The sequence below is a fragment of the Brachyistius frenatus genome, unplaced genomic scaffold, assembly GCF_029030835.1.
Source record: "Brachyistius frenatus isolate BFR_SWC_R1_liver_20210118 unplaced genomic scaffold, ASM2903083v1 Contig_34, whole genome shotgun sequence".
In the NCBI taxonomy this organism is placed as follows: domain Eukaryota; kingdom Metazoa; phylum Chordata; class Actinopteri; family Embiotocidae; genus Brachyistius; species Brachyistius frenatus.
This window is the reverse complement of record NW_027210633.1, coordinates 1036225-1180403: the sequence shown is the minus strand read 5'-3', so window position 1 is coordinate 1180403 and position 144179 is coordinate 1036225. Positions and strand designations below refer to the sequence as shown.

At 39.2% G+C, this 144179-nt stretch overlaps 1 protein-coding gene across 3 annotated transcripts; it reads right to left on the bottom strand.

Annotated features, from left to right (window-relative positions):
* Positions 1-28191: 28191 nt before the first annotated feature.
* LOC138622072 (seizure protein 6 homolog) lies at positions 28192-133262 on the bottom strand. 3 transcript variants are annotated; one of them, XM_069700543.1, is made up of 18 exons: positions 132891-133262; positions 79357-80103; positions 78759-78880; positions 61167-61359; positions 51440-51625; positions 49963-50131; positions 49303-49469; positions 49021-49215; positions 47494-47632; positions 36503-36699; positions 35046-35240; positions 33785-33976; positions 31873-32067; positions 31661-31699; positions 31458-31566; positions 31264-31360; positions 30450-30521; positions 28192-30321 (listed from the first exon to the last, which is right to left on the bottom strand). In XM_069700543.1, the coding sequence occupies exons 1-17, from the start codon at positions 132973-132975 to the stop codon at positions 30495-30497; spliced, it is 3054 nt and encodes a 1017-aa protein (XP_069556644.1). In that variant the 5' UTR covers positions 132976-133262; the 3' UTR covers positions 28192-30321; positions 30450-30494. The 3 variants fall into 3 exon arrangements, with proteins under 3 accessions (XP_069556644.1, XP_069556645.1, XP_069556643.1); XM_069700544.1 differs by having other exon boundaries at positions 28192-28652; XM_069700542.1 differs by lacking the exons at positions 28192-30321; positions 30450-30521 and having other exon boundaries at positions 30556-31360.
* Positions 133263-144179: the final 10917 nt, after the last annotated feature.

Below are 144179 nucleotides of genomic sequence, written 5' to 3'. Positions count from 1 at the left end.
CCTGTAGCCCGACTATCCACATTTTTCATCAACATAAAAAAAAAGAAAAGAAAAGAAAAAATCTGGGCTCCTTATCAGCAGCTGTGTCCTTTCCTTCCTCTCAGACTGCCCTCCCATCCCTGTCTGGCCTCCCAGATATGCTAATCGCTATGTAAGAATATCCTGTTGGATAATTACCATACATTACCCCGTGCTCATCTCCGGATTAATTCTTCATGTGCATAATCGCATTTGGGCTTCTTTTCCAGCCCAATGTTAAAGGTGAAGCTTGGGTAAATACAATTTACGCTGGTCGAACATCATTGTTTGGAATGTGTGAGCAGCTCTTACCTCCAGGATATTTTCTGCAGACTGAGATGGCTGAATGAAAAGGATTATCTCTTCTGTCATAAACTGTCCAGGCTGCAGGATCCTAGAGACTTGTAATACCACCACCTAAGGCTGTTTTCAATGGCGGATATCCTTGCATTATCCTTTGTGTTTTGATGGTTTTATATTCATTTGTACATAAATGTCTTTGTATTGATCTGCTACAGTGTAACTGCACAAAATCCCTTCTTACAGATTTAAGCTTTCTTATTTATCTCTTTCATCAGAACATATTAATGTATTTGAATTGCTAAGATTTTTATTTTCATTTCATTTTCTTTTCAATTCATTTCCACAAGAGCTTTACAAGGTAGAGCTATCGAGCAACCAAAGACATGCGGCCATCAGTTCATCCTGTTGTCTTTGTTAATTTATTAATTGAACTATCTTTGAAGTAGGGATGGTATTATAATCAACAATATTACTCAGTATTTACTGTTAGATTATCATTCAAAGACCTGTCCCCCCCACCATTGCACGTCCGTCCACACTTCGAAAGAGAGAGACTCATCCATGCCATAAACTCGAGGACAACTAATGCTATCAAACTTTGAAAACTCTCACCTTATTGGACAAAACTGATGTCTTTCGCCATCATATTTAAGCTGAGGGTCGGTGTTTGTTCTGCATGTTAAACTGATTTTGTTTAGTGACAAAGCTAGCCATTGATTGTTGATGTGTGGTTTGACCGTCTTCTTGGTGCTGACTGTGCATAGCTGTGGTAGACTTGTAATATGCCAGCTTTACCGAGCAGAGTTTGCACTGCATCTAATTTTGGTTTACTTTTTGTTTACAGTACTTTTTGTTAACTTTTGTTAACTTTTTTAGGGATAATCATAAGCATTATCCTCTTCAGGATAATGCGGGTATAGATAATGGATGGATGGATGGATGGATGGATGGGTTTGATTGCTGTTGGTAAACAGCTTTTTGGTGTATTACCACCACTTATTGGCAGTAGCAGCACATTACCAGCAGACAAGACAATAATTGCATAAACTATGCAATTTTTTTATGATTTAATGAATATTTGGAAATCATGACCCATCCGTACTTCGAAGCTGCAATTTACATGAAATCACAGATGAGGCATTATTCCATTTAACAATCAGACAGACAGTGTTATTCCATTTGGGCTGGCACAGCCATTTAGACATTTCAGTTTTGATTAAAGTGTCAGAATTAAGTTGTTGAAATCATTTCCAAACACTGTGAAGTTAAAGAAATTGCATTTTCCAAATCACATGGACTTTTTAAACAAAATATGGTACTTAAGATGTGTCTGGTTGGTAAGCTGATCACTTCATTCTAGTCACACATGATGCTTCAAGTGGACCCATCCCTGTACTGATAGCCCCTCCCTGATTTTTATATCTCATTTGAATATATTGAGTGGGCCATCTGTAAGCCATTTATCTACATCAAAAAGCCGTTAGAATTGCCTTCTCCTCCCCCTGGCCCCGCCTCCAGCCCTGTCCAGACATACAAATCAACACAGGCTTACAAATGTTGCTGCACACAAGAAACACCTCCAAAACAGTTTGCATGACACACCTGAAAAGAAAGTATTTTCAAAATATTTTTACACCCAGGATTAATTTTCATCTTGAATGTTTTTTTTTAGTTGTTTTTTTTTTTTACCATCGACATGTCATCAGCGTTCCTTCAAATCTTTCAGTTCTGCAACAGGCTCTGCAGATATCTGCCTGACAGTCACCATTGGCTTTCTCCACAGACACAGGGAGCTCTTTTAATGTGATCCTCTTGACAACTGAGGCCGACGTCTCTGTCTGCTGACCTCTCAACAAAGCTCTGCTGTGGCGGCTGCACCGCATGACCCTTGTGAACAAACCATAAAAGCACTATTACAAGAGTAATGACCAAATTTAACAGTTTGCCTCAGCACACCTGGGTTCCATACGAGGACTGTATATTTCCTCTGACAGTCCCAACATCTCTGCAGAGCGCGGCCAACCAGAACGTAACTGGCAAGGTCAATATCCCCAGAGAGAGAGAGAGAGAGAGAGAGAGAGAGAGAGAGAGAGAGAGAGAGAGAGAGAGAGAGAGAGGAGTAGTTTGAAGATGGATGGCATTTGTGGGTTCTTATTTGTGGCTGCATAAAGGGCCCAGACAGCAGAGTGGAGGACACCTCTGTTAATTTTTACAACACTGGAATAGAAAGCAGTGTGTGTGCATGTGAGAGGGGAGTTTTTTTTAAACTGGTCAAGCAAGGTGGCTGGTTTTCGTTTGAATTTTCTCTGTGCTTTTGGCAAGTAAGGTCCTGAATGCAAGAAATATCTTAGTGGATCTTGTGGATTAACTGTATATTAACATGTAAATGTAAAACAGTGGATATAGTGTCTGCTGATGTCAGTGAGCAGCAGCTGCTCAAGTCACCAGCGAGGCTTCAGGCAAAGCCAGAAGTCCTCATTCATCCTCTACAGTGCTAATGTGCTAATCTGTTTTCTCCCAACATACCCCTGGGCTTTACACAGCATTAAGGCCACAAAATAGTCCTTTCCTCAAATTAGTTAATTGGTCACACGATCGGGAGGGGCGGGGACGCTAAAACAGATCTGTATTCGCTGTAATATCAAAGAGATGGAGTACTTCAAACTATATATTATAATATATTATTCATATCCCACTTGGGAGCCGGAGTCGGAGGGGCAGTCGGTGGTGAGAGTCAGGGGACAGCACAGAGAAAAGTGCTAATGGACTGACAGAGTAGAGCAGCTGATCACAGCTCTGAGTGCCCGTCCAGCCCCGTGCTTCATGCTTCTTGACTGAGACGCATGCTCGTAACAAAATACATCACAGCTCCGGCACCCTCACGGCTCTTTATTCAAACCACCTTCAGTCTCCAGGCTCCACGCTATTTGATTTGATTAACTTATGACTATCTTATTTATTTAGAATATATTCAAATTAAGTAAAACAGTCATGACTTACAGAAGTAAATAATCATATTCTACGAATTAAATAGAAACTGGTGTTAATGATCCCTCGAACTCACAATCTAACCAGTGAAATTTAAAATGAGGATAAAACAAAATGAGAATAATTAAATAAGAGTTAATCGCATTATTGACAAAAAAACCCCACTTTTTATTAGTTATTTTAAAACAGCTTTTTTAAATTTAAATTGTTTATTTATCTTAAAGAAGTGGGATATTTTCAATGTATAAAGTGACATGTAATCCTTCAGTATCACCAAATTTGGAAATCAAAAGTATCTGTCACTACTTCCCTGTTATGTTGCCATGCCAACTTTTTGTCCAAACGGCCTCATCAATGCTGATGTAACATTTGTCATGTCAATAAAGCTATTTGCTGGCAATTGATCAGTTGCAACCTCCTGGTTCCCAAGAGGGACGAGTGAGAATTAAAGAGTGACACGGCAGGAAGAAGTGAGAATCGCTGATTCTTCACATCTGACCTCAGATAATAATACAGTACCTATTATCAGATCCTCACGGGGCCTTTGCTGCAGCACACCTATTGTCTCTACTCTCCAGAGAGAGTGAGAGATAAAAGAAGCTTGATACTGTATACCCGCCCCTGTACCAGGAGTTGTCAGAGATCAGCATCAGAACCACCTTGTAGAGATTGTAGAGTCTCTATAGAAAAGAGTCTCTGAATATTGGAGAGTTCATAGGAAGGCTGACACACTTTGGCTTTTTCCCAAAGAACAATAGTATTTCGATTTATGTCTTTTTGTGTTCCTGATCAAGCATGTAGTAGGTGATCAAACATTTCACTGCCTTGCTTACTCAGAATGCTTTAGGGTATCCCCATCACGGGAGAATAAGGAAGACGTATCTGTCAGTTGAACAAAGCTTTCCTGTTTTTTTTTTTTTTTTTTTTAAAAGAAGAGCGGGGATCAATGCCTATCTTCAGTTCATGGACACACAATCAATTGTGTGTGGGCCTTATCCCCTCAGTGGAGATGAAGGAACAATAACAGAATATGATTATTTCAGGGTCACAGCAGATTTTGGAAGAAAGCCTTCCGTTGTGGTGTTTGTGTTTGGCTCCTCAGCATTGTATTGTGTATTGATTTTTGTCTTCTTGTGTGTGTCCAAGAAACTGTGGCCACTTTTACACACAGGAGGCAAATCATTCATGGCTGCTCAACTTTGTGTCTCTAAGTACTCAGAGGAAACCTGAACCTGCTCTTCACATTATTCTGATAGTGCACATATACATATTTTGTCAATTGGAATGACAACATGTATGATTAAGATATAGATGCCAGTACAGACAGTTTGATTTTAGATGAAGCAAATCCATAAATGAGGCACAGTCGGAGATTAAGATAAAAAAAAAAAAAAGAGGAAGTGTATGTTTTAAAGTTTGCATTTCTCCTAGGTGGCATTTGTATGTTATAAGATTGCCATTTTCATTTCTATTAATCTCCTAAAATAATTTGAAATTCTATTTATCACCCCAAGGATTAGGCTGCTTTATTCCGCTGCATCTGTTGTTTACCTCCCATAATTTGATACACTTTGATACACTGCAACAAAAAAAAGAGAAGACTGCTCCCACCATTCACAGTCTTTCTTTTTGAACCCCACATAATCCTCGATTGGCATGGTATGATCCTCCAGGGTGTTAATGTCATGTGAGCGGAGCTTCAAAATGATTGTGTTTGTATAGTCTTAGTTCTTGTTCTAACAAATTGCAGCTTGCATTCAATAATACAAATAATATTAGCTGCAGTCTAATTTCCCACAAGTTAGTAAGTAAGTGAGTAAAGTTTATGTAGTATTCCATCGTTCACAGAGCAAGGTCACAGGAGTAAAATTGTAAAAAAAGAGATTGCCATAAAAAACTTTAAAACAGCAATAAAACAATAAAAAAAAAAACCTACTTAAAGCAATATAACAAATCAAACAGGCATTAACAACATAAGGAAAAAAAAGGACCTTAAAATCAAAGAAAAGTTATAACAGCAAAAGCCAGCTTGAAAAGAGAAGTCTTCAGTGGCTTTTTAAAGGTTTCAGCAGAGACTGTAGATCGTACATCTATAAAAGGAGTGCTCCACAGTGTTGGAGTCACAAATTCAGAGGTATGATCACCTTTTCTATTAGGCTAAGAGTTAGGGGCAGCCAATAAACCCTGCAGGTCAGAAGACTCAAGTGACCTGCTGGTGATACCAGGTCAAGGATGCCTGACTGTGCAGGTAATGTACATCTATATGTAATGAAAGGTACCTGAATCTAAAACTTGATGGGAAGCCAGTGTAAAGGATCAAATGAGTGTAATGTGAGTTGTTTGGCTAGACTTGGTTAACGGCTTTGTCACAGCTCGTTTAGGCAGGTGAAAAGGGAATAACTCAAGCTGGAATGATACAAAAGCATAGCTCTAGTTCGGAGTTTGTAAGTGTTTCTCAAATGAAAGACACAGACAGGCCAAAGATTTAAAATGCTGATCCAATTGTATTGCCTGTTTAAATTTGACACCTATATTTCTAGGTTTCACCTTGAGATCCCATACAATGAAAGTATCTAGAGCCACTGGTGGCTGTACTGTCTGCAACAATTATAAGGACCTCAGTGTTATCTTCTTTTACCGGTAAAATAAATTGCTAGTCATCCAGTCCTTAATGGCAAGTATATAGTTGTGCACAACAGACAGTTTATCGATGTTAACAGGTTTAAAGTAGACATACAGCTGAATGTCAATAGGCTAATAATCTGATTTAAGGAAAGCATATTCAGCACAAATTAAATACGCTCCAAGAAAGAACCCTGGGGAACACCACAAGAGAAAGCAGGAGATTGAACTCCTGTCTGAGAGATGGAAGGAGAACCGGTCCAGAGAGCTCACAGAGACACCCAGCCACTGCTTAAGCTTTTCAATTAGGATGCAGTAATGTACTGTTTCAGGTAAGATCAAAAGCACCCAAACAGAACACGTGAGAAGACCATGTCTTCTGAATTACAACACATTTAAAGAATAACTTTTGATGTTTTTAGCATAGTGTATCTTCTCATCATAAAACTCATCAATTCCGTGTTATTTAACAAACGGTCTCAATGTTAAGTGCGATGAGAAAGTGACAATATTCACTGTTTACAGAATATACTGTAGTGCCCACTCTCTAATAGCTTTTTAGGATTGGCCCAACGCATTCAAATACACGTTATTGTCTCATGCGCTGCAAGCATCGACTTCAAATAGAGAATAAATCAACCTGTAGAGGATGTAAAGCATTAATGAGCTGAGGGGCATTGTGCAGGAAGATGGAAAATGAGAACTGGGACCATCTGTCAGTTCTCGTGATGGATGGAAATGGACCTCTTCTCTCCATTCTCAATGCTCTAGTATTTTCCACCACCTTGGATGACGTTTTTCTCATGTTTTGTACATTTGTTGCAAATTACTCCATCAGACATTGCTAGCACCTGTCTGTCCGACAAAGGGGAAACTTGATGTCTCCCAGACAAGTGAGTGACAAGGACGGGGAAACCAACCAGAGGCAGGAGTGAGGAAGAAATTAGGTGAGAAAAAAGAATGAAGGATGAGAGAAGCAGGGACGCCTTTGAACATGAATGAATTCCCCTGGGTAAAGCAGTATCAGTCAATCTGGGGCGAACCCATGTAAGAGTGTGTATGTTATCTCCTTCAGAGGCCAGCAGAAGGTTGATAAAACTCAAGTAGAACTGAAGTTGGTTTCACAAGTGAGCAAATAAAACACGAGTGAGGAGAGCAGGTATTATGCTGGGGCTCTGACTTTCATTGATACTACTTTAATGATGAAACAGACTCTGGTTGTCTTTTATCTTCCTCCGTTTGGTTGGAAAAGCCCCCTTATTCTCACTTGTATGCTGCCATCTGTCCTTGACAAGCAACCTATATTCAATTCTCCTCATAAAAAGAATAATAACCAAGTTTATGAAATTTTCAAAAGTACTGTTTTTTATAATCTGCAATGTAGAAAGTTGTATAAAGCCCCTTTTCCATTGATGTGGTGCAAGATACTTATTCTCAAAGCTTTAAGAATTAGACTAAACAACATTTTTCAAAATCAACACAACCTTTTTTTCCTCACACTTGACATGATATGTTTAATGTTTTACTGTGATATGCAAAGACAGTTTAAACTACAGAGAAACTCATTTTCAAAATGCAGATTTGGAGTGTGTGTAGAGTGTGGGATTGAGGAGATTCATTTGCTGCAACAACAGCACACTTTATGGGCACATCAAACCTTTTCAGTCTTTGGAAGTACTGCATGCCATATAATTTTCAAATTTAATGGGAATATGTTTTTTGGAGACTACAGTTAGTCACCCACATGTTCATCATTTTTGTGAAAGTTTCATAACCTAGAGTCCCAACTATGACGCTATATTCGGTTCCCAAACCTGTTGAAATGCAGGCACAAAGACAGAACTAGCTCTTTGGTTTTGTTTTACTCAACTAGTTGCAAATTAGATAATCTTGTTTCAGTCTCTCAAAGTCATCATATAAAGAACAACAGCATTTTTACAGCTCCCTCAGCGGCAAATATTAAGTAATTTTTCAGAACATTATGTTTGATTGGATTGTATCTTTTTTTTGGAGAAACTTAAAAGACAGATGCCAGAGAAACAAAGTATTTGTTGAGCTGATAAATTAGTTAATTTATCCAACTCAGTTTAAAAAACATCTTAGCTTTTATGGCTTTTTCTAATATGGTTTTAAACCATGGGAAGCCTTCGGTCATCCAAGTTAATAGATGTTATAACCACACACAAAAAAAAAAAATCACTGTATTTTTATATTCACCGATTGAGGCAAATCACAATATGAAAATATATTTATAATCATGTTTCCTTACATATTTCCACTTTGTTTTCCGCTTTCTGTCTAATACTTGTAAAAACCAGCAATAAAGGAATAACATTAAATAGAGAAAATGAGCAGAAGGAGATTGGCGGAGCAGCACCGGGTTGTCAGTCAGAAGCAGGTGAGAAAGTAGAGCAGATGGTGACGCGGGGGCTCTGTGTCGAGTGCATAATGTGGCTGTGGGACTGGGGAAGCAATGTCTAAATTAATATGATTTGTCCACCTTTGATATTTAAGAGGATTATACCTTATGTCCAAACACACGTTTCTGAATAGCCCCGGATGAAAAGTGACACAGAGCAGAATAGAATTAGCGGCTCCTGAAGGACTTCTTCATTCATTGTTAACTTCTTGCTTAATCCTTATTAGGATGTACAGGTCCGAGGGAGCTGGCCGTGGCTACGGGGACATGTGCCCCTATTGTGTGTCTGATGGTTAATTGTGCTGTCATGGCAGGAGGAGGGGAAAGCAAATGGAAAGAGAATTAGGGATCAAGAAAGCACATAAAGGCCTCCTGCTAGTTATGGGTGTTACTCAAGCCCGCTGAGCTCTGATCCTCTGCGGCATTAAGTATGAAGTGCAGAGCACACTCACTGGCTCCCAGCATGTGCACATGAGGTTTATCATATATGTGGTCACACACACAGATCTGTAAATTGCATGCAGGGCCATTGAGGCTTCCCCCACTGGTTCTAACTCCGGGTGTAGAAATCAACTTCATTTAATATTTGTGATCCTGGCAGCGTATTTCAGTGTTGTGCAAGTAATTATTTATTTCTTCACAGCTGGTCATTTACAAACTTTTAAAGAGAAATCAACAGGCTTTTACTTTGGAAGAAATGTTGGTGTTTATGTAGAAAACTGATGGAGAAAAGTCTTTAAAATTAGCAGAATCATATTTTTCACAAGAGGGCAAGAGAGACGAGGTAAATGTTGGGAAACAAGAACTTTCAGGAAAAAACTTTCCATGTGCTGAAAAGGCGGCCTCTATAAGGGCCTCCTCTTTTACGTGCTTTGACTGTCTCACCTCAAGGATCCATGAGACAATACACAGTCTTATTTCCTGACACCATGGCAGGTCTGTCCAACAGAATCGAGACTATCCATGTAAAAAAAAAAAAATCAAAAAAAATCAATGGATATCTTTATGTTACTGTTGGGTATCATACATGCAGATCATACCAGGACTTTTTATAATCTGGCTTCAACCATGCATCAGTAATTAAACTTTATTTTATTTTTTCTTCTTGTCATCACATATTTGTAATTGTGATACAACATTGTCCAGACTATAAGCCCCGTCTTTGTTTTGGCTGTCTTCCTAAAAATGACCACACAGGTCTTTAAAGTTAAGCGACCTCTAGTGGTTGTATAGATAACGACAATCTGGTGTCCCGGAGAAGTGACAAAGTTCAGATGACGTCCATATAATATTAATGTTTCTTTGTTAGGAGTAGGAGGGTCGGGTGGATGGTTGGTGTTCGCTTCCCTTTCCCTACCCTGAATCGGGACAGTTCTTTTTTTTTTTTTTTTTTTAAACCTACGCATTCTGTTAACATGACGACAAAGGTTGTGGGCTTTAGTGCAAGTGACCAATGTTCGCTTCCTATTCCCAACCACGAGTTGGGACAGTTTTTTTTTGTTTTAGTTTTTTTTAAACATGCATGCACTGTTGCCATGACAATGAAGTTTGTGGACCTGGATGCAGGAGACCTGTGTTTGCCTCCCAGCTTTCAACCTTGAGACAGGACAGTTTTTTTTAAAACCCATTATAGTTGTCATGACAATTACGGTTGCATAAATTTAAGGAAGTCGTAACTTTGAGCCACAACACGGTTAAAGTCATCATTTGAACCCAATGTGGGTCTTATTTAAGGCTTGGAGTAAACGACCTGTATGGTTGTTGCTGTGTTCAGCGTTGTGCATCATGTCTTCACTTCTCAGAAAAGGAAGCGCAGTAAAGTGCATGTTTTATGTTTGTATTCCTCGGGGTCTGCAGCTCTCCCCCACCCTCACCCTCCCAAACACCACCATCACCACCACATTCTTCTATCTAACGCCACCGTGCACTAGTTTGATCCCAGTGTGCTCGCAGAGACATTTTGGCAATACTATCATGTAAATGAGTCGGCCTCATTTCAAATGCCTTTGGGAGAGTGCTGGTTTATCAGAAAACAACGCCTGCCAGCTCAGTATTGTCCATTCACATCAGTGCACAGCGAGCGTGTGGGAGTCGCATTCGCAGCCCAAAGGTCAACATTAGTTCTGATGCACATGGAGCCGCATACAGGAAAATAAATTCAGGTTGTTGCTGTATTGTTGTTGTCATGCTCTGCTCTACTTTAATGACAAGAGGACATAATACAGCATATAGAACCCTCTCTAAAACATAAATGTCAGTAGTATTTGAAAATAATAGATAGTTCACATGGGTAGTAAAACAATGATAACCAATCAGGTTTGGGAAAAAGAACACTGGACTATTTATTGAGTTGAATTCAGTTTAATATCTGCACTCTCTTAATACACCAAACAGTGCATGACACTTACAGAAATGTTCCCTCTTGGTTATTCTTACGCTTGCAGCTCATCAGCAAAATGTAATTAAATTATGAGCTGATACACATCGGGCCGTCATGCTTGTTTGTTTATCCATTATTTGATGCACAGCTAGAGCTTCCATGCCGTGAATATGAATCAGGCAGACTAAGGTGTCATATGAGCCACACAAGTGCAGAAAAGTACATTTAAACCATTGTTTTATAGATGGAAACACCAGATTACAAAGTGTGTGGTTTACACACAGCACATTATGTATCACTGCAACTTCTTTCCATCAGTGGTGAAACATTTTATTATAGATATGTTAAAGAGATGTTAATATTTCATTTAAATAAAACAAGCTATTGTGGTTGAATTAAGTGACCGAGACTATTTCCTCAAGCTAAAATACATGGAAAATAACAAACTCTGATCCTTTTTCAAACAAGCAACTGAGACTTTAACCCTTAAGTCGCTTTGAAAAAGACCTTTTGCAAGACTGTTGACAACACTCTTGTGATAATCCCTTTTCCCCTTGCTTCCTTTTGTTCACCTGCTTGTTTACAGCTTTTGTTGGGAGTGAAACATTTGCCCTGCTTTTTGTTTACACATGGAAAATTGGAGCCACCTTATGCTTTAAGCGTGAAATTTACTGCAGAGTCGTGCAACAATTCAACCATAGCCTTTGTTCAACAGCCAATACAAGTTATAATGAGTGATATTGTTGTTGCCATTTAATATACTGTATGTCTAAAAAAATAAATGGCATAATTGTAGCGGTTAGAGCAAATTATGACACTTGTGGTTGTGGGTAAACGTTCTGTAAACTGCCATTAGAGGTGAGGAGGCTGTCTGTTGCACTGTAAAACAGCACAGAGAGCAGGTGGAGAGGCAGTAGCCTTTAGCCCCCACAATCTGCCATAATAACCCTCCCATTTACTGTACTAACATCTCCCATCTCCCATTCTCCTTTGTGATTGAAGCAGTTTGACAGCTTCAGCAGTTAGATGGTCTACTTATCTGTATCAGACACATTATGTGTTTAAACTTTCTGTAGAATATTATAAATGCGTTTTCCAAGTAGTTTCTTAGTCTTTTTTTTTTTTTTTTTTCTAAGAGAGCTTTCACAGCCTTGTTTGGTAAAGACCTTCAAGCTTTTCAGTTTGGTCCAAACCAAAACAGATCCAAGTACGGACCAAAAGAGGGGGTCACGGTCCGGGTCAAACTGAACCATTATTCGGTTCGTTTCCCATATGAAATTTGTTTTTGGTTTGCTTGGACTTCTGGACATATTGCAGCAAGTTGAGGCAGGCTATTGTCATTATTCAATAATAGAAGAAGAAAACGAACTGGAAGAGAAGTAAAAAATGAGCCACAGTAGCACATGGGCAGAGGAGGAGAGAAAGTATTTCATTGTAATTTGACGGAAAAAAACAAAATCGGAAATTCAGCTGAAAAAGATCCATAGAAATGCTGAAACTTATATATTTCTAAGTGGAAAATAAGGAAGAAAGTAATGCCATAATAATTATAATAATCATAACATAGTGGCAATGAAATTAATCTGTTTATTTGTTTTTCTTACAGAAAAGCCTAACGGCTGCATTGTCAACAGACTGACATCAGACGCACGATCATCTATGAACCAGTCAATGGAAAGTAGAGACGCAGTCCATGTAGGTGATGACGACAGGACGAAGGTATGTCATAAAGTTCTATAATAGGCTCATCAAATTTCAATGTAAACCAGTCCAGACTTTCAGATGTGAAAATGCCCTGAAATAATCAGAAATCATCATGTTTTGCTGTTAAACCTGATGACTTGAAGTATTTTTGACTTTTCCAAGACTTTTCCAAGCTTCAAAATGTTTGTCTTTCCTCCCAAACCAGGGCTTGGCAATATATCGTTCTTATATTAATATCATGATACGAGACAAGCTATTGTCTTAGATTTGAGATATCGTAATAGTTTGATCTGGCAAGTGTTTTCTTGGTTTTAAAGGCTGCATTACAGTAAAGTGATATCATGTTTTAGTTGTTATATTATCTGCCTATTTATATCCACATTCCCAATGATTATACATCGAAAATAGAATTGTGTAAATATTTTTTGAAAGCACCAATAGTCTTCCCTATAATATTGTTGCAACATCAATATTAATGTATTTGGTCAAAAATATTGTGATATTTGATTTTGTCCATATCACCCAGCCCTCCCCCAAAGCTATATTTAATAATTGTAAGACACTTGGTGTTGTTCTTGAACTAGTTAAACAGAAGGACAGAAATGGTCCAGAATTTTTCAATTTTAATAACCATTTCAGGTGCATATCTACTGTCCAAAGTCAAAGGGTGAATTTCTCCTTAATTACTTGTAAGAGCTCTTCATTTCAAGAGTCTCATATTTTCCTGGTCACTCCTCTCAGGTATGGTACAATTACAACAATTACACAAGCAAAGTGGCACTCTGTCATCAGCGAGAAAAAGTGTGTAACGTGACCGTCGGGCTGATTTCCATTTCCACTCAACACTGCAGCCATAATGAGAGTGGAGTGCAGGGCTGGCTGAGGTTATGAACTCTAGCTGGACTTGTGGCGTAGTGGTATTCATTACTCTGTTGATGTTCACTGATGTGATAATGATCCACTTAGGTCTGCCATGGATCCCCTCTTCTTAATCACCGCATGAAAAGAATGTACATGAAAAACGCCTGCTTTCACCAGTAGAATTTTAATGCTGACACTGTAAGAGGGAATATAACCAACTAGATCTGCAGTTTGCACGTCAAAGAAAATCAACGTTTTTAATAGTGGATGTTGATTATATAGTGATACTTTACATTTTATTTGTGTTCATATAAGCTGTTTAGGTAATGTGTGATGACACACCTGAGATATACATATATATAATCTGTGCAAAGTATAATTTAATGCATTGAGTCATGTGTGTGTCTTTGTGGCATAAGAAGCCAGGTTGTGCCAGTTACCGAATCCCCTTATTATTCATGTCTGGGCTCAATCGTTCTCCTTCAGTAACTTTTGTCTCACATACAGATTTGATTCACAAATACCACATGCCTAGTTTCTAACATCTCTTTACCCACAATGTTGTGACAGAGTTGTGTGTTTGTCTGTTTTTGTGTTTCAACTAAGTTCTGAGAATATCTTCACTTCTTGACTGTTCTTATGCTGGACACACTGACTATCCTTTTGATTGTTGTTTGGTTTTCCTTCTTATTACACATATCACTACCCTCTGTAGTATCATTGTGTTAATCAGTAAATCTACATTTTCTCTTTCAACTTAAAGCACAGCCAACTTCAGACAGTGAGATAAACTACTGACTAACTTTCTCTTTGACCCTTGTCACTGTTCCACTTAGTGACTTCCATTTATTATCATTCACATGTGAAACAAGGGGCAGTTGGCAAGATTGTATAACCATGTTGTTAAGCAAGATGCATCTGAACTGTGTAGCAGTGTATTTTGCGCGTTCCATCTAAACTGGGAAATAAAAATTTGGAAGCTGTCCTGGAGTTGGATTTCCGACTGAAAGTTTGACAAGACTGGATGGTCTGTGCATCACCAGTAGTGAAAGCTGTAATGCTCATTGTTAGCACTTATGTCCTATTCGTGTCTCTTTAAATCAGCTGTACCCACAGTACACACCAACTTCTATCTCTGGACAGGTTGCTACCGAGTTTGTATGTGGAAAATACTGCGTGTTGCATTGTTATCAACTGATATGCTGGCAATGGCTAATAATAGTAACATGGCTTTTCCGACTTGTACATGAACGTGATCAACTTGGGCTCGATGTTAATTCCAGCTCCGACTTCCTACTTCCAAGGTGAGCGGAACGTACCATTAGTGTGTGAGAGTTGGCACTGACAACAAAGGACATGTGTTTGTTATCCCGGTAGGATTATAACAGAAGTTAGGCGACACTTTCTATTATAACGCTTAAGCAAACTCTAATCATGCACATGTCAGTCACCACATTATGACATGTGCATGATTAGAGTTTGCTTAAGCGTTATACTATTTCATGTTTTTTTTTTTTTTTAGCTTAACAGAATAAGACAACGTATAGACACTTACTTCCTGTTATTACCATGGTATGCAAAACAATATACGTATGTTTGTGTTATTTTGTCGCTACTTAACGGATTGATTAATAACACACTCTTATTGGTTACCATGCTCTGTCTGACGACTAGTCATTAGACAATAAAACTCCCATTATAGGGGAAGAAAATAGCCTCAGGCTTCAGAGATAGGATTGGGTGTTTGTTTAAGGAAACGGTCTCCTTTACCTGCCACGGTCCTGCTGGAGCACTGATACTGCAGTCATGATGATGGACTCCCTGCAGCACTAGAAAACTACCACAATAGGGTTGCCCAAAGCTTCGGATACACTCCTCTGTTATTATAATATCAATAGCAAGATATCTAATAACTATAACGATGCCAATTATCAAACAAAAGAGAGCATTTTCCTTCTGATTAGATTAGGAGCTGTGACAGTCGGAGGAGAGATCTGGAATGTAAAACCAAAGGCCAAAAAGGCACTTGGAGTGAGCTCAGTGACAAGCTCATACTTTATCCTTAGTGCAGTACAGTCCATTACCCATAGCCTAGAACACTGCAATTAACCCTGCAATCATTTATTTAGGCTCTATATGTATGGGCTTCATACTTAATCCCCTCATATGTAGTTAAGGCCGGGCATCATCAACTAAGCCTGTCAAGAAGCTCGTCTGGCTCATCTTCTCGACCCCCACATCTTTACAGTCCTCTCTTCTAGTCAGCAGAGGTTCATTACCATAGCAGAAAATCAGCCTCTGTGACTGATATATTATTATAAATTGTATTAACAGATTGTTAATACTGTTTTAAGAGATTTTTACTTCTGCTGCTCGAGTTTGATTACATAAGGTACAGTTATACCTGTATTCTAGTCCAGTGAGTCTCAACCAAGGGGTTGAATCACCTCAAATCTGTATTAATTTTTTGGACTATTCTTCAATGTCTTTGTACGTTTTTCACTTCTTTTTAAATATCTGAGATATATTTTTCCTCATGCTGGGCAATATGTCCAATAATTTAAATGTGTATTTTTTTTTTCTCAGATTCTGGCGGTTTAATAGTATATCACGGTATTTTATGTTTTCCTTTTGCATGACTGGCCCATTTTTATAATAACCTATTATACCATCTAGAATACCTAGAATATAGTGACATTTTAATTGTGTACTATATATTGCTCTTGAATAGACTCTGTGAATTATTATTTTTTTTCCTTGACTTGGTATGCTGCATTTTCCACAGATAGATTCCTGTCATATTCACCAAACATGACATTATATACTCTTTTGGTTTATGATGGATTTTTATAAAACCCCAGATTTTCCAAACAGCAGACACAGCTTTTAATTTGGTCTCCTCTTTATTCTCCATCGCTCTTTTCTGTTCTTAAATGTTTTGTCGCCACGGAGACTTTTCCTGCTGTTGACAGACTGTTATGCCACCTGGCGAGCTAGCTATTGTACCTGGTTGTGTCGTTTTGTAAATGTGAAATTATTAGTGTTACAAATTTGTTATGGGTCATAAATTGTTGTGTGCCATGGTGTTTTGCTCTGTAAAAGAGTGTTAGTTGTTGGTCACAAGCTGTCAAAGAAATGTAATTCAGCAAAAAGTACAATATTTCCCTGTTAAATATAGCAGGTATAAAGTAGCATAAAATAAAACCACTCAAAGACAACCTCACAACCACTTAAATTCACTTTCCACCAGCGAATGTCACAATAGAGAAGAAAAATCAAACCTCCCACTTGCATTGAATTACATTTGTTATTCTCATAGAAACCAAAGGTAAACAAGCTGTTAATTCAGACTGTAGATGAGAAACTAAATTAAGTATTCAAAAAGTGAGTGAGCCCACACAATGTAGGTCATCGTATTTATGTATAGCATATACTATATTACTTTACAATATTTTAATATCAGTATATATATATGTACACACATATATATATATGTGTGTGTAACGTGTAGTCTAAAGCGTCAGACACCTTCAACAAGGTGAAAGAAAATGAGAATGGACAGGAAATTACTAACACAAAAATAACACAGCCATTAAGGAGGTAAAATAGAATCAATAACTAGAGTTAATTAATATTTAGACATTGCTTTCCCAAATGGATGCTGCTAGACTTCTTGCCTAATAGGCTGACACACTTATATTACATTGCTGTTTTACAAATGACTTTGGAATTGCATATACACAGTGTGAAGCTGGCATTGGGGATGAATGAGGACTCACAAATCAAACCTCTGCTAAGTTCTTCTGGCATTATGAATGTTGCATTAACAGAATGTCTAGTAAAACACAGTCAAGCACGAGATAGTAGCAGTTGGCTGATTTAACAGGATAAAGAGTAAATATTGCGTCCACATTTACATACAACGACAAACATTTTTGTTAATAAAGAATCAAATTCTTTCCATGAACATTTCCTTTAGCTCTTGTTCATATTCAGCCACAAAAAAATGACTCATTATAGTATAATTTGAAAATGCATTTGCTGCCTAGCGATTAATCAAGACACTTGTAAAATATAGTCTTTTAGTCCCTCCTGGTTAACATATTAAAGAATGTATTAAAGTTTAATGTTTAATTATAAAAAGATCTCAAATTAAATATTTATGACTTTTAATGATTCAGGTACTGATTTTGATTCCTGTTTGTAATATGGGTGCTGCTTTCAGAGCTTCCTTTGAAAAACCATAACTATAAGTTCTTAAATATTAAAAAAGGAAATAAAAAAACAAAACATTATTTCCTCAATGTAAATGTTTTTTTCTTGCACTTTTAAATGATCCCTTGCCACAGCACAGGTGGACAGTGGTGTGTACTATACAGTACTAATGGTTTAAATGTAGAGCACTTGACAAATGAACTTGAAATTCAAATCTGCGACAGAGTGATTAATGTTTAAATACCTGCTCTGCTTGGTCAAGTTAAAGTGGTCTCTCCTCTTTGTCCATTTTTTTTTTTTGTTCCTCATTACCTGCTGCAGGGCTTCTCCTCCGCTTTGGTCCTTTGTTTTTAATTTTGAGGTTTTATTAACTAGTTTTGTAGATGTTTTATTGGATGCCAATTTCTTATTTTACTTTACTTACACTTTAATTTGGATTCTGGGTGTGGGCGCCTGAAGCCTGTAGCACTAAAAATTTGGTACTGAATGATGAGGGATTTTTTGATACTAGATGATATCACAGTAATTTGGTCGGTGCCAGTAAAGTACCAACCCCTAGAAGCTTGTTGGTTTTGGAGTTTTTGAGCTAAACAATTTTACAGTGCTTGCTCGAGTGTATCCTTTTTCCTAAAAATATTCCCCCCCAGTGTCCACATAAAGCCAAAGATGGCTGTACAAAAACTCTGCAGACTCCTTATTGTTTACTTCTCTTAGTACCTCATGCATCCAAATTAAGCCATGTGAAAACAAACTCTGCCTGGCATCCCACAAATTCCAAATCAGTAATGGTTGATAATGATTATGCATCACAGTACTGAGCCGAAATGTAGGGAGGAGGAGTGACGAGAGGCTGAAATCGATATGAACTGCACATTCCTCCCCTCCATGGCAGAAAGGGGATCTATTATGGAGAAATCATGATTTATGTCAATGGCAGGAGGGATGTCAGGTTGAGCAAGGGATGGAAGTACGAGCCAATAATGATAAATGCCTCCGTGTACATGCCCCCCCCCCCAAACCCCCCCGCCCCTCACCCCCATACGCTCCTGTGTGTCCAGAGGTGAAGATCCTCAGCTCTTCAGAGCATCTTTTCACTCTATCCCGTCACTGTGATGTTTCTCCTCAGCATTTGTACCACAACACCCTCATCCAGTCTTGTGGCTTTTTCCTATCAGATATAGTCCCCTCGTCGTCTCCGTTGTGTCGCACATCTGTTGTTGTCTCTTCTATGTGATCTGTCTGTGTGGAGACCGGTGCTACTGCCCATGATGGATTCCAATGATCCAGCGCTTTAGGGAACACGGAGCGAGGCAGTCACCTTTAAGCTGTGGCTGAACAATCTGTCTCTGTCAGACATCTCCCATACATGTAACACACGCCAGACAGGGAAGAAGCAGAAGAGGTGGTGTTGGAGAAGAGGAATGTTCAGGGTGGTGCACGGGAGAAGATCAAATATACTCAGGGAAAGAAATACAGAATTGAGAACAATGAGAAAATCATTCAAAAGTATTTTAATTTGTATATTTCAATGGGTTTGACATTTCTAAGGTTGATCATTTAATTTAATTTGTATTTGTATTGCATTCTGAATCAATAAACTCAGCTACAAATGACAGCTTCATTCATTACAGAAAAACACTGAACTGGTTATCAGTGAGAATTAGCATCAAACTAAGAATTTATTCAAACGCATCATCGATATCGATATTACACAGGAATGGCTTCCGTTTATATGAATAATTGAATATGTATTGAAAACAATGCTCAGTGATTACATGCCATGTTTGCATATTCTTTCAATTTGTATTTCCTCAATTTACATTTCCTCCAACAGTCTAAAAACAGGTCAGCACAGCTGAAACCATCGTACTGAGTCCTTAAGTGTGAGTGAGTGATTGCCAATTTGTATTAGCTCTGTGATTGACTCCCCCCAACTCCACACACCTCCACACCAATGGCACTCAATAGGAATAAGCACGTTGATACCAACAAATAAAACCACGGTTGTATCTTAAAGCCGACAATTCGCTTCACCAAAATAGCTGCTCGTCACGCATTCGGCGAGTGTCTGTTTTGGATGCTTTGTAGGATCTTTTTCATTGTATGGTTGCAGGAGGGCAAGAGGCAGCTAGTGTGAAATTGATGGAGACAGATAGCAGTCAGGTGTGATTAGTTCCGGTTTGGTGAGCAGTCCATTGCTGGCATGGAGAAAACAGAAGTGCAAAGGCAGCAGAGAAAAGAACCTCTCCGTTTGGACGTCTCGAAAACAGATATTACATACAGCATAGTCGACCTACCACTAAATGCCTCTCTCAATTCAACTGTAAGATTCAGAGTTTCAGGTAATTTACTATATACTCCTCCTGACATTTATACAGTTCAGTAAATCAGACTTAATGGAATATTGCCAGCGGGACCACGGCCAAACAGATCTGACATTTACTGTGCTTATACTTTACATTAGTTTGCACCTGTCACATACAGTATTCTGTATAAATACAGGCTCTTTGCTTTATATTGACTTTGGTAACATGACCTTCTGTACACGCTCTCCAATATGCAAATGGACTAATTTATATATTTAGATAAGCATGTTTTTATCTTTCACTGCAATTCATTTACATATAAAAATGCCCTAGCTGATTGTCAAATGATTTAAATAAGATCTATTTAACATGCAGAGTTGCATGAGTAAATAAGACAGCCCTGGACACCCACTCCACCCACCCCAACTCCATATTTGCTATGTGGCACACAAATACCTTCCTTCTCTTAAGCTTCTAGCAAACAGAATTCTCTGCTGCAAATTTACATATAGGATGGAAAAGCTATGATTTCCCAAAGCACTTGCACTCTTGTGTTAAAAACATTCAAAGAAGTCCAAATGTGATTTAGCAGTTGCCTTTCTAATAATAGAAAAATAATAACTTTACAAAACCCCAAATACTCATATTCTGGAATACTTACAATGCTAAAAATGGCAATAAATGCTGTAACTCAATTTTAGGCACGTTTTCAAAAGAATTGAACCCTTATATGACCAATAAACACTAATGAGTAATTTAACAACTTTAAATGTTAATTTAAAAGCAAAGATCTGCACGATAATTTTTAAAGATGAACATTGATTGCATTGAAAAGAATTAGTGTCCTTTTTAATAACTACAGAACCGTAACAGAAGTTGAGAATTTACTTGTGGATGTGAGTTACGCGAAGTGTAACTGATGTGCATGCAGAGACCCATGCAGTTTAGAGGGGGAGAGTGTAACTTGTCCCACATGCTGCCCCACACAAAAGTCCCACATGCAACTGAAAACTGTGAAATAAGGTGTTATAATGCCCCCCCACACACACACACACACCCCCACCCCCCATCCCAGAAAGAATGACAAGACTAAGTCAAAACTACAGTGGAGTGCTTTAAATTGAAAATGTATTTATTTATGTTGTTTACGTAATTTATAAAAAAGAATTGAAGAATACTAAAATGGTTTCACCAAATATACTGGTTGCTGGTAATATACTGTACCTGGGTGGCCCATCCTAATACATCCCATATGTGGGAATTATTCCTAGTTGAACAATGAATCTATAAAGACCACGGTCAGTAATTAGATTTAATGCACTGTAAAGATTGTATTTGTAAGGATTCATGGAGATACACTGAAGACTGATTTAAAGCTGAGGTATTGGTGCGCACACAGCTAAAGAAATGTTTCTGCCGGGCAGTAACATGATCTAAATACTAATCAAACATCATTTACAGCTGGCTTTATTTGAGGCCCCTTAGAGACTGTCCTGTCCTGCCTCTTTGCCATGGTAACCAGGGATTCATTTCAGAGGTGTCATGCTGCATTATCATCTCACCAGCTCATCCACTTCCCTCCGCCCTCTGGCTCGCCTGCTTTTGTCCCTTCTCTGTTCAGACCCTTCAATCTCAAACCTGCCCAGCATCCTGGAAAGAAAACATCTCCTATCTTGCTCTAAGCTCAGCTAATACACAGATGTGATTTTTCCGCCTCATTCAGGCACACACTGACACTTGCACACATAAAAAAGCATACTGCATGCAGAAGACACACTTTAAGGCTATCTTCACAAACACTTGCTTGGGTTACCATGAACTATAAAAGTAGATGTAGCTGATGGCTGAAAAAAGATAAGACCGATGCGGAATAGCCTTAAACTGCAATACCACTGAGTACCACTATGGGTTGGCTCCAAACAGCCTCTGGTTACATAGACTCCCATTCAATTTCTCTCATGAAATTTGAAGTCAATAAATTTTTTCTAGCTAAAGTTGCTCCATCATAGTTTGCTGGTGGTCCATCTAAAAATAATCCTTTCAATAATTAGAAAATAAGCCTCAAAAAGCCGTGCTTTCGGGGGCGTATGTTGGATTGACAGGCCTTTGGTTCAGTCAGGTTACAGCTATCGGTGTGCGAAATGTAGTATCGTCGGCTTTCCAATCCAATCAAGTCAGAGATCACTGCTCTCTCATCAAAATATGGTCACTTCTGGCTCCAAACCGCTCCGAATAAACAAGATTGATTGCCGGTTGGCAGCTACACATATCCAACCACCTACCCAAACAGACCAACATATACTATTGCGAGTACATTTAAGTAACACAGAGCATGTTTATGAAGCATTTGGACTTCTGACGGTTTGTCAGACAGTGAAGCTCACTTTTACCTGATTCACTTGCCCTATGCCTCAACTTCTTGATTCATCATGATCATTATACATTCTTTGTACACGGTCATCTAAACATCCATTCAACCGTGCATTTGTCATCTCACTCCTGTCTACATTCAGCTTTGTGCATACCTCTCCCCTCTGTCCTTCATGCTGAGGCTATATGTTATCTGGATCTACAAGAAGGCTCATACCTGAGGAAGTCCCCATTATCTTCATCTTTCCTCGACTCCTACTTATTTGTCACAGTGCAGCAAACTTACTGCTGTAAGCCCCTCTTACATCATTTATCACCTCTGTGCAACCATTTATCATCAGGACCTTTAACGCTAGCTTTACGCCATTAATCTTTAATCATCAAGTGGTTTTGCAAGTAAACAAATCACTTCCACTTTACATGTATAAGGGCACGACATGTGCTATTTTTGCGACATCTCACTTGTCAAAGGTCAAGCCTCTGGCTGCATCTGACCTTAGGTGCTATAGGAAGAGGTAAAAAATAAACAGTAGAAGAGTCATGTAAAGCAACATATACAATGGAACAGAATAGCCTTTATAATATTGGTTCCTGAGTGATACTTTTTGTGGAACCTATTTTGTCAAATCCATTTTAAGGAAGAGAAAATTACCTCATGGTACCAATCTTCATTTTCCACGCTGTTAAATAGGGATAGTGTTACCCAGGTTGTTTTCTGTAGCTACAATTAACAGATGTCCCAAAAATGGCTTGCATGGAAGCTAACGTTAGGTGCCACAAAGCGAAAAAAAAATTCCATTTCGTTACTTTATAACGATAAAATTAACTACCTACCTACCTACCTAAAACCCAACTATGCTGTCGGTAGACGCCAGCTGGCTGGCTGTGCACTTTTAAATAAAGTGGAAATTAGTCAAAGCATTGGCAATATGCACACGAACAGTTTACAAAAAAAAAATACAATGCATGGTTTAATTCTTAAATTATGTGAATCTGGATAGCCTCTGAGAAAAGTCTTTTTAAAGGCACATTTTCACTCTTCAGTTTATAATTTTTAGTGGGTCCTCGGTCTAGAGGTTGGAGATGGCATCTAGTTCAAGCAGTTCTTTGTTTACATGAGCCTCAGTGATCAGAGGGCATTAGGGAAGCCCAGACCCCCTACGTATGCTGGAGAGTGAGATTTGGCATCTTGCCACATCAAGGGACACCAGAGGCGTGCAGAGGGGTTTACCCTTTTGTTTTCTGCAAAATGGCTTCCTGAGGCTGCAGTTAGCAATAACAAAGACAGTGAGCCCTGTCTGCACGATATGACATGGCTGCCTGCCTCGTCAGACACTGCTCCCCGGGGACTGTGACAAATGCAGTACAGTAGCAAATTGGAGAATTTTCTTACATGAAAACTGGAGGGATAAAGTCTTTCATCCTTGCACACAATCATAAAAAAATGTCAATGTTGGAGCAGTAAAATTATTCAATGAGTTATAAAATCAACTGAAATGCAAAAATCTATGTATCTGTAACATAAACCATCAATACCTGCATGACATATTTTATATTCAGATTATATTATGTTGTATTTCTACACCTCAACATCAGCCCTTAATCAGTTCTAATCTTGTAACAAGATATTAGTGATTATCATGCTAAATACAATTTTCAAACTTCATTTTACATAAATGTGATGGTTGTATGTATTGCAGCATGTTAGAATAGTATCTAACCAATGAAAGACTTCCATTGAACATTGTTTCATAAAATCATATGAAAAGCCTTTTACAAGGTTTGGAGGTCTAAAAACAAGCTGATAAAAAAACATAAACTACCATATTTCTATTAGTGGTTATGGTGCACAGGATTCTATAAAAAGAAGAGGTCCATACACTGTAGGTGTATGTGAGCAGAGGTCAGACTTCAGAGGGTCAAAAGCAGCCAACCCTCATTTTCCCTGCACTTAAACATGACTTGGTTCCATTACGTAGTTGGATATTTCTCTTTCTACGCTGTCTTAATGGGATTTTCGTCAGATTAATAAAAGCATGCTTTAGGGATGGAGGCTGCCTGTCAATCTCAGCTAAAAACACAGTAAAAAAACAAAAACAAAGCAGAAGCCTCTGGGTAGATTGATAAATCTGAATAAACTTCAAATGTAAAACATCATATTTACTTTACTATTTTCCAAACCTTGTAGTGATGAAAGAACCTTGACTAATCAGTTATATTGTAATAGACCTGTCGAAGGGAACAGCTAAACAAATCTGATAGTCATAGTGCATCTGAAGCCTCACATCATAAACATTAATACATCAGATCTAGTTAACTTTAAAATGTATACATTTTTGAACGCCATAAACTTTGCTTCCTCTTTCTATAAATTATTTATTTATTTACTGGGCCGCTGCTGATTTTTCCTGATTCCCACCCCTCACTACTGTACAGTAGACTCTTCGAATGGGTCATGACATCAAACTATCTTTGGTGATATAAATATACACCCCACAGCCCCATTTGCAAGTGTACTGCCTGCCCTGGGACCGCCGCCTCAAAGAGGGAGGTCTAATGGTCTGCTCTATTAGTGGGTTAATTGCCATGTCCTGGTCTCTGTTGGATTGCGAGCAGGCCATTTTAGTTTAATTGTGAATCATCTGCAAACCTGCCAGTGCATTGTGGGAGTATTAAGTGTTGGAGATGGTCTTCATGATGCACTTTACTGTATATGACCACCACCACCCCCCTCCCCTCCCATCAGGCAGCTGACTTGGTAGGAGATTGCCACCTGCTGGCATCATGCAAAAACAGCAAAAACTGACAGAGCCCACACAAAGGACAGTCAGTCTGTTGACTGAGACACAGATGATAAATAAAATGTACTGTACTCTATGTTGCCCTTTAGCAACACCTGTAATTTTGGTTGATCAGTTGCTACAATATTTATCTGCACTCAGGCCAGGGAAAATACTCAACTTGGCTGCACTGGTAGCTAAAAGCTACATAGAAATGCAATAAAATTAGATATATATATATTTGGCAGTTTTGCACAGTGGTGCATAATGTTGTGTAATCTTTCTGCATTTAGCTCAGGTTGTTTTCACTTGATGCAGTCAGGCCTTTCAGTTCACTGAAGATGTTTGTAACTTGATCTGGAATTCAAACACACACATACAAATGCTTTAAACCACAATAATTACAAGACAACCGTCAAACAATGTTTTATTGTTTCTATTTGTGTTTCATCACATATTTTGATGTCTCTGGGCCTCTCCGTCAATGATTAACATGTGAAGTAAAAGAGAGCAAGCTAACACATGAGTGGATCCCCAGTTGTGGTCCTCGAGCTCAGACTGCACTGGGAAATTTACATTTTAATGGCTCAAGCTGCTCGATGCCTCCTGCGTCAGAGTGAAAGCTCAGCTGAAATCATCGTTGACTGCCTCCACATGATCCGCCGAGACAGACCAGCTCCCTTAGTAACACAGGCACATAAACCCCCAAAAAAACCTCCTGACTGGATTGACTTCATATATAATGACTCATTTTTTGTTCAACACAATTCCCCATAATGCAAAATTCAACCAGAGTCGAAGAATAATCTGACACGACAGCTTCAGGTTAACCACTGTGACTTGTACCTGACACCTCCATCAATGCAAATAGAAATAAGGTGGACTAGATCCAGGGAATAATTGATGTTACGAATATGTCCAGAGACAAACTATACACATTGATCTACTGATTTCCTTTTTTATGTACCTGATATTTCAGGTGTTTGATTATGATATCAGAAAAATCTTAGTCCCTGCAATCACCCAGAGGTCTGATGTACATCAATTCAAAAAATTAAATCCGCTGCTGCCTGCCAGTGTACTTCCTCTCTCTCACAAAGCTACAGAACATGCTAAAATCAATCGACCCTCATCAGCTGTGTAAATGGAGATGACTGAGACCACTTGATCAAAACGTATGGGCTAATTACTGGGGTGGCTCCGGCAAACATAGTGACTTTTCACTGTGAACATAGACAAACATACAGGACAAGAAACACTATACGGTACAACACTGTCTAATCAAACACTGGAAACCTTAGCTGTCTCTTAGCAAACAACACTGAGGACCGTTAAAAGGAGCAGTGTGCAGGACTTAGTGACATCTAATGGGTAAACTGCAGATTGCAAGCGACTGAACACTTCTGATTGTGTAAGTGTGTAAGACAAATAAATGGTGGGCTCGAAACTCCTCGTACCCTCTCTAGAGTCAGTGTTTGGTTTGTTCCTTCTGGGCTACTGTAGAAACATGGTGGTGTAACATGTGCAACCTGGAAGGGGACGAAGTCCCTATGTACATATCTATGTAGGGTTCATTCGGAGGTAATTGATACAAGGTGATTTTTGTTTTTGTTTCAGTTGATTACACAATAATACAAACAATTGGAAATATCATTTTCAATTTCTGCCAATAGGTTCCTCTAAATCCTATACCCAAAGATGTCAGACAATTACTTTGTTGCCTACAAGAGATTCAGTATGAGGAAGCCTTCATAACTTTTGTGAAATAGTATTTGATTTTAGATTTCAAGTCGCTGGTTTCCCTTTTGGACTTTGTTGCCTACTATATTATTGCACTTCTCCTCGGTCTTTAACTGGACCCTGCGAACTTCCCAGTGTTGGGGAATATAAACAAACCAACATCCTTGTCTACAGTCAGTATGAATGTGGTATACCATACCATCGATTTCTGTAAATTCAATTTAACTTTCAGTATTTCATTTTTCTCTGTCGGGTATTACAGGTTGAGATTTATTGTAAACAAAAATCAGCAGATATTAACTAGATATACTGTATGATATAATTCACAGCCTGACTGAAAGAAAACATTGAGAATGAACTGGTGGGTGCACCTCGAGTCCTACCTGTTATCATGCCGCCATCTAGAGGTAAGCAGCTGTATCACTAATTTAATTTGGCGCTGCCTCCAGTTGTTTGCACATTACTTCCTATTGGTTTCACTTTAATATGAACATGCATGCTCCAACAACACATTGCTGATGTGTTTAAGACACCTGAAGCAGTATATTATAGTTTATACTGCTGCTTTTAGTGCTTAGTAATTTCACCCTCGGTGGTGTTTGGTAATGTTGCATTTAGACTTGTCATAGTTTTCAAAGCTCAGCAGATATTTATAATGACAACAATAGTTCTGTCCTGTCATTGTCTAAAGTAAGAATTATTTTCATGTTGCAAGTTAACTCACCCAAAGATGAACTTACGCATTAATGAGCCACTGACAAATACTTTAAACATCAGTTTATTTTATTATTAATCAGAGGATTATAGATAGTTGAAAGGTGATTTGGTTTCCTGGGTGTGGTCGCAGCAGCTGTGACGCTGAAAGAAAGATCCGTTAAAGGATGTGCACAAAGGAGATGATGTCTATCTACAAATATAACACAAGCAGCTGCACCGCAGCGTGACCCCCCAACTAAGTAAACACCCATCTGTTACGTGAGGATTTACTCTGCAGGATTTAGATTGTTTTGTAATACGGGGATCAATCTGAGGTTTAACTCAACCACCTGCATCAGTACGGTGGCTGGTTACTGTGCTGTATATTGTCACTGGGTGTTAGCTCAGGGTCTGCTAAAGCTGGGGTACAACCACATTCTGCAACATACACAAATGAACTAATTGCTATTTAATCTTTAGAAGCAGACTTTACAGTGTGACATAAGAACAGTGGTGAGCAGAGCTGATATGTCCCGTATGAAAACTGAGAAATCCTCTGAGGCTCTATGCAGTTGAAGCCACACGTCAGCTTGTAGGAAAATATCCGGCATCATTTGTTATATTTCTTGAAGTGTAATCGTATAATGGAAAAAAAAATACCCCGAAACATAGTGTGGTGCTCTAATAACGTCAGGGCCTACAAATACAAAATGACAGTCAAACCAAAGATTCGGTTTTACAAACATTTTCACGTGATTTCTCAGGTTATAGTCAGTCGTGAGGCACTCATATTAGACAGGCAGTTTATTTACAAATAGCAGACCCATACACAAAGAAAAGAAACTTCTGATGGCAAATTTTCCAAATAATGTTGGGGAATTTGGGAATTTTTGATCCAACATATCTCAACAATCAAAGCACCCTTTCCCTCCATCTCTAATTGCCACTGGCACTCGGCATCAACAAGAAAAAACAAAAGTACTCAAGAACAAACAATCACCAACGGTCATCAACAATTTACTTTTATAAAAATATCACATTGGTGTTCCACAGATTTAACTGTGCAAAGAAATACATATTTACAGTAATACACATAGAGGGGAAAATTAAACAAACAAACAAAACTGGGAACAAAAGAAAGTTGGAGGAAAAGATGAGCAGTGCAGAGAGGGTCCGAAAAGGCAAAGCTTGAGCAATTCTTGCTTTAAGGTCTCTAAATGGACACCTCAAAAATATTTGTTTCATTTGTCCTGTAAAGACCAGACAAGCAAGCAGTTAAAGAAGGGATGATAATGATAGAGGATGATGCAGCTTGTGAAGTTCTCATTTGCTTTTTACAAATACAAAATAATGGATTCACTCCTCAGTAACAATACAATACAGGAATATTACAACAAACATTCCCTCTGTGTCTTACTGATTTTACATATTTGCAAAACAGTTTGTAGTACATCCACTTATGTAGTTATAGTGGTGCTTGTGAACCCTTTAAAATGTTCTATCTTTCTCTGCATTAATTTGACCAAAAACATCATCCGATTTTCGCACAAGTCTAAAAAGTAGATAAAGAGAGCCCAAATCTTCGAGTGGCAAAAGGATTAAAACCGCCAGGATTAGCAGTTTAAGGTTGAAATTAGAGTCAGGTGTTTTCAATCAATGGGATGATAATCAGATGTGTCTAAAAAAACAGGGATGTATCAAAGTCTGAGCTTTATGACACATTTGTGGAAGTGTATCATGGTACAAAAAGGAGATTTATGAGGACCTCAGAAAAAGAGTTGATGATGCTCATCAGGCAGAAAAAAGATTTAAAAAAAAAAAAAGATAAATAAAACAAATTTTTTTTTGAAGAACTTTGGACTGCCACCAATTTACAGTACACATGGAGGCAAGATCACCCCTAAAGTGCAAGGTGTGTAACAGTCCGCAAGGTGATGAACCCGGTGTAACTTCTAAGCAATTTAGGGCCTCTCTGACTTTGAATAAAGTTCATGTTCATGAAACTGAGAGAACTCTGAACAAGAATGGTGTGCAGTTTTGCCACTTCTGCACATCTGCAATATATAACCATTTTCCTCAATAAACAAATAAATGAACACATGTAATATTTCTGTCTCACTTGTTTAACATGGTTTTCTTGATCTACTTTTAGGGCTAGTGTAAAAAGCGGATGATGTTTTAGGTCATATCCATCCAGAAATATAGAAAACTCTATAGGGTTCACAAACTTTGAAGCACCACTGTAGATCTTTTAAAAACTCCTGTTCATTAGTTCTGGACATTTTATAAAACCTGACATCTAAAAAAAATAATTACGGTACATCAGGAGAATAGATTTTAGTTGGGGACAGCTATAGTTGTCATTAGCATTTATTATTAAAAGTGTCACAGACAAATCTTTGACAAATGACTGACATACCTCCGGTTCTTCCTGTACCAGTATTATCTGTGCCTTTGTTTGGTATTTAGTAAATGTACTATGCACATTAACTGGATTTCAAAATCTTCGAATCTTTTTCTGCCCATTCTTCATCTCAGTTCTTCTCTATATTTATCTGTCTGTACTTAACTTCAGTTATTTTTAGTTTCTGATGAAAACACAAGTAAGCAATCAGCTGTATTCACTCAAGGAAGGTGCTTTGAATGACACTACTAAACAAAATATGACCAGCCTGCATGTGACAGCGATGTTACAGTTCAGTTATAGTACCATGTTAAGATGACAGAGGAAGGGGAAGGATTGTCTTCATGTTGGAAAATGAGTTTAAAAAAAGTAGCTTATTTTACCCTTTATCCATAATTTTAGTGGTTAAAAAGCATGATTTACATTCCTTAAAAGGGTCACATGTCTTATGAAAGTACCAACACCATATTTCTGCATTTTCAATAATCAGCAGTTGTGTATTCTTAAAGAATAGTCTGTAAATACAACAACAAAAAAATTGTTTTAGACAAAAAGAGAAACCATATCATCATGTGTGGCAGGTTAGATGAAACAAAAATGGTTTTAGGAAAGATGTGCTCTCAGCATTAGGAGGAGCTCTCACCTCAGTTGTTCTGCAGTACAGCCAAAGTGGACATACTGACAGGGTTTAGTATCTAGAATGAATCTGCCAGTGCTGAAGAAGCAGACAGGGGAAAAAAAAAACAGAGTAATAAACAAGAGAAGAATTGTATGCATAGAGTCACTATTCATACAACAGCCTGGCTCTGTGATCTTTGGCTCTACTGTGCATATATATATATATATATATATCCTTGTGAATTATGAGTCAGATGGAAACAAGAAGCACAGGAAGATACAGGAAATGTCTACAGTTGCTAAATAGTTTTTTCAAAGTAAAAGCTAGATCCTACTGGATAAAGTGCATCTTTTTTTGATGATGCAATCACTGCTTAGCTGAATATAGGCTACTATAAATTTTAGAATAAATAACATGAACATTTTAAGGTGCACAACCCAGTTTAGAGCAAAAACATTCATTATCACACCCGAGGATTGCAGCATCCAACATGATTCGTGCATATGCCATGGGTAAGAGACACAACAATGACAACAAAGTAGGTTTAAACATGTCACTCTCACTCAAATGGATGAAGGATGGAAATCCAGGATGCAAAGGACCTTTGACATCAGAGTGGGGTGAAGGAAAGTGTCCTTGTGTCCTATTTTTATGAGCTTCAAGGCCACAAGTTCTTACTGATGATTGATTATGGTGATGGGAAGATGAGGTGGAGAGTGCCCTCCGGTGGTGAAACACAGGATGACGACAGGATGACTGCCAGATGGGGAGGGGATCACGACAGCACACTGGTGTTCTGAGAATCCACGTCTTGCATGTTCATGACATCTGTACTTACTCCGCTCTCGTATACGGGGTTGTTGAAAGCCGACTCCTCTGTCATGTTGTCATAAGGCGGCAAAGATGTCGGCATTCTGACAGACTTGCCTTGGAGTCTGAGTAAAGAGTGGAGAAGAAAGAGGGGAAGAAACATTCTGTCAAGGCTCGTTCGATTGCAAATGAAACACTTACACGTATTAGATTATTACTTACTTTGCAAAGTAGACATAAATCCCGAGGACAACCACCAAGATGACTGCAGTTGGAATAAAAACAGCGAGGGCAATATTGGTTCCCTCCATGCTGTATTCTGTATTAACAACTAAAAGGGGAAAACAAACACAAAAACATGTATTATTTCTGCAAACAAAGAAATATCAATATATTGACAGTGCAAGCTTCAAAACATGGCTCACCATCTAGCCTGCGTTCATTCACAAACTGTGTTGAGGATGCTGCAAAGACACAAGTTGAGTTTAGTCAGTGTTTGGAGCAGAGCACAGTGCATATTTCAGAAAAAAGCCCTTGCATTCTCAAATAGCAACCAAATCAATAGCACAGAGTTTTGTGTAGGCTGCACTGGATTTCCAAATGTTTGGTTAAATAATAGCGAGTGGGTATGGTTTACTTCTGCAGGCAGGAGGGGTGCTGTTCCACTGTGACGGGTGTCCAGGGATGCAGTAGATGGTGGCCTCGCCATGCAGCTCGTAGCCGCTGTGGCAGGAGAAGGTCAGCGTCTCTCCCGCCTGGTAAAATGCCTTCTCAGAGCTCTGCACGCTGGTGGAAGCAGCGCCGGGGTTTCTGCACGGCTCATACTTTTCAGCTGAGGAGGAGGGCGACAATATCTTACATCACAAAAAAATAGCTTTATACAGTTTTCTATCAGCAGTAGAAACAATGACAAAACATTGTGATATTGTGCTTTGACTCGTATAATGAATGAAACAAGAATATTTCTGCATTGGTTCGGTTGTAGTTTGTCTCCAAAGAAACAGAAGTGGCATAAATTAGTGCAACAGTGATGTGTCTTCATCATATATTCAGCGTGGGCCTCATGGGCGGACCTTGTGGGTCCAGGCCTGTCCGTAAAGGTCACTGTGCCCCTGAGGCTGAACTCCTTGCCCGAAAATACAACTCTAACTATAATGCTTACCAGCTACAAGTAAAAAACAGTTATACAATTTGGTATTGGACGAGTGAAAAGCAAAACAAATTAACAAAACAGTGATAGTGTGCATTTAGGAAACCATTCTAAACAACAACCTCCTGTCTAACCAATTAAAAGTAGTTACGTTGGAACGTTAGATGAGATTAACTAGTGTGGATATTTTCTTAAAATCTAAGCATTGGAATGGCAAACGCAAAACTTAGTTGATATTCATTTAATATATACATAAAAGAATGGTCTGGAACAGCACCCACATCGGCAGTCAGTTGTGGCAGTGACAACCAAATTCAAGCTCATGATTCGGCTGATATTAGCTCGGCACACCTGACCGTGACTTACAGACAAGCTGCAGTAACAGGTTGGGCTGTTTACATTCAAATCAAATACACTTGTTTCATTCTTCCCATGCTACTTTCCAAGGTCTCACGCAAAGTACGGTAAGCATAAAAGGAAGCTAAAGCTTTTCTGTTGTTTTTTTTTCTCTTCATAGTAAATGGTCTGGCTTACTACTTGTATTGTTGTGGTGAGTGTTTCCATGAATTTGAGATATAACTGTGGGTGAAGTCAGAGGAAAGCGATTCTCATAGCCAGTAATGAATTATGTCCCATCCTAGCTGCATGTCCTTTTGTTTGTGGTAGCTGCCATCATATCTTCCTGAAATCTGCATAGCTCCTGAGTTTGTGGTGACTTGTAAATCTCCCCGTTGGCAGAAAAGATGGTGACAGATTAACCTGCACTTGACCCACATATTCATAGTTTGACTGACATTAAACACAGCTCCATGATAACAGCCTCCCTTGCTTTCTACACAGCCTTTAGACAAAAGACCGATTTAAGAAAAGCTTCTTTCCTGCAGTGTTTACTGACAAAAATGAACCAGAGTCAATCAAAATGTGGGACATTGTCTAAATATGTGGGACAAGGCATACAAATGCTGTGCAGTCCCACCTAAAGATGCACTTTTGAAGTTGTAACTAGAAGAGTGTGCACATGGTTGTGTAGTTTAATCACACACACTGGTTCCTCATGTGGCTTACCGGATGCTGTTTATCTTTTAGTTTGTCATATAGCCTGAGTGGTGGCACAACGTACGCGTTGTTTCATCAATTGCCTCTTGAAGAATGTTAAATGGATTTCCGCCGTGCATCTTTATACCGTTTGATTTTCTGGACATGGTGCGTAACAAGTATGTATGTATGCATGTATGTATGTATGTATGTATGTATGTGCGTGCGCATGGCACTCTGTCATAGTTCATGACAGAGTGACACCTGTCAGAGCTGACAGCCCGTCCGTTCCTTATGCTCTGGCGCCAACTCTGCGTATATTAAAATCCCTCACTCGTGTATATTTGTGACTTCTGGGACTTACGGACACACTTGGGCAGCCTCTCGCTCCACTTGGGCGTGGCTGAATCTCGGTTGTAACAAGTGAGGAGACTGGAGCCGGACAGGATGTAGCCTTTATTACAGATAAACTGCACAGTCGCTCCAACGTTGAAGCGGCTGCCTGCGATCACTTTACGACTGTGCTCCACATTTCCGGGGTCCCGACATGTCATTACTGGTGCAACACAAAAACAGAAAGTTATTTGTTATTACTGTCATTAGTGGTATCCGAATACTCTAATGAAATTTGTGCTTCTAGCAAAAGGAAATAAGTCTTTACAGTATTGTTTTCATATTAGTTTTCTTGGATAAATTACCAATTATGAACAGGTAAATGATTTCAAGGACCTGGCTTGATTCCATACAAGATAAACAAACACTATTCAAAGTATCAAAATGCATTTTTATAGTAGTCCATCAACTTTTTTGCTATTAATAAAAAAGATAAAAAAAATCAATGCAGCAGAACCAAAAACAGAATTTTTTTTTAATATTTTTTTTTTACCATTCCACACAACTTTAATCCTAGTTAAAACCTGGTGCCGTTATTCCCCACAATGCAACTCACTATTGAGAGTTTGATCAGAGAGAGGTGTGTTATAGTAGCAGTGGTAGTAGTAGTGGGAAAAAAAGTCAAACTTTTATTTTGAAATCTAAAGAATCTTTGTCGCTGCACTTTATATGTTTCCCATGATGCAGCACACGCGCACAAACTGTTTGCTGTCATGACAGTAATGACCAAAACTAACAGTCACATAAGTAGCAGCATCTTATTTGTGTATTTGTAAACAAGGTTACGGGGAGATCGAGCTGCCTTTCAATTTCATACAGGTAAATTTTAGATCTCAAAACTTGATGAGCACACCAATTTGAACTGTAAATCAAATTAATCTACTTTTTATTTCATTAGGTTTTTTGTTGCACTTCGTTAGTCATGTTTTAAACAGTACATGAAGGCATTGTGTATTACTGCACTATTTTTTTGTGAAATATACTTGAATGGCTCAGAAATTTAGAAGATTTGGGTCACAACTCAATGACTAAGGAACAATTTGGGTCCTGATTGACATAATTTTGCTTAGACATAGCTGATACATATGCAGTGTTGAGAAGTCTGCATAAAATATGCAGATAAAATTAAATAATTACACGAGAGTTTCATTACAAAATCTAGTCATCGTACTATGATAACATAAGTAAAAAGAAAAAAAAAAAAACACTAGGTTTTGTGTGCTTGCTCTCACCTTCCCCACATTTTGGCACATCGCCGCTCCAGGAGAGATCCCACTGGCACATGAGGATTTCAGAGCCCACCAGTTCGAATCCAGGGTAGCACTGGTAGGTGACGACGGTGCCGTGAATGAGGTCAGGGTGGGACGTGCTCTTCCAGCCGTTGGTGATCTCCGGTAGCTCGGAGCAGGTGTCGTTCCTTGGCACCTCTATTGACATTTGAGCAGTTGGCATCGCGTTATGTTGGGAGGAAAGACGGAAGACAGAACAGCAAACGGGGAATTGAGAAGCGCAGAAATGGGAGCACAGACAGAATAGCCAGTAGTACTGGGAATACAGGAATATTCTCACAATATTACATTTTCTTGTACGATAAACAAATCAAATTTTCATTCTTTATACGGGATCTGGACTGTATAGTTATGATCCTCGAGGAAATCCAAACATTAATATTCAACAACCTCTGCAGGGAATGAATACAACTGCAAAATGTTCAGCTCTTTGAGCTCTAACCAGCAGCGGTTTGGGAGGGGAAAATGTAAATAGAGACTTGTGATGTTTGCTAGGAGGAACCCAGCAGGTGGTTTGGCAACAGTCAATGTGTGCCTCGCTTAACTGCAGCATACATGGCCAAAAACACAAAGCGTTGGAGAGAACCAGCTGATGTTGAAGTGCACCCTATTCTTGTGTTAGTTGTTACTTAATTCATGTGCACCTGTAATGAGCCTGAGGACAGAGGCACAGCAAGAGAGGAGGAGACAGAGGGACAATTCTTTCCAACTGGTAATTTGCTGGCAAGGTACGAGTAACATTTTATATTCCACAGTTTTGGTTTCTCAGTGGCAATTTTCAGCCCAATATCACACCAAAGCATGTAATACACCCATCAGTCCACTAGAGGATACCGTGTCAGTGTTGCGTTTGGCCTCGCCTAGGCGTGAATAGTACACGCATGTACGACCAGGATCGAAAAGAGAGGTCATGTGATAAAGTACCGAGAGTGCTAAAGTCCAAGTGGGAAGTAGGTCAAGAGTGGTTGGATGGAACAAACACAGGACTTTCACTCAAAATGACAGGTGTTTGAATCCTTGAGAAAGCTAAAGTCAACATGGATTTCTTTTAAGTTATGTATATCATGTAACAGGTAATTGATGTGAAGTACGTAACATTACTTATTTGAAATTACTTGTAACCCAAACCATGATCTTTTCCTAATCTTCCCCATGTGTTTTTGGTGACCAAACCTAAGGCATCTTCTATTCACGCTTCAGCAAGTCCAAAAGTAACCCTGACACGGTGTCCTCTAGTGGACTGACGGGTGTATTACATGCTTTCGAATGGTATATAATCTTATACTAAAACCGATTTAATCTAAAGAGAAAGTTTCTGAATGTTGTTAACCAGAGAAGATGGTTTTTTTTTCAATAAAATATAAAAATATTTAATCATAGTTATATTCCACACATCTTACCAAAGAAGTGAACCACAAAGCCATTGTTGTAGCCGTAGATGTTCGTGGCAGGATCTGATTGAAACTGAATCGTGACATCGGCCATGGAGGTGTAGAGCTTGAAGTGGGGCCGTGTGCCGCTGTACTGGCCCAGGATGTTGGCTGTCAGGTCGTCCCCATCATAGAAGGTCAGGATGTCGTTCTTCCCCACATGGAGACTAAAAAAAAAAAGATAAAATATAACTTTAGCTATACAGAATGGTGCAGGACTCTGGTGTAGTTGCAGAGTATTGTGCACAGAGACTGAACTGTTTAGTGTGTGCCGTTTTGCTTTGCTGATGAAAGCAAAAGCTGATGATATTAGGCGATGTCAGCAGTACTTGCAAAATTTAAATTCTGTTTATATTGGATGGATCCGATGTGAAGTAAACACTAAATAATTCATGATGTACGTCTCTTCTCCCCACACATTACCCCTCGTGAATATGCACTAATGTGCATATGAGCATAATGTAGGAATAATCCAAAGGAAAGGAACTATTTGAATTATCCTTTACCAGCACTGCAATACATGGGAAAAAAAATTGGATTACAGAAAATAAATGTAAACATGTCATCCAGTATCCTACTTTTTCTGTGTAATTCAATATAAGGTAGACAGGCCACAGTTTGACAGAATACGTGCTGCTGCAGATTAAGTTAAGAATGCATTAACCTTTTCCATTTGGAGATTCATATGTTCTTTGTCTCTTTATAGAGCATCGGTAAAGCTTGACATTTATTCATACACAGGGGATGGAGAATGGCAAAAAACAAAACAAAAAAGCCAAAGACGTTGTTATTCTCTGCTGATTTAATAAGTAGGGGAAACTAGTCGCTCTTTACGTGCCTTAAGGTGGCTGTATGACTGTATTGGGTTGCGTTAATAGTCACTAAGCTGTGCTGATTAGAACTCAACAGTGACAATAGCACAATGTGTTTTTACAGCTATGAATCACTTGTCTCACATAAACTCTCCACCGCTATTTACTGTGCATGATCAAGCTACCGATCGAGTGCTCAAACTATTTTTAGGAAAGCAGTGTTTTCCTCAAAACTGTGAGAAAACATTCCTTACAGCTTCTCTCCACTGGCAATAATGCAAATTCCCAGTTTCTCTCTCAGATGTAAATATAATCACACCTTGTTCTCAAACAGCTTGTCTTTGTCTTTTTCCCTTTGTTTGTTTCTCTGCGTGACAGATTTACTGCAACACTACACAAATATCCAGTCATGTCATCCAATACAAAATTATGATCTTTTTTTTAATGAAAAATGTTAATTTGTTGATGGCAACTGGTCAAACATATTTCACAAAGATAGAAATGTGGGCTATGAGACAATTTTCTACTATCTGATTAAAAATGTGCATGGAAATGCACTTTTATAGAGCTGCACATTAATATTGCTGATGCAGTCTTTATATTTTAATTATGTGAATGTAAATCACATGTTCCCTGGTGTGGGAACAGAGCACCTGAGAGATATATAGATTGGTAGCAGGTGGTTCAAATCAAGTTCATCCGGTCAAATGAAAATCGAAATATACTTCATAGAGAAGTCATACTCTAATTTGAAAGCCTTTAAACATCCATCCTTGTCCCCACCCCATTAAACCAACAAATACAAAATACAAAAAAAACATAGTCAAATTACCAAGTTGAAAACCATGCATTCATTTAAATTTAGCAATGTGTCTGCAGTAGACTGGACACTTTCAGAGCAGTAACATTGTGAAGGCTAATATCTAGAAGAGGGCAGGTGTGTACTGAATATCTGATGTGAAAATCTAACAATATAAGCAAATCACAGCAAAATTCACTTGGGTCTATTTATACTGTAGAAATGCTGAAGCTACTATAATACAAAATATTGCATCCACATCATAGTTGTGAAAATCAAATGCAAAATGTTTTAAAGATGAGATGAAGAAAGACAAAACTGTTTGTTCCTCTGACTCAATTTAAAAGCAATACGAGCAGTTGAGGCTGTGAACATTAAAAAACAAGAACATTATGTTTTGATGTCAATTTTTTTTAATTTTATTTCTACTCTGTAATTATTACTCTGTGATCTTTCTGTGTTTGATGTGTTTGTTGCTTCTTAAAATTTGAAAGTTAGTAGTCTATCTTGCCTAATGAACACCCTCTCTATGAGCTCTATCTCTATGTTTGCACTGATTGCCCTCTGATTTGTCTCACCTGTTTGACACAGTATATAAAGCACTGAAAGGTATTGTGCTTGTTCTTCATTCAGTCAAGGGGTGGGGGGGAAGTATTATATGTGCTGGAACATTGAGGGACAAACTTGAAGAAAAGTTTGAACGAGTTTAGTTTGAGGCTCTTCCTTTCTTCAACAAAAGAATTAGAAGTTGGTCAGACTAGCAGCATTTTCGCTTCTTTTTTGGACCAAACATTGTAGAAATGGGCCAAGTAATCTGTGACTGATAAGATTTTATGATGGAGGAAAAACAAATCACCTGTGTGTTTACCTAATTGCCCTCAATCGTCTATTCACAAACCTCCTCCCCCATAGAATGCACCCCCTACTTTTGAACAGAAACCAATTGCTGATAAAATCACCAAAATGCATCCTCTTCAATTGTATTTACCCACACTCGGAACAAATCCTCCATAGTCTATGTAAACTATGACCATGGGACAAAACCTGATAATAATCAAGCCTACAGGGTGCATATTTATAGACCACACGACATGACCAGAATGATGGTTGGAGAAATCCGGACAAGCAACTTGTGCCAGGCTGCAAATAATTTAATGCCAGCTGCATGAATGTGAGCGAAATGAGGTGCTGAGTGAGAAGGGGCTCCCTCTGGTTAGTTGGACCACTAGAGGACTAATTTACACCTCCGTGTTCTCTGACAGTCAGCAGCTGTGGATGACAGTGATGGAAATGACAAAGATTCCACACCTCATTCAAATATAGAACCATGGTATCTTTTTTAAAAGGACTTGAACAGAATAAACAAATGTTTTCAGACACCTTATACTCCAAGAATAAGATGCACACAACAAAACTGGGGGTGTCCATCTGTGAAGTCCACAGCAACAACACAGCCAAATGCTTTGCGTCTTTCTCTCTTCACATCTCCCGCTTTTATTCAAGCTCTTCTTTACGTGCTGCTCATGTCATGAAGGATATCCACCATATCACTGCATCACAGCATTTCACCTTATCTTGTCCCAAAGGCCTTCCTGCATTCAAACTGCCCAAAAAGGAGCTGCAGATCCTTCAGTTAGCAATAATACCGTGTGATTACGGTCTCTGCATTTCATCATTCCCGTCACAAAAATCCTGTAACACCAAGAAACTTGCTTTTGACAACATACGATACAGGTTTAGATACATTTAGTGGTGGCAATACCAATACCTGGGTCTAGTTCTTGATTTTACTTCTTTTAATCTGATGCTTTTTACTTTCCTTCTTCCAATTACTGTATCTTATCAGCACCACAACCCATATTCTTTGGCTTTAAATGGGTATACCGGTAGAGCTCAACAGCATTTCTGTTGACCAAACGTGGGCCTACTCTTCACTATCAGAGAAGTCTTAATGGGTCAAGCATGAACCCATGCTTATTTTCATCACGGGGTCATAGAGTTGAAATCTGTCTTCACACCTTCAGTTAATGACTTGGTCAAAGAGCTCTTTTATTTGAAATATTTTGTCTGAGCCGTACCTTAATGCAACTCTGCTTTTCCCTTCTGACACACACAATTTTGTCTTTCTTAACATTGCAAGACAGATGCCCTTTTTGATTGGCAAAACCTTAGATCTACAATAACCTTTTTCACAACCACACTGGCTAAAGATTTTTAATCTGATGTTAGACAAGATGCAAAGCCAACACTGCTGCCACCTCCAAACACCATCAGCTTTTATGGTCTACATCATTGAGCGAATCACACGCTTCCCCACTTGACACCCTGGAACTGCTCCTGCCTGGGCTCCCAAATTGTCCCCTCCAGTCACTCTAGCTCATCAGGAATGCAGTCAACCTTGGTTTTAAATTTTCCCCACTGACCCGTCTATTCGCTCATCTGTCTGCTTGAAGCGTGTTTAAAACCCCGACGACGCCGCAGAAGAATGCCAAATGCACAATGGCTTCAGTCCAGACTTGCACAGCACTCGGTGGTGAGTCACTACAAGGCCCCTCAGCTGCTTTCTGTGGCAACATGGTAATCGCTCCATCCAAATGTCATCCCACCTGGCTCCCTTAATAGTCGCTCCCCGAAGTCATGAACAGGAATCAGACGCTGCCCTGTGTCGCAAACTGGTAACTAATCATAAGAAATATGTTTAGATGTCCATTCATCTTTTCTTTCCATTTTACAACAGAAATGTTCATTAGAAAACTGTCAGGGTACTACGGTACTAACAACTACATTGTTTAATGACAGCCATGAACGACTAGTGATGTAAGACTTTGTTCAGACTAGAGGGAAATCAGATTTGTTTTTCAAACCAGATCTTTAGGATAGACTGTCTGCACTGTTATTTGCAAGTGAGAGGATCGGATTTGGTGTGTCGGGGCATCACCAACCCATCTGCATGGGTTGCTGTGGTAACAATATACACACATCTACGCTGGTGATGCGGCTTTGCAATGCAGAAGCTGTCAACAAGAAGTGGCAGCAGACAACTTAATCGCATTTAAAATCGGCTCCAAATGTGGTTTGGATCCAGTTCATTTTTTTTTTTTTTTTTTTACTTTCAAAAATCCATTTGGATATGACAAAAAAACAGATTTGGACTGGGAGTCTAAACAAGGCCTATGACCGGCTTAGTTACGCAACAGTAAAGTATGCAAATGCACAAAACCTTTCAAAAATTTAAACTCACTTTAAAAAATAAAGGCAATATTTGTCTTCTTCTATTGAATATCTCTTTCACCAACATGACTTGGGTGTTTAGAAAAAAAAATTCTGAAAACTCAGGCTGAAGGCTCAGTTCCACAGATGATCGGATGACAGTTATTTTCTACAAGCCTCTTAGTATTTTGTCACCTTCACTGACCTGTCAGGTTTAAAGAGCCCAGCAAAATATCCAGTAACTTAATGGAAATATCTTTCAGTGTCATGCTTTCAAATGCAACCTTCAATCTAGTGCCAATTTGACTTGTCCTGCTCAGATCGAATGCTTCTAGGCAACAACAGTACATGACCTAGGCACATATTGACTTGTAGGGACCATGTAATGCTCAGACTCTCCACCAGAGGACTCTATAAACCCAGAATGTCCAGTCCAAAAGAGCTCCAGTCTGCTCATTAAACTGACACAAACATGTGATCTGTAAAAGACATTTCCTTATCATGTCGCACTGTCGAACATATTTCGAGATACAGTGCACTCTGAATGCGAGAACCCACATGTGAGTCGTTCTACCTTGCTGTGTTCCACAGGTGGGGATATCAGCTGTAACCTCCGGTCTCTGGCTCTTGCTCGAGCCATGCTCCATGCTAATTAGCAGAGAGCCAGCCCTCCTGTTTGGCCTAAATTAATTAATCAGTCCTCATTATGCACACTGCTTCTCTGTAATTGCCAGCACAGGCACAGTGATGAATGATAATACAGCACACATTCTCATTAATGTGGTAAAGTGTGTGCCCACCCTTATAATGAGACAGCTCTTATCCACAAGAGCCTTTTGTCACTTCAACATGCATAACGCATGCACGCAAACACGCTTTGGCACAAATTACATGTTGACCAGGCCTTCAGGAATGCTGTTGTCGGGCTGAGCAGACCAGACATGAAGGTAATGGTGGGGTCTGCGGGGATCAGAGAGGCTGTGGGTTTCCTACTGCCATGACAGCCACGCATGACCAGTCCTGAGATAACTAAAAGCTGGCCACAGCAGCATTAATTTCCAGTGAGCAGCCTCGTGTGGCTGGGATTAAAACAAATTTGAAGGCTGGTGCAATTTAAAATGAGATCTCTGAATGAAAATCAGTGTACTTCAAATCAAACTTGTTTACTTCTGCATAGAAAGAAAAAAAAAATCCCCCTCTGATCTTTTTTTTTTTTTTTTTCTTTACCCAAGTGCACTGGTTGACTTTCAACATCAGACATTAATCAGTTTTAATCTCCATCTAAAGAACAGAGAGGCATGCAGGGCCGCACATAAGCCCGTGCGGTATTCAGACATTGTGGTTTATTGGTATCCTCTGATGCTATTATTCCTTCTTTTTTGTTTTTGATCTCTGCATCATATTTTGAGTGACGGCTCATATCTCAGTGGCTGTAAGCCTGAGAGATGACGTTTGGGGAATTATGTTCATTGTGACAATGTGGCGGCATAAACCGCTGTGCTTGTACAGAAACCAACCAGCCTTCTACGAACCTTCAGTATGTCACAGCTGGGGGAAACGTAGCCTTTTTTTATGCTTAATCAGCAACATGTAAAAGATAAATTGATACTATTTTTTGTATTATTGTAATCTGATGATTATATGATGTTGTTTCAGTGTATTAAACTTTTACCTGTAAGCATTTAGATGTTTATAACAAAGATAAAGTCATTACTTTACAGAAATCTATAGAGGTGCTGTAAAAGGACAGGGGGCATGGGTGACTTCACCCATCACACAATATAGACTACTTAACCACACTGCGCTGTTGTTACTTTTGTGATGCCCCTCCCTGGACAGCCCTGTCAGATGCAGCAGTGCTGATTAGATTGAGGTATTAATGAGCCCGACCCAGGGCTTTAATTTCAAATGTCAAATAATTTGAGAAGCATAAAGCTATTAAGAAAACTAGAAGGTAAGATGTAGATGTTTACAAAGCACCTTCAGACCTTAAGTGCAAATTCAAGTTATTTGACAAATCCTCGTCACCTAATTGAAGGAGAGACCACCTGGTCATGAAGGCTGTTTAAATAAACTGGGTGACACCGAACAGGAGGACTAATTTCTGAAACACATCATCCCTACAACTGAAGAAGAGCCGCCGCCTCGCACAGTTTATCCATGTTACTTCATCCACTGCAGCACAGAGCCCAATTTGTGGATGAATTAAATAATCTGACCTGAACCAGTTGGGTCCAGATGGTTCAGGTTGTGAATTACAAACTCTGAACTCTGTTCAGAACGTGAAATGCGTCATATTTCTAATAGACAGCACATTAAAATGAGACTCAAATGAGCACAGATGTCTCATTTTGTTAAATGCCGGTTGCTTCAACTCCTGTCCTCCCGTTTCTGCATGGGTTCATGTGCTCATTTACTTGTATATTTACGTGATGTGTTCATTTGCATAGAGAGCAGGGAAGTGAGATCCAAACACATGGAAATGCTGGCCAATTCTGATCGGGTCCCCCAGCCTGAATGATTATGCCTGGTTGGCCTACATGTTGCTAGATGATGTCATGTGCTACGGTCTATGTCTGATAGCCCTAATACTGTTAATGAGGCAGCAAAGCTTCATGCAAGTATAGTAATGGAGTGTGACCACCTCCCTCTGATGACTGCTGGTGGTGCAGGGTCTGTGTTCGGATTGAAGTGAACAAGAAATACTCCGTTTTCATGTTAGTGGTTGGCAGAATATCACAAAAAAGAGGGTCTCATTCTACAATGATTACACAGCATGTTATGACTTTTTGTTACATGCTCATGAGTTTATTAGTTTTTAATATATTCAATTTTTTTTCATACTGACCTTTACAAGGTGTTCAGTACATGTCTGAACAAATCTGTGACTTTTCAAAGTGAACTGACCACATGAATCATCATCATCAGTGAGCGAATCAGTGGCTTCCAGCAGTGGAGCTCCCCTCCGGGGTTACTGAGAGCACTGCTCTCAGCTCAGCTGTGATTCACATTGTGTTATGTCCTTGTAAAAGGCATATTTTAAAGAATGCAAAATCCACAGAAACGATCAGAATCTGATCGTCGGTATTAACCTCGTGCAGTGCTTGTATACTACAGCCATAATTCAGTATGGAAGTGAACGTAGCTTGGGACTATTAACAGCTCAAGGGCCTGATCTAATAAAGGGTTGTGTGTTTACAATCACGTGCAAACTCCACACCACGTGCAAAAAAAAAAAAAAGTCCCATCTGATTTACCAACGACATGCAGTGAGGATTTCGTCTTTCGTGCAATTTAACACATTGTCCATTTTGCGTGTTTGCCTGCGTGCATATGTAATATTGGGCGTTTCTGCTTGAAGGTACAAAATACTGGGGAGGAACATGTAAAATAGAAAAATGTAGCACCTGCAATAATATTTACTAAACCTGAAAGTAGAAATAGGAGAAGTGATTGTTGTGTATTTTAGTACGACTGAAAGGAACTTATTAATCAGGTGCGCAAATCTTGAGAGACGGCTGCTCTTATTGTGGTGAGGAGACGCAGAGAAGGTGATTTTACACCTGAGGAAACATTTTGAGATGACGGAGGCAAAAATTATTCAGACATATCATTTGTCCAGCGATGACATTTCTGAGTTATTGAATGAACTGAATGATGATTGACAGCCAACAACCACGAGGAGCCGCGAAATACCAGCAATTAAAAAAACTTCTTACGACTCAGCATTTTCCTGGCTCTGGGTCGTTCCAGCGTATCGCTGCTTGGATGTCCCACCCAGTCCCGTTATTCAGGTGTGCTGTCACAGGTCCTGAATGTGTCCCGCAGAATTCACAGGTAGCTTCATAAGGTTCACGAGCACTCACGAGGAACTGAATGAAAAGTCACCTGCTCATCACAGAAAGATCTGGACCTGCTGATCGGTGTTTGTTAGAGGATCTCATCCACCGTCCCTCCGGTTTTATTTGCAGACGTTTTATTGTTAAGCCTTTTTTTTTTTTTCGCCTTTTTGTTTTTCCCCACAGTATTGACTTTCTTGCTAATAATCTCCTACAAAGCGTTTTGTTCATGTTATATTTATATTTCTTAATTTCAATGGGACCAGATTTCCTTTTCGTTTTGAGGTTGCTCCCATTGCTGGAATCACTTTAACACACGCAAACCCCTCATTTAAATACAGCGATTTGCACCTGATTTCAATGACGCAATTGCTCTTAGTAAATTACCCGCAAAACGGGTGCAAAAACATATGCAAACTTTTGAAAGGAACATGCAATTTAGTACCCTCTATTTGAGATCTTAGTAAATCAGGCCCCAAATGTACTACTGAACTGGTGCTTGTGAACTGATGTCCTCATTTATTGTTGTACTGAAGCATATTTGACATGGTAATTATGTGCTCTACTTTAACAATCTTTAACAATTTTAACAATCTCAATCTGCATTTAGGTGCGAGTACAAATCCACTTTCCCTTGTTTAACACCAGATAATCTGAGCACAAAGTAAGGCAAGGTACTTGATGCCCTAATTGTACATAGTTGTGTTTTGGGCATTTTGAGTGTTATCTCCCTTTTTAAAAGCCAGGCGCACTTGCTCCTTGGTGGGCTGTGATTGCAACAGCGGATTTGCCAACTAGTAGGCAAGAATGCTTCCCTGTGAAGAAATGATCTGCTTGTGTACAAATCTTTCACATTGTAATATTTTTATTCTCAATCCGTTGCATGTTTTTGCACCGCTGCATGTCCCCGTGTGTCTGTGTGCACACACTGTGCACTAGTCTGTGTAGGTACATATTATCAGTTTAACGGCGCACCATTAAAATAACAGCAAACTACTGATTCATTAATTGTTTTTATTCAGTCGCATTCCGCTGGCTCAGAATAGCAATGCACCAACAATGTGCCTGACCACACCTCATTTTAAGACCCACACCCCATTGCTAATATACAGTGTGGGTGTTGGATGGGAAAATAACAATTGCGTCAGCCTGATATTCATCATTGTACTTGATGCAGAGTTAGAGCCCAATGTATCTTTAAACTGAGCTCATCGAAGTGGTTCAAATCATCAAAATGACTGATTTACGCTTCTACTTGCTCTCGTCCTCAAGAGATGTGTTGCAATCATATATCTGATTTGTTTTGTGGGTGGTCTCCTACTAAGGATTAATCTGTCAGCACACCGTCTGGACCTCATGTCATAATTAAATTAAAATTCATCAGACTTCTCGGAAAGAATTATGTGTATGGAAAATATCTAAAGTGAAGGGAACAAATGCCTGCATGCATAAATGACCACTGTGACCAATAGCTTGCAATGGCCTCTGTTTGAGATTTGTCAGCGACTCTGTTTTTCTAGCACCTCGGGCAGTATTCCCACTGGTTTAATTTTAACTCCCTGTGCCCTCTTGTCTGCAAGTGCTTCAGGCAATAACACAAATCACTTATGCTGTGTTTTTTTTGTGCTCGCCATAGGACGTATGTACTCGGTAATATTGAGGGATTCAGTCAACCGAGGCAAACGGAAAAATCCATACGAGATAACAAGACAGTGATGCAGATTCTTATGCACACACTTTGTTTTGTTTTAAAGTAAACACTCTGTAGTGAAAGCAAGGTGATGAGATCATCTCTGGACCGACTGTGTGTGGTGTGCAGGGTGGGAGTCATGTAAGAGTGACAGGTGAAGGTGAAACAGTGGGCCTGTAATCTGTGTGCATGTGTCAGTTTTGACATCTGTGTGCATGTGCGCTGAATTACTGTCGGGTAGGCTGGATAAGTGGCTCAGAGTAGTTCACTGCCAGAGCATATTCATTTCAAAGCCAACTCTAAAGCAGACACCAGGGAAGTGGGAGCAGGGAGGCTTACTGGCTAATCTGGTCAGAGAGCGAGCTGGAAGCAACACAGAATTCTTAATGTAGCGGATGTTTAAAAAAGAAAAAAAAAAAATCTAATTAGTGCCTGCAACCACAGAAACACTTCCCCGTGTGTATGTCACAGTGTGTCTATGCGGGTGAAAGAAAAGATGAGATGTGCATTTGTATCGGGAGAGGAGTTTTAAACATCCCCAGGGTGATCTGACCTCCTCCCTGACCCTCCCGGTGTGATTTCTGCTCTTACACCTGGGTGCAGTCTCTTACACTTGGACGTCGAGCATGATCCTCTTGTCCTCTTCCACATGAATACCCCAGATGCAGTCCTGCCCCTTGTCGTAGGCTTCGGGCCAATTAGGAGACAACACCACACCGACAGAGTCTGTGATCTCCCCGCTGCACACAGCTGCAACACACAAACACGGCAGTTTGGCACTGAGAAGCAGATTGTAATGTGAGGATTTCAAAACACAGAAAGCTGATATCGCAATAAATTTAAGATGCAAACAAATATGTTGATACATGAAACACTTTGCTCTGAACTGGCCCGTAAGCATTACGGCTATGTTTCCATACAAAAATTATCAACGAGATCATTTAAAACGAATCGCAATTTGCTCGTCTGCAACGTTCTGAAACCGGCCAGTTTACGCCAAAGCAACCGGACGAGATGGTGTAACATCTCCATGGCAACCACTTTCTGTATTTAAATTTTAACTGCTGGCTTTTCAGGCTTTTTCGTAGCAGGGTATACTTTGCAGTATCTCAAAACGTGAATGAGAGTAGCGACAGCAAGATACCGGCAACAGTTGCATTTTTTTAGTGATGATAAAATGGCAAAAAAGGTTGAGAATTTGGAGCCACCAATGGGGGCTTCAATGGACTACCCAAATATATGGCATAAACTTGTGACTGGAGATCTCCCCTGGATTTGTCAAGGTGTCCTGTCTTTTTCTGGAGCGGATCCATCGTTTAGAAACTGCCTTTATATTCTAAAATTGTCCACTTGCAGCTTTAGGACAGGCTTAGTCGCCTGCAACAACATCAGCTGGCTTGAGTCTAGACGAGACAATTTACAGCAATTTTTCCTGCCCAATTTTTTTTTATTATATTTTATTTATTTATTTATTTATTTCCCCCCCATCATGAATCTTTGGTCTGCACTGGCCTTAATAAAACACAGCTAAAACTGAGTGTGCATACTCCCTATTAAACTCCATGCCAACACTAAACCACTTGGTGGCTATGACCCACAAAAGCAGAAATAAAATTTTCTTATATATGGCTTTACTAGTGAGCTTTTCAATTTCACTCTGTGGCAGAATGGCCACGCAGGCATAAAGAGGAAGGGCAGCCTGTCGTGTTTGTGTGTATGTGGGAAGAGGATGATAGAGAAAAGAAGGGAAAGGGGTTCAGGGTTGGACCGTTGTTAAATCTGGTGCATATATCTGTGGCATTGTTCACTTTAGGTGAGCTATTGTCTGCCTTTTAATCTTGAGCACTTTTTAAAAAATCTGCTTGCATATCAAAGTAAATCATTGTTACAATTTCAAGAGGAAATTTATCATGGATCAGAGGAAAGCGGCTTAGGAAGATATAACTAACTGCTAGTGGTATTTAATATTTGAACAAAAAGGCTTCACTAACTCCTGCAATGATCAAGCAGACAATGAAAGCCTTGGGTTATTAGGTTAGTCATATCTGGTTCCAAGTTCTTTTTCTGTGGAAGCACATTTTTTTTTATAAGATTTAATGCCCCACAGTTACTTGAGCAGATGAAATCTGTTGACTCACCCCTACAGGCTGGCTCGGTCTCATTCCACTGTGGGTTTTGTGCATCCACACACTCAATCACTACAGAGCCTTGCTCCAGTGTGTAGCCAGGGTCACAAGAGAATTCAACCACGGCGCCCACGCCGTAGGTGGAGTCGCTACTGCTGAAGTTGCCGTACTTCACAAACGGCTCGTAACACATGCCTTTTGCAAAAGCTGTGGACACAAAGGTGCATGACATTAAACATGAGGAAACGACCGGGCTACTACTAGAAAACTCTGCAATGTGCATGATTGACCTGCCTTCGTATCTGATGGCTGCACCGGTGGAAGTCATCGTCCCGTCTGTGGTAAACTCAACAAACAGGTGGCGTCCGGTGCTGAGCACGCCCTCGTTGGGCAGGTATTCAACCTCGTAGGAGTCGTACACAGGCGGGGAGTCGATGTTGTTGCCATTTTTAATTAGCAACCTGAAAAAAAAAGAAACAGAAGGAAGGCTGATTAAAACAGATGTAAGTCAGCCTTGAAAGGTAACGGAGGAGGTGCGCACTGTTCCAGCTGTGGCTGTAATAACTTTGTGATAACGCTCCACACCTCTGTAATGAGGTGAATGGCCATGCAAGACAACAGCCATGTGGATCAGTAGTTAGTTACAGTGGAAAATGTATTGCAATTGCAGTCTCCTACTGCTCACTGCCTTCTAGTCTTTTCAATTCATTTGCTGATAGAGCGCTCTGAAAGGATTACAATGATAAAAGGTCCTTTCAAATTTATCTGTCACTCCCTAAAGATTTTGGCCATTTATAGCCCTTGAGAGGTTTAACGCTCGATCCACAGGAATACTGTTTCTCAGAAAGTGGGTTTAAAGCTTGATGCCATCTATCTGGCAAAGATGTACACATTTTCACAGTTTCTACTCCAACTTTCATGTGTTTTTGAATTTTAGTGGCATGCGTGAATAACCTGTCGTCATCCTCCGCCAAAGCCACCTTCTCAAAATGGATGTGAAGCCGGTGGCCTTCAGGGGCTTCCAGGACCCAGTGGCATGTCAGGTTGTTGCTGTAGTTGCCAGGGAAACCAGGAGAGACGATGCGACCATAGGTGGCATTTTTTATCATTCCCCCACAGGATGCTATATGAGAAGGAAAAGGAGGACAAAGAAACTAGGTGAAAACTAGATGAGAAAAGTAATGACACCAACTATGGAAGGAGATTTCAGTGAAAAGTCCCAGTCTGAGCAATGATTGCATCGATATCCAGTGGACTGGCTGGGGCTACACTAGGCGGCTCTCCTGGGTCTAAGAGTGTCCGATTGTTTGTGAAAAGAACGGCAAAATGGCAGCAGTAACATTATCAGTTCAGAGCAGCTGCAAGCAGGCGCAGTGAGCGGCTGGAAGAGGCAGATGAGCTTTTACCAGCAGGAGGAGGAATGTCATGTGCCCAGTTCTAATTAAGGCAGCCAGGTCCAATGGCCTTGTTTTTGCCCTGTCTCAAAAGAATAACTCCCTGTGCTGTTAATCACATGCAAACACACTCGTTTGGCCTCTGAGTGAGACTAATCAACTCGGTAGGAGACAACCTGGAGAAAGCTTTCGTTAATCAAAATCACCTGTTTTCTCTGGAAAAGTTGGAGAAAACAACTCCAAGATCGAAAACATTTTTTTTAAAATAATTCTCGGAAAAAAATAATTACAAAATGTAAACATATATTTGCTTTAGAAGCCCCTGAATCCATTTTAATTACAACAAGGTAATTAGTATAAATCTATCGACGACCCAGAAAGCTGTCAAGGGCCCGTTTTTAAGAATCATACGTAGGCCCTCTCGCATACAGACACAGTCTTTTACAGTTTATAAAGTTACCAATCCAAAACCTATATCAAATTTGTATTGATTATGAAAGCTATATACAGCACCTTTCCACCTTGTGTGTAACACCTACAGTTTTGAATCATAACCTCTTTTATTATATTTATTTGTCTTTTATTGTAATGCTCCAAAACTGCAGTTTTATTCAAATAAAATGGACCTTTTGAATTTAGTTGCTTCATTTTCAAACACTACTAAGAAACAAGGCATGGTGGGAAATCCTACTTTGTTTGTCCAATGACCTTGCTCCTTGTTGATATTGTGACTTATTTTTTTTGACTCATTGATTCAACCTTTGAGCAAGAAGCTCTTCAACAAACAGAAAAAAAGTTAGCAGCATAGGCCAAATGAAGTGTGTGTGCACTCACAAGCATGCACTTCTCTTTGGAGTGTTTGAAGCAAGCAGAGGGGCCCAAAAAATATTTTTTGCACTTGGGCCAATTGCAATTTTGTCACACTTAAGCTGTTATACTGTTCAGATTGGTGAGGGTGGCTACCTTGTTGCCCTAAATTACTCCTAATAGTGTTAATGAGTGAACATGTGTCCAGCCAAAGAACTAGTTTGTCTTACCGACACATCTGGGTTCTTTCCCACTCCAGTAAGGTGTGGTTGCGTTGCGACAGGTGAGCATTTTGGGGCCTTGCAACTTGTATCCAGTGAAACAGCGGAAGTAGGCTTCTCCACCAGCATGGAGGTGCGTTACCGAAACTTCGCCACCGGTGGGCTCTTTGGGAAATACACAGCTCAGCACAAAGGCTGGAGAGGAAAGGGTCAGAAATGGAGAGACAGAGAAAACAAAGGACATACTTTGATTAATTACATTATTTTTTTCCCAGCGTTATTTTTGGCATCTCTTTGGCTTGTAACGGCCTAAAGCTACACTCTAGTGTAAGAATTAATAAACAATGAGGAAGTCAAATTTGTCATTTTGGTTTTGTTAGTAATGCAGGAAAATGATACTGAATGTAATTATTTTAGTGTGATCTGTCCTGTTATAATGTCTAATATGTCACACAGGAGAGAGAGAGAGAGAGAGAGAGAGAAAGAGAGAGCTATAATGCAATTATATCCCAACTCAATTAGTGTGATAATTATCAGTTCTGTAATCACAGTGCAAACACTGTAACTATATGTACTGCATATTCTGATGAGGAAACAATTCATCACGAGGCCTGCTTGGTCCATTTAATCCAACCCCCCCCCCCCCCATTACATTTTCCGATACATAATCTGCAGGGCTCAATGTTTTATTTGTTTATGCACAATCCCTTCTTGAACACGAGTCTGATTTTGGCCATAACTGCCAACAATATTAACTGACTGCACAACATAATCCTCTGTGTCCTGCATTGTGTATAACCTCTGCTGTTTTGTTTCTTTGTTGACCATGCTGTCTCTCCTCCAAACCACTGCTGAACGCCAATACATATTTAGATATAATAGGAGGAGTGGGGAAAGGAGGGGGAGGGTGCAAATCGTTTTTTCCATTATGTGAGGAAATAAATCAAGTGCAATGCTTCAACTATCTGTCTTCCTGTTCCTGTCTCTTAGACACATCATTAGAGATGCTGTATAGATAACCTTCAGCTTTGTTTATTTACACTCCATCTGTAAATTGCAGTTTACCGGTACATACAGTAAGCAAATGTTCACAAAAGTGTTTGTAGCATTACAGTAATTAACACCAGTGTGTGTTTCTGTGTATAGCCTGCAAATACTTTGACAAATGAAAGTATTGCTGATCGGTGGAACATCTGTAATGTGATAGCTGGAGGAAGAATAGCCTCAGTCGTGGTTGTCAAAGAGTAGTGATTGCAGCAGTGGTAAGATCAATGTTCCTGGAGTTGCTTTGCGTTGTTGTCCTGTCCCTGTTTTTTTATATAAATGGTGTAGGATGGGATGGAGTTCACACGGATAATGAAGTAAGCAAACCAAGTCGTTAATGGAAGCTATTAAACAACCTTCTCTTCCTGTCTAATAACCAGACTGTTCTACCTCATTAGTGGAGGCACTTTAATGACCAAACTAAAACTTTGAAACTTCTGGAAATGTGCAAACAACAGAACAAGCAACCTAATTGGATTTACTGTGGCTTATGTTACAATAACACCTGCAAAAATACAGACACCTTTTAAAAAGCTTTACCGCAGCCTTCCAAGTTGCACGTAATGTTTCAGCTTAATGAAGTGGATGCAACGACTTAACATGTGCTAATAGAAGAAGAAAACCACAAAGAAAAGGGCAGCTGGTGGACCTGTCTGTGTGGAAGTCACATTTGCAGTCTTAAATGTAATTATTATAATAATTGGGTATGGGCCATGCAGTGTAAACACCTTAAACCACTTATGTTAATATGATTAAGGTTATTTGGTGTTTACCGACTTAAGATGTGGTTCTACTGCTCTTAGCTGCATAGTTGTAAGCCTGAATAAAATGTACTTTATATTTTTCATACTGTATAGCTTGATTTATATCAAGTTGAACAGCATAATAAATTACTGCTATTTGTATGAATTAATGTGGAAAATAATTGCAACAGCCGATCAAAAATTACTGCTAATATTTCTGGAGGAAATTGAAACTCACAACAAAATAGGTGCGTTTTCATGTGGTTCATAACATGTCTGATCCAATTCAAACGGCCCTGATAATGGAAGTAAACACCAACTGCAACATTTATTTTTAAATATTGACACAGGTCCCTCAACAAAAGAGCTGAAAGCCTGGCCTTCAACATAAGTTTGAAGCAGCTGCCACATCTAGGAAGTAAAAGCAGACTCTTCATAGACGGGGCTGGATGCACACATGCTGAGCAAGTGGAGGTTAAAGAGCACAAAAAGATTGGACACTGGATTTGAACTGCTTTCATTCCAGTCCATTCAAAAATGTCATGCAATCAATCTTTGAACTTGAACTGGAAGGAAAACAGCCCTAAATGCATAATGGCCATAAAGGTTTTGTGAAACCACTGACTTGTATGTTTCTTTGACACAAGCCACTGGTTCCCACCATAATGAAACAGTCCTCTCCTTTTGCAGTAAATCAGTGGAGCCACAGGGACGAGGTACGCCGCCCCTGGGTCATCCATTCCATTCATAGTTTATCACTAGCTCCAATGAACCTAGTTATTGCCATTATCATAGCAGCATTTACATCCCCATTGAGCGTGCAGTGGGAGAGCCAGAGGCAAAAAATTGCAGAGCCAATTCCTGAAGTATTAAATTACGCACTGCCTCCATTCCAGTAGATGTGGTGCTGGGCCATAAAGTCTGATTGTTTTGCCATTAGAAATAATAGATCTATGGCGCAGACAGCCAGGAAGATTAGCTGATGGTACTGTAGAGCCACAGGAAACAGACGCAGAGCTTATGTCTTTAGTTATAGTGTTGTAGAGGAGAGGAAATGGTCACATTGGTAACACTCAGGTAAACCAGTACAACAGCCGGTGTTTTTGTGTTACTGGTAGCAGTTTCGCTGCTCTCTTTCAACCCAGGTAATTTGCTATATTCTTAATTACAATGACTAATGACCCGCTGCACATTCAAACCTATGCTACTTCTGTTAGGGCATTCATAGCTCTCCTTTTTTTTTTTTTTAACAGCTTTCTTGCTAATCCCACAATTGTTTAAAAAAACAATCAGATCAGCTAGTTACTTTAGTTACTTTAGTTTTTAGCGCTAGCTTCTCCCTCTTTCGCTCCTGCTCTGTCTTGCTCTGTGTCTTAAATGTAGTCATTTCTCTACTTCCTTTAGTGATGTAAATGTACATTATTTGCCGTGATGAAGGCGAAGCCTTAATAAAGCCTACGATTCACCACCAGCCAGCTCCGAAGGGCTCTGTGTGTGTGTGTGTGTGTGTGTGTGTGTGTGTGTGTGTGTGTGTGTGTGTGTGTGTGTGTGTGTGTGTGTGTGGGTGTGTGTGTGTGTGTGTGTGTGGGTGGGTGGGTGGGGGGAGGTGTGTGGGGGTGGGGGGTGGGAGGGTGTGGGGGGGTGTGTGTGTGGGTGTGTGTGTGTGTGGGTGTGTGTGTGTGTGCGAGAAAGATGAAAAACACTAGCTTGGCTTTACAAGAAACAGGTTGTGTTCTGCAACATCAAACTACGTAGATATAAACTGTATTATCTCATTATATATATTGTTTGAAAATATATTCATATACCCTTTTAAAAAGCCAATAGATAATAAAGTGTCCATGTAGTAGTGATGCATTTAAGCACCAATGTTTTGAGACATTGCTGACAAAAAAACTGCTCCAATCTCTCCCATGTAGCATAATATTGCCACTTTGCTTAATATTAGGTTCAAATGTGTGCCATTTAAAAATATTGGAATAAGGAAAAAATAGCTGCAAACCTTTGGGATTTAAATGACATAGTTTTGAAGATAGGAAGATCTTATAATACGTCTCTTGTCATATATAATCATAGAACACAGGCTAAATGTTTTTTTCACTTCTATTTTTGTCATTCTTCACTAAAGTTCAAGAGGAACACATCCTGCCTTTCTCTCTTATCTGTGCTTGAGCAATGGATTTGTCCTGCCTTTTCAGAATACAAAGTAATTCTGTTGATATAGCTTCCTGCGCTTCATCACCTATATGAATACCAAGCATTTTTTGTCAACAAATATGACAACATGACTGTGTATTTTCAATTCAATAATGACTAAAAGTTTCCTCAACCCTCTGTCGAAACAATCGCTCATGACCAACCTCCGTAAAAGAAAATGTTTCCTGAAAGAACGCTTGGTGCGACTCCTGCATTTTACTCACACATAGACGCCAGTAATGAGCCTCATTCAGACATGTGCACATTTCTCACTGCTTCAAATTGAGAATTCTGCTCGTCAACCAATAATAGACAAACATTGTTGACACGGGCACAATGGACAACCTGAGGAAGCCAGCAATAGTAAGTTGCCCAGTGTATTTGGACAAACAAATGAAATGCATTTCAATTAAGGGCTAATAAACTGTTACACTTTAATACATGCTGCCCCAATCCCTTCAGGTCTCTACCTGGAATGGGATCAAATTTGGCGAGTTGAGGGCAGGAGATAATGAAATGTGGTGAAATAATCTACACCCACATTCATTATTTGTGTTTTGTGTTATTATATTTAATAACTATATTTGGAGAACATACCCATTGTGTGCTACACTGACATTTAGAGTGAAATACGTCTCCTAGGAGAGAACGTTCCATGGCGATAGTCACCTCTAGTCAGTTACCGTTATGATATAAAGATGTTTCAGCAGTCCCTTCGTTAGCAGAGTTTGACTATGACTGTATCCCAGCCTCATGTCCCAACTGTACATCAAAGCATTGCCTTTTATAGAAAGATAAATGGTGTTGCCTCTGGGAAAGTGATTCAATTGTAGAAAGCCGCACCGTAGTTCTGCCGTGATCTGGTCGATTGATATTTATGTGGTTGGGTTAAAAACTCAATTTTAATGGTCATTTACTCGATAAACGCTATTAAAGAGAAATAACTTTGGACTAGAGGCGCAATCTCAACAATGCTACTAAGAACTTGTGGCAAATAGTAGATCCTTGCCAGTGGCAGGGGCCCTGTGGCCAACTCACTTGTCAATGTGGCTTATTAGTTAAAGCCAATCAATAATTCCTGTAAAGCATCACTGCCGTAGGCAATGCCATTTATTATACTCTATATACCTCACCAAATTGTGAAATGACATTTATAGCATACCTGTTGAGGTCAAGAGGTCAGATATGATGGCAATTATTTCATTTGAATAACAACTTCTTCAAGTAGAGCAGGTTAAAAAATGGGCTTTGGTTTGTCCACATTTTAATGTGCTGTGTTACATTTAATTAGTACTACCTAAAATTCTAATACATATTCTCATACACAGAGTCCTTATTTGGAATAACTGAAAGCATCCATCGACTCCTCTGGCAATTTTTTTTTTTTTATAATTCAATTAGTAGAAGCTAATTTCAGACTGTTTTAACAAACAACTTTTCTGCATGTCACTGCTGTAATTAACCCATCAGTATGCTCTACAAAAATGAGGTTTTATTCTCTTCAATATTTTGTTTTCTCTAATGAGGTTTACGATGAGCTATTCTCTGCATCGTAGCCCACTAATTCAGTTCAAGCAGTTAAATTTGCAGCTAACCTGTGTTACAAAAAAGCAAGTTTATAGGTTCTCCAATTGGAAGATGACATATGTAGAAATATCTGAGATGGTAATGAAATTGCTTTCAATTTCATAGAGAATAGGTGCCTGAATTTGGCGGAGAAATTATTTAGCTAATTTTTATTATCTTAATTTTTCTATTTCCTATCTCCTTTTTTGCTAATACACGAATGACACCATTGTAAATTCTGTTTTGTATATTTTAATAAAAATGATCAACCCAGTTACAACATAACTATTTTATTTTCACACAGAATTTTTTTTTTTAACAAAGTCAGTAGATTAATGTAATTCAAGTCAAATAATCCAAAATTGCAGGTCACTGTTTTGATTCTTTTCCTACCGAAACAATCCTAGCTTCAGTGGCTGTCTCGGGACGTAAGCGGACAATTGAGACATCTCTGTTCTCGATACAGACCTGCTCACATGTGAGAATTGAGGAAAAGATAGGGAAAAGGATAGAAGAAAAAGTAGTAAGCCCCTATTCTCTACACTCCTTCTTCCCGCTTTCTTAACATAAACAGTAAACCACACCTCTTAATCATGTTCCATGTGTCAGGCTCTGTGCTGATGTTATAGAGGCATCCATCAGTCTGCCATCGCAGGCAGAGCAAACGCTGTAGCAGATATTAATTACCCTGAGCCGAGATGTGTCTCTCCACAGTTCTGTCTCCTTCTCCACGCTTGTCCAATCACATTTCTCACAGCCCATTATAAAGGACAAGGGGATACTCTGCTTACCAAGCAGAGGAACACAAATTGAAATATCTTCTGTGCCTCCAATATGTCTAATCTTCAGGAAATCTGCTCCCTGCATTTTTTTCTCATTAGTGTAAACTGAATCTGTCCCATCAACTTCCAAATCAAATAGGTTGTTTGGTGGACAACTAACGCCTCACATTTTGCTGGTAAGATTCACAAAGTGGAAAGTTGTTTATGATATCATGATATGAATCTGTAAATACACTTTCACATAAAGTGCTTACTGAGAAAGAAGTTAGACACTGAGCTACACGGGCCCATTTCTGACCATTTTTGTGTCTTACGTTAGACATCCACTGTCACCCTTTGATCTTCATAGCCAAATGCTTCAATAATATTGGAGTTTGATGTATCTTTTTTAACTTCTGCCCCGCATTCTCATATATAGTTTGTCAGTGGGTATGTTTACATACACACTGTTATCTCAGGTCTAAGTCTTTTCTTGGTTCATAGCATAATATGGCCCATAGGAAATCTGGTTATTCATATCTTTGTTCGATTCTATCATTAACCTGCTTTCTAATAGTCTGTGTAGAAGTGCGTAAAATGACAACAAATGGCATTATTTGTCATTTCTGCACCAATTTGCAGGTATTGCCAGTGTCTGACTTTCACTTAAGGATGTCGTGATCATGTTTTATCGTTGAAGATTCAAAAGTTATTTGATGTTAGTGCAGCAATTTCTTGCTACTTTGGTTCCTTACTATCCAGGTCAATACAGCATTTTATTTTGATATTTTTCAGCCAATACTGTCTTGATACACAAATGCAAAATATAAATATTTTATATATATGAATAAATACATTTGTCAGTTGCTTGCAACATTTACGACTGGTTTTCAGGTAGGTCTGTTTGTTTCACAATCCCATTTTGCTGCAATAAAAATGGTTGATGTGAGATGAACTGACTGAAAACTGTATTTCATTAAAAGCACATAAAGTCTGCATATCACTGTGTTATCACAGTTCTCAGCATATCGAGAAATTGCAATAATATCATATCGTCAGCCAAATTCGCATTTGTCCTGGAGTTGTTGTTGTGCTTGGAGCTGGTCTTTAGTTCAGTTTCAGACTCCACCATTGCACCGACAGTGTGCAAACAATAGCTCATGATGGAGTACGCGTGTATTGAAGCAAAGCACTCGGGAGCGCACATACACGTCATATATGGGCAGGTCAACCCGAGTCCCTTACATAGAAATCAGGAAAAAAAACAGTCTACAGGGTCATATATACTCTGTGCTCAAGTTACATTACAATATAAAAAAATAAAACAAAAAGGCAATGAAAAGCAATTTTTGCAAGTAAATTGCTTCAAAATCTTACATGCAGAAGCTTTCAGTGTCGTGATAATATAATTTCGTAGGGCCTATGGTGATTTTCCTTCCTTGGTGCGAAGGGTGCACTTGTGCCTGGTCATCAGTCTTGTCCCGGTTTTCATCATATGATGTTTGCATAAAACACAAGGAGCTACTGGGTTATTCATGTTCCTCATGTAGCAAATGCTGTGTGGGTCACAAAACATGCAGCAGTCAGCATTTTCGATTAATAACATGATAAGGAACATCTGCAACCCCTTCTAGTCTCCGCACTGAGTCTGTTTGCTCTAACCACCTGGGGCTGAGTGGAGTCTGCAATTACCCTTGGGAAGGTCAGATAAATAGGCATCTTAACAATACAAAAGAGCCAAAGAAACACTACAGTGTCGCCCTCTACATTAATTGATAAACCTGGAAAAAAAAATGTTTTCCATAATTATACTGAATAAGATTTACTAAAATGCAAACAGGAGAGGTGAAGGAGAAAAGTTTACATATTAATGTAATAACATGCTGTAATATATTTCATCTATTTGTCACCAGCTATGCATCACCCTGTATGATCTGCCCTAACCCCTTGCTGTCATCATTCAGCTCGACCACACAGTGATATTCATACATCCGACAGCGATGGGCTGATTTATCACACATCTGCGGCGCTGTTTTGATGGTCCCTTTCATTTTCTAGCTGATAAAAGTGCCACAGTAATGTGGTGGAATGAATGTTTTGTCCAGCAGCTTCCACCATCAGCTCAAATCGATGGGGCGTGTAATTGGTGGCCACTTTGTGTGATTGCTAAGATAAACAGACATTGTTGTGCCCAAGGAAGATCAATGTCACGCACAAAACAAGCGAGGGAGAGGGAGGGAACTATGGGCCATCATATTCACCAATAACATACAGTAACTATTTCTACTGACAGGGTTTGCTGCCTCACCCTGGTAACAGCACTACTTTAGCACATTTAATGATTTATTCTTTACAGATTTAAGTTGTACAAAGGAAAATGGAATTCTGCGCTCACAAGAGCAGAGTGAATGACTATATGAAAAATGAAAATGGAAAATTCCTGTCCACATTGTTGAGAATATCATTGTCCTTTTCTAACTGTGAATTAAAGTAAAGTCAACCATCAAGGTCTTGGAATAGAGCATTTTGTAAGAAATTAGACCTTGTCTCTACTATTTTTGCTATGCATCTCCTCCTTATCTTTGCTTGATGATAACTGCAACATAACAACCAGCAGAGAGCCCCTGCTCTCTCACATGTCTGTAAATGAGTTTCCTCACAAGCCAAATGGCATGAAATGTAGGTTTTGGGGCTGGCACCCTGACTTTAAAACCGGTTCCAGAATGATACTTTCTTTTTTTTTTTTATAACCATTTTTAAAAATCCATTTTAAGAAAAAGAAAATTCCATCACATATTATGTCTTTAGTTTTCATGCAGTTTAGAGGGGGAGAGTGTAACACAGGTTGTTTTCTGTTGCTACAATTAACAGATGTCCTCGAAACACCTCACAGGTAAGTTATTGCAAGACGCCACAATTTATCGATGTTCCTTAAATGCCTCCAAGCTATCCAGGCTGGCTATGCAAAGAGAAGCCTGCAGCAAATGCTGCTCAGGCAGGTGTGTGGCCAAAACCTAGATAAAAATCACTCAGGCCGCCACGGTAGAGGCTAAATAGGGTAAATCCTGTGGCCCACTGACACTGGTGAGGTTTACTCCTGTGTAAATGTAGCAAAAGACTTGGATATGGATGTAGCTTATGAAATTTGGTAGCGAATGACATGTCATTTTTTGATAGCAGATGGTATCGAAGCAATTCTATGTTTTGAGGTTTGGTAGTCAGCTCTAGTTGGCACAGTTAAATTCAACGAGTGCTAAGAACAAATACAATGAGAGTTGTCGGGATAAAAAAAAAACAAGCTGAAGTTCAGACAAGTTAAGAGTACATATAAATTCAATCCATTGTGAACAAGACTAAGCCGAACAGTTGCTGAACTGATCAAATTTTGAATTATCCCCCAGCAAAGCTAGCGTGTTACTGGCTCACCTTGGTAATGCAGCCGGAGGAATCCTGAATCCTGCCGTTGGTCACTCCGAAAACGGATAGAGATCTGGTTGCTCCAGCTGCGTAGCACAAGGCCCCTCATCAAGACTGACTCATTGGCAAGGATGAAGGGTTCTTGACCACCTGTATCCTCCACAGTCACCTGCTCTCCCTCCAACACACTCACATTTAGCACCTAAAAAAAGAAAACATGTCAGAAGAATGAACACAGACCTTTATTGCTGCACCTCTGTGCATCATTATATGATTTCATACTAGCAAACAGTTTACTGACTGATTTACATTTCGCAAAGGGTCTTTTTAGATGAACACATTGCACAAATAATAATTGAAAGTAACAGTGAGAACATATTTTATTCTTAACTGTATATTTAGTCATCCTCCCTATTTTCCCTTTGAAAATATAAATCGGCATTATCTGTGGACTTTTAACTCCAATGCTGAACATGAAAAAGCTTTTCTTAAATGCACTCAAACCTGGTGATTATGGACTTGCAGTATGAGGTTCCATCTCATACCAGATGGGATCTTAATTCAGCACCAGCACTGCGGTGTTCCCGTTTAAAGCCAAGTTAAGACTAATAATGTTTCTCTGAAAAAATGGGTCACCTGCAGCATTGCTTTGCTCGTGTTGTCTAACATAGTGACAGAGACATACGTTTTGTCTAGTCATTTCTTTGTAAACCTGCTGCTGGATTCAAGTTTTTGAGTAATTGGTGAATCTGTCTGGGTCATTTCACTCGTGGTGGAATTAATTCATCCTCTTTCTGTGTTCTCCTGGAGCCTGCGAGCAAGTCTGTCAGCAGTGCTTTATGTCTTCAACAGGTTTGAACAGCATCTGCAGCTAAATCTGGTGAGAGAATCTTGAGAGTATTGCATGTCATTAAACTGTCTGCATAACGGAGTACTGACATGAGGCAACATCTGATTCATTCCCTGCAGAATTATAAAAGAGGAATGTTAATCCAGCAGGACGTTATTATTCTGTACGATAAAAGAAAAAGCTTTCACCTTGTGTTTGCAAGGGATTCCTGACTAAAGCATTTAGTTTTGATAGCTTTTGGTTTTTCAAATCCATAAATTTTTCTTCATACAAATAATGCTATGAATTATAGTTATGTTTGGTGTTTTTTAATCTAAATGGGATCTCAAACCTTTCAGAAACTAAAAGATCAGTTATCACCTTTTAATTTGATATCATGAATCTTTTGGCAAATAGTTTCTTATTTACACATCCAGTAATTTTGAAGCAAAGTTAACATTCATTGTAAGTTATCTTTCCAACTACGTAACAAATGTCAGCCCAATATTTAGTTACTTTTTAGCTCTGTGTTTGGTCTCCTCCAACATCTGAGGGAAATATCCGTCATTTTCGCAGTTAAACGCTCCATTAAGTTCACCAGCTAGCTGCTAACTGCTCTGTTTATCCTTCAATGCTGTGCACTACAATATAAAGGTTTTTCCCATCGAAAACGACACTACGAGCTTTGAGTAAACCAGAACAGAAACTTCTGGGCTGCACAGTTAAAGAAAAATGCTATAAAGTCATGCTAATAGAAACAGAAGTATATTACATTTTATAAACGTATGTAAAATACCTCTCTGACATGGCCGACAGCTCAGTGAATCTGATTATTTTAAACCAACTTTCAACCAGATGTGAAATGGACCAAATCCCTTTCCTTAAAAAGTGGCCCATCAAAGTTAATTCAACCACATCTATTTGATGCTTGTAGTGGAATTCATGACATGTTCTGAAAACTAATGCTGTCATATGCAGGCTCAGGTCTCAGGTATGCCATGAGGCAGAAAAAGGGTTGCCCTCCATCAGCTGGTGTCCCTGAGGTAATATGTGTGCTGGGTTGTTAGTGCAGCAGACTGGAAAAGCTGAGACAGTGGACAGGGATGAGCACTATTCACAATGGTGGCAGCAAAAATGAATTCGGTCACGTAGACTGTCACTCAGCCGAACGGGAGCTGACAATGAGTGCAGAGAAGCTATTGGACGCTGTGAGAGTGAGCTTAGAGGTGACTTCTTCCAGAATGATCCGTGAGATCAGCCACTGACTGATTGGATTTTGTATCACGACCAGAATTAAACACGCCACCACTCTTGAGGTTTTTTGACAAATACAAGGAGCAGACAAACAAACAGAACATAAAATAGTCAAAATATGTTGTGTGTTTTTGTGACGGAATAATTCCTGTATGCCTTAATACAGAATCTGCATATTATCATTGAAGCTTTGTTCTTTAGTTATTGCACAAGCCTCAAATGGCAGCGTCACAGCGAGTAATAAAGGAATGTCACATGATTTTAGAATCCCAGATTCTCCATTCCTCAAGGGTAATGGCAATGACAAAGCCTCAGGCACGGTTGTGGTTTTTTTTTTCCACTTCTGACTTTTTCCCCCGAGTTAATATGGAAGGCTTAGATGTTTTGCAAATCAGGTTACTTTGGCTACTTGCTCATCTTATAACTTCATAATTCTCCCTGCAGTACAGCACAGTAATTCTCATTCAATTCAACATTCACACTCATATATTCAAGGAATAAGACTGTAATGCAGGCTGTGTGGAGCTGCAATTTAGTCTGACAAATTCAGAAAATGGGAGCCATAGAGAATCAAACTCTGAATTATGGAATTTTGTAATTGTATTGTGATTGAACGTTAACCCGTTCCACCCTGAAGGTTCCTGAACCAGGATCATAAAGACACAACTGGCGAGATTTTTGAACGTTGCCTAATGTGGTATATTCAGTGAAGTGGCTGCCAAATACAACTATGACTAAAAGGGATATAGCATTGTGCTTCATCTCTGCTGCATCTGATTTAAAGGAGTTGCAGTTTAGGATTTTAGGTTCAATAGCATCATTGTGTACTGACTGGTTGTTATTTACTCTATTTTTATTTTATTTTTATTAATTGTATTGTTTATTTTGGTACATAGTGTTTATTCATTTACCCATGTTGTCTCATGTGCTTGTTATACTGTTTTGTATCTGTGCTGTTTGTGTCACTGTGTGGACTGTGCTGACAGGTCATCATTGTAAATGAGAATTGGTTCTCAATTGATTTTACCTGGTTAAATAAAGGTCATATATATATATATATATATATATATACTCTCTAATTCACAGTTCTGATTTGGTGGAGGTAAAAATGTCAATCTTTGAAATTTTTCAAATCTCACTCTGGCCTGATAAGAAGACTTGTTGTATTGTGTTACATTTTATTGTATTTTTAAATTCTCCCAAGTGCCTCTATATCCACAGAGACTGCAGCTGTTCATTTTGGTCATACAGTCTTGCAGCTGATATTGATAGAGTTGTTGTTTTAGTCTAATCTTTTTCAGCCTATGTAAGCCTGGTTGAACATGTATCTTTAAGTGGCCTACGTTTGTTAGTTTTTGTTTTATTTATTTTTCAATTAGTTGATTTTTAGGGATTAAAGCAAAGATTTCCATTATCTCTGAATTTCCATCTGTAATTATTATCCTGTGATGCTTTCCAGTTGCCTTCATCCTTATGTAGTGTAAAGCTGCTGGTCGATGAGAGACAGCTGCTATTCCACCTAATTAATACATATTTAAGTAAAAAAAAAAAAGCATAACCCAGAATCAAATGGCCTTCTTGTGAAACCTCTTATCCTAGCTCAGTTCATTCTCCCCGAGAGCCAGCGGCTCTCTTGTATTATTTTTAGATTTTAAACAGAAAGAGAACATGAATTAGTGATAATGATCAAAAACAACAAATCAATTAAATATTTAAACAGTTTACTGTTTCACCAAACCCACCTGAAAGAGTAACTGTGGAGTTACTCTTTTCTTTAAATAATAAAAAAAAAAATCTTTTTATGGATCTGGTTGAAATTTCTTTCAATTCAAGTGATCCAAACTCATAGCATGTTAAAAACAAAATGTTATGAACACGATCAATAAGGATTCTTTACTTTCAACATAAAGATTCACGAATAACAATATTGTCTAGTTACTCACTATCTTCTGACAATGTATTCTCTTGCAAAGCACTCCTTTATTCCATCATTACTGAACGATCCAATAAGCCACACTGTTGTTCTTTCCACATGTTAAGATAGGAAATTCCACATATATGTGGATGACACGTTTATTTGTACAATGCGACAATTGTTGTAGTTTATCCATCTTTTTGCCTGCAATAATGATGTAAAAAAAAAAATAATAATTAATGTGGTTGTGAAATCATAGGTCATACTAACTGGAACAATAATTTCTTCCTGCTATCTCCACAGTGATTCAGGCTGCCTGTCAAATAGTGTTAGGCAGACTGCTACAAAAAGAAAGCTGTTTTTGTCCATTCATGGGTTTTTTTTTCAACTCAAGAAAATCATTGTCTCCTGCTGTCATAAAATTGCAAATTACTTTATTTTGTCCCGGAGTTCCTCGACTGGCACCAGCTGCTGCAGAACAACCTTAAACCGGCTCCTTGTTAAGTTCTGCATTGATTTAAAATATATACAGCTAACTTTCAAGGCATTTAAATAGCCTTCCTTCAAGATAGATCACTGATTTGTGGGCAGATTACTTGGGTGGGGCAATAAAACAATCTCAAATATTTAAGACAAAGAAAATTACTGAAGAACAATAAATTGGTGAATTATTTATGATTAGTGCATCTGTTCTGCATTTAGGTCAGCCCTCTTCTGGCCAATCACAGCAATAGTGTTAAGTAGCTCACATACAGAATGTAGAGCCAAACAAAAGAAGAAAAACAGGCGGCTACCCACCCCCATTGCTTTGTGAAAGGCTGTTTTGTAGCCTCAAGCCCCGGGTCCGGCATTTTGACCATTACCATCTTGCTGTTTTGGAGCCAGAAGTGACCGTATTTGGACGAGTTTGGGAGGCGGGAGGAGAACATGTCCACCTATAATGGCAACCTGCTCCTCAGGCATATCAATTAAACCAGGCATGCCTCCAAACATGCCACTCTTTGAAGCCCAGTATGTAATTAAAAATATAATTATTTTCAGAAGGACCACCAGAACATTAATTGAAAAGAGTGAATTTAGCAATTAACACTATAATGTCTTGTGGAAAAATGTATAGACTTTGTATCTCATGAGATAAGTTGACACTTTTTTAATGGGAGTATATTTGTGCCACAGTTTTTTTTTTTCTGGAGCCAGTCTCTAGTGGCCCTCAGTGGTATTGTATTTTAAGGCACATAAGCATTGGCTTCACTTTTTCCACCCAGAGGCTACATCCACTTTCATGTACAGTCTATTGTACCATCCCATGGAGAAAACAGTGGCAGCAGCAGAGACTGCTAATGCTCACAAGCAAGCCTCTTGTGGTAACACATGTAAACAGACAAGCTTTTTACACTCAGTTTTAATCACCAAAATCTATTGTGTGTAGATTTAAGGTCAGACATGTTGAATGTGTTTCTTTTATATTTATCCATATTGATCAACAGGGGGGTAGAAAATTATGATTATCTCTGCTCACATCACACAACCATTCTTCTTACATCCATGTGTCCTCTTCGATCAATAGAGGAGTCTCTACTGGTCACTCCTCGGTCTCAGTGTGTGACCAAAGATGACCCTCGGTTAAATAAAGACTTCAGAAAACTCTTTCCAGTGAGATCAGGCAGCCTACATCTTTAACTAGTCTTGAATCACTTGTTAAGAGAATCTTTGAGAAGAAAGCCTTTGTGAATAAATGATGTTTCATGTGCTTCTATTTAAGTCTGTTTAATTATTAACATGACAATATGATTGCTTTAATTTAGTCTCTTACAGTTATTTATTTATGCATTTATATTCTCTCTGTGCTTTTATTGTATTTCAAATTTCTCTGTAAAGCACTTTGGCCACAACTTTTTTTTTTAAATGTGCTCTATAAATGAGAGGAATTGACTTTGTTTTTTTCTAACCTTTTGCTGATTCATGAATTCATCTTCTTTTAATTGTATTCTTTATTTCTTAATTACTCTTTATTTATTTTGTCCTTGTATTATTATTCCTTTTTTGTGTCATTGCTTTTTACCCTACAGGGAGCACTTTCTAACTTTTACAAATCGATATATGTACATGCACATAAAATAATATAATATTTTGAGAGTTGCTCCATTCATCTTGTTAATGAAAAGATACATTTCTTACTTTACAATTGTCCATTAATAATAGGCCTGCATTAATCTGTGATGTTTCTATTGTTTTTACATATGGTTGGCTATATTTTGTCTGAATGCAGACAAGTCTGACACAATTACAAATAGTTACTGTATGAACACACAAAAGGTTTTAACTTTGGGAACAGCTGATTCTGTTAATTGTGTGGTGTTCACCTCATGTATATGCAGTCTGTGATGCTGCTTATCATATTCAGGGAGCTCAGCCATATTGTGGATCTGTGACCACTTGGGTTACAGTACATATACCAGGGAGGCGTATGAAGGATAGGTGAGCAGATAGTGGATAGCGAACATTTGGACTGATAGATAGTTCAGCCCCAGAGGGCCCTATCATCTGTCATCTGCCCTGGGACCTGTCAGTGCAGCCAGCAACAGCTGTCCTGCCTCAATTATGAATCATTGGCCATGTCAGTAGACATCACACTACCTTATCTTCACCAGTGCTGTAGCCAAATGCCCAGAGGGACTTCTTTCTCACTGTCGCTCTCTGTCTCTCACGCACACACACACACACACACACACACACACACACACACACACACACACACACACACACACACACACACACACACACACACACACACACACACACACACACACACAAAACACATGCATGTTCCTGTGGAATGTAATGAGAGCAGTCTGATTGTAAGTCCTAGCTGGAATCTATGCCTCAGCAGACATGTTTGTGGGACTGGGGATTTGGCTGACCAAGCACACTTGTACCACAACCACAACATTATCACAGGATGCCATCTATACAGCATGGTGTTCCTGTTTGAGAATTGTGTTCAGAGAGGAAAGAAGATCTGTTTTGGTTGGGTTTTTTTGTTTTCTTTAAAATCCAGCTCATGGAAAAAAAAACATGCAAAGGATGTAAGACTGTACTTTGAGTTGGCACTCAGTGGCCGCAAGCGTTCCCCTTTTCCCAATCACCATTCCAATAAAAAAAATCCCCAAGACTTAATCAAAATGAGAGGACTCGAGGAGAGAAGGTCATCTCTCTCCTCTAGCCAGTGTCCTTTCAATCAAGCCGCTGTAATGAACACACCATCCTGCAAGGCCACAGTAAAACTGACGGGCCTGGAACTGCACTTGGAATACAAAGGACAGAAAAAAATATATATATATCGCAAAGTTTCAAAGGAAGGCAGTATTTGCAGGATTGAATACCTTGATCTTGCTGTGGTACCCATGACCTTTGTGGAGCAGGGAGCTTCCAGTGAGCTGCATTGTTACACAGTGAGGAAGAGGTGAAGGTCCATCTTATCACATCCAAACAGAAAGCAGCCTCGTGTGGTGTTTAATCTGTGACCAGAGTCACCGCTGGTATCATACAGTTAGTCCCAAACGGAAAAAAAAAAAACGAAACAATGTGGATCATGCAATTAGTCTACTTTAAAATAAATAATTGAGTTCCCTTTTGATAAACTCGAATAATATTTCAATTTTGGTAGAAAAAAAAACCCTCCTGGGGCTTTGAAATAAACAATCTGTCAAAAATATGTTACTTTTCACACATGGCGTGTAGTCTTTATTCATTCATTTGTCCACGTGCACAGGATGAGTTAAATGTCCACAGAGACTCGCTGATACTTTACTGTTGAAAACATCTGGTGGTGCTCTGCAGTGCACATTTTACATTGACTCACAGGAGCTATTGCTGAAGCAGGAATGAGTGGTGCGTAATCAAAACGATACCACTATACATGGAAATGAAATGACCCTGCTGCTGGTGCCAATAAATCAACAGCCACTGGACTCGGCAGCTGCAGTGTCATCATTACTATGATAAAAACCCACTGGCTTATACAGTGAAAACATACAGGTAATGTACCTACCTCATCGAACCCCCCCCACACACACACACACCCTCCCCCTCCTACTCCTACACACCCACACACCCCCTTCTCTTCCCGCCCATCTCTGGCTTATATTTGAATAATCTTCCACTTGCTGTTTTTTGTGTATCTCCTGATAAATTCATTAAAAAAAGAAAAAAAGAGAGGGAGTTCTCCTGGCTCTCATTATATGAAAAAACGTTATCTTAATTGAACATTCACCTCTAAATAAGACAGCCAAGGCCGTTTCCTGTTTGCCCCGCTGTCTAAAACAAAGGATTCTTACCAATCAGCAGAAGCTGCATGTTAATGAGAACCTGCTAGAGCCTGGCAGCTGAATGCAACTCGCTCATTGTCACTCATGTCGCATTTGAGTTGGTCCATTTTCTGGTCCAAATGCAACCCCCATATAGTGACCATCTTATCCAATATTAGATCTATTTCTTTAAGTTAAGACCCGCTGCATTAGAATTTGTTTCATGAGAAGAGATTCTGGGTTTCTGATAAATAAGCCTTACATTCTGAGGTGCCTCTTGGGTCTTGAGTGCTGCAGTGTGCATTTTTGCATAGATTTAAATTCATGCATTCCTGATTACTCTTCTTATTTTCTTGGGTGCAGCTTTACTCTCCCATCCTCATCACGATACTGAAAGACTTGGGGGGAGAAAAAAAAACTTAGTCTTCTGCCAAACAGGCTTCTACCTTTATGACAGCTATCTGGGTGGAGGAGCAATTAGTGTCACCTGAAAGCGTTTCTCTCGGGATGGCAGGGCCCGATGGAAACTCATCTCTGCAAAGCCGTGACACCCCCTAAACAGCTCATCAAGATCAAACTGGCCTTCTTCATGTCCTGGCTTACTTGCCCACGGTGCAGCATGATGAAGGCTTCCTTTTGCTACATCCCTAGTTGATTAAAGGCAGCAAGCCTGTCTTGGCTTCTATTACTCGGTCGGGCTCTGTTTCCCTTTGCTCTGCGTCCCGTGTCGTTTGGGCCAATCTGTGATCTGGGTCCCCGGCAGCACAAACATTACCTTGTTAAAACACCACTTTTTAATATGTCAGAGGTGAGGGAGAAGGATTACATTCATGGCTGAATTTTAAAGAGGGCCTTTCGGGTTTAAAAAAGTGCCAGAGCCTTTCCAGTGGCCCCTTTCCTCTGATGAGAGCCCTTGCGGTCACTGAACGGCAACAAAACAAATTTAATTCCCTCCCTCATCAGCCATCTTCAGCCAGGGGTCAATGCTTTATGCATTTTGCTTCTTTTGTAAGAAATACTAGAATTAAAATGAGAATGTGAGGATCAATACGGCAATTCACCCAGCACTGAGAGGGGCCTGCGTGTCAAGTATTGGTGCCGCTTATTAACATGACTATTGATTGGAGTCAGAGGAGCGTGGTCGCAGAGGCAGCATCAAATACCAATCATTAACCCCAGAGTCAGGGTGAGCTCTGTAATGTCTCAATCCTTAAAGGGGCTCTTCATTGATGATCCTCCTCCATAGTCTTACCTTAGGTGCAGTTCATTAGCTCTGTGCAGCCTTGAACTCATTAGATATTTGGTTTAAAAAAAAAGTTTTATTTCACTTTGTTTGGAATTGACTGAAACAATATTTACTCATATTGGGATGAAAACATTTGAAACTATAATTTTCCCCGCAGAGACTTGAGACCTTTGATATTCATGAGCTTTAATTAACAAGACAAACAAAGAAAAAGTTCTGTTTTCTTTCAATGTGATAAGTTTGACATATAAAATTGTCCATCAAGTGAATTGGCTATAACTGTACTGATCAATAAACTAATTCTAAGAAGTGCTTTTAATCTTATAATCTACAATCTTTCTGCTTATTATTGAAATCCTGATATCACACTTGACTTGATGTTTTAACCAACTTAATCAGCGGAATGAAATTAAAGAAATTAATTAGAAAAGCAATAATACCAAGTCAAGCTAGAGTCATGCTAATTTGCTCCTGTGTTCTGCTAATATATTCCCAGGTTCACTGCAATCATTGGAACTGATTGAGACAGGGTTGGAGAGCGAGACAAATAGAAAACCCAATAAATGAGAACGAGATTGAAAAAGAGGGGGAAGGAGCTGGAAAAGTGGAGGAGGAGAGTAAAAAAAAAGAGATACAGTATTGACCTCAAAATCCCTTCCCAACATCTTCTAGAACGATGCTGCTTTAAGCCCGTCAGCAAATGGAAACACAACTATCATCAGCCTTTGTGGCAGTTGGAGAAGCTGGCCATGTCTGGGCTTTTTAACCCCTGAAATGTTAGTCCATCCCACACAATACTGTCTCTGTGAGGAATAGTGCTGGATGTGGTATTAAACGGAGCCGGGACAACCTGTGCTGAGCCTTAGAAGGTTAACTTCTTGGGACCAAGGTAGATCAGTGAGCGGAAGAGACGGAGAAACCATAGCAGGACAGATGGTCTGGAAAGAGCTGATAACTCGCTAACTCACTGGAGGTATTTGATTAAAATAAAAATAAAAATTCCAAAACAGTTTTTAAGCACTTTAATGTCAAAACCTAATTCAGGAAAACCTCCATCTGTCCTCTGCTAAAAATGTATTTCCTCTTCTTAACCACGGTCACTTTTGCAATAAATGTACTTTGGATACGACAAATTCACAGGTCACTTCCATGTGTATTTGTACAGTGGAAAAAGTGGGCTAACTTCATCTATCCTGCTGACCTATTAGACTCCCATGTAACCACAAATTGACACAATATCTTGGCCATATCAATACTATTTATAAAATATTTGAAATTATTATATAGATCCAACTCTGAAACAGCTGTTTTTACATTGTAATAAGATAACCAAGGCCTATATGGTCTGAATGTTTTTTTCCCCCTTAGGATGGCGATGATAAATGCTCATTCCATTGAAAATAAGACATTTGTTCTGAATGACTTCTTCATCACAAAATAGCTGGATTTCCTATTTCTGACAGAGACATGGCAAAAGGGCATAATATGTTGGCCCTCTGCTTGGACTATGCCCACCAGACTGTACTTTTATTAGCACTCCCAGGACCAGGGGAAGAGGTGGAGGACTTGCAGTCATTTAAAAAAAGTTTTTTTTAAGTAGGATGCCGAGCACCGGAGTTTCCTCCTCTTCTGAGGTGCAGATGAAGAGATTAAATTTGATCGTTTTAACCCGTTTTATTGTACTTTAATTTACCGACCCCCTGGTTTTAATAGCTTTTATATTTCTGAATTCAGTGAGTTTTTATCCTCCATCATTAGTTTAGACAGAATTATCCTGGCTGGTGATTTTAACATTCACGTTGATGATGCCTCTTGCAGCTTTGCAGCAGATTTTCTTAGTCTCACTGAGTCTTTTAATTTTATTCAACATGTGTCCACTCCCACACACATAGGGGGCCACACATTAGACCTTGTGTTTACGCTTGGCTTAAATATTGACTCCATTTGCTCTGAGGAGCTGCATGTCGCTGATCACAAATGTGTCTTGTTCAACATGTCTTTTAACTTAAGATTTTTTTACCCAACAAACGTGCACATTGCTCTTGCATTTTAAACCAGTACTTTGCTGAAATATTTGTTGCTGACCTTGAGACAAGTGCGGTCTTATCTCCTCACGCTGATGTTGACAGCTTCGTCAATTCTTTTACCTCACACTGTTCGACCATTTTGGATAAAAGTGGCTCCCAAGTAAAGGAGACTAGCTCCCTCTGTAAATTCATCTGGGGTAAATTATACTATCCGTTCCTTTCGACGCAGTTGCCGTGGAGTAGAGTGTCTGTGGAAATCCACTAGGCTCCAGGTCCATTGTTAATACTACAAAGAACTGATAACTGATTATAACAGCATGTTTAAGGAGGTGAGAGCCTCTTACTTTGCAAAAATAATTTCCTCTAGTAAACGCAACCCGAAAGTTTTGTTCAACACCATCACCGACATTGCTACTCCTGCACCTCCTGATGTCTCTGTCTACTTAAACAATGACTGCAATAGTTTTCTCTCTTTCTTTGTGGACAAAATAATAAATGTCAGGGTTAGTATCATCCCCTCGTCCACTCCCTGCTATCTCCTTCCAACCCAGCCACCAACATTAGAGTGTTTTGCTCCTATCTCCTTGCAAGACCTCATCGACCTGCTGGGCACAATGAAACCTTCCTCAAGCCCGGTATATGTCTTACCAACTTCCCTCCTTAAAGATGTACTGGTCTCTATTGGTCCCTGCCTAGTTTCTTTTATAAAGAGGTCCCTGCAATCTGGCTGTGTCCCATCTTACTTGCAATCGTACAGCCACTTCTGAAAAAGACTAACCTTGATCCATCCCTTTTCCAACACTACAGCCCGATATCCAAGCTGCTTTTTACTTTAAATTTTTTAAAGTTGTTGCCAATCAACTCACTGCTGCCTTGACTGCACACAGCATCTTTGATAAATTTCAATTGGGGTTCCATCAGAAACACTCCACTGAAACAGCTCTTTTGAGAGTCTCCAATGACCTAATGATGTCTGCCGAACAGAGTAATGGCTCTATTCTGGTGCTATTGGACCTTAGCGCGGCTTTTGACACTGTTGAGCACAATATATTGATTGCGAGGCTCAGGCAGTGGGTAAGTGTTTGTGGTACCACCCTGGACTGGTTCTCCTGCTGGTTTTCTGTGTCGCTGGGTCCCTACATGTCTGAAACAGCAGCTCTGTCCTGGGCCCCATTTTATTTGCACTGTATATGCTCCTTCTACCCCAAGTTATAAAGCAGTTCAAATGAATCTCATATCACTGTGATGCGGATGACATACAACTGTACATGTCCTTTAAACCTGATGAGACTGACAGACTTGACCTATTGCACAAATGTCTGATTGCCATTAAGGACTGGATAGCTGACAACTTCCTACAGCTTAATGAATGAGGTCCTGATCTTAGCTTCAGACAGTGTAGCCACGAAGGTGTCTCAGTGTATTGGATCCCTTTCCTCAGCCGTTCAGTCCAACCTTAGAAACCTTGGTGTTATTTTTGACCAATCGATGTCTTTTCAGCCGCATGTCAAATCACTCACACGTACATGCTTCTTTCACATCAGAAACATTGCCAAACTAAAATGTGTTGTTTCAAAACCAGAACTGGAAATGATTATTCACGCCTTCATATCATCCTGACTGGACTATTGTAATTCCCTTCCCACCTGCCTCAGCAAGTCATCTCTGGACCATCTACAGCTCATCCAAAATGCTGCTGCAAGGCTCTTAACCAGGTCCAGCAGAATGACTCACATCACTCCCATTTTCTCCTCCCTCCACTGGTTGCCCATCAGGTTCAGGATCCAGTTCAAAATCCTTGTTGCTACTTATAGAGCCCTTCATGGTGAGGCCCCGGAATATATAATTGACCTGCTCCAACATTATACCACCAGTAGGTCACTTAGGTCTTCTGATCAGGGCTTACTGGCTGTCCCGCGCACCTGTTTGAAAACTAAAGGTGATCGTGCTTTTGAAACGGTTGATCCAACTCTGTGGAACGCTCTTCCCCTCGATCAACATTTGGCAATGTCAGTTGACACCTTCAAAAGATGTCTTAAGACATTTATTTCAGTGGTCTGTTGTTGTGTACTGTGATTATAGGTTGCTTTTAATATTGTTGTATTCTGCTGTTATTTCTGTTGTGAAGCAGTTTGTGACTTTGTCTGTGAAAGGTGCTATATTAAATAAACTTACTTAATTACTTACTTTATTAATCATGATTAATTACACCAAAACCCTATTAAGTGAATTGTAAAGCTAATTCTTTATATTTTCATATTTAAACCACAGTACGTTCAGGTCTGAAAAGTGAAGCTAATGCGGAAGTGTGTTAATGTGCAATACCACTGAAGGCCACCTGGGGCAGCCTACAAAAAAAAATCACTTGCTCCAATAGACTCCCATTTAAAAAATGTCAACGTCAACTTCTCACATGAAACACAAAGCTAAATGCAGTCTTATGGTGGTTCTCCTGAAAATAATTCCATAATTAATCAGCTACTAGGCCTCCAAAGCAAGATTTGTTTGGGGGTCATGGCTGGTTTGATTGACATGCCTTGGATGCAGTCAGGTTTTCTGTCACTTCTGGCTCCAAAAAAACTAGATGGTGACGGGCAAATTGCCAGTCTCAATGTTTCAAAACAGCAGTGAGGTGAGCTGCCTACTGGCTAACTTTTTTCATCATTGCTAACCTTGATATAATAACTTGGAATGTCAGACAAAAATCAATACTTTAGTCAAAGGATAGTTATTATATTAACAAAGTGCAAGTATTCAAATATGCAAGAATAATAGAGGGTGCAAACTAAGTGCAGTCCACTTTATTACACTGTGACTTTCTCTCTGTGCTGGGAGTTGTTATATATCGGCCTCCTAATATTTGTACAATTATTCTGCAAATAAATTGTAATGTGGACAGAATCACCAGATGGGCCAATGCATTATATGCTGTTAGCTGTGGCAGAGGGGTTGAACAGCCAGGCTGAGGGCAATAAATTCTCCCGATACATTTTTCATCCTCCATCTACCACAAGCTGCCAGACTGCTGAAAGGAATATTGACTAAACATAGCAAAGGTCTGAACTTGCTTATTTATTCCCCACCAATATTTGTGATATTTTTGAATGCTGCTAGAATTCAGAGGGGTTTCTGAGTGCTGGAAATGACACTGTGCCTATTTATGCATTATGTTTTACTGAATCGTAGGTACACAACATCAATATAAATATTTATCACCGTCTCCACATCTGTCCTTCAGATTATTTCTTCCATCTAATTTTCTTACTTTGCCCTTGCAAACTGCTGGTGCATCTGTTATAATCACTCCTTCGATAAATGGAGGACAGCTGCCAAAAGAACATACACTTCAACCATACAGTTCCTCCGCTCTGGAGTATGCAGCATTCAGCCTATTGTAGCAAATCAAAGTGAATACTAGGAGGTTTTAAACCATATTTTAGTTTTATTTATTTATTTGTGTCTAACAGATGGCTGAGAAAAATATCTATGGCCACAAACCAACAAATTGTCCATAATCCAAGCAGTGAAATAGCTGGGGATGGTGTGATCCCTCCAGAGATGGCTGTGTGATTGTGACAAATAAGATCATCAAAAAAAATGTAAGTCATCAATTTATTCTCAAGAAAAACAGGTAATTTCATCTCTCAATGAAAGCATTAGTATGTTTGAAATTATATACCTGTCACAGGATGAAATGTAAGACTCAATGAAAGATGTTTAATGTTCTCTGTTTTTACTGCATGTGTCATTCAAAGAAAGGATTATGTTGCTCAGTAAAGCATCTGCTATGAGTCATATCTTCACAACAACTATGCTGCGGTCACATCGACTGTCACTCTCTAATAAACGGATGTGCAGCAGCTCACTGGCCACAGTTAGTTTCTAACTGGTGTAATTCCTGCTGCATTGCTGCAAATTAGTCAACAGTTGAACGTTTGTGTATCTCTTCCTCCTCGGTTCAAAAGTTACCCACAAGTGAGCAAGGAAGTTTACGGATTGTAAATTGTTAAGAAGGGGTAAAAAAAAAAAAAAACAGACAATGTTGTGTCAGAAGAACAATATGAACCTCATATTTTAACTGAGCACACTGCGACTCCACAAATCTGCGTTGCGATTATCTTCGTGCCTTTTAAAAACCTTAAACCCTGGATAGCCTCGGGGAAGAAGAGCTTCACACACTGCTGATGAGAAGGCATGACACATGCTTGATTTCAATTTCTATCTCTCCATCTTCAGTCACTTCATACGTTCCCAAGGAACGGAGACTTTGGCCCCTCACTCTCCTCAGCCGTGCCAAGCAATTGTCTTGTGTAGCTGGCCATCAGATCACTATCAGTGTAGCTGTAGGAGGGAGGGAGACGGTGGCCCCATCTGTTCACATGGGTGAAGCCGAAACACATGGCTTCCTCCTGCTTCTCTGGCAAATCTGGCTGATGTACGAGTATATACTGTCTATATGTTTTCCCCTTTATAGTCTTGCAGTTTGAAAAATTTCCTGCCAAATGCACTGGAGACGCTGTGAAAGCCAAGAGCTGATACATCAAATGCATATGTGAGTATGCGTGCACACGTGCAGGTAAGTGTGTGCCTGCTTATAAGTGGTTCAAGATTTACTTAAGTTACCCAGAGGAAGCTTTCGGAGAAAAGCACACTCTCAAATATATACTCTGTCAAGACTTATCTTGGCCCTCCAGAGGCAGCAAGACAAAGCTCACACGTTTTAAAGTCTCCAGTGGTAAATGAGGCGTTTGAGGAATTGCAAATGCCAGGGAACACACACACTGGCAGTTAATTTTTATAACCTTTTTTGAAAAGACTTAGCAGGCAAACATTCAACCTGAGACAGACCCCGTCACTTGTGCCCTCATCTACCCACTCACCCCAGTAATGCACTGCCTGTCTATCTCTATCAACCCACACAAGACCAGCAAATAATATGCTGTTCCAGCTGAAACGAAGCCAAAATATGCCAGCACCCTTTACAGGTTGAATAAAACCCTTTGTTGCAACATTATGTTACTTAAAGTGGTGTTTTATAAAGCATCAGGTTAAAATGGCTATAATATTATTTTTAGAGACAACATTTATTGTGAGTTTTGGCTCCCTTTAAGCTTTATTGACTTTTTCAGGGTAATTATTTCAGTGTAACAGCCTTGCAGATTTAGGTTCAGTTTGTCCGCTCTCATCAGCTTTGGTTCCAGATGCAGACAATTGTTTTCAGTCTGATGCTGTGCAGATAGTGAACACAAACCAAAGTTAGTGACTCGCTGGTGAACACAGTGGAGCACCCAGATTATTCCTTCTGGGTTGGTAGAGACCAAAAACAGAAAGAAAACACTGTATTTGCAGAAATCCAACCAACAAGCCAATATAACGTCAAGGTGTGTAATACACCCGTCAGTCCACTAGTGGGTATCCTGGTAGTGTCACGTTTTGCCTCGACTAAACGTGAAAAGTACACGCAAGTATAACGAGCGTCGAAGAAGAAGGTCATGTGATGCAGTACAAGGGATAGATTAAGAGTAAGGACAAGGTCATGGGTGTTTGGATGGATCGAACAATGGACTTTCACTCGGAGAACCAGTGTTCGAGTCTGTTAGAAAACAAGTCAATACTGATGAAGTTATGTTACATAACATAACGTAATGTTACTCATGTAAAATTTATTTTATTTGCATTACTTATTTTAACCCAAGCCATGATCTTTTCTAACATTAACCAACCATTAACTAAACCTTTTTACCGAACCTAACCTCATGGTATTTGGTACCCAAATACCTAAGGCACCTCTCTTTTCCCACCAAGGCAAGGCAAAATGTAACATTGACACAGTATTGTCTAGTTGCCTGACGGGTGGATTTTACGCTTTAGAGAACATCGGCTTCAGCCTGATATCATCCTAAAGGGGTTGAACCTCAGTGTTGAGTTTACAGCTTTTTTAAACTCCCCCGACAAAATGTGACTTTATGTAAAAGCATAGTTTCATATAAATAATAATATTATAATGAGGCTTTAGCACTGACCTGGACCTCAATTCCATATCCCAGGTAGACAGTAATCAAGTAGTTACACTCCACTCCAGAGTCAAGTTGCTGCAGGATTTCGATGTTGCCCTCGGGGTCAGTGAAATTCAGGCTGCACGGCTCTGTGGGAGACAGTAAAATGACAAGTGATTCCCTTTTTTCCCCAGACCACTGATCTTCCTGACAGCCCACCTGTGTCTCCCTGGCCCCGTAAACCCTCTAACTATCTCTGCAGATATCCTCTTCGACACTGCTCATCTGCGCCTTCAGCCCTCTGTGGCCGGTGGAAAGGACAGGCAGGACACATCAGGAAAAATCTGATTGTTTTTGACACATGAGCAACTCTGTTATCCCTGGTGGAGAGATGAATAGCTGTGTGCAGAATACAAAATGAACAGGAGCAATGCCGATGACCTGATGCTTAATTTTCTCGTCCTCTGGGATGCATGTGTAAAATCTTAGGGGGGAGATACTCTCCAACTTGTAATGGGAACAAAAAGTTATTTGATGTTGATGTTGTTTGTTGCACAAAGTCATCTGAACGTTCTGCTTGGTACAGTACATCTTTGAAAGTCAGAAAAAACAGGAGCACGCCTACCTGATGTTTGCATGGTGGTGATGGTGGTACTTGTGATGACGGTCGTGGACGTCGTGGTGGTGCCTTCGTCTCGAGAAGTTAGCTTGAGGTCAGGGCTGGTTTTATTTTTCAGTGTTGTCTCCCTAGCTTCGCCTTTCTCCATTCTCATTGAGAAGGGTGCAAGGGTGGCCTCTACGGGAAAAGCACTCCAACTTTGACTTCCCCGTGAGGATAAGGAAGCCACTGGGTTGTTTCCACCGCCTGAACCTCTATTATTCGGTGTCACTTGTGTGGTGAGGGAATCTGTTGTCATCTCCACCTTGTCTGGGCCCCTCATCTTCTCCTTGGGTGGCTTATTTTGAGGCAGAGACACAGGTAACCCCGGTGTTGTGGGAGAAAACGTGGTTAGCGGGGAGGTGGCGGCTGCGGTGGCGGTAGTGGCGATGTCTGAGAAGGCTGGGGCGTCCTCATGGGGAACGAGTTGAGTGACAAGGTCTCCTGCGTTTGGAGCAGACACGGAGCCAGGCATGGTGGGGTACGCAGCCACAGAGCCATCCTTCCTGAAAAAATGCTGGTCCCCTTGGAAGTCCCTCGTAAGTAGGTGCTCATGAAGGAGCAGGCTCTTGAGGACAGGGTGGTGGTTGGGGATGTTCACCAGTGAGACAGTGGTGACCGGGTGGACTTCACTCTCTGTGTCCTGTGTTGATGCGTGTGTGAAGAGGTCTGCGTCCAGTGTCCTCCTACTGATTCTGTTGCTTTCCTTTGGACCTGAGTGTAAGAGTAAAAAAAAAAAAGGAATATGGTAATATTAAGCAAGATATTACAGTTGAATGAGCTACAAAAGGAACATACAGAGCAGTACATCTTTTTGACAGTTTCATTATAGAACAATCAACTGTGCCAGTCTATAATCTCCCCAAATTATGTCTAATGAGGTGAGAGGCAGTCCCCCTGTTTAATTCTTCCTCACGTATTTTGCTGTTATTTTAATCAGTTCATTATGCATGTACTGTACTGTGCGTGTGTGTGTGTCGGGGGGGGGGGGGAGGGGGCAGTATCAGTATAATCCTTTACACTATTAATTGTAGAAACTTTTAAAAGCAACTCAGTCTTATTTGTTAACATACATCAGTATAAATAATATAAGAACATGCAGTATACAGTGTGAATTTTCTCTGTAAAAAAAAAAAAAAAAGTTTTCTTTTTGCACTTGACAAGTTATTTTGTACATCTTTAATAGAAGCACCAAAAAGGACATTCTTTTAAAAGGTCCTGGACCCAATTAACACTGACAGTGGTGAGTAGAGTCTTGCATAAAGACAGTTTATCAAAGACCAATTCCAAAATCCCACCGCAGTGAAATCTCCGAGCGCAGAGTAGTAGTAGTCGAGTTATTAGTTTGATGAAAAGGTGTTAATAGCACATATTGTTCTAAGCCCTCCTTTTGCAATCTGGTATTAGTATCCTTTTTTTTTTTTTTAACATAGACACCCCCCCCCACACACACACACACACACACACACACTACTCAAACATGGAAACGCTCTCAACCTGGAAGTAGTCACTACTTCACAAAAAAGGTGCATGCATATTTATTGTCTAAATTAGTTTTTTTTTTTTTTTTTTTTTTTTAATTTAGGAACATTCAGTACATGTCTTTATGGTCCATGTGATATCTTATGCTGTAGAAGCCACAGCAAATGAGGTTCTCTGTGGGAACTTTGCCGTTTTGACACTACTCATGTATTTAAAAAGAGTTTCAATAAGACAGCCATATAAGCACAGTTGGAGTACCTCACACAGATGCATGCATTTGACATTCGATTAAATATGACTAACCCCCAAGTGGGAAGTAAGCTCCACAAACCTGATTATTAAATTCAAGACTGGAAGAATTAAAGCTGAACACGTTAGCCACCCCTATATCTTTGAGGCACTTCTCTTATCAGCCGATATCACTGTGCAGTAAAAATCACTTATAGTAAGAGACCAACTCATTTTCCCCCCCAAAAAATAAAAAAATAAACAATGATTATTCACTTGGGGCAGAAAGAGAAAAAATAAAAACAACAATGCAGGCCCACCTGTCATTTATGTCATTTGAAACACAAGCGTCGCTTTTAACAGCTACAGCAGGACTGACCGGCCAACCAGTATATGCTGTGTAAGTGTTTTTGTAGACAAATAATTGCATTGTGAGTCCAAAGGGGCTGTTTTTCCCCTCTTTGTCTGCAACATTTCCCTCACATCAGTAGTTTGGGGAGAAATCTAATGACTGGATCATTCTTACTGCTGCAAATCCTTAAACGCTCCAGACAATGTAAACATCAGCAGAGATGAACTTCCTTGCATGTCCTTGAAATGATCAAATACTCTCCAGCTGCTGCTGCTTACATACTCCCACTACAACAAAGATTTTTACTTTATTTTTCAAGGTTTTTGTGAAGAAGATTCTTCAGTTTTTAAATTCTAGTGCTGACTTCCTGTTTTAAGGTGTGTGTTGGCAGGATTTCACTGTCTATTTAAGATTGGTGCACCTCTTTAGTTTTGGACATAACAAATAAACATTTATGACAATTACCACCCAAGGACAGTGAGATGACCTGACTTAAAATGACTGTAAATTCCTAATTTAACATGGGCATCAATCCAGTTTTCTCATTTAGCATCACATTTTTAGTTTACTGTTTCACCTTCCAACATTTTCACTGCTCATCGTTATGTCTACAGTAGCTATTGCACTGCACTGAATAATGTAAAAATGTGCCCAAAGACAGCAATATAAACATAAATCATGTTGTTTTTTAAAGAATAGAATAAATAATAGCTAAGAAATGCTGAAAACAATGAGGGAGTTCATTTTGTCTTTTTATGTGTCTATGTACATGTGTCGACATGAAACAATGCCGCCTGCTTTGACACCTTAATTAGCTTGCGTTAGGGGTGACAATTTGTCTTAATGAGGCAGAATAGCTGCCAGCAGACTTTTCATGCTTCTAGATGAAAGGATGTTGTTGACGCAGGCTGCAAATGAGTGAGATATCCCAATGTGAGTGTTTTCTATTACAGCGCTCCGAGAAGATGAAGGAGCCTAGGTTGGAAATCAAAACCAATGTAAAGATTCATTCAAAACTGTTTATTTAAAGGTCATTTGAATGGTAATAATGATGTGAAATGTTGAGGAAAATATAAAAGCATGTCTCCGGTCAGAGAGTTCATCAACAGTATAATTACAAATGCTTTTTTCAGGAAATAGGTTTGACATTTTCTCATACATGTCTCAGCCTTGAAATTGTACAAAAAAGCCATGTGGCTATTTGAATCAGATCATACATCCTAGACTGAATAACCATGACACTCAACATGAACTTCTATGTTCTACAACTGTTTATTCCCAACTATTAACATCTGATTACATTTTACAGCTAACATCTTCTACAGTTGGTTGGTTCATTGTGGGTGTCTTGATTAAAAGTCCCATAATGCTTTGAGGGCTGGCAGGATCGTAAAAGTTTAGTTGACAATTAATTGTGATACAAATAATTGCGATTAACACTTTAATTGTCTTTTTTTGTTCAATTTATTTCACTGCCAGCTTTTAGCTGCAAACTCAACAAATCACATCAACAAGTTATCAGACTCTCCTTTTTCATCTGGCTTAAAACAAAAATGTTCCTACAGTAGTGCCATGATGTTGTATGATGAACTAAATCCATGTTCTGGAATGATGTTATTGCCAATAGATGCTCATTGAAATGCAGTCAATCAAAAAGGAGAAGTTAAGCACCTTAAGATAAACAATAGGAGGCACTAGATCTGCATTCCAGCCATTAAAGCACAGGATAAATGGTGGAAATAGCAAAGGAAATATGACATTTCTGTTCCTTTCAGCTAGCTACTTTTATACAAATGAATGGAAATAATTGTAATAGTTATGTATAATGATTTTGGTCAGCTAAAATAGATACGATCATTGCAGTTATTCAATAATAGATGCTTTTCTTGCATATGAAATATCTGCTTAAATCTGCTTTGCTATGTGGAAAACATTTATACTGGAAAATTGGCCTTGTCATTATCAATCCCCATAACAGGAAACATACAGAACATTCACGTTTTAAATAAGAAATGCTGTCTAGATAAATGTGAAAATTCACTGTGCCACAGCAGCAGCTCTTCTTTGCTCATATAACTTGGAAAGTAGTTGTGAGCCTCTGCAGTATTTTGCTGATGCAGAGTAGTTGTACCACCATCCGGCGTGCTAATAAAAGTTTGATCAGGCTATTCAAGAGGAAGAGTAAACAATTTTGTTACAAAGCCTCTCCTGGGCTGACAGAATTGACACATGGTTTTACATTTTACTGACAGACGCGACAGCGCCACACTCATCTTTCTTGGCGACAGAGGCAATTCAAAGACCTTTTGATGTTCTAAGATGGAGGAGGAACATTTCCTTGTAGCCTTATTCTGTCACAACAAGAGCAGCCACAAGCTCACTGTAAAGGCAAACTAAGCATATTTGACATGTCTCACTACCAGAGAGAATAAAGAGTGCAAAGGGAGGTCTTCATAAATGATTGAAGTATATAAGACCGGCCCCCCTGCTCACAACTGCAAAATACAGAGGAATCTCAAACACGCGCTTACTGTATGGTAAAGCTGGAGTATTATCTTTTTGTCAAGATTACTGTTATTGTTAAACCCTGCCTCCTGTTTTCTTCTCTGTGTCTCCTTCTCTGTCTCTATCTGCAGCGGGCAGATTTTGAGCGTCCAGTCCGGTGCGCTTCAGTCAGAATATCGAGTGAATGTGGGGAGTGAGGGTGAAGAACTGGGTTAGACCAGAGTTTCTCATATACAGATCAATATGGGATCAATGTGTACAGGTTGGATACCTCTCTGTGGTGATTACAAAGAGGAAAAGTACTGCCATATGGTTGTGATCTCTGAGCCTTAATTGGGTGTTTACAGTCGAAGATTTGGGTGTTTACAGTCGAAGATTCAGAGAAACAGAGCCGAAGACTGAATTTTAAGTCTCATTTGTCAAGTATTTGTATAATTTAAAATAACATGCAGCTTTTTTAATTTTGTTGCTTTTACTTTTATGGATTTGAAAGATTTTTATGTATAAATAATTTTGAAGTTTGTCTGATTAATTTGCCAAAATAAACTTTTTGAATATGTACCTTCTGAGTCTGTCTAATTGTGACATAATTGTTTTCTATTTACAGAATTTTTCAAACATAACAGTCAATTAATCAAGGAAATAATGAGCAGATTATTTCATCATGAAGGTAATCATTAATTGCAGTCTGAAAATAAACTCTTAAAATGAATTCCACCTCAACCACCTAAAACACTGAAAAAAATAATACCTCGGTACTGATAATTAATAATATCTAATGATATAATAATACTGTAATACTATAACTCTCACAGAGGCCATTTTACTGCATTAAGTACATTTTACTTTTGATACTCAAAGCACATTTTCTAAATTGTACTAAGACTTGTAACAACGTATTATTTGTACTTCTATTTGAATAAATAATATTAATAAAAATCAAATATTTAACACAAAAACAGTAAAAGGTTCTAAATGTAATGCAAATGCCTTCCTTTTATTTGTTATCCAACCTCATATTATTGTCAGACTGACAAACATTACCACTGTTGCCATTCTTTATACAAACACAGGCAGGCCTCTTTTCATCTGTAGTTACAAAATCACAGCAGATGCTGCCAACCAATTCAAATTCATTGTGGTGGAAGGTCTCCAATCATGTACAGATGTACTGTAATGTGCTGGTACAACCGTTGCACTTTCTGAGGATAGTGATCCTGATGTGCTCTGTCAGGTTCACAAAACGGGTGTCATGCAATCATAACCTGTGACACACCAGCAAGTTGCATCAAGTCATTTTGTGACAAGACTTATGACAAGATTTGTGATAAATCCCAAAGAGGCGACAAACGTTCACGTTCGTGAAACCTCAGCTAAACTTAATTTAGTGCTGGTTTCTAAAAGTAGAAACCGTGCGGCACACCCAAAGAGGTTATGTGTGTAACTGCATCACATCACGCAGTAATGTAGCTGGTCGAGCTAATTCATAAATTAAAAGGTGGTAATTACCTTGATGGAATGAAATTACCGTTATCTTACTCTGAGCAGTGGCATTAGTGGCAAATACAATAAAATACCATTTGATGTCGCAGGGGAAACTTAGTTAGCGACATGTTTCTTCTGTGGACAAGTTCAGGATAGATGAGGATCTGAGGGGAGGTGAATAGTTTTAAATGTGTAGAAAACGTTATGCCCCTTTATGTGCAGCAATAATGACAGCAACCCTGTTGTTAAACTTTAACTTAATAGTATAAACTTAATAATATAGAATCATCAAACCAGGCTGATTCAGTGAAGCTTAGCTGTGTGTACTGAGATTAAGTGCATTGAGTTGAGCTGGAAAGGCATATTTCTATCCCATAAAAAATATACTGATAGTAGGGCTGCACTATTTTTTTAACATTTGCTAATGCATCACACGGTTCTGCCACTTCTAAACTTGGCTGCTCATTGTTTTGTTTTTTCCAATGAAACCTTTAGAGAAGGAAAATGTGTAAAATTATGAAGCAGTCCAACAGAACTTAAACTTGATTATAATGAAGCCATCACGCCCTCCTGATTATGTGTGACATATACAGTGGAGGTACACGCTTGTGCTTTGCCCTAATATTCCATGTATCCATGACAGTCTCTCAGTAGGCACTGACTGAGATGACAGAGTGAGCAATCATAGGGGAATGATCCTCAAGATGGCAACAGACAGCCTCTTTTCTTCAGTTGCATATCAATGGAGTCATCAGTGAACACTCACTGCATGGAGAGCGCACTAATAATGGGACAAGCCACACTTGAGGCAGGCTGCTGATTGACATCAATCTCCTAATATCCAGGGGCTTTATTTCCTTATTATCACAGAGAGCCACTAGACAAGCAAATCAATAAACGGCTTCCGCTGGGCTCAGATACGAAACCTTTAGATCGCTCTACACGACTCCTTCCAGGGTTCTCCGTGGAGCTTTGCGCTCATGAATTCATTCCAACACCTAAGGTGAAAACTTCCTCTTCGGGACTTTTTCCTGCTCCTCCTGCAATATGTGCAGATTCTACACTTGTTTGCATAAAGCGATAAGGAGAGACTACAGGAAATAATGGGGTGAAACTGATAAATGATTGCATTAGTCAAATTAATGAATTGGTCATTTAATTTTGGAAATAAACAATGGGGGAAAAAAGCTAGTAGAAAGGAAATGAAGAAAATTAAATTAAGTGAGCCTTTCAGACACAAACAAAAAACAAAAAGGTCACAATTTCATCCTTCAAAGTCTAAAAACAGAATAATGTATCTATGCAAAGATATTCCAATTTCAAAGCGTCAAATTTTCCTTTTACTCTCTGCTTTTTCATTCGCGACGACAATAACATATTGAGATGAGACGCACTCTTATCCTCCATCTGCCCTTTGACTTCATTGAGCGGAACCATAACTTTTACCTTTCATTTATTATGGCCTGTCTGTGTTCCGGTTCATTGAGCATTGTCCTTCAGAGAGGCTTTAAACAAACTGTGTCTTAGTGGTGCTAGGAAGCTCATAAGACCTGACCTTTAAGCTGTAGCGGAACAAAAACACAGCTACCCATCAGTGCTATTTGCATGAAATCTACTGTAAAGCACTAAAAATGCAGGGGGTAAACAGGCCATCTTTATAGAAAAAGGTGAGAGGTTGAATGTATTTTTATTGGGAATAAAGTGTTTTAGAACCTATCATTTTGTTAGCTCAATCCATTCAAATTCGGTTCCTCAGCTGTCCTTAGTTTGACTTCTTTTTTTTCTTACCCCAGGAACAAATGAGTATGTGTTTTGTACAAATGCCTGGCATTAAAATGACATCATCTTCTGTAATCATGGCAGAATCTGTCTTTTATGGAGGATATCCTTGTTGTATTTCAATTTACCAATGCTATGCACCCTAGAAAATACTAGGAGGAATGTCTATTTTCACAGTTCATTTCCTTCCATTAGAGTAATTTATCTTTTCAGTTTGTTCTCATTTACTCCATGGTGGAGTCAATTAAGAAGAGAACTGTGGGTGGAACTACTACTTTAAAATCTGTAGTGGATTACTGTATTTTGAGAAATTAGCTAAATGTGTTTTAACAGTAGTTGTGAAGTAATATAAGTTTTGGGTTAACTTGTAACAGTGACTTTGACTTTGTTCAGTGATGACTTGAAATGCTCATTATTATTATCAAATCAGGCCTATACTAATCCAATTAAGTCCTACATTTTATGAAAAAACAAACCCAAATTCAATCAGTAATAACTCCACAACTATAATGCCAAAATAAACAACATTGAGCTCTATGGAAAAGGGACATTTGGGAGAATTTCTTAAATACAGTAAACACCCATACTTTTATCATCAGGCCGGAGTGTGATTTGTAGTTTAAATAGTATCAGGCAGCCTTTGGAGATAATAGTACCATATACTGTAGCTCCTGACACATGATCTGACTGGTAAATAGTCATATTGAAACTATTGCACTCCTCAAAGGCGATCGAATTAGATACTTTTAAAACTGTACCCACAATTACAACATATGATACAACAAACTCTTTTGTCTCAATGACACACTACACAATATGCAGACTCACCATTGCTCATTGAACACTTCTTGCTGTGAGTTATCGTGAGGTTTGAAGTTCATTTTGGTGGCTAGGTCTACTCAAGTCTAACAAGCAGAAGACACGTGACTCTTTGATCTACGAGTTGAAGCTGAAAACCTCACCAAAGAGAACAGTCTCCTCTCAGGTGTGGATGAATATAAACGTTTATCAGAGGGTTGGAATGTGACAGAGAAAGATATAGGTGTTATTTTCCAGCTTTTTTGACTGTATAAATGATGGAATAAGATAAACTAAACTAAAATCTAAAATTGGATCCAAAGTGGCTGTAAAGCATCTTCAGGTCTTCAGGAATTGTTTTGCTCATGTTGTTGATTGCTCGGCATAGTTAGCAAATCGAGACGGTCGAGTTTCATATGCTATCAAAGCTATGCACGTAGGAAACATTCTCACATTTCAAATCTGACAGCTGCACGCATTACAAATTTTGATACTAGTCAGGCATACTTAACACTTATTTTGTTTACATATTGTGAAACGCCAAATTATTATCTTTTCAAAACACTCGAGACTGCATCCTTCTAAAACACCGGCCCAGGTTACATTTTAATGAGAGACACACCTTGACTTAAATTATTTGAATCGGTCTATAGAGGCAAAAATAAGTGTAAAATGTGTATAGAGTCATGTTATACTGTAAAGAGCGTTCTTGGTGAGGGCAGATTGTATATCTGGCGCTCCTTCTGACAGCACAGACATTAGTGGTGAATTTAAAAGCTACTTGATTGATGTCACTCTCTCCGCCCCTCCTCAGATGATTTCCCAGCACCATAACAAATCCATCAGCTCAAGGAAAACACTACTAAAGGACCACGCATGTGACTTTCAACCTTATCAGTGTACTTGTCATAGATTGACATGCCTGTAGACACTTATCAATACTCCTGTAGCTTCTGAATTAGTCACAGTCCAGGCACAAAAACAAGACAATCATTTCAGCCTCAAGAACTCCCCCAATTCTTTATGAGGTGGCAGAGACCATCTGAAAATTGAACCGCCAACAAGACAGCTATCTTGCTTTTGGAGGAAAAAAATAGTTATTGTGTTTACAATAGCTAATATTACCAATGGTTTGTTTTAGTATGACAGTTTTCGACTAGGTCAGAGGTTCCCGAAACCTTTCAGACCGTGTACTTTTACGATCAAAACCGAATTTCCTTCAATGGTTGTTTGTAATAAAAATAAATTAAATGCATTTTTTGGGGGGGACTTGAACCATTTGGGGCGTAATAGTTAAGTCTAGCAGCAAGGCTCTGGAGGAGCACCAGGTGGAACCGCGCTAACCATCAGGGGTGCTTTTTACAATTTGAGAATCACTGCGCTAGGCCATAAAGAATGGTTAAAGGTTGATAAGAATAGCCAACTTGGCAAACTGCTATTTTCACTGCTGCTCTAAGTGGCTTTTATTGCAGCAGAAATTAAGAAAGAAGAAAAAGCACATCAAACAGAAGCTTGTTTTTATTTTAACCCTTTAAGCCCTAGAGGCCCCCAATTGGGGGCCAGGGAGAAGACTTAGCAAAACTATTATTAAAATATGGACATATATACTGATATTTACACATCTGAACAAATCTCACAAGTGTTCCCTTGATTATTACAAATATTTTTGTTTTATAATTTTTTATTGTGGTTGCAGAGATATACTCTTTTTTATTATGGGTATGCAATTTTCGAACAGAGGCCTAAAAAAATTGGTGTTTTTAAAAGGTTAAAAAACTTTAAGGTAATATTGATAATTACATATTTTAATGGAGGATAAATTTAACACTTCACAATCATTTCAAGTTCACTTAAAACAATTATTTTAAGTTCACTTTTAGTCTCAACGACAAATCTGTCATCTGTCTTCTACTCTATGAGGATCTCCTCCTGCAGAGTCACCTTCCATTTAAATAAGCTTCTTGGGATTTGGAGTGAAACAGATGCAGGCTATTTTGGTCCAGACCTCAGATCGTGCACAGTTTAACTTGTACCTTGTTTCTCACCTGACCAGCTGTTCCCTTTGTCTATCCCTTTATAGTCGGACTCTCAGCTTACCACTCCTGTGATCTGCCTGGTGTCCTCACACACATACAGTACACACACCCCATAATACCAATAGTTCTACTCTAAAGTTCCCTTTTTTTTTTTTTTTTAAACCCATGGCCAAACTTACTTTAGACAATATTGTATCTCATTACTCAACAGCAGTGACAACCCATAAGTGGTCATACCAAGCCATTAAAACAGTCATACTGTTTGAAGGTGATATTAATGACATTCCTTCATTTTGTCGGTTTGGTTTCTCAAACTGTGATCTTAGTTTTCTGATCTTTTGCTTCAAGCCACTGCTGCTCATTTCCAACTGCTGCAATGAGGAGCTTGTTAGGTAATCATGACATGAATATTATATTTCATCAATGACTTCTGGTGGGGCTATTAAGCTTTCAGACACAGGGCAAATCCATACAATACTGATCATCAGCCAGCCACTGTACATTAAAATGGACTTAGTGTCTGCGTCTGACAAGTAAAGCCAATACAGAGGGGCTTTGAAGTGCAATATCACTGAGGGCCACTAGGAGATTGCACTAAAAACATTCTGGCTCCAATAAACTCGCATTCAAAAAGCGTCACCTTCTCTTATGAAATCTAAAGTAAATGGAATTTTTTTTCGTAATGTTGCAAACAGGGTAATCAGAGTTGTATGGGGTTGATTTTTCTGTAACTTTTGCACAGCATAAAATGAATTAGTCTCTTGCTTTCTCACTTGCTCGCGCAGTAGACTGTGCTGCAGAGTAACTGTGATTGGCCCTGGCGCAAATATTTTTTATTGGCTCCGATCTTCCCATTTCCCAGCATTCCTTGTATCCTTAGTAACTTTTAAGAATAAAACAACCAAGTTAAGTGTGTTGGTGATCAGTATAAATTATTTTTATTTTTGAATAAACATGCAGTTTTGTAACATTTCAACAAAGACACATTCAGATACCGTACATAAAAGAGGCTATGACTCAAAGCCATTAGTGTACAAGGTGGGAAGGTGAAATATATGCCTGTCACACTTATTTCAGTGACTATTCAAATACTAAAAGCCACTGTGACACTAATGGTTTTAATAATAAAAAAAAAAACTGTCAACATTACCTGCACAAACCTAGCTCCCATTATAGCCTACACTTGAGAAAAGAAAGGCTACATAGGTGATATTGTATTGGCACTAAGTAATGGACATAGTAAATAGCAATAATAAAAACATTTGTGCCTAGCCAGCTGGTCGTGTGCGTATAGAAATGAGATCTTGCCGTTGCCACTGGTTTGATTGACAACGTAGTTTGGTATGTCCAAGGATAAGAGGGAAAAGTTGAGAGTTTCAGAATACTGAGGAGTCTCAGGGACTAAAGCAGTGATTGTATTTAATCGTGAACCTTGACCTTTATGTATTTACTGGATTGGTTGGAATGACATGGAAGAGCAGACTTTCAAACAGCAATTGTTGTTGTTGCACTTAGATCTGCCAGAGTCAGGGCGATGTGAGTATTTTCTGTGCACTCCGCTGAAGCAAGCAAGCAAAATAAAGTATAATTGGTCAAAGGGTCTGGAAAAGAAGAGAAAAGCCAGAACGAGCATTGACACAATGTGTTGGAAATTGCTGTTTTTGACACATGATTGTTGAATCTCTTTTAAGGAAAGACAGCTACTCAGCGAGATAGAAAGACCCGCAATTAGGTTATCATTCTTCGAGGGTGATGTTATTTTCTTCCATCTAAACATGACAGTCATACTGGAAAACTGCATTTAAGTGTAGAGACAATATTCACAAAAACACAGAAGAGATGGCATCTACAGTAGTTTGACTTTGATCAGACCTACGGCCTTATTTCTTGCACTTTCTTTCATGTTATATGTGTTCAGCATTCTCTGTGATGGTAGCGAAACATTTTTCCACTAAATACTGCAGTGGTTGTTAGGGGCAGACAGTAGTAGGAGTAGCTGTAGTTGTCCAACCTCTTGGCAACAAAGTACCTTTTTAAAGCATCAGAAAATCTGATCAACTACAGGACAATTCTTTATATTCTATCTGCATCAAATCTCAGCAGTTTTAATTTTTCAAATCAATCATGAAACAAGATTCAGAATATAAAACACAAACAATAATAAGCTGTGGAGGCAGTGATTAGAGTTGGAGAAAGAAAGAGAGCGTGAGAGAGAGAGAGAGAAAAAGACGTCTGTGACCAGAGGCATTTTAATATGCTGGCTGCTGCATGTAATGTTGAAATTAGTTTTATGCGTTGTGGCAGGGGGATGCCAGAGAGCAAAGCCAGGTGAGGGCCCGTGAGTACACAAGTCTGAAAACATAAATGCTGTAAACCAAAACACAAGCAGCCTGTTGGGAGGTGAGGGGAAACAATATTAACACTGACAGTGATGAATGATGCTGCTACAGGACCCTTCAGAGGCGAGAGTTGCCGTGTTTGAGACTGAAAGGTGCATTCCATGTGTGTTTCATATACACAACTAAAGCCTGCATTTGTAAGCAATACATTTATGCTGGCAATGGGCATTTTTGCATAAATATAGGTGAGTTTGTTCTGTCTGTTTTGCATTTAAATCTCTGAGCTAGACTGATACTGAAAACTGAATATTAGATATACAGCCCCTAAAAGCCCCTTCATGCTAGGCAGCACCACTTGCATTGTCTCTAAAAGTTAGAATGTGCTGGTTAATGTCCAGTTTTAAAAACGTATGAATCATGACTGTTTGGGCCTGTGACATAACCAATGTTTTGTATTTTTCTCAACACATCTGCTTCCATTTGAGTCAGACTTCAAAGTGAAACCAAAACCTTGATACAGGTAGTGGCAAAAATTACCAATTACTAACTGTTTTTAGAAGTTTTGAGGGGGAAAAAAAAAAATTATTTGGTGGAGGTGTTAACAACTCAGACAGCTGAAATGTGACCCCGACTTCACACTGAGCTGTGTAAGATGTCAGAAAACAAAAAGGCTTTAAACCACTGCTTTAATCTTTAACAATGTTTTATATTTTAACAGCCTGTTATTTTATTCATTGTAAAATCTTTACCTGAAAAACGACCTAAATATAGTGGAGTAGAAAGTACAATATTTCCCTCTGAAATGCAGTGCACTGGAAGTATTAAGTAGCATCAAATAAAAATACTTGTGTGGAAATGGAAATACTCAAAAGTACATTTCTTCAGTAAATGTCCTCCACCACTGGAAACAGGAAACAATTGGAGTGTACCCAGACCTATATATCTACACAATCAGTTTGGGTTGGGTAAACACCAGGCTAGGTCAGGATAGCAGTTTTCTGGAATCTATTTTGCGAAGAACTGTTGGCTTTGTTGTACAGAAAACATATTGCACAGACTACACAGAAAATGTCCCAGTACAGTACAGTATCAACATGATGGGACACTGATGATTTGCCCCCAGCAGCTGCTGTGTTTATGAGTGAGTCTGTATGGTGCTTACAAGTATTCCCTTTGCTCAATAATGCGACATAGCATTCAAAGAGTATACACAAATGAAGTCTAAATCAGTTATCTGTCCTCTCAGAAGAAGAAGAGCGGCTAAAGGTCAACAGCACTCCTCTCCAAAAAAACAATGTACTATATTGTAGGTATACAATACAATACAATACTGCTGCACTCTGGAGCTACAATTGACATCCACCACAACACTTCTATTCAACATATCAGCCTGCCACTTGTCGTAGTTTAGAGGGATTGCCTTCAAATTCTCCCTGCATTAGAGTGCTGCTGTGTTTTTACAACAAAGGGAAAGGATAAAATGAAATTGCCACTGATAATAAGAAGATAATGACGGCTCTGCTAAGCTGTGAGGCAGATTGTAAAACACACAGAAATAGAGGTCATCAAGGATTTATTTTTTACATTTTAGTTTTAGCATTTTTCGCATGATTTTGTTGCTAAATGGATCATATAGTCTTACACATGTTTCTGAAGTAGTTGCAGTACATTATTTTTAAGATGTATAATCCATATGTCCATGCTAAGCTGACTCCATGGAGGCTACAGCACTGTTGCTCTACTGTGCTTTTGTAATTCTGTACCCTTTGTGGCACAATAATCTTTCTGTGCTAAATGTGTCAAGGACAACTGAAATACAAGCACATAAAAGTATTCTTGGAATGGAGATAATCTCATATTTAAAGACTTTAAGTAGCCTGGAAAACCAGCCAATAATTAACATGTCGCAGTGAAACAATGTTGGTTGAAAAAACAAAATGTATTAATCTAATTGTATTTTAATAGTGATGTTTTATTTAAGCAATCATCCCATTTACAGTACAGGGTAGTTTTACCTAAGAATAGCTCTTCCAGTGGCTGCTTTAAATAACTGCAAATCACAGTCGCTTGTAACTTATTGCTTTAATAAACTGTTGCTCAGCAGTGTGATTGAGAGACTCCAAATATTGAGCTGTAATTTCATTTAAAGTTTTCACAGAAACGGGAGGGCCCTGCTGCCTCACGGTGCACGAGCATGTTATTATGAAGTGCTGTAAATTACCATGCCAGGTAATTGGAGAACATCAGTAGAACCAATAAAGTTGAGGCTCTGGCAGATGGTAAAAAACAAAGCCCAGATGATAAACAACTCTCTTGGCAAGCAGCTGTTCTTCTCTGGAAATAAACGTTACATTAGCATCGCTGATTTGACATGTACAACAACAAAAGAAAAACACCTATCACCGCACTAAAGTTGAAAAGTTGTTCTCAGTTGGCTTCTGAGTAATGAAAAGAGTCATCACACTTTGTAAACTTTTTATTTTTTTGATTTTATTTTTTTTCCCCTGTGCTTTTATAGCTTCACCAAAATTGGATTTCAAGCCTGGCTACCCTAAGAGGATCTACAAACACATGTGGTGCAAGAGCAAATCTGTGTGGAGGAGCACCAAGTGAAAAAAATAAGAGAGTGAAAATTAAAGTGGTTTAGCCTGAATGCGTTTAAGGGCCAGAAAAGACATTTCAGTGCCCGGTCATTCATCCTCGATTATCACTGTTAATATACAGTTTTAATGGTTTGTCTGTTTCTAGTTCAACAGAAACAAAGCATTCATCACGGGGTGTTTTGTTCTCACCCTGTTTCATGCAGCTCAACTGCTGTGTGCGTGGCATTTAATTGTGGCATCATTAATCCCGTTCTATTAATTATAGGTCCCTGAACGCAACAATATTGTATAGCCAATCAAAAACTTTACACAGGAGGCAGACATAAGGAGCAAGTACGCTTCAAAAAGCATTTGAACCCTCTCCTCACACCTTTCAATGTCACAAGGTTGGAGGTAATCCAATAAGCATAATGAGAACATCTCACATGACTTCACAGTTCATTCATCATGTCTCCTCCTCTATGATGGCAGAATTCCCATCCCACCTTCATCTGCGCTTTGAGTAGGTAAAATCACATTTTTCAACTGAGCTCCAGCAACTTCAAACCAAAAACCAAAATATAGTGAAATTTCAAATAACCAACACATTTCATGTACAAATATGTTACTCATAAAAAGAATCTCAATGAGAAAAAATTGCTTCCAGGGGTTTGAAGACGTCACCACAACAAACAATGACATTATTTCAAAAGAATGGCAAAATTAGCTAGAATCAAAGCTCTATAGTGAGCCGATTAGAGGGATCAATGATTTAGTGAGTGAGTCACTAAATTAAGCTAAATTAAACTAAAGTGAGTGAGCCTGTAACCTCAATCCTAAGATTGAGGTTATAGGCTCACTTACCCTTGCTCATCAGGAGTCATTTGTTGCACCTGCGATGTTCTCCCTCACCTGGTGGCAATCAGCCTGACTGGGAAGTTATATATAGAGGCTGGTTTAGTAGTTTGGTGTGTTTCTGGGGGGGGGTCAACAACTTCAGTTGGCTCGCTGGTTTGCGGGGTGTCGAGGGGTGTTGTTCTTTTACTTATTGCAACAATGTGAAAGGTTGCTACCTTTAGCCTCAAATTCACATTTTGTTCCCCTTTCCAGTGGCTCCCAACTTAGATTTGTTTGTTTGGGTCCAATTCTTTTGTCTTTCTATCATTTTGATAGACTTGGTGGAAAACTGTGGGAAGCCTCTTTTCCAGTACCCAAGGGGTCCTTCTTTACTGTTTTTTTTTTTTTTTTTTTTTTTTGTCTTCTCCATATCACATGCAGTACTTCCCAACTAGTGACCCCTGTTTACCAGCTTTTGTGGTGGAAACACAACAGTAGAAATAATCATATTCTAAATAGGACTTTAAAATATGTTTTTCTTTGACAGTAGTATGATTAATTCAGATAAAGTAAAAATGCTTCATTTTATCAAGGCAATTCTATGAAACATGTAAAACAATGACAATCCCTTTCTTAAACTCCAAAGAAAAATAGGCCCTTAAACAACAAAATCCAACTGCATATAAAAGTGGCTGTTGCTTTTGGGTCTGAAAAGTGAGGCTCATGCCTTAAACTGCAATACCACTGAGGCCCACTAGGTGTTGGCTCCAAAAAGGCTCTGGCTCCATAGACTCCCACTCAATTTCTCTCATGAAATACAAAGTACATTTTAAACAAAGGGATGCATGAGATATCCTATGAATATGCATAGCTGGAGTTTTCCAACATTGTCAGTGGCATATCTGTGTGACAAACTGTTGCAGAGAAAACCCAGTTTAAATTTAATCATTGTTCTTTTCCCATGGCAATGCAAGCAGAGTGTAATGTCATGATGGAGTGTCCCATTTTGCCTTTTATACCATTTCAGCTCTCATCAATTCAAACACCCAAACACTACAGCTGTCACGTCAGCTAAATCAGTGAACGTTTAGGGTGGACATTGGGATATTTATTTTCCATGAGGCACAAAGCAATTTTTTTTTCCAAATTGCCATGTCATACAGTGTCCCACAAACATGGTCAGATATTGCTAGATTCTAGACAGTCTTCCCTACACAATTATAAAAACAAATTGGCGCTGATGGTGAAATGCAGCATTTTATTTCCACCCTTGACAAAGTCTAATATAGAAGGCTCACTCACCCTTGCTCATCAGGAGTCATTTGCTGCACCTGTGATGTTCTCCGCCACCTGGTGGCAATCAGCCTGACTGGGAAGTTATATATAGAGGTTGGTTTAATAGTTTGGTGTGTGTCTACAGAGGGTCAACACCCTGAGTTGGCGCTGGAGTTTGTGGTGTTGACTTTTTTTCTTTTTCTTTTTTATTGCAACATTTTGAAAGGTTGCTACCTTTAGCCTCAAATTCACATTTTGTTCCCCTTCCCAGTGATTCCCAACTTGGATGTCCCACAAACATGGTCAGATATTGCCAGATTCTCGACAATCTCCTCTACACAATTATACAAATTCTCTGACAATATATATATATATATTTTCCCCTTGACATCAAATCTAATATAAAAAAAATAGTATTATCAGTATTATCAAATCAAATGATAAAATATTTGGATAGCCTAGACTGTTCTGACAAAAACAAGATGGAGATGAATAGCTAGCCCCTATAATGATAATAATCATAATAACAACTTTATTTATATAGCACCTTTTAAAAACAGAGTTTACAAAGTGCTCTACAGAGAAGCAAAGCATAGTCATACATAACGTCAATACCGGTAAACATTTAAGAAAACAGGAGGCAAAAAAGACCATACCATTAAGGTAATGAATACAACAAAACCAAACAAATAACCTAAATGAGCAAATGGAATAGAAAACAAACAAATAAATAAATGAATGAAATAAACAAACAAAAACGGGAACAAAAGAACTGCATAAAAGGACGACATCACTTAAAAGCAATTCTATAAAAATGTGATTTAAAGAAGTTAATGATTCTGCAAGCCTTATCTCCTCAGGTAGGTCGTTCCAAAGTCGAGGGGCCCTAATGGCAAAAGCACGGTCACCTTTTGATTTAAGTCTCGACTTTGGAACAGCCAGAAGGGCCCCACTGGAGGATCTAAGGCTGCGAGTTGGCTCATATGGGGCTAACATTTCAATAATGTAGCTCGGGGCCAGACCCAGGCGGGCCTTAAAAGTGATCAACAAAATCTTGAAATCAATTCTAAAACCAACCAGTGGAGACAGGCCAGAACTGGAGTAATGTGATGTCGTCCGTTAAAACCAGTAAGAAGCCGAGCTGCTGCATTCTGGACTAGTTGGAGGCGGGAGATAGATTTTTGGTTTATGCCAGAAAGGAGGGAGTTGCAGTAGTCGAGTCAAGAGGAAATGAGTGCATGAATTACTTTTTCCAGGTCAGAGTGTGACAGTATGGGTTTGATTCTGGAGATGATTCTTAATTGAAGGAAGCAGGACTGGACAATTTTTTTTATTATCTGTGTTTCAAAGCTTAACTGAGAGTCAAACATTACTCCCAAGTTTTTGGCAACAGGTTTTAAATAAGCAGACAGAGGACCAAGTTGACTCTTAATGAGATTGGTGTTATTGTTTGGGGAATTGAACAATATGACTTCTGATTTTGAGTTGTTGAGCTGAAGAAAGTTTTGTGCCATCCAACAGTTAATGTCAGAGAGACCATCTAAGACAGCATCCAGGCTCTTTGGGTCACCAGGTCTCAGCGGAAGGTATATCTATGTGACATCTGCATAGCAATGAAAAGATACATCGTGTAGTTGGAGGATTTGGCCGAGTGGAAGCATGTAGATAGAAAATAAAATTGGACCTAAAATTGAACCTTGTGGTACACCACAGGTAATGTGTGTCGTGGAAGACGAGTAATTACCTATGGTGACGGAGTAGGTTCTTTCTAAAAGGTAAGAATAAAACCAGCCAAGTGCAGCGTCCTTGATGCCAACCCAGGTTTTGAGATGATCGATTTAAAATGGTGTGACCTATGGTGTCAAAAGCTGCACTTAGGTCTAAAATAATTAAAACTGCACTCTCCCCCGTCTGCTGCTAAAAGGAGGTCATTAGTTACCTTGAGGAGGGCAGTTTCTGTGCTATGTAATGCTCTAAAACCAGACTGAAATTTCTAAAAGATGTTGTTATGATGACCAAGATATCTTAAAAGTGAAGGTAGTGAAATTACCCTGAGGATTGGCTGGGATTCGTAGGGTTAATTTGGTTAATTTGTCATTCGCTAAAGTCTTTCCTTCTTAGTTTTGTGGTTGTCCATCTGGAAATAATCCCTCAAATAAAACTGTAACCCTTGTATTTGGTCTATTTTCATTCAAATGAGTTTTGTGATTTGTAAATCATTGCATTATGTTTTTATTTCCATTTTAAACAGCATCCCAACTTCTTTGGAAACGGGGTTGTAGGTCTAATGACTAAGTGGGTAAATGCAAATAATAGAACAGTCTGGCAAGTTCAGAAAATGTCATCACTTTTTGCTGTAAAGCAGCTTTTAAAACATAGAAAAGATATACCATAATAGAAATTTACAATATCCAAAATCTAAGACGATATCTAGTCTCGTATAATGATATTGATTCAATATCAGTGCATTGATACTGAACCCGTTGTAGTTGTTAAACTGAACCTTCCTCCAAGTTGAGCTACAGGACTGCCTGTCTTAACAACGTGGTAGCCACTTATCCTGAACTCTCTGCATCTTCATCCCTGTTACAAATCAGCCAGAATAATACTTCTACTGAAAGTTGTAAAGGTCTTTTGATGTAAAAATACTGTATGTTATTGACGTGGGAGGCAAGATGATTGGATGCAGTCTGAACTACACAGAACTGAAAGAACCTGGATGAGCATCAATCAGAATCAGACTTATTGCCAAGTTAGTTTGGACATAAAAGGAATGTGTCTTGGTGTCCTGGTGCGTAACGATCAAAAAGTAAAAGAAAAAACAAGTAGCTAGAAAAATACATTTAACACAAATATAAATAAAAAATCCTGATCAAGAATAATATATACTTGTACAATTGCATTAATTTAAAGCGCTGTGTCAGATGTGTTGCATTCACAGGTGTGCAGAATAAGATAGCTTTCACATTAATGTCATGTTAGTCTGAGTGGGCTAGAGTCTGTCAGTAGGGGGTCCCGGACCTTGTTGATGAGGCCTGCTGCAGTCGGCGAGAAACTGTTCTTGAGTGGTAGGTGACTGGCTGCACATGTGACACAACCTATCCAACAAAGAGGGGAACCTTCTTCTCTCATGCGCCTCGTTTATGGCTCTTTTGTGTGCTGCTCTTTGAACCCACTTGAGAATCTAGTGCAGCTCCTCAAGGTCTTTAAAGACAGCAGGTGGTCACCACACCCACGCCAGCACTAAACCCTTGTGCTATCACGCATGCAAGAGGCATGCATCAAAGCTCATACTCACTGATCTGCAGCTGTTTGTTTCTTCCGTAAGTACACAGCACGCACGGAGAAGAACAGCTCTTGAGTTTAGAAATCTTGTCAACATAAACAAACATACACACACACACAAACGCACACGCACAAGTCCTACTTTCAACTCCTGGGCCATGATCATATCGTGTTGTGTTGTTGTTGTGCTGCAACATCAAACTTGTCAGCTACAGAAATGCAATGTAGTGCATGTCTGATTGGCAAAAAACAAAAACATTGTTCTTGCCATGTCATGTCATTTCTTACACTCCAACATGCAAAGTTCAGGGTTGTTGTGTTGTCGGATGATAAATCTGTCCACCGACAGCAGGGATGGATAACCGCTTACTGTTAATGATGTTAGTTGCTGAAGATGTTTGGATATTTGACCTGATTGACTAATCTTTGCTTTTGTTGTATAATAATACACCCAGTTTCCAAGTACATGCAATGAAGTACAATTTTGAGGTTATTTACTTCCATTTGATGCTACTCTATACTTTCACTGCACTACCTTTCAGGGGGAAATGTTGGACTTTATACGCCACTAAATTTATCTGAAAGCTTTCATTTCTTTTCAGATGAAGAAATGACACAATTGATAATATAAAAAGATTTTAAAATACAACCTGTGGTTAAAGATTAAACCAGTGGTTTCGACTTGTTTGCCCTAACAAAAAAAAAAACATAAATTTCACGTGCAAAAACTCGTGATCACATGGAATCATGTATTTTGCATGTGGGAAATGTGGTTTTGGAAAACTTTCATGGTGTAATGTGAGAAGCCCATGTAGATTCCCATGTGAAAATGTTCCCCCATATTAGTTCTCAAGTTATATATGCTGCAAAATGTGGAAAACGTGATCATGGGAAACTTGTTTTTCTTTTCAGTTAGGGGGGCTTCTGACATCTAACAAAAAGCAGTGTGTAGTCGGGTTAACATTTCCAATGTCTGAGTCTGTAACGGCTCCATTAAATAGGGATTTTTCCCTCTGAACTTCTCACATGGTTTCAGTTCAACAAATTTAGATGAGCCAATATCTTACCAAAAATCTAAGAGTAGGGGAAAAAGTCCAAAAATGTCAAACAAATTTGTGAATCAGAACATTGTTTTGTTTTGTTTTTTTACTTTTTAACATGCTTCCCACACACTGATGCTTCAATAGTAATACTCTAATGATATCAGTCATAATAACATTAGTTAGTGGGACCAGTACCTGAAACTTTTGTACTTTTACTTTTTCTTCTGTACTTTTACTTTTTCATGCAGGACTTTTATGGCGTATTTATGCATTGCTGTAAAAGTACCACTTCTGCCACTGACTTCACTGCACTGTCACCAATGCTGAACTCCACTCAGTTTAAGCTCTGGTGGACTCAGCTGTAGATTTGAAAGCATATTTCCTGGAAGTTTGCGGTCATTTGACAGGAAGATGGGAAGCATTTCAAACACATCTGTTCACATTTTAAGTTTCTAAGAAAGCTTCAGATGGTAGCAAGAACGATTTTGATATGACTTCACACATCCATGTCCGCAGACCAAAACCATCAGCGCGGATCAGTATCCTCTGAAACGGATGAGAGAAGTTTTTAGGTCATGTTTGTGAAACCTGCCAAAGTGATGTGGACTGACAGTAGCAATATCATGCATGAAGCAGGGTGAATAATTCAAAGTATTTTTGAAAAGGACAAAAGACTAGGGGAGTGACAACTCATCAGCGGGAGATAAACTGGGCGAATGAATAAGAGATGAAGAAAATAAAAGTGTGCCGGCAGATGTGAGTCGCCCAAGTGCCATCCACTTTTATCTGTGTTTATCTCCTTTATCATCCTTTTTTAAAATGATTTTTGTTGCTGAATGTCCTAAAAAGATTTCCAGATATTTTTTTTAGATGAGGCCAAGGCAGAGTTCAAAAGGGGTTCAGGGAGAGAGAGGTGAGGAGATGTTTAATGGTGACTAACGTTGGCTGCTAATGCCTTCGGCCACAATGTGACTCACTTTAACTCCCGTCAAAGTGAACTCTGACCAAGTGCGTCCACACGGCAGCCATGCACAGGGCTGAAGGGGAGCTACACGGACAAGACAGGAGGGGAAGGGTGCAGAGCGTAACTGAGGGAGCGGCCGGGAGGCAGGTTCTGCTACGATTTGACAGTTTATGGTCAGTGCATTTATCACAAATGTCATCCTTCATCACTGCCAAGATCTACCACATAGGCTGCATATAAGAAATATTTGGTAAAGTTCTGGGTACAGATATCAGTGAAATGGAAAGAGCTGGAAATGAAATGAGGATTTGGCGAAATGAAGTCTAAAAGCAATGCAGTTGTCGGTAATAACAGAAAACTACAGGCTATAGGAATGCAGCTCATGCGGATAGTCATAATTCTGAGTAGTAGAAAACTGCAGGGTGGATAATTCAATATATTCTATAGTTTGTCTGTGGAGTAGAAAACCTCATAACAAAACCCATTTATACAAATATCTCACTTTATGCTGTTCAAAATTCAGTAAAGATTGATCCAGGCTGACTGATATATCAGTCACTATTGGTCTATGATAGATATATCGGCATTGACATGTACGTTGGGGGATATGCGCCGATATGAAAGATTTTTTTTTATAGAACATGAAATATAAGTACAGTATTGGGGTAGAATATACACATGCTCTATTTGTGTTTTTGAAAAAAATATATATAATGAAAAAAATTCCAATGAAATGCATTGATTTTAGTGTGGACAGTCAATTGCAAAGCATCCTGCCTGTTTTATGTCTTCATCAGAAGGCTCAACTGATTGGCTCTACTGATTAGTTTTCCACATTATGTCAAGGCAGAAAGATGCTGCGTGTTAGAGGCTGTTTTTTATTTTCTTTTAAGAAAACATTTTGAATGTATTTTACATGGTCATATTTCGACAACAGTCACAACCCATCAAACCTAAACTGCATATTTGTTTTATTTCAGTATGTATATATGCAGTACATTTTAAATCTGCAATAGTTGTACTATCCACGGCTTTATTTCTTCTCAAAATTCAGCTCCGTTTAACTGCTTTATCTAAACAAGGACATACAAAAATAGAAACATCAACAAAGCCATTCATACTTGTGCAGCATGGCACCATATGTGATTCTCTACTGTTATGTGAAGGTTCAAGAAAAGTACATATGCACAGTGTTTGTTTGCTTTTTTCAATCATCACTACCCAGACTGTTTTCTATTTCAAGTACATATCTATTTCAATGCATGCTCATTCGTTCTAGCCTTGTATTAGTCCTCTGACCTTTAACAATTGGGAAGGGCAAAATAAATCCTGCATTTCCATGTTGAAGTTAGATGTCTTTATTATAAGCAGATACATGTAGACAATGATCATATTTCCGATGTGACAGCCTTGCTTATGGATTGAAGCTCTGCTCTCACAAACACAGTGCAGCGGAGTCAAGTAGGTAACGACACATTACATGTTTGTGACATCCAAATACCAATAGAAGAACTGAAACACATGATATGAAAAGCACTGACTCATGAAGTGGTCGCTGGCACAAAAAATATATTAGTACAGGAGGTACTAATTAAGTAAGGACTCATCTCAAGAGCTTAATTGGATTATGAAACAGCTATTATCTTGAGGACCTTTCAATTAGTAGTGATACCGCTCCTTACTATGTTTCGTCTGTTTGAAGTATAAGACCATTAGTCTTAGTTTGTTCCTGTATCCCATTTGTCATGCTGATGTTTAAGGTCTGTCTTGCGCTCCAAGCGTTTCATCACAACTTATTTCTGTGGAATATAATGCACCTTAAATACAGGGTTTGTATCACCGAGCGTGTTGCAATATGGTAATTTACAAAGCTTGAAATTCATAGTACCAAAACTTGCTCAATATTTTTTCAAAGTAGATATGAGGGGGAAATGGTGTGTATTAATGGTGCTTTGCTCAATCGGCCACTGATCATGATTTGATGAAAATCGCTCTAAAAAGTTTGATTGGCGGTCTCCTAAAAAGCCAGTCAGAGGAGCCGATCACACAATGAAGTAAAACTCTGCGCAGCTAAAATTGCTTCACCGATCTGGAAGTACATCCAGGTGTATGTAAACGTTTTTATTGTTCTTATTACTAAAGAAGGATAAAGAGATATTTTCCCGACACACTCAAGACGCTGATACGTTGGGCTGCCTTCTGACATCTTGGTCACATATACCACTTTGAGAGAGTGGTATACTCCGACAGAGCGGTATATATGTTGCACATGTTGCCTGCTAATGAAAAAACATTTGTCAATTAATGAAACCTTATCATCTCTTAATTTTAATAGATAATGTACAGTGTAGTTAAGAATAGCTGAATAAATAAATAATGCTACACAGTAAATAAAATGTTTCCAATCGACCCTGTGATCGGTATCCGCTGATACTACTCCCAGTAATCGGTGATCTGCCCCAAAAATCCTGACCGGCGCACATTTAGTGTATGTAGAACATTCACCAGTACTGTATGTGCATACATTTACAAAGGAATAAACCTACTGTCTCTGAGTAAATATGATGAAAGTGTACATTAGATTGTTAATCTGAGTGGAAAGCAGTTGTCACGGTAGCACAAGGTTAAGCGGTCTGTAGCACCATGGAAAATACAACCCTGGTCTAATCCCTTAAATCCTGGCAGAACTAGCAGCATAGAGGAAACTGGCATTACAGGAAACACATACTATGTGATGCACATTGTCTCATTGTTAAATATTTGATTGGCTGAGCCTCCTGTGAAAAGAGCTTTGGCCACATGATATTTTTGTTTGGCAGAAATCAATGAAATGGAAAGATTCTGTGAAAACCAAGCAGCAAACATCGAAATCATCATGTTGCCTAGAGTTATTTACTTCTGGAAATAGGGAAACATTTTAGTATCCTATTTAATTTTTTTTATTTTTTATTAATGGTGATTGCAAAATTGAATGTTCACTGTTTTATAGTTTTTGACAAGTATAAAGTCAGGCTTCAAAAAGACCTGAGGTGCAAGTTGCACCAGCAGCCTGTGACTTAAATATTTAAATAATAGCCAGTCACTGTTTAGGGCTTGTTACAGCATCACTTGTCATCTTGACAAAGTCAGCCGGCCACCCTCACACAGCTACCTGTCTGCTCTGTCCTGTAGGGAGGTGAATAAGCAAGCAGTCCAACACATCAGAGTGTCAGTGCTGCGAGCAGTGCAAACCACAAGGTTAAAAGGACACCAACCTATATGTATGGCTGTCTACAGAGAGGTTAGGTAATTCTGATCCTAACTGAGTCTGAAAGAGTTTTTTTTTTTTCTTCATTTTGTACCAGCATATCATCATAGTTACATCGTTCCTCCTGGGGAAAAAAAAAAAGAATGAAAGTAAATTTAAATCAGAGCTTTCAGCTGATTTTGGAGTCTGAGAGTGTCAGACCTTGTTACCCATATTTTAATATTCTGGACGCAAAACGCAAACACACATTCCTCTACCCCTAAGGCCATGTTTTAAGATGTAAAAAAATAAAAATAAAAATGAAGATGCAAATAGCTGAAAGAATGACCAATTAATTAGTCTTTTGTGAAGTGGGTGATGGAGTGTGCTTGTTGTAGGATTTTAGGAACAATTAGCAGCTTACTCCACAACACTGTTGATGCTCTAACAGGGCTTTATTGGTATGAGACCTTTTAAAATCATGTTGCCAAATCATCAGAATTCACATATTTGGATCACAGTGATATGGCTTTTAACACAACTTTCACTGTCCCTTGTGTTGTGCCATGATGGTACAGTTTGAGCAGCGAGATATGCCCAGTCTCCTTCTCCAAGCAGTAGTTTTAATTTGGAGAGGTCATTAAGATCTGAAATCACAGACTTGAACATGTTAAAGTAAATGTTCCTTATTTTATTGAATGTTTTATAATGCAGGACAAAGTGCATCTCCGTCTTAGCCTCAACCATCTGTTTTTTTTTGGCCACCATGATTTCTTATTTTGTCTTCCTTTTTCAATTTCTAATTTGTGGTCACTCAGCCTGTACTTGGTTAGAATTTATGATCTCTTTTTATAGATGGATAACAATTTAAGCTACTTTGGCTTTTAGTTTCCTCTTTAAATTGTTCCAAAAAGACTTCTTTACTTTGTAATTTGTATGTAATTTATAATTTATTTATTTTTTACTGTGATTGGTGTTTGGAAAGCAGTGTTGTTGAGGTCAGAGTGTGTGTAAGAGGGTCAAGTTAGTCTCAGCACCAACTGACTTTGGGGACTCTTTTCTGGGCTCAGCTCTTGGATTTGGGGTGCTTTGGAATTGAGACTAGATTTAAGGTGGTTACAAAAATTTCAGCGCTCTCTTTTGAAAGTTAATTATCTGCCATGTTCTGCTCTGCACATTGTGTTTGTTGGTGTTTTTCTGTGAACGTGTGAAAATGTATATGTGGAGTTCTGCATGTAAAGATTCTGTTGGATGTTTGACTCGCTTACTACTTGTGAGAAGGTTCATTCAAGGAGCAGAAGCTGTCGGTGAGACTTAATATAAAACACTACAGCTTGACTGATGCTGGATTTCGATGTCTGTATTGATGTGGAAGTAAGCAAAAAAATCAGCTATCGATAAAGACTATAATACAAACACACTCTGTGATCCCCAAAATATGGGTATCAAACACTTTTGTCACGTGACAAACATGTAGTGGAGGCAATTCACTGGCTCAACAATTTCTAATTTAATGTCTGTTTAGTTTTCATAACGGACTATGTTGGCGGATATTGATATTTCTGTGAAAGGCCAATATCGGCAGACAAATAGGTTGTGCTCGATAACGCATACATACAAAATTACAGATGTCTCTATTGCTTAATATTAATTTTCCATTTAGGATTGGGATACATTTTTTAAGGCCATTAATAATAATCTTGTTGCCACTGCATTTCTCTACACAAAAAATGTCTGTTGAAACATATAATTACTCAAAAACATATTCCAGACATGACATAATAAATGACTGATCATTTGTGCTCTTTTCAATTATTCACCGGGGAATGCAGAAGCAACCATGACCTGCCGACTGGTCTGTAAAGTGCTCCTCTTATCAGCTGGAAATTTATGTCAGCAAGTGTAGTGCAATGGCTACATTTACAGATAAAACCATCTATCTCTCTGTCTGATGGCTGAGGACAGACAGAGTCTAGGTCGTGTTGCTTTTATAGTAGAGAGATAACTGATGAAGCGATGACCCTACGATGTCACGGAGATTGGCAGAGACAGAGTTTTATGGCACAGAAAAGGTCACTGCTGCCATAAACAAAATCAGGCTCCGACTGAGCGGGCAAGGTTGTTGATTAAAACTGCAGAATTTTGCTCATAACTCCGTGGGGGGAACTTACAAGTGAGACATAGACTCATCGACCAGTGGTATGTATTGGTATAACTCGGAGACAAAGGGTAGTTTGATAAGGTGATAAAGCAGATAAACAGCTGACATTTAACGCAACAAGTGACAAAAACAGGGCAAGAATAAATAAAGCAGACAGGAGTGATGGCGCCGTTTCATACGGTCTCAAAAAATGGTCCGTCGCACAGCTTACAAAACAGGGCAGATTACTGTCATCAAAGATCTTTCAAAGTGCAGACTGCTTAGCTTCACCGAGTTGGCAGGATTGCCTTCTGACAGATTTAGATAAGAAACTGCTTTACTGTATTTTTATGTCTGTTACTTCTTTGACTGCTGTCATTCTTAGGACACGGCGGAAAAAAACACACGCAGCTGTTACAAAACATTGTCGCTTTAGATATGGGTGTGTAACTAAAAGAAAGTAAATGTCTCAATATGACCATGATAGTAGATTGATGGATACGGTCCATGGATCATGTAAATATCTCTTGTTACTCCACTACGGTGACATCCAAATGGAAGGCATCCAGTTTGGATGTGACAATTATGAATTATTGAGCTGTTTGTCAGACGTCGGCAGCAGAATTTCTACTGACTTTGCATACTGCTGATACTGCAGAGAGATGCACAATGGCATTTCATTTCGGCGCAATTGTGAAGCTGTGGGCTGTAGTGTCATAAAATACATGTTTATTTAGCAAGACAGCCAGTCCCAGACAACAGTTGTTTTTTTTAGCGGTAGCTCATTTCTAGACAGCAGAAGGCCACATGGCTCAATTATAAGAAGAAAAACAAAAGTTGGACTACATAAGGGAATGAATGACTAAATACTATCTTGCATGCACAGTCATCAACATCATAATATCTAAACCTTCTATGAGCAGATTTGGGCTGCTATAAAGTTGCCATAGGTCCAGACATTTAAAGGCAATTCATTGAGTAAGTTGACTTTTATTTATAGGAACTCTTCGTGCTGTCAATTTAGACATATCTTACATGGCCTTTATCACACGTCAGCCTTTCTCGGTCACTGAGACAACTGATATAGATTTCTATACAGAATAGGCAACAACAGCAGAATACTGATATTTTTTTCCTTTCCAGATGATACTGTGCACAGGCATAACCCTGATCCCTGAGATAAGATTTAAAGCTGCTAAAGTACATGGTTGTCATTGGCAATCACTGGCTTTATTTCCCCAAAAGTCCCCTTTGTTCTTCCTGCTTATCATCTGCATGAAGTACGGAAAAGAATACCGTTATCGGGCCTGAAACGTAGTGTAACTGATTAAAACTGTTGAGAGGTACAAAAGGACAAAGAGAGTGAGGAAGACAGGCAGCGAGTGATGTTTGGAGGAGACGACAGCAGGAGAAACCCTTGGCCATCCAGCAGAATTTTAATTACTGCAGGCACTTCTCACCGACTAATCTCCTCCACAGTAGGATTTATAGGCATTACTGATGCTGACAAAGTGATCGCTCAGGGAGAGATATAACATTATAAAATAAAGCATGAAAATGGTTATGAATAACACTTCCTCCACGAGGCAAGGTTGCTGTAATGTTTGTTTCACTAAACGGAATTGCTTCTTAACAGATTGGATTATTACATTGTGAAATTAAATGAGTGTTTATCTACAGGAGGAGTTGTTGAGGCTTAATGAAAAAGAATTATTACATTTGTTTGTTAAAAAGTACTGCACTGACCACTAATTATCAAGCAGGCTTGTTCCAAGTTCCTGAATAAAAGTCTCAGCAGGATTTGACTCTAACAAGTATGAATTTCCTCAGCAGCAAAGGTTAATGCCATTTTAAAGCTGATGTGAGTGGGAAGTAATAATAATGAATTCTACACTTGCTGTGATTCTTAAGGCTTGCAGGAAGGACATCCCCCCTCTCACCCCTCCTCTCCCCTCTTCTTTCCCTTTCCTGACATTTCTATTATTGAGAAACAGCGACTCTAGGATGCTATTGCTGCCACGCCATATCTGCACTTAATCCTCCTGGCATTTTGCAAGCCTGCTCTCCTCCCTCACACGTGACAAACAATTTTTATATTTAATCCAGTTTGGCTGTGATTCCCATCCTGTGGGTTAGTTAAAGATTTTAGGCAGGGTACTGCCTCATCAATGGTTATGATGTGTGGCAATTTTCTTTCGTATTTCCCTTTTTGCTGTGAACTGGGACGTCAGTTGATTGTGCTCATTGAGCATGAATGGGGATTGATGAGAGGTCTGAGTCTGCAGAGAGTTTCTAATGAACAAATAAATCAAACATCTCTCTGCCATCAACGCGGTGAAGACACCGACTCGATCTCAAAGTCACACCACATCTGACTTGTTAAAGAAGACGATCAAGAGCACTAATTGAATTGCGTGCAGGAACGGTGGGGTGGCCACGCCCCTGAACAATCAGAAGTGTCATGTCAGATGGTGTTTTTTTGTTTTTTTTTTCCTTATTTCTTTAATTTCACAGCCTGAAGTCAATTTCACAGCCTGCAATCTCCATATGTTTATCTACAGAAATGTAATTTCTGTTATTAGTGACAATCCTTCAGCCACATGCTCAAGTGCTCACACACATGGCTTTGAACGAGCTTCACACACACGCACACACACTTACTCCCACAAGATTTTAAGTGTGAGAGCAATCTTGAATATATTCAGTACCAGCTATATACCTCCTAAAAATATTTGTTATAGCAGATGTGGGAAATTATTGGTTGAAATTCCAGTTTGAAAGAAGAACGAGAGGACAGATGACTTTGGATTGACATTCAGTTTCTTAAAGGACCTCTCAGCAGCAAGTGGTATGTGTTGAGCAATTACGTGGGTTGGTATAAAATATGGCAGAAATATCACAGCTGAGCACATAACTTCTAATAATTTTCTTTGAAGGAAAGCTGTTGGAGTGAAGCAGAGCTCTAAAGATATTATTATGCTTTGCGTAGATCTATATTGTTGAGATGTTCCCTTTTAATTTCTGAGACTACGCATAGCTGTTTGTCTACAGGGAGTATTGCTACCAATCTCAAAGCTGGGGAGGATGGGGATCATTACTGGGAAGAAATCAGGATATATTCTTGTGTGATCAAAATAAAAGCAAGGGGTCCCTCTGGAGGCTTATTTGCCTAAGAATAGAAACAAAACATCAGCTCTCAAATCGTGTGAACTAAACGCAGCGATAGAAATCCAATAAAACTGGTTTCAAAGCATTCCGCATGTAGTTAACCACCCTACTGTATTTACCACTATGGTACAAACCTCTAACTCTCCAGTCATACGGATACAAAAAAGAAGAAAAAAAGCCCTGGTTTATTTTTTCTCAAATGTATTTCATTTGTATCATGTGTCTATGTACAGCCTAGTCACTACACCCATCAGTCCACGCGACTATACCGTGTCACTGTCACGATTTGCCTCGCCCCAGTACGTGAAAAGTACACGCTCATATGTAAGGTTGCTCTAGGAGACCCAGGTTTAAGTCCGTGAGAAAGCAATGTAATTTTTTTCATAAACCTAACCACGTGGTTTTTTTGTTGTTGTTGTTGTTGTCTAAATCGAAAAATGCTTTTTTTCATGTCAAGGTGTGACAAAGCGTCACATTGATACAGTAGACACAGTATGTTGTTGTGGACTTGGCATGATACTGGACTGATCTAAGTAGCTTTTGCAAAACGAAGTGGAACAATGAAAGCACTGTGATTTACCTGGAGGCAGAAAACCACACTTCCACACGACTTGATTCACAGCACTAATGTCTAGATATTAGCTCAATCCTAATCTTATGATTTACTTTTAAATTCATATTATTGTTCCAATTTACTGCCTGAAGGGACATGGATATGTTCATGTTCATGCAAAGACTGCTAAGAGGTTTATATTTACTTTGCGTCATCTTCCCCCAGATTCCAAAGTAAGGTTACTTGAAGAATTTGTTAAAAAGTAAGCTGATGCAATTCACCTGCATGCTTTAAAGTCTTAAAAGTCCCAGGCTTTACTTACTCAACTAATCTTACAGTTTACAGCATAAGTTTCCTTCGTGGAAACTCACTTGTGTCTGCAGTTACCTGCAACACAGATAGACTGATCGTGGGCATAGAAAGATGATTCGATGATTGTCATTGTAGGCCTTCAGCATACGGCACTCTTGTTCCTGTTCACTGCTTACACCTTTTATATATGGTTCAGAAAACACCCCCAACAAGTCGTGTGTTGAATAGGAGGAGGATTTAGATGTGTGGCGCTGACCATTGAGCAACTGCGCGAGAGCTCAGCACACCACCATGAAGAATGAGATTTGTAATGTAGAGATGTGGACTCGGTACAACAACACAAAATGTGGGAATGCCCACTGGCCTCGTTCCCCGAGCTTACATATGATAAGCTGCATCTATCTTGTCTTGAGCTGCCAAGCTGGTGTGTAACACAGTCTCATCTGGCCAGGGCAGTGGGCTACGACATTTTTCCCCCCTGCCAAGAGGATCCTTCTTCTATCTTCTCTCTCCAAAGCCCCCGTGGCCTCTTGAGTGTACCATCAGCATGCAGCAGTCAGCTGAGGGTGATTGAATTAACTCGCACAAAATGGATTCTGCTTGCTCAACCTGCTGGACAGACAAATACACCAGTGACAGACTTTGAATTGAGGCACTGTGTGTCTGATACAAGCCTTCAACAGGATACAGTGGCGCAGGCAGCCATGGACCAGCACATTATCAGCACTACACCGAATACAACTGGGATGACTGTAAAAGATAAAAACTCTTAACTCTGACATCGGGTTTTTAGAGGCCCCGAGGAAGGTTTCTTGTTTCTGCACTGTATCAAAGGCAGCGCTGATTGTTTGACGCATATTTATTTGTTTCTAAGCAATGGGCCAACGATATCCCAAAGTTTAAAGTAGCAGGCTTGTGGCTGGAGGTTACCCGCAAAGTCTGGGAGGTAGAACTTAATGAGAGGCACTTTTCCTGTGGTGGCAGCAGGCAGCCCTCAAGCGTGAGCAAACACAATTCCATGAACTGCAAGCTATAATCTTCCTTTCCCTGCAACTTTCGCTCTACAGATGTAAATGTATGGGAGCTACAAGTCAACATACCTGGTAAACTAAATGCAAACATCCTGTGAAATCCATAACGGTAACAACACCAACCATTAGTGCCATAAATATGATGCTGGGGCGCCCCAAAGACAGTTCCTTTACGATCAAAATATCCACGGCACTAATTGATGTGTAGACCATTTGGTACACTCAAGGCAAATCATACATACAGTTTCAGGTTTACTTTTAGAAGGAACTTTTCTGTTTCATGGTTGCACTGCAGCGTGTAATCCAATTTAATAAATGTCAAAGATTCTGAGGCTTGATGGGAGGTTTTTTATGAGAAATCAACAAACAGAGAAATCTACCGAATTTGGGAGTTATTCTACCATTGAACCCTGGACACTGAGTCACTTCCTGTTTGAGTTGTGTATTCAGTACCCTACTTCTGAGGTATGTAGGCCAGTTTCTTCTCTTAATTTACTGTTGTTGTCTCAACAGTAAGACGTTCAGCGGAGAAACCTACATTTGGAACAACCCTGGAGGATGGGTGTGGATTTGGCCTCAGGGATCGACTCATTGATTCCCTTCAGCCTTTGAGGCGGGCTTTGAGAGCCACCAGGCAGGTTTCAAGGGTTCTCATTACTGACACGTACATGTAAAGCTATCCAATGCTGCCTGGAGCTGTCCGCCAAAAAAAAACAACCTAAATTGAGCGCCGCGGCGAGGATGATGGATAGCCTTGTCCAAGATACAGATGGCTCCTCCAAGGGGTCCCGTACCCCTTTGGGACGAGTCAGCTGGGCTGAAGACCACATGTTGAGAGCCAGAACCTCTTTGCAGCCTAACACAAGGCGGCACAGAGTCATCTATAACAGCTTGGAGACCGTGCACATCTCTGAGATGTTGCAGTACCGCACGATCAATAAAGCAGCCGAATGTAACACTAACCGTTTCAACATGCATGTTTGCTGTTCTTGGCTCTGCATAGGCATGTGTGATGTGTTTCCCTTCTGGCAACTAATATCCCAGCAAAGCATGGTCTAGTGTGCCTCAGATACTACCATTATATAATACAACAAAATAGGTTTTACTATAAATTTAACAACGGGTAATTTTTATAAAATGATAAACTTTGTTAAAATATTTTTAAAGTCACAGGATATTTACAAATATATATATTATTGCAAGTGACAAATCTGATAGAACTTATATTATGATTGTCATCCAGTCTGAGCTTCAATCATTGGCAAATCATTTATATGTATTTGTAAATGGTAGGTATCTAATTCAATACGATTGCTGAGTCAGTATAACCTATAACATTAATGTTGTTAATGAATGTATCATTAACACAATCTATAATTTCAGAGTCTTTTTATAAATAAAACCAAACTTTCTAGGTGCATACAGTCAAGCTGTTTCCACACCAAAAGAAGAAAAATCAGATTGTGTTTGTGCAAAAATATATATGTAAAGCAGCTAAATACTCAAAATGATCTGATCTTCAAACAAATTTCTGCTTCCCGTTTCCTAAAAACAACTGACACACTATCCGTGTTCCTGTGCCACATCCTCCCAGTGTAGGGCAGCCCTGTAAATAAAACTAAGCAGGTGCGAGTTACGGTGTTGCTACAGAACAGGAGGACCTGCGTTGTTTGTCACTTTGACTGAGAGAGCAGGAGGGTAGCGGGTGATGAAGTGCATCTGTGTGAGAGAGGGCTCCGGGGTCACATGTCTTTGTGTCCCGCCCTTTTGAACAAGCCCTGCCCTCCCGGTCGTGCCGGGCCCCGGCTCTCCTGTTGGTACAGGTAGAGCTAATCACAGACTGTGGTGCGGGGTCCACACAGTCACCCCTGAATGAAACATAGAGCAAAAAAAATGTAATCTAGAGAGGGCATCTGCAGCTGTCTTTGGCTGCTGGTACCAACACTCCAGCTATTCACCACGTGTCCTCACACTAATGACAAGCCTAAAAGGAGGCAGAGGGCAACCTCTTTTCATAATCAAAGTGTTTTTATTCATGACATGTCTATTAATTAGTTTGGAATAGTCGGCACCATGTGCTCAGGAGAATTTAAATTGGCTGAAGAGGATTTGCCCTTTCTCGGTTGAGCCAATGATTTCTTGGCAAGTCTTTATAACCGGGGAGGGAAGGAGACAAGGAGATAGAAAGTGTGTGTGTGTGTCTGTCTGTGTGTGTCTGTTTGTATGTGTTCTCATAGCCTATAAATCACTGGGGGCAGCAAAATTGAAACTGTCAGTAGTGTTTGCCTTGTTACATCGTATCTAAGCTCGGTGTGTGTATATTACCAAGAAAAATACCAAAACACACTTCAATCTCCATTTTGTGCTTGATTTTACAACAATATATAAAATATGTAATGTCAATCTCCATTTTGTGCTTGATTTTACAACAATATATAAAATATGTAATGTCACTTAGAAATACATTATAAAAACATTAGATTACAAGAAGAAAATAATTATAATCTTGGCAGAAATTTACAGTTTGAGTTTGCCCAAAAGAAATGAGTGAGAAATATCTAATGACTTCTTCAAGTGGATTAAAAATGGAATGTAATTTTCTACAGTAAACCTATTATATATGTATATAAATAAATGGGATTGTTTAATGTTAACAAAACCCAAGTTTTGAGAGAAGACTAATTACAATCCATACTGGCTTATAGGGTTGCATGATATCCTTTTAAAACCCTGCACCCATGGCTCCCATGTATTATTCAGCTGTAACAATTGGCATGACTTAGATAATTAAATGTCTTCTCTTATGGCTTAATCTCCCTCATCTGTGTCTCACCACCACAGAAAAGACACGATTAATGTTCCTTAATGTCTGCTGTCATTAAAAACCATACTTCAACTTATGTGCCAGTACATTCTGGCACCATGCCGCTTATCTGCTTTCACTCAAACTGTGAATCAATAACGGTGTCCAATTCAAAACCACAATAACGGAACCTCATGAACAACGTCTCCGGTACAGTTGACAAACAGGCGTGCAGTATTGACATTTGTCAAGACATAATCAGCACTGATGTTTTAGTCATGGTTAAGGATGAAACGGGAGGAAAACTGTTTGCTAATTCTCATTTCACACTCCCAATGTGAAATCAGCCAGGCACACAGAGCACCAGTTCCTCTACATGCACAATGGCCTGGCTCACTGCATAACACCAAATTATCTTTCCCCAGGCTTAATTATTCATTAGGCAAACATAATTAATTTAAGAAGCTTCTCTCACAGGAAGTGTTTCAAATAAAGGCCAGAAGGACAGCTTTCTGCTTAATCATTAACTGAACACGGAACACAACCAAGAACCTGCAAGGTCTAAATGCTTTATTGAATAGAAACTTAACGTGCCAAATATTTTTCTTTTTTTCAGCACTAAAAAATTGGGCTCCGCTGCAAAAATATGATTTGCAACTTTTCTATTGGTTTAGCTGATGCAGCTAGAAATATCTTCAGATTTAAACTTTTAAACTTTAATGTGAGTGTGTGTAACTTAACTGCCACATTGTGAGTGACAAATAAAGTCATTACACAAACTCTCAGATGATTTTAAAAAGCAGCTGCAGCATTTTCAAAGTCCTAACTGCCGCACATCGTTTAGCAGGCTCTGTGTTGTCTCCGAGTGTCTGATGGGGCCGTGGCGCTTGTGTGACCGAGGGGATGAGAGACCCACAAAGAAGGATTTTCTTCTGTGGCTCCTCTCAGTTCTATCCATCTCACCACCCAACACATTTACCAGGAAAAAAAAAAAAAAAAAAACACCCTAATTACACACACCGAGTACACAGGCACACATGCGCAAACTTTGCTCTCCATTCTCCCCCCCTTTATCTTCCCGTCTTTTCGCTCAATCTTCCCGACTCTAACGGAAGTATCTTTGAGAGCTGCAGCGGGCTTTGATGTATCTTCTCCGTGATTCTGAACTTTCAGATCAAGGAGCTGTTTGTCTTCAAGCTCTCTAAATCCTCATACGGCCTGAGACAAAGAGCAAACATACTGAAGTGCCTTTCCACATCCATTTGCGTAATGGTAGAGCTGTCTGTTGTGCTCCTGCATTGACTCTTTTTTTGTTGCAACCCCTTATGCCACACCATTTCAGCAATCACTGCCGACTTCTTATCCTTTATTATTGTTATTATTATTACTCTACTCATTTATTTTTCAGCCTTGGTGAGATGTTTTAATTGAAGGACTGTGGGCTCCCCACTGTTTTGCCCGTCGTCTGTATTCGCCTTATTTAAAGTAAAGTTTCTTCATGGGATTACTCTGCAAGCGAGCAATCCTCACTCATATTACCATGGAAACAACATGATCTTTTTCCCTGAGGATCTATTAAAACACTTCTATTCTGAGGATCTATTCATGAGTCAATGAAAAGGGTGAATATGACACCTATGTACTTCGTCTGCCAGTGTGTCTCTTGGTCAATATATTTTTGTTTTTGAGGCTTCAAAGCAAGCTGGAACAAAAGCGAGGGATGGATTGTTTTTGGTGTTAATGTGTTCATGAGAGGGGAATGTCTACAATGTTGTCTGGAGGTTATACAGAGAGTGTATTTTTCTGAGAAATGTTCAATATTTTCACATAAAGACAGATGTTTTTGCTGTTTTACGTCACCATGTAGGGAAACTACATCATTGAAAACAGAGAAAAACAGGCATCCTTTTACTGTTGCCATATGTTGATGTAGTTCTCTTTAATGGCTTACTTTTTGCCCAAAAATTAATAAATACAAGAAAAAACAAAGATTAAAGTATAACACCAGATACATCAAATATTCTCTCACCAATCAGGTAATAAATTACAGCACTTGTATTTATTGACTCGTGACTCAGTGTAATAAACCAGCTTGTATTGGACTAGCAACAAATTCAAAATGAAGCCATTTATAACCTTCAACAAGCAGCAGAAAACCCTAACAGGGCATTTTTCTCTGAGGTAAAGTAATTTTTCTGGTGAAGTTATTTTTCTTGTAATAAGATTGTGACAACAAGTTTAGTTCCATATAAAAATGCATTTAAAAAAAAAAATATTATCATAATGTTTATTACCTACAATACATCAAATTGTATTTTGCTTCTAGCCATGATGATTGTTACATGCTTTATTTTCTAGCCACAGACACACTGAAACAATCAGTTTGATTTGTTTCAGAATCCAGTGTAACCATGTAATCCACGTAAACTTGCCCCTTTTTACAAGTAGTGACATGTAAATGCAAATAAGTGAGGAAAAAAAACAAAAACATTTGTAAACCTTCAAATGTGTTTGAACTTGTGCCTCCAAATTTATCTGCATATTTGCCTTCATAATCAGTTTGGACAGACCGGATTGTGCTGTGAAATGAAATGTGCACTAGCAAATCCCATTGGTTTATAGGGCGACAAATCCAGCTGGCTCGAAACCTTTTCTCTTATCGGAGCTTTCATTTACAGCCGACTGCGGTAAATACGGACAAGTCCCGTAGTTAACTTTGTTGGAGTTTCAAAGGTTAAAACATGGATGGGGGGGGGGCACAGCACAGCACCCTCACAAATGGCAAGGGATACTGAGACTGACAGTTCACATACAGACAATGAAAGGAAAGGCTGCAGAATAAAAATGACTGCAAAATCACAGCAGAAGTTTAATCCAATTTCCTTGGCAGTCAGAGCTGTGCGAGAATCACATCGTGGTTTGTCCCCTATGAAAGCCACAGGGATGGTTTTATCCAAATAGGCAATCCCAAAACACCAAAAGCAGAATACATCAATAAACTGACACAAAAAAGCAGATGAGAGAAGACAGAAGCTATCGCAGCCAAAGAAGGAAAGTAGAAATCAGCTTCAGTGTTTGCTGTGATTATAGTCTGGAAACCCTTTTCGCATAAAGGTTTGCTCAGCCAATCTAAAGCGTGAGACAGCCACTAGTGAGGGTGGCTTAGTGCAATGACATCAAATATTCACTTGGAAATGTAGTTCCAACAATGGAGAATGTGAGCACTCTGCTCACGTTGGGGGAGGGTTTACAACTCAGTGAGTTGCGGCACGAAACATACGTCATATAGTGGTCAATGCTGATTGGTTAAAGGCTGCTCCAATACTCCAATAAACGCAAAGTCTACACCCATTTGGATGCAACAACTGTAAACAATCCCCAATGGAGAGTAACATATTCACACAAGGAATTTGGGTATGCTATTTAGATTAAATACAGTGCAAATTTACATTCAAGTTATTGGTTGCATAATTTTTCTATAGAATTTTTTTTCCAAATGTTTTGGCAGTATTTTGGAAAAATCACAAAGTCTTGTCTTAGATTATAATTCTAGCTCAGATGAAGTGATACATGAGGAAAATATCACAGACGTTACTCTCACACATTTGCCAAAGTTTTATAAAAAAAAAAATTGTATCCCCTCCATGCTTATAAAACATCCACTATAGGCCGACTTAGAATACTTAAACCGTTTTACTGGGAGCTGCTTCCTCCCTCTTGTCTCTGCATCACCTTTCATCACTACCTCAAATGTGCATCCACATGCAGAGCCTCAGCTCTTGGAGCTGGGCCAGGGAAGCGTCCCCACAGCCTCTCAGCAGAAACAGCTTTGTCAAACTCAGTTAGTCGCCTCCGAGGGGAAACACCTCTTTCCACAGTAATACTCCAACTATTCACATCATGCCCCTGCCTCTGCCTCAGCCACCTCATCAATCCACACAGCAACAAAGGTAAACAGCCTCACACCTTGCAAGCAGGGGCCCCGTGCTGCTCTGTTGACACAGTGTATGTGCAAACCGTCTGCACACAGGGCGAGCGACTCACAGGACAGACTGAGCTTCATTTACAGAAGGTAATTGCACTGGAGCCAAGTGATGCACTTTTGTGATGAGATTTTTTTTCCAGCTTTGCTAAAACCCTTCAGACCCTCTACATTTGTTTACTCGCCGATTGAAACTACGATGACGGGGACATATAATAAGTTCAGCAAAACGCAAACATGTCACCTTCAAGCAGGAATGGTCACCGACATTGACAGGTAATTCGGCAACTGCCCTGCTTATTGTGTACACCTAGGCATGAAATAACATGACACTTGTCTGGTTGGGATCACTTAACATGCTCCGAATGAAAACACTGATAAATATGAACATTTTCAGGGATGGGGTTTTGAGCCATGTTGGGCCCTGTATGCTCTGCTGGTTTTGTTAAGGCACTCTAAATGAAAACAGTGGCCAAATGGTGTCCTGTATCGAATGTTTTCTATCTAAGAGAACAGAGAAGATTCCCCACGACTTTGCTCTTTTTCCCCCCCTCCATCTCCGTAACTCTGCTCTCAGTTTTGCACCCTCCTTGTCAAATTGTTTATAACCTGCTACTTCAGTCAAGCCGAGGCACAATTCTTGCCGTGAAAACACAGGATACACCCTCACAGCTATGATTATTGAAGCTGTTCTACTCCTCTCCATGTGAAATATGCATCTTTTATACTGTACTACATGTTATTTAGTATCTCTCTGTATTCAGTGTTGGGAAAATAATGAGAAACAGTTTAGAAAATAACCCATTCCCTAAAAAAAATCCGTGTCACCTCACGTGCAGAGATAATAAGAGACAGACACTGTGTACTGAAGAGTCTAACCCAGTCATTATTTCAGCAGATGTCCTCACACATTGTAAATTCAGTGTTGCTCCTTTTTGTCCTGATGAAAAACACAGGATGCAGTGGAGCATTTCATGCAAAACACAGTGACAAAAAAAAAAAAAAAAGGTGGGGGTGGGGGGAGGACTTGAGATGTGTGCGAGTGGTTGGTAGCAGAATGGACACTTGCCTCAAAAAAAAAATGCCCCCAGATGATCTTTCCCAGAATATTTTCTCTCCTTTTCCTAAGGATGCTTGCTGATAAACATCTGGGGTCCAAAATTGAATTTTGTGTTTATGATGCTACTCATGTTGATAGTGGGGGAAAAAAAGAAAACAAAGGGTAACCTCAGAGCTCATCTTCGAGAAAGGATAAATCTGAGGAGTTGTGTTTGGTTATGTTCAGATTTAAAGTCAGTAATGTTTACAATATAAAAGACTATTAAGGGCAGACACATGCGCTATCTGTGTGTTGTCCAATATTCCTAGATATAAGGATTCTTTGTAACTGCTGGTTTATAGGCAACACAGCACAATAGCTATTGTTGCCGAATAGCTGGGAGGATCTGGTTTGTTTCCCTTTGCAGATTCTGCTCTCGAGTATGTATCCTCAGACATCGAGGTATTGTATATATTGAATTGGCCTGCTACAGCTTGCCCTGATGCAATAAACACACTGACCCACTTCACTCCAGCTGGATTAAAGTTGGGTATCTATTCACTTTCTTTTAGGATGACTGTAAGGCAATAATAAACTCACCGAGATGGATTGTAAGATTGAAGATAGTTTCAGATTAAAATATACCTTGTTTGTTGAAGTTCTAATAATTTGTAATGTGATTGGCCACCGTCTGTTAACACGACACAAAAGTTCTGGTGCTACAGCTAACGTTAACAATGGCTCTGTTCTATTCTAGTGTTCTTGTGAGCCAGAATTAAATGGAATTCAGGCATCAATAATTGTATTATTTACATGTGTGCATTTTCTACTGTAACATGTCAAAATGTCCTCAGTTAAAAAAGGTAATTCCTCACCTGTCCACCAGGTGTCCTCACTGTGTCCCTTGACGTTTTACACTGAACAAGTGGCATCCCACCGTGATGTCACCCATTGGTTTGTGAACTGCTGTTTTATAACCTCAAGTTTGTTATTTTGCTGTTGCCAATTTTTTATTTTTTGGAGAGAGTAGTGACCATATTTGGACGAGCTGAGGAGAAACGAGGGGTGGTTCTGACTGACAACCCGAGGACACCTTGCCTGCCCACCCAAACCAAAAACCAAGGTGTGTCAAACAAACCAGACATACACCCAAACGTACCTCTCTTTGAAGCCTTATATCTAATTAATTGGGAAAATATTTTCTGAAAGACCCCCAGACGAAGCACTGATCAGAAGAAGTGAATTTTACGAATGACATCATAATCACTTAGGGAAAAAAATATTGACTTTTTATTCCATGAGAGAAGACGTTTTTTGAAATGGGAGTTCTTTGGGGCCAGCCCCTAGTGGCCCTCAGTGGTATTGCAGTTTAACATACTTCCACATAGGCTTCACTTTTCAGACTTGAAGACTTTGTCCATTTCAATAAACAGTATGATTCAAATTTGGGATATGGTGATGGACCATTTGATTGGCAGTGAAACAACCAATCACAGCAGCAAAGAGTTTAAAATGTGCTTCCTTCTGGCTAATCCAATCTAGCACCAACCTTCCCTCATATGTTTTTTAGTCCAGGTGTCTGCTTGCATGCTTGTTTCCTGCTGTTACCCGTTGACTGCCTGTGAATTGTAGTGTTTGTTATGACTTCTTCCTCCTTCCATGTTTACAGTAAAGGTTTCTGTCATATCAAGCTCTCTACCTCAGTCTCTGCCTAATGTCTGCAAGATGCAGTTCTGATTCCACAAAGCAGCCGAGTGATTTCAGCCTCCAGGCCTGAGCCTACATATACTTACATCATTAATTCTGAATCATGTATGAAGAGGAGTGTAATAATGCTTTATTATGCAGGTCAAGAGGCTCGCATAAGCATTCAGAACCACTACATGTGGAATATTTAACTTAAATTCTAGACTCATGTGTATAAGTCATATTTATGTTTTTTTGTTTTTTTTGTTTTTGTTTTCATTTTTCAGTAGCCAAAAGATTAGTAAGCACTCTATCATGAAGGATCAGACTATTACTGCAGTCAACTCTTCTTTTAATTATTAGAAATTGTAAAAGTTTGGAATCACTTTGCTTATTGGACTCTTGGGGAGTAAATAGTATGCGCTATGCTTATGCTCTTCGTGATTCAAGAAGTAAGTTCCCCTACAGAAGATAGAAAAGGAGAAAATAAACTATAGTGTCTATCCAAACTGTTATTCCAGAGGAAGGAGCTATGGCTGCTTTTGTTGCTGTGGTGCTGGTGTCTTTTTGTTTGCAAATGATGTATAGTCAGAGCCGGCAGAATTTTACTCAGCCCGTGCTCAGACCGTTGAATGATAAGGGGTCAAAACACTGACACTGACTGACTGAATTCTACAGGCATTGCTGAATTGATAACACTGTTTTGATCAGAGTAAATTAATCACTGTCTGACAAAAAGTCTCTAACACTACCTCTTAGTACTAGTGTTTTTCCATGTATATACTGTGTAAAAGTCCTTGTCCAGTCTTTGCAAGGATTATCCCCCACTGCAAATTTCCTTTTTTCTGTTTGCCTTTATAGTATAGATTTAATCCTGCAAAGTTTACACAGCCAGGCTTCATGCACTGAATATATGCTTTCAGGTGTCACCAGTGTTAAGCAAGATGCTGAGCTGCTTTTAAAAACTGTTCTCGAGGTCAAGTGAGGATTTTTAAATGTAATGCAACAGTAATGATAAATTCACACTCACATCCATAACAAAAACTACAAAGGATGCTATAAACTATTAAAGTCCCTCTCCTGGCATTAATTAAATCTCTAAAAACTCATCTCCATTCATCAAAATTACATATTTGGGGTTTTTCCCAAGAAAGAAATCCCCCAATGCCATGAAGTGGCTTAGATGTAACTCAAAACTTTTGTCTTTATTCAGTGTGTTCAGAACCATGATTATACAGATTGTCCCCATCTCTATCTTCACCCAAACCCCCAGCCGCTCGCCTACAGCTCACGCTGGCAGCTCTATGATGTAGAAACCCCCACCCACAAGCTGCAGCAGTTGACTGGATTCGTTTCTTAGGCATGTGACGTATGAAACTCTGGCTGTCTGAATCTGTGTTTTTGAGACTGTCACTACAGTACAAAACAAAAATGCCCAGCCACAATGTTGACTGCTTATTTTGCTCATATGTATTGTTGCAGATATATATAAAAACAAGGTTAGAAATGTGATTTTCATTGGAGGAGACTTCAAACAAATGAATACTATAACAGAAAAAAATGTTTTCAAAGAGAGGGCACAATAATACAAAATAAAAAAAATCTGTATTTCAATGTGTTGAACTCGAAGGAAGTCATAGAACCTTACAATAAATTCAAGTTATAAATAAATGATTGTGAAGTAAGACATCATTTGCTGGAAAACATTACAGATATTACAAAAGTCTGATGCTTGAGCAATATTCTATTTAAATAATCTAAATTGTGCATATCGTATTTCATGAAAGCATGGGCTTACAGGCTTCAGTATATCAGTCAGAAACGACTAGAAGGCAACCAAACACACCTCTTTAATGAGTTCATTATGTCTGCACAGAAATAACCAAAGTTTTAAAAGTAAAAATTAGAATGTGCAGCTAAATGGAAGATATTTACATCTTAATATAGGCCATTTGTGTGAAGAAATCTGCCATACTATGAATGCTATAATTCAATTAAACACTGAGTTTCTTCATAAACCTGTTGGGGTTCACACCAAAAAGGTTGAATTCACTGAACTCTTGAGTCGGGCATGGACATATATCTTAATATTAAAAACATTGACATTTTTTGAACACTGGTGACACCAACTAATATTATTTGGTGTTTTTAAAGGCACATTCAGAAAAATAAATAAATGAAAGATTAAACAAATCACTCAATTCCAGCTCGCTGCAATTGGAGGAAAAATTTTGACCTAGTGATAGTGCTAGAGTTAGGGGATAAAGTTGTTAAAGTTTGTACCAAATTTAATGGTAATCCACCTTATAACTGTCAAGACATTTTATTTACAACAATAACTGTCAACCCCATGGCGTCACTAAAGAAAAATCAATAAGATTCATCCTCTGGGCACCATGCACATCTGTCATGATTTAATAGTAGTCCATCTGATACAACATTTCACTAAAACATGTCAACCACATGGCGCCAGAAGGAAAATTCTGGGTTTTGCAGAAGTTAGCAGATCATATCCTCTGGTGTACATGAATACTCAGTATTGCCATGGAATTTTGTATGGACAGTGTTTGAAGTATTTCAGATGTCGCTTTGTTTGTTTTGCAAGCTGAAACACAAACAGATATTCAGCAGTACTGTAGATTGTGTTCCCATCAAAGGTATTGTTTGGTGAACATAGCTCTTCCTCCAGTTGCAGGAAACCACTAAAAGTTACTTTACCATCTATTTCACACATCATCTGAAAGAAATGTCAAAAATGCACAGACCAGCTTTTACCACTCAAACCTATAGTCCAGCAATCAATGGTGTGGTCTAACAGAGTTGTGGCTGCTCCCTGCTAAGTAATCCATTCTTAAGGGCGAGTATTCTTTCTGCAGGCTGCTCACTGCTCTGACAGATGAGAACGGCCACAATGAGCTGGCTTTCCATCACTGAGAGAAGCGGCGGCAGACGACTGCCTTATAACTGACAGACTATTGCCTGACCACCCAACAGTTGCTTGGACTGACAATGTTCGATATTTTGAAGATGGCGGTCGATGTTAGAACCTCTAAATTATACACAAGGTCCTTTGGGACATGACTTCAATATAGCTCACAGGAGCTGAGAACGAAGCTTACTGTCACATCACGGCCCTCTATTCTGTGTCTGTTTTGTCTGGGCTAAAGACACCGGCTTCAAACAATGCTTGGAAACGGATGCGAGCCCGCGATACTTCACTTAATTTTAGTCAGTGACTTCACCTGAGAATCGGTATTACCCCTGCAAAAATGTTCGTATGACTTTGAGTACAAGTACTGCCTATCACAAACTCATCATAAATGTAGAGGTTGAATTAAAGTAAAAAAAAAAAATGTGAAAGGAAAAGCATACACACTTCAGCTATGATAGCCCGGTATCGCGCAAATAATGTAATACATCTGTTAGTCCATTAGAGGATACCGTGTCAGGGTCACGTTTTGCCTCAACTAGGTGTGAAAAGTACACGCATGTATGACCAGAGTCAAAAAAAGGAGGTCATGTGAAGGTGTTCGAATCCCTGATAAAGCAAAAGTTATCATAGGTTTATTTTAAGTAGCATAAGTTTCCTCCCCATTGTAATGTATTTAACTTCACAACCTACGTTAAATAACTTGTTATTTATTTTAACCCAAACCATGATCTTCTCCTGAACCTAACCATGTGGTTTTGGTGCCTAAACCAAAGGCACCTTACTTTTCATGTCTAGCCATTACTTCATACTGTCTCCGTATCCTCTAGTGGACTGATAGGTGTATTACATGCTTTTGCGTAATGATGGGTTGATTATGAATTCAATAACTTTCCTCAGTGACCTGCACACTTTCTCTGCTCGTGTTTGTCTTTGACTATTTTCAATTAGTCCTGGAGCTACTATCCCCTTCCTTGATCTATCCACAACATTGTTATCTTTCTCTGTTACTTATAATATGTTTACTCATCCTGATGAATTCAATTACATCTTTTCAGAGGAAATTACTGTGGGGGTGGCTCCGCCTGCCAGAGGTCAGCACTAACTGTGAATACTAAAACTACTCCCCCAAACACATTACACAGCCTATTACCTGCTGCTTTCCACAGCACTCTCCGACCCTACATAAGCCTTTCCACTGCCACAGATGAAATGCTTTCTAGATGGGATCTGGCGTGGAGGAGAGGGGAAGAGAGCTGGAGCTGTCCCCAGGCCTAATCGTTTCAGAGAGCCATCCCCACTGCAGCCGCAAAACACGCCAGTCCTGATTAGGGAGGTGTGTACACGGCCAGGCAGAGCGTAGAAGGTGCCGAAAGGAGGCTGGGCCTGGGGGGAGGCAAACGCTGCTGACTTTTTTTTTTCTCCGTTGGACGACTGGTGGGATCGATAAGGCCAAAGGCAAAACAGGTACAAAAGTAAGCCTCCAATGTAGTGCCTTGTCAAAGTGGTAGACATCTCTTCATTTAGAGTTTTGCTACAAGGGTACTCTTCACTTGATACAAATTAAATGTGGAATGTGCTCCCTCCCCTTTAATTAGACAGGCACAGTTTCTGAGTCTTTTGCCCTCCCTGCCCCAATCCTCCACTTTGAGAGGGAGATTTCACAAGCGGAGCATCTCCGAGTGCCTGCTCCTGAAATTTCTCTCTTTTTAGCTGAGGATACGTGTTGACAATTTCATTGTAAACCTGCTACTTTAAATCTCTGTAGAGATGAATGTGTCGAGACAAAACACAGGTTGCCAGAGGAACCTCTCACATAATTATCTAAACGCAGGAAGCCATTTCAGGTCCATCCAAACTGTCAAACTGATTAAACAAGCAGAATGTGAAATATTATCAGGAAAAAAGCAAGTAACTTCTCTGTGAACTATCTGGTTTTGTACATATTTTTAAATATTAGGAGAAAGATAAGACTAATTTACCTGGAATAAGAGTGTAGCTAAATACCCCCAAAAGTAAATATACAAAGAACAAATCATATTACCTAAAACACATTGAAATCATTAAATATTGTGGCTGTATTATCTTGTTTGTCAATGTGAAAAGAGTAATTTAATCATACAGGAATTAAGAAGGGATTTTGCTCAGTGCTTATACTGTACTAGTTTCAGTTCAGTTGCTTAATTCCTTAATAGCCAAGTAGCCAGTGCTAAAATTAACTTCTGTGTACATATTTTGGGGGGGGTTATGATTTCCATTTTGGTATTATTTTATTGAAATGGATAGATACATGTATAGGTTCAAAGATGCAGATTTGAAAACACGCACAGACATTATGTTAATTTAAATACAGGAAACAGCATAAACTGGTTATTTTATTATTCATACAACATGTTTGTTTTAAACACAACAAAAAATATGGGGAAAATTTGAAAACGTGTTCAATCATTTTTACATTCTTCACATCTGAATTTTAAGATTACGCTGTAGTCTTCTTCAGTATTTAGCTGATTTAGTGAGAACACCACATTTTCTTTTTTATTGGGTAAAACCAGCTGTTAGAGAAGCAATCCAAGCAAAACAGCGATGAAATCTGGAATAAAAAGGGCCGCCTTGCAAAAATAGCTTTCTTCCTTTGACAAATACACTTTTGAGGAAGAAAATATGAGGCAATGAGTCAAATTAGGATGCATAGAACATTCTCACGGAGCGAGAAAGGCATTTGCACATGAAGAGTTGAAAATGAGTCGCATTCAGCCAAGCTGTGAGCTCCACCTAGGAGGCAGTGAAAGAGACCGAGACAGGCACAGAGAGGGGCTGAGGCAGGCAGGCGCTAAGCCTTGAAGAGGGGCATTCTGGCATAATGACTCTCATTTACCATTGACAGGCCTTGGGAAAGTTAAACTAATTATGACAGCACACAGATGCTGAATGGCCCTTGATGAAGTTACTAACTGGCAATCCAACAAACAGGTGTTGAGTGATTTCCGTTACCTCCCCTGAAATTATAGGATGTTCCAATATTTTCCAGCATGCCGCTCAAAGCAGCAATCTACCCTCAGGCAGAATTATACCGTCTTGTCCCCATGATTCTGGCAAATTTCATGAACATTTGAAAATATGAACAGCACCCGGTGATGGAATACAGAAAGCTATCTCTGTAACCTGTAGCATTAGTGAGACAAACAGGGAGACTGAGCTGAATGAATACACACAAAATACCTGTTGGAAATGAAAGCTGCTTCAAACCACTGTAGTGGTAACAGGTGTCAGTACAAAAGCCAACCCATGGAGATGTACTTGATCCTTTTCTATGAGTTTGGCTACTGAATATTTAACAGTCGTGCAGTTTTAATATGCAACTCTTCAAATATCAACCTCAAATCAAGAGATTTTTATTTAAGGTTCACATACAAAAAACTTCAATAGGGTAAGAAATGTTTGTCTCCATGTAAACTTGATGATAACATTGTTTTTCACTATTTAATATCTCAAAATAATAAATTACATTTGTTCGATATCATCACTGTTTTGCTGTCTTATCCAATTGGAGATATGATGAAAAATTGCATGCTCTGAAACAACAGAGATTTACAGAATCAACAAATACACATCCTTGAAACAATTGAGATAACAATTGATTTGAATGAACTTTAAGAAACATAAAACATCCCTTTCTCCAACTCCTAGATCGCTACACATCATTATGAACAGGCAGAGGATAATGCGAGTGCATTAAAATAATAGGCTCGCCTGAATTGTGTCAAACTTCAAGTCATTTCTCCACACTGAATGAATGCACTAATAAATATCTGTCAAGATTAGACATTCATTTTGAGAATATTTACCATATAAATCAGCCCAATAAGGAATGAGTTAGTAATTACTTTGTAACAATAGGGAAAAAAAGTAAATATTAATTAAATAAACTGACTTTTTAAAGTTGTCAGGGAGGTTTCTACATGTGAGTTTCTTGTATGGAATGTGTACTGTGCACGTTCCTTCAACAATTCCAACACAGGATTAAACGTCAGCCAGTACCACAAAGGTGCTGACAGTTTATTGACATAACATGGTTTATATTAGACTGTAAATTAGATTTATGTCACTGAGGACGAGTTTAAGCAGCTGCCTTCGCGTTCTCTCTCCAAGTTTATCAGTAGTGATCCGTACTTACATAATTAAAGGCCTGTGGCGTTTGGCACTGAGTATGAAGGACTTGTTGCTATTTGGTAATCACATCCAAACACTGTGTCTGTGCATTTATCAAACTACACACACACACCGCGCCAGTTCATGAAAGCAGATTTACATATATTAGTGCTGTTTTAATTATATGTAATATTAATCAATGCATTTTTTTTTATTTTTTTATCTAACCATAAACCGTAAAACCAATTCCATACCAGGAAACAAATGACACAGAAGTTAAATCATTATTTAATCAATAATTTCCATTGAGTCACAAACGTTTGACTTGTGTGTGTTTGACATGAAGGAAACCAACAGGAAACCATGCAAACTCCGCTCAGAACCGCTGAGTCACATTGTCACTCCCACGAAACATAAGTGAAGGCTTGAGTACAAACTAAATGGAACTGCATCATGAACACATTTGGGTACATTATTTTCTCATTGTTCATGCTGTAAAAGGTGCACATAAATAACAGAGAGGTTGTGATCAGAATTTTAATGATCCTCCGTCTGTCTCTTCCCAAATTACCTAATGTTAATGTGAAAAAAAAAATGTAAGTGATAGAAGGCTCCAGCAATTATTTTTGCAAAGTAACTTTATTTGTATACTTTGGTCAATCCCAATAAATTTAAAGAGAGGGTACTTTTCCTTTTGTCATTTGAATGTTTTGCTGTTAATTAAAACTTTTTTATGGAAATGAAAGTAATAGCTAATGCAGTCTAAAATAAGAGAAATAATTCATTAAAATGATTATTGTAACTTGTTAAAAGTCTTCCATTTCCGTGCACATTTTTTTTTATTTGCAGGACTGACTGACTGACTTGCATTGTGAGCACGAAAAGTTAGAAGCCGAAACAATACCATGAATTAAAACAGTCGGTGCGGTACTCTGTTTTTACTCAGGATATACATTCACACTAAGGGAAGGTTTTATATTCATGGGAATAAACAACCATGGTTACCATAGTGACAGCACATATGATCTCTGTGGTATTGTTTTGAAGAAATTCTCACATTGTCCTTATAGTTCAGACATGCAACAATACATTGAAAGCCGTTTGGAATTAGTGTTCCAGGAGAATAAATCCCAAATAACAACCAGAGTCTGATCTTGCATTGCAAATAGAAAGCGAAAAAAGCAATGCAAATTGACTGGATAATAACCCAGCACTTAAGGAATAATCTGTTGTTTAGCAATTAATTTATTAGGCTCATAAGTAATAAAGGTAATTTATGATTGAAAATTATTTTTCTCTTTACACTGTATGTTGTAAACGTACACCGTGCACATGGTAAAAATAATGGCACAGTTTCCAAAATTTGACAGTGAAGTAGATGGATGGCTGTTCTGCTTTATCCCCTGCTTGGTAACAACTGAAGCAAGTTCACAACACCCGAGTAATACCACAAATAAGCGATTAAGACCTCTTTCAAACTATAACCTCAATCCCTCCTGTGAACAAGAGCGCATTCAAACCTTCTGACAATGAGAAACCACCAAACCTCTAAGAATTAAAAATTGAAATGCCCCACCTTGGAGAGTTTGCTACAGTGTGAAGGTTTGCTGGGTAAGCAACAGCGGAGAATTCACTAACGGAGGCTGTTAGATTTTATTTTGCTCTAAAAAATAATGCACGGTGCATTTTTCTCTCTCCCCAGAGTTTCAGGCAGTAAGTGAACAGGGCAGGTGTGTTCTTGGGGTATGTGCAATTGTGACTCTGAAAACACTCAAAAATTCACACATCTTCTCAGCAATGTGTTCCACTGCTAAGTGTGTGTTTACCACAACAAGTTCATTTTAAACAATATTAATATCTTCTGAGTGTGTTACGGTACACCACAAATAACTGGATGTCTACTTTACTTGTGCATGGCTCTAAAATGCTATACTGTAATGATGCAGCACCTTTTCCTCCACATGACAGTCGATCAGTTGATGTTTTGTTGATGGTGTAAAATATTGTTTCAGGCACTAGGTGCAGAATTGCAACTCGGTTTTTCGATGGGCTGTAATGACTGAGGCAGCCCAGGCAATATGAATTCATTTTCCCTGTTATTACATTGTTTAGTAATCAGTGTTCCCTCATAAATATGTTCATTTCCAACAAGAAACAGATGCCTTTCATAAAAGGTTTAATGAAAAGAGGATGCAGAGAAGCATTCCGTTCACTGCCGTCCATTTGACTTAATGATAAAGAACTTTGTTTTTATTATATGTTACTTGTATTAAGTGAAAATGAGTGTGTTGTGTTCACAGAAAAAACTGTCTGCAAGCTGCAAAATCCTTTTTTTTTTTTTTTTTTTTTACTATAGTCATCATAAATCCTGCTTAGACAAAGACATTTAAATATGTTTTTGTTCATAAAAAAAAATGTAAACCTTATTTATGAACTACTTCTCATTTCCTACGTACTGGGCAGTACTTCGAAGGTGACTCCTGTCTAGTAGTAGTTTAATGACTTAACAAAGAGATACACATCGCCTCCACAAAAGGGCTGTCAGCCAAACGGTGTGTAGACAAGCTGAAACAGATAGTCAAACAGAAAGCATAATGATGGAGACAGGGCAGACGCACACTAGAGAAATAATTAGGACAAGGCCACTGTGCATGAATCCGTTGCCGCTCTCCACAAGCACTCAACTGTGTCAAACAGCTTGGTCAATAATCTTCAGCAATTCCCGAGGATTAGAGTCTTATTACCGAGCACCGTCTGTCACACAGACCTCTGTGCCCAAACAAGTCGCTTCCTGACTGTTTACTCCGGGTTTCAATAAATAACTAAACGTCTAAACTCCCCTCTGGAAAATGTATCACATCGGGTTGACTGCATCAAAATAATGTTTAGTTTACGAATGCCTTATTAAATTATCTTTTCCTCGGGAATTGTTTTCACGCCATGTCTGTCCCCAAATGCGCGCGCGCGCGCGCGTGTGTGTGTATGTGTAGTTAGAGCAATCTAAAGCTGTTCTGTAAATTGGGATCGACAGTAAACAGTTATGTAACTGATTGTTAAAACATTTAAACCCGTGGCCAAATGATGGATCTGTAACTTTCTAATTGACCGTACTCTATGCGCACTATGGAGCCACTTAGGTACCGACTTTAGTTTATTTGCTGGTTGTTTTGAATTATTATTTGGGTTGTCCCTTTAGTTGTAGTAAATCATTTGGAATGTGTGGCGTTGATTAAGGAGTCTAAAAGTCTACACTTTTAGACGAGCAATTTTGTTGATTTTCTCCAGATATTGAACACATTTTGATCATCACATTTTATTCATGACAAAAATAATGAATCATCCTGTGATGTGTGTTAATCCCACGTGTGGATCTGAAAATCGTGAGCAGTATGTCATCACCATCCCACAGCACTGAGCTCTACCTTCGCAGCGTATAGTTTGGACAGAAGGAATATTCTCCACAAAGTACGTGCAGGACCCAAGTTCTTACCTTGCCCATGTATGTCGGCCACGGCGGCAGCGAGAACCAGAATCGTCAGGAGGGTCTTCAATTGGCAGTCTTGTCTCACACACATGTCTACTAAAGTCTAGGTCGCTCTTCGCGTAAAGCTACAGAGCACGTCCTTGTGTTAAAAAAGAATACTTCCAGTGGAGGGGGAAAACAAGCAAAAGCGAGGATTTCTAACGCCTACCAAATATAAACAAAGGCGCACGGGTTGCGCTTGGACTTCCTCAGTAATTCTCAGAGTGAAGACCGTCGACAACAATCAAGTCAAATGCGGAGGTCCCTCTTTAATTTGGACGCTCCGTAAGCGGATTCCTGGCTGTGTGAGCTGTCGGCACATGGAGAGAAAAGGCAGCCGAGGCTTCAGCACCGCGGACAGCTCCTAGCGTCTGCTGGTGGAACAGCCTCCTTCAAACTTAGTTGGAGGAGTCACAGCACTGTCCTCTCTTGTTACTTTTATAGACATTTTCTGACGAGGCAATAAGCTATTTTATTAAACATGACAGTTACAATCAGGGTAAAAAAAAAGATCAAAACAAAAAAGGGACATTTGTAGGCACACCAGTCTGGTCCTACTGTAGAGGCTTGTATAGGATAAAACAAACTGCATGTTGTCTTTTTTCTTCATTCAAGCTTTATTTAAACTGGCTGTCTCAGTGAGAATACATAATAATACATACACCGCAATCCTTCATATACAGGGCACACAATCCGCATGGGTTAATTGCGGCCTATAGTATAATATTATAAAAACCTCAAAAGAAATGAGAGATTTTCAGTTCAAAACTCCTGGTAAAGCATTCCATGTGGAGGAGCATACAGTTTAAAATCTGTGTGTTTGTTCAATCAAGACACTGATAAGCGAGGGATTTATCAGCACACCCAGTGTACTGCCATATAGAGTCATAGGCTTTCAGGGTGAGTGAAAGGCATGTACATGTGCAATCAGCACAGGCACTTCTGCATTCTAGTCTTTGGTGTACTGTGATTTATTCTTTTGCACATGCACTTTTCTCAAGCTGCCTGTGCTTTTTTTTCTGCCCTCTCCATATCGGGTCATCTGGGGGATTCATAATGGCCCTAAATAAAACTGCATTACCCAGGGGGCACTATGTGATAGTCACGTGTTGTCATCCTCGCCTGTTTTTTTCTCTGTCGGAGGCTACTTTAAATAACGTTACGTTAACATTAAAATAATGTTGCCGTGGCTCTAAAAACTGACAAAGAAACACGAATGGAGTCCGAGAACGACACAGCCGAACTTCAAAAGTCGAATATTTCCCTACCAGTGCAGGCCGCGACCAGTAAACTAATGTTAGTGCCACTCCTGGCAGCGAAATATCTGTTGATATTAATTAGCATAAGCACAAATTCCTGTAGAATCACTTACAAACTCACCCGGGCCTGCCAATCAAACCACACACGCCCCCAAACATACCTCTCATTGAGACATAATTATTAATGGTATTAGTTTCAGAAGGAGTTAAGTAGCCAATGGCATAATAATAATTGGTGGAAAAAATGTATTGACTTCATCAGAAAAGTTGATGCATTTGAATAGGAGTCTGTTGGAGGCAGAGGTTTTGTGGAGCCAGACCTAGTGGCCCTCAGTGGTATTGCACTTTAAGGCATTTTCAACCAGGAGACTGTCCATTTTTGTAAACAGGTTATGGTATAATCCCAGAACATATTTGTGCCATATCTGCAAGTATGTGAACATCTTATTCGCTCTAAATAAAAGAGTTATTTATCATCCCAAAAATGTCTAGTGTTTGCTGAATTTATACTCCAATCAAATATTTAGTGAGGTAATACAATGTAGTTCCTGACTGTTTCTTATGGACTGTCTGCACTTAAGCAGAAAAAACTGCTGAAATCATCAGTCAAATACTGCGAAGTCCTGTAGCCATTTCAAATTAAAAGCCCTCTAGCGTGTCATATACTGTTCAGCCGTATACAACCTATTGACTTAGTGTTGTTACTCTGTTAATGATTATGGTTGCCCCTTTGATTAAATACATAAATGCTTTTAACATTAGAAATATCTCCTTATATCGTTCATTTACTTAGAATTTCAGTTTGTAGAACTTAATGATTTTCTGTCACCAACCAATACACACGACAACATTAGCATTGTTTACAATATCACCAAAAACAACAGAATGGCAGATGGAATAAGTCTTCTGTATAGAAATCCCATTTTGATCTTCAACTTGCTGCTCAGTCGCTCCACCTGAGTCTAAAAAGTGAGTCTGTTAACTAGCCACATACTTGTATGCCATCGTCCACACTACCATGAAATTGTATTGCTTTTCATTTCTGACCCTAATTTTAGCATACACCTTTCTGACTAGATTTTTTTTTGCCCGCAGGAGTCAGGGCTGCAGCTGAGTGGATTTTTTTTCAGTCCAGTTCCCAGTAAAGCTTAGACCGTGCTGTGCATGCCAAGCCCTGAGGTGAGACGTTCCTCAGGTGCTGGAAATAACTGTGCCATGCTCTGAGTCTCTTAGGTCACTTTTTTTTGTGTCCCCTTTCGAGGCTCAGGTTATGTCTCTCGGGCTGTACCTAATTTGCCTGTGATGTATGTCTGCTCAATTCTTGCATGACTTTATTTCTTTTTAAATGAATTAAGTGGGGTTCCTACATTGGTTACTGGAGGAAAACCATAACCAGTAAAATACAGTATCTGGTTCACTGCAACTTCAAGAGCCAAAGCAGGGAACTAATACATAATTAAACAGGACCTACAGGAAGACCTGGATTTTTCTTCTGTGTAGGCAGAAAGTTACCAAACTCAGGGCCGCTGTTGTGTGGCTGATGTTGACTTCTTGACCTCTGTGGGGAGTCGGAGAAAATGGAAAAAGATCAATAAAGTATTAAATCATTGTACTTGGAAAGGTTAACATAAAATAGTTTACAGATTACGAGTTTCCCTTTTCAATTCCCTTTCTAACAAATGTTTTTAACTGGGAAATAAAGTTGGAAAAGTCCTAAAAAAATAAACTAGTCAGTGTAACCTCCCAACAGAACTCAACAATGATTATTGTCAAGCTTTTATTTGACATTTTTCAATATAACTTTAATTAAGATGGGAATGTTTTGATTTGAAAGCACAAACATATCAAAATAAATCACAAGTATGTAGATCACAACTGACTGCAGTAAAGGAGAAAAAAAAAATCCCATATCCTCAAACCAAGTCTACATTCAGGTTGACTCCATGCCGAGTGACGGTAGAACTGTTAACAGGGCTGGTTACTGTTCACAGTTTTCTAACACTGGTCTCTGAATGACTCTTTTTAAATATTTCTTCATTTTATCTGACAACATGACCAGCCTCCTTGGTGTGGTTGCTGAGGGCAATATGCATTGTTTTGATTGGCATATAAGAGGTGGCGCGAATTGAAACAAGAGAACCAATCCAAAAAAAAGTGGTAAAATTTGAGCACATCCATATGTACACAGAAGGCATTTCTTTACCGCAAAATGATGCAAAGCAACCAAAATGAATGTTATATTCTATGTTTATAAGCTTTTTCTGAAAAACATATTCAGATGTAACTCATTTGCAATCATTAACATTTTGAACAGTAACCGTAATTTAATTTAATTTTTTTCTAACAGATTACCATGACATTTATTTTGTAATTTCATCCATTGCATGTAGTTAGCCCCGAACACTATTTGTAACCACAGTTAAGGCAATCCATCATCTTAATCAGCGAGGTTATTGCCGCAAACTATGCTTTTCATTCAGCACTAATCTCATTACCGAGTCTGAATATGACAAAACTGACTATTCAGAAATGACTAGTTAGATAAGCTTGTTGAAATAGGGTTTCCTCTTGTGACACCTAAATATTCACAACTTATTACTAGATCGTATCTACTGTGCTTATCATTACACCCCCCTTTAGTTATCTAGGTCATATTAGCCTGTTCTATCCAAAGAGGCTTAATTTAGCCAATACAATAATTGCTATGTGCCCACATTGTGTTCATCCAGTCAGTAACTTCTGTATGAGTCATCCATGAACAATAATGGAAAAGATTGTGACATGTTGCACAATCTACAGAGAGGAATAAGCAGCAAAGCATGTAGTACTGGCTTTCTGTGTAATTGTAGTGCACTCTGTCACCTGAACAAATGTAAATCCAGCAGGTTGACTTGCATTCACAGGGTGTCTGTTGTGCACGACAGTATCAAAATATAAGCAATTATAAAACCAGAATACAGTCAGGGATGGGAGTGGGGAATAAAGGCACTTGAAGAGAACCAGACTCTGCCTTTATTGGAGACGCTAAAGTAGTGTGTGTAAGCAGATGCTATTTCAAAACAAGACCACTCCTTCTAAAAATAACGTGCGTCCAGTGGACGCAGTAAAAATGTACACCTGTTCTTTGAGCTCACACATGCAGTATCCGACCGTGAGCCAACCACGATGTGTTATCATAAAAGTTGACTTACTTTTCTGTCGCACCTCTGGGACTCAGAAATCTTATTTCAGAAATGTCATGTATGTCATTGTCATCAAACACGGGCTCATTTGCTCATTGCGCTGTCCTTCATATTCTGTCTCCTTTTTTCTGTTACATGTTGACTTATCTTTCAGGTTCTATTTGACTTTGTCTCACTTTGCCTCTCTCTGTCTCCTCTATCACTGCACCAACATCTCACTTTTTCTTCTAAATTTATCTCTAGTCCCTCCCTCACACCGTATGCATACACACACACTGGAGCATGGGACTCTCTCCTTGCATCCCTCCCATCCTCCCTCTGGCCTGAGTCAGAAAAAAGATCTAATAGAGCAACTTTTTCCCTTTAGTGAAGCTCGGTGGAGCCATAAAGCAGCCCTGAGGTCTCGTTGGCAGCCAGATGGTTGCAGCCGAGCTTTCATTCCGCTAATGGGTAGGGGGGCAGAGCAGTTAATGAAAATCAGACCCTTGAAATGAAATGACCAATGTCCCAAGGTAATGAGGCGCACATCGGCAGCAAGCTTTTACAAGCATTAAGGTAATCTTAGATGGCAGGATTATGTAAAAACATCTTATGATGACTGTTCATTAGATAGCTAAGGACTGACTGATTATTACACATCATGTCCGGCTAACAAACACACTCCTATTGACTCAGAGTGCTGTCTGTGATATTCAGATTGACTGGCTTGGCTAAGTGCTTCATCCAAGCAAGGCTGTGTGCCAAACGCTATCAATGAGTGTCTACCCACACACCATTACAACCTACAAATTACAGCCTGTGTTACAGTCAGAGGCGGCAACAGTATCGCAGTAACAGGACTCACAAATGCATGCAGGGCTAATCATTGTGCATTACATTCACAGTTCAGAACCGCGACCCCTTTCAGCCAACAATCGTAATTAGAGGACTGTCCTGAAATCTGTTCTCTGCTATTTGCTGCTATTTGTCTCACATTATAGGCTGTGCCAATCACACTTCAGCTGCAGCAAACTCAGGGTCTATATCAGACTTCATAGAGCACAAAAAATATATATCTGAATCAGAACAGTTAGCATTTCCACATCTGATGCAAAATCTTTTTTTTTTTTTTTTTTTTTTTTTTTCATTTTTAGCTGCTTTTTTCTTTCAAAAGTTCTAATGTGTTTTGAACTGGTTTTACTTTTAGGAGTTGCAGCTATATCATTACCACCAACTATTTTGCTACAGATAGTTATTATTTAACTGCAGAAAACATTCAGAGAAGTCTGCTCAAAGAGAACTGAACAGGGGGGGCACAAAGGCTCCATTTCACAGAAGTATGCAAAGAAACGTGTCAGACTTTTACAACCTATAGAATTAATAAGAGAAAGCTGCAGACTTCTTGCCCCTTTCTTTGTGTTTTTTAATTTAATGTTATGCATTTACTGTACGTCCTGTATATAATGGAATCGTTTGTTGACAAGACAAGAAAATCTTGTCCATAAATAAAAAGTGATGTGATCTCATCGACGCACTCTTTTATCACAATCTGTAAAGTTTCACCTGACCGTGCAAACAGACACAACAGGATAAACAGGCTGAGAGTTTGAAGTGTATAATCCATATCCCCGATGAGGAGAGGCAGGCGAATATAGGCCAAAACAGAATTGACTCATTCTGTTCTCTCTTATGCTTCTTACCTCCACTGGAACTGACATTTCAAGATTAAAACATTTTTCTTTGCCGCTTTTACATATTTAATAGTAAACATTGGCAAGTAATGATGCCGCCCAGTGAAGACAGTCACCACAGTCTTTTATGCCGCGAGCCCTGAGATGCTGCTTCTGGCTGATCAGAGTATTTGAGTGTTGTATTGGCATGAATTACACCAGCGTCCAGTTTGACACATATTCATCGGGGAGTAATAGAAAATGCTCAGAAAAAGATGCAAAAATTTCAAAACAAATACAAGGATATTAAATTTACAAATAAATATACACATCACATATGAAAAACAAACTAATATGAAGGCCTTAACATGTGTTTCATCAACACAAGGTACCATGCAGTTATAATAATGAAAAAAATATAAAACATAATTGAGTCGGTGGTCAGATCGTGATGAGTGTAGAAACATTATAATGTTTCTACATATTATGATGACCTCTGTTGGTGAACACTGATGAAAGTCCTATTATTAACAAATAATAGACAGCTCAACCACTGTGAAAAAAAACTTACTGTATCTATGTTTGACTTTTAATATATTGGTTTCCTCAGGCTCTTTTCAACTCCATATCATTGCTGATGCAATGACCCGGTTTCTCGATAAATATCCAGTTTCTTCTGAACAAGCTCATGCATGTGTCATGTAGATAGTTCGGTGCAGTTTGCAGCATTATGCTGTCTTCCTTCTTGTCCCCCTCCCCCTTTGTTGTGCACTTCCTCCTTGCGGAGCCCAGTTAATTGCACATCCTTCATAACCATGTATTGGAGAAAAAGCTCCCTCTGAGCAAGTCAGCTGTGCAGTCGAGAGTTTTTTTTTTTGTACAAATCAATTTTTTTTTTGCAGGAGAATTGGGCAGGGTGTAAATCAAGCTCCCCCTGACCTTTCACCTCAAAGTATGAATTTTACAAACAGCTTCATGGATTTGTAGCAGTTGGGAGAGAGAGCGTCGGGAGACACTTCGACGGTCTATTCGGAGGAAACGCTTCTCCTAGCTGCCTCTTTTCCACATCAAGCTGTGTGGAAGCAGTGGGAACGGTTGTTGCGCTTACTCCACTTTGTCTGAGTCCCAAAGCTGGGAATAGAATGGATGTGACCCCCAAAGACTGAGCAGCATCTGTTAACCCCCCCTGATCATCGCCTCTATCTGACGGCCAGGCTGGAGCAGCGTCTGCCCAGTCATGCGGGGCCCTGCCAATGGATTCAGCAGACTATGGTAATGAGCCTGAAAGGATTCCCAAGCTCAGTGCTGTCACTTTGATGACTCCAAAATTAACACCGCACTAGAAATTCTCCACACCTGCTGTAATAACATGCAAGATAGAAGGAATGTGTCTTCGGTAATACAGGTACAAGAAAATTAATGTCACCGCTCTTGTCAAATGTAATTAGAACCATAGTGGCACAGATATGGTGCAGTGAATGTTTTCAAAGGGTGAAGGAGGAAATTATTGCAGCATTGAGAAGCTGTATTTTACCCTGACAACAGTATTCTGGTTGCCTTTGCAGAGGCATCTATTGAGATGCAGTTTTTTTTACAATAGAGTGCTGGGCTTGTATATGGCTAAACACTCAACCATTCATTTAAAAGGCGACACACACACACACACACACACACACACACACACACACACACACACACACACACACACACACACACACACACACACACACACACACACAGAAGGTGGAATGAACACGTGCACTATGGCAGGAACACGCAATCATTCATACATAGAGAATTAGCATTTCCTCTCACACACCAAACCCTTCATGGAGAGGGTGACATGTTGTCTCACACTTCCACGTCCACATCTCTGTTCACCGTTTTCTCCTCTCGCTGTTACACCCCTCCCTCTCCTTGACCTTCTCTTTTCATTAGTCAGAGTGTGTCTCATGCCTCTGAGCATGCTGATAGTGCACTGCTCCAAGGCTGCATTTATCAAGATGATAAAGCACTCTCAGACAACAGCCAAGTATCTCAAGGCTAGTGGCCACGCTACCTGACAAGTGACAACAAGTCACACAAACAACTCCACCTCCGTCCTCCCAGTCTCGCCCCTCCCAAGGGCCGTATATAGCATGCCTGCTCGGTCACAGCTTGTTGCCTTATGTCACACGAGCCCCTAATGAGAAGTTAAGCGCAGATGAAGGCGGGGTGACCGCGCATGACAACGGATCTGCCCCCTCGCCTACACTTTCCCTTCCACACACAAAGTGTTTGCAGCTGTGTGTCTTGGTTCCCTGGCATCCTGTTAAACCATGCAGGCCCTGAGTCACACAAATCCAACTCTTGCCACTTTGGCTCCGGCTTTCATCTTTGCCCAGTGTTCACCTCACTTTCCCACATTCAATGGCTATTCTTTTTTTTTTTGGCCATAAAGGTGCCGTCTGCACTCAGAAAGCTCCAGCCAGCAATCACCGTTCAGCTCTCAGACTCAAACTGACAACTGAGATCATGGGGGAGGTTTAGTTATTCTCCTCAGAAGGTATTAGCAACTGGGTCTAATAAGAGGCAGTGGGCGAATTTGACCATTTTTGGTTTTTCTCCGACTCCTTTGTAGTCCCCATTCAATTTCATTTAGACATCTTTTATTATATTAAAACACATGTTCATTATAAATAAAAAGAAGTACATTGTTCACAAAAAGACATTTTTAATGAAAAGGCTCAAAAGGCAATTTTACTTTATTGACACAGAGTTGGAGGTCTTTTGTTCCTTCAAACTAAAATATGCCTCTCGCTCTGCCTCTGTCAGTGGTGCGCTCTCTCTATCTCTCTCTCTAACACACACACACACACACACACACACACACACACACACACACACACACACACACACACACACACACACACACACACACACACACACACACACACATCAATGACGTGACAGTCTGACTGAACCCTGCCGATATGTAAAGGACATTTTTATACTTTAAGCTACTCAACTTATCAACACTGTTGTACTGCACAGTGACATTTGTTGCCTATTGAGCTTTTATCAACTTAATCATGCTTTTTACATTTGTGACATTTCTGCTTCATTGGATTAGTTAAACAGCATATATGTATGTGGTCAAAGTCACAGACTGGAATAGATTTTAAGGTGCAGCACAGCATTTTGTTAACATGACATGTCCCTTTTGTACATGGAAGATATTTTGAAAAATGTATTTCATTTGTAGAAACGAGGAAACATGTTGCTCTATTTTGATGTTCTATAATGACCACTATCTTCAGTAATTGCTGCAAATCGCAACTGCTTGAGATTGGACTCCTTGTTAACAGCTTCCAGATGACTCTGTCTTGTTGTAGAAGCACACGGTGCACCCTGCAGAAGGGTGCCATGATGACTGAGGTAATGGAGCTCCATGAAGTGTTTCTCAAATAACAAATGTCAAGGAGGAAGGGTGGTCACTCTATTACTTTTTTTCCCCCATCGAGCAACTGCCAGTTTAACAAACCATTTCAAAAAGTGCTTCTGTTTGAGTGACGGCTGTAGAGGGATTATTTTGTATATCATTTTCAGTTGTTGTTTTTTTAGGATACGACTATATTTTAAAACAGAGCACCCATTGGTCAAAGACATTTCTTTGCCAAAGGACTGTTCAAGTTATCAAAGATCCTTGTACTGTGGAGATTGTCCACCATGGTATTTTCAGAGATAATTACACACCTGTGCTGAATTGTTTCTCAGCATCTTCGATCTCTTCACTGTAACCCCCTCCAAAATAATCGCTTGGTTCTGTTGTGTTTCTATGAATTTGTGGCTTACTACACTTCAACTAAGTTCCATTAAAGCAGACTCTATTGTTGACGTGAATAAAAAAGTACCTCTGTTAAAGCCACGCATCAAATAACATGATGAGAAATTCCAACTTCATTGCATTTTTTTTTTTTTTTATTGTCGATAGACATCAAGTTGAGTTTTCAATGTTTTTATGTCTGAGTTTTGCCACATGGCCTCCACTGCACTGTCTATACACTTATAGATATGATGCTTTTCACTCCTGCTTGTTAATAGCTTCTTTTTTTTTCGCACAAGGTTGTTTCTCTATTACACATCATATGCCCCTGTAGATAATCAACTCTCACCCTTTTCTGCTCCAGTGAACTGTCTACAAAACCAAAGACTGTAAAACCTCTCAACAACTCTGCAACAATATCTCAGGGTTGGCTACCATTGCAGTTGTTTTCTTTATATTTTTTAGTTTTACCATTGTTAACTACTTCAAAATCTGAACTTCTTGAGAATGTACTCTTTGACATTTCAGCAGAAAACATCTCATTCGGTATGATGGGGTTGTGTACTTGGTCTAGCTAGCTGCATTCATTTGTTTCATGCTTCACTATTTCCTTTAATGTTCCTTCAGTGTGTGAGTACTTGGAGTCTTAATGGCCTCCTTGTGTTAGGCTCAGTGTAACAGTCAACAGAAGCACCATCTGTATTTCCATGTCCCCTTTTTTTTGTCCTCTTTTTATTTCAAACATAAAACACTGTCGTGAGTACAATACAATAAGGACCCCGTGGCAGCATGGGAACAAACTGAGCAATGACGTGGTGAGATGCACAACACCACTGAACACACATTATCAAAGCAAGCCTTTCTTCTCATTGTTGCAACCAGATTTAGAAGCTGAGACAAAAAGAAAGAAATGATGGAAAAAGCTGAGAATAATGAGAATTATCAAGTGACTTTGTCACAATGTGATCCTATTGGGTGGAATATAACTAACATAAAACAGTTAAAGTGAGTGTCACATGTCAACACAGAAAATTAGACTGCATATCCATCACCTTCACAGAAAGGAGTTTTAATCCTGCCTGAAACAACAATGTTAACAATAATGTTGAAGATAAAAAATATAGTGTCTTCGACTACGATCATGACCCAGAGGCGTGACATTTCCTGGGATTGATTTATTTTTAGTTCTGGCTTGCTGATTTTTCTCAGAGGTCTGTGTCTCGTTGCTGGATGTATGACAGTACACAGATTACTTGTGTTGTGATTATTGTCTGCAAATGATGACGCCCCCTGTGCAATATTAATGGGAGACACGTGGGGTTTGAACTCCTCCCTCATGTCTATGTGCCCTTGAGCAAACC

What these genes read in the sequence shown, in the direction of transcription:
- LOC138622072 (XM_069700542.1), bottom strand. Translation starts at nt 132,975, where the DNA reads ATGTGTGTGAGACAAGACTGCCAATTGAAGACCCTCCTGACGATTCTG. An exon ending in CACCACCATGCAAACATCAG is followed by an intron (nt 78,881 to 79,356) that starts GTAGGCGTGCTC and finishes TGTCTCCCACAG; the next exon opens with AGCCGTGCAGCCTGAATTTC. An exon ending in GAATGAACGCAGGCTAGATG is followed by an intron (nt 31,567 to 31,660) that starts GTGAGCCATGTT and finishes TTCCCCTTTTAG; the next exon opens with TTGTTAATACAGAATACAGC.